Here is a 144,179-nt window from a genome sequence, read left to right as displayed (position 1 = left end):
AGATGCCTAATCAAGGTGGTAAGTGTTAGAATATATGGCTTTAAACTAGAGGGGGAGCGAATTGTTTAAAGAGAGTTTTCGCAATCTATTGAGCCTTGAATGAAAATACTTCACAAATACCTTGATTTAGAAATCAGTTTTTCAAAACACAAAGCCAAAAGCACAGCACTGGGAAAACAATCGGTTGTTTCGCAGAAACAATCGGTTGTTTATACCAGTTATCAAATAACAAAACTGAATTTAAAGAGATAGGGATAGAGAGATTGTACACAGATGTTTATACTGGTTCACTCCAAACCCAGAGCTACATCCAGTCTTCTCAGAAACCCTGAGGAAAACCACTAAGCAATCCAGTTTTCTTTTAACCGATTGTTCAAAAGAGCCAATCAGTTGGCTTCTTCATGTGTTTCTTGAAAGGCTTGAAGCAATTGACCATAATTTTCAGAGTTTGAGGAGTTTGATGAACTTACACTACTTGAGTCATCCTCCTTTCTGGCCATGAAGCAAAGATTGAGGCTTTTCTTATTTTGCCTTCTTTTCTTTCTTGCTTGATTCTTTGTCATTGCTTCCTTTGGTTCATGAGCAGCCTTGAGTGTGTCCCACATATCCTTAGCAGTTTTGCATTGTGATATCCTGAAAAACTCATTAGTTTCTAGTGCAGAAGCTATTATGTTTTGAGCAGTACAATCAAGCTTGGCCAACTTACATTCATCATTGGTCCATTGAGACCAAGGTTTTGTAATGAAAGAACCATTCTTTTTAAACTTTGGAATGTAAGGACCATTCTCAATTGAATTCCAAATTCCTTGATCAATAAAATCCAGAAAGATTTTCATTCTTGCTTCCCAATATTTGTAATTCAATCCACTGAATAAAGGAGGTTTGTAGATTGAGCACCTTCCTCAAAAGACAGTTTTCCAGCCATAGAAAAAGATTTTTGGATCAACTTGAATAACTTTCAAGAACCAAGCTCTTGATGCCAATTGTTAGAATATATGGCTTTAAACTAGAGGGGGGTGAATTGTTTAAAGAGAGTTTTCGCAATCTATTGAGCTTTGAATGAAAATACTTCACAAATATCTTGATTTAGAAATCAGTTTTTCAAAACACAAAGCCAAAAGCACAGCACTGGGAAAACAATCGGTTGTTTCGCAGAAACAATCGATTGTTTATACCAGTTATCAAATAACAAAACTGAATTTATAGAGATAGGGATAGAGAGATTGTACACAAATGTTTATGCTGGTTCACTCCAAACCAGAGCTACATCCAGTCTTCTCAGAAACCCTGAGGAAAACCACTAAGCAATCACACCTTGATCACTTACACAACAACCAAGAGAATGACCTTGAACACCTCAAGAAACACACTCTCCTTGGCCAACACACCAACTCCAAGATTGATGATCTTGATCCCCTCAAGAACACACAACCAATCTTAGCAAACACAGAAACTAAACTTGTTTCACAGAGTACAGGGATTACACTTGTTACAGAAGATAATCTGAAATCAATACAAGCAGAATCCTATTCCACAAAACTTTGATCAATCACAAACTCTTAGCAATCTCAGCTCTTTGAAAAACTCAAAAACTCTTAGTAAAAACTTGTCAAAGATTGATTCTCAAATCTGTTATTCTGAATTTATTCAAAGATGTAGTTTGTTACCAAATCTTAACAAACTCTTAAATTGCATTAAAAGATTGGTCAAAGCATTTAATGACTGGAGCGTAAGCAGTTAAATCATTTAAAGCTCAATCAAAGATAAAACAGTTTTTCTGTTATGGTCCCAAAACAAACAATCGGTTGTTTCCTCGAATCAACCGGTTGTTTTGGTTCTTAACAGTTCAACCATTTGAAAAACAGTTTTCAATCTTTTTCTCAAAACACCTAAGTATAAACAATCGGTTGTTTCGACAAAACAATCGGTTGTTTTAACTTAGTTTAAAAACATTTTACTTTCACAAAGATTGAGATGCTTATGCTTTAGATTTAATCAAAGGGTGGATTACAAAACTCAAACTACCCCAGAACTATACTAAACCAGCACAGCAACACCAAGCACAACCAAGGGTTCAACATCCTTCAAAGGATTTGGATTCTTCAAAGCTTGAACACCACTTGGTTCAACAGTAAGATCAAGCACTTGAAGTGATTAAATGTTTTTCAAAAAAGCTTTTTAGAGTTTTCTCAAGAATCAGGATACTGCACCAAAATAAATTTGTTTGTTTGAAAAATAATAGGTTTATTTTTGTTATGCTGAAAGGATTTTCGAAATTCTGTTAGGGCACCAAAAGTGCAGTTCAGTCAGTTTTTTCAGTTAAGCTGAGCTGACAGTTTTTCCTGAAAAATAATCTGTTAGTTTTAAAACCCAATTTCTTATTTTTATAACAACTTTTTAACTGTTTTAAAAAGTTGTTAGAAACTGATTTCTATATAATGAAAGGTTTTTCTCACATGAAATGTTTTTGAGCAATCACGGTTTTAACAGAGATTAAACGTTTTCTGTGTGAGAAGAAGGATTGAAATGAGCTTTTGAAAGGTTTTTCAAAGAGTTCTTCAAGTGTGCTTGTTCTAGGAGAACCTTGATTTTGGTGAAGGTGTTGGTGTTGTTCTGCTGAAATTGGGAAAACTGGTTTTTGTTCTTGCATCTTCTTTTAGGTGTTGTCATTCCTTTAATTCTTGTTTGTAAGGGTCGTTGTGTTAGTCACTCCTTGATAGGGTTTCTTGGAGTGCAAGGTGTGCTGAAATATGGTGTTTCAGCTTTGGTTGTAATGTTCTTGTAGAGTTCAAGAACTGTTGTGTGTTGCAATTGATTGCAACTGGGTTTTAGTGAATTCCACCTTGGAGTAAGGTGAAACTGGATGTAGCTCATTATGAGTTAACCAATATAAAGTGTGTTTGCCTTATTCTTTTCATCTCTGCACTCATTTATGATATTTCGAATAATCTGTCAAGAAAGAAATCTGTTCATTTAAAATTGAACCTGTTATTTCTGGGTTTACTCAAACTGTTCTTCTCGATCTGGAAAATCTCTTTAATCATAAACAAAGCCTTTTGAATCTGAGTTTTTAATTGGTTTAAGAACAAACAATTTCTTCATTAAATCTCGGTTAAAGATTTATTTTCTTTGAAGATTTGTGGTGTAAGAACTTAGTTGATCTCTTGGTATAAATTGGGTTCTTCAAGCTGTTTGAATATCAACCAATCTTGTTTTATTAAGTTTTCTTTGTTTGTTCTCAATCTTAATTTGAATTAGTTATGATTGTGTTTAAGTGTTTTGAAGAATCAATCTGTTCATTTTAAAATCAATCTTTTCTTTTTCTTTTGTATACTGTAAACCAGTTTGTGTTTGCGAAAATTTTATAACTTTAATTCAGCTCTCCACTCTTGAACTTAGACACTAATAGACCCAACAATATTTAGTGAATATAATTTGCTTTTTTTATTGCAAAATTTTCTTATTTTATTATTTAATTTTTAATTGATGAAAATTGAGACACAAAATTAACTACATACTATTAAAAAATAATTTCTTGTTACGACAATGTGACAAGGATAATTCTTTTATAATAATTCCTTTATAAATTGTAATGAACTCTTTTATACAAGTGTAGTTTGTGATGAATGGTAATTAGTAAATAATTATATAAATTTTGCGATAAAATCATATCATTGTGTTATCAAAATTATTATAAAAGAAGAAGAAAATTTTAATATTAGTAACAAAAATTTGTGACATCCACACTTTATTATTTAACAAGATCAATCATAAAAGTTATCACACATTATATAAAAATAATTAGTGATTCTTTTTGTAACAACTACAATAATTGTACTGACACAATTTTTTTCACTAAATGGAAAACTCACTTAGACTCGTGAACTTTTATTTTAAGTGATCAACAACATAGAGTTGATACAATTTTTTCCAATTTTCTTAAAGAAAGAACGTGATCGTTTTAAGCATCACATCTTAAGCAACTTTATTCTCAATTTAAGTGACATCACTTAAGTGACCTTTAATATGCTTTAAGTAATACACTACAATGAAAATGAATTTAATTTATTTTTTCTTTAAGTAACCAAGCTTAAGGGTCTTGTGCTTTAAGTGAAATGATGTAAATGCATACATTTTTGCTCAAAATTGGTTGTTCAAAGTGACGTTGGATATGTGCTTAAGTGGGCATTCTTAAGCGTCCATGTTTTGCCTTAAGCTATGTCACTCAAAAAAACAAAATATTAAGCAATGACATTTTAAAAGTCCATATTAATTTGAAACATTTCTTGTGAATTCATGATCTTATTTTGGTTGATTTTATTTTAGAAGAAATATATAAGTTCATGTTAATACAAGTTTATTGGAAATATTAATTAAAGTGTTATTAAAATTTATGTGATATTTAAGTTTAGAATGTGTGAAATTGACTTATTGTTGGTTTGAATATGTTATATAATACTTAAAAGACACGAGTAAAAGAAATATAGAAAAATATTCATACAAAGTCATTGACTTTCAATATTATATTTAAAAGTGTAATAATTTAAATAAACCTAAACAGATAAACTAATATAAATAATGACAACCCTATTCACTATCCTTGATTGCAACTCATCGTTGTTACTATTGGAGGTAAACTCTATGTTAGAGTTTGAGGATTCAACTACAATTTGATGACTTCTATATGCAGCTTGGTCCCTAAAGTCTACTACTCACCCTAAAGTCTACTACTCATGCAATATGAGTGATGACTATTTCGCTCCAAGTGTACTGTGTTAGAAGTAATAATTTGTTCCTAAGAATGTATATCGAACTCACAAGGAACAATTAAACTCTCAAGTATAATATTCACTAAATATAAGATAATATATAAAAGGTTGTTGAAAAGTTGTGTGTATGATGAATTTGCAAGAATTTAAATAAAGCAAAGTAAAAAATTGCTACGAGTCAGTTGGGAAAATTGGGATTGATGTTCATTCTTCTCACTCTTCTGTATTTTTTTCAAAAGATTATTATATTCAACCTTGATTGATATTGATGCACATATAAAAATCATTCATATTGATTCCTTGCATAAAAAAAATATTAAGAGACTCTCCTATCGATTTCTCGAATATTTATAAAAACTCTTTATCATTACGAAAAAATATTATAAAGAAATTAACATTTAAAATATATTCATAACATTCAAATATGTTAAGCATTATAATTTAGGTCAGATACTCAAAAGTACTTTCCAGTCAAATTTAAGGATCAAAATCATGAATAGTTTCAAACTTTGAGAATAAAATGATAATACCAATCATCAATCAAGAACTGAATATAATAGATAAATATAACCTCAATACATAAGAGTTTGAATAGATTACTCTCAATCCCAAAGAAAAGAATTAACCACTCATGGTGGCTATTACAAGTACAAATAACAAGAAAAGAAGATCTAGAGTGTTTCTCCTTGATGGTTGCCCCCTTTAGGGTTTTCTTCCTTTGGTTCCTCCCAATGATCCCAATGATTTCAATGATGTTTTGGGTTATGCCTCATGCCTTCTATTCAACCTAATTGGGCTTATGCTCAGTGACATCTTTATTCATAATATATTTATATGCTTCATCTCTCCTTAAATTCATGAAAATAACACAAAATTGGGAATAAACCTTTCTTATTCATCTCATAATCCAAAAATATGTAAAAAGGTTAAAATCCCTAAATTAAAGGTTGGATTATAATTATTTTATCAATTAAAGTCTATAAATGCCTATATTTTTGTATGAAATATTACTGAATTATGACACTTATCAATGAGCAACATACTCCTCTTGCGCATGACATTGGAATGGTCTGGGGACACCAATGAGCATATGGAAAAAAAATTCCAACAATGTGTCTATGATTATGATGATAACCACGTGAGTTGTTGTAATTATAGTTGTCATATGACCCATGTCGTGTGGTGTTGGTGTTGGTGGAGGGAAAATTGCCACTTATAGTTAGGATTATTCTACCTCTCTAGTAGAAAGTACACAATAACACCTTTTAAAAGAGCGTGGGATCAGCAAACAAAGAGGAACATAGGGATTGAAATGTAATGGATCCACTTGGACATCATAAAATTTGTAAATCCACATTTGAGGGTAAGAAATACCAACAATCTTTGTGAGACCAATGTTAACTCCCACTACAAAAAAAGGTGCATGTGGTGGAGGTTATTTTCGTATAACCTGGTGTTTATAACTGCCACATTTTACGCGTATGGCCACATTTTCGTCACAGATCTTGTCGCCACAAAATTTAATGTGAAGGTCAATTGAGAACCGTTGTAGCAGACGCCATATAATACATTGTATAAAGTGGCGATTTTAAGCTCTTAATATATGTCAGTTATAAATGTCGTAATTTTGAAACTGGGTAAACCAATTTCAGTGTAAATAACGATAATTTTAAATGTCACTTAATACGGTATAATATGACATTTATAATAACCATTACAACTAGCATAATGCGAGTATAAAATATTTTATTTTATTTTTAATATTTGTAATAATTTATTCAATTATGTTTTATAATTTGATTTCATAATATTATTTAATTTTATATTATAATTAAATTTTAGTACACAGTTAAATTTCATAATATAATCAAATTGTAACATAAACTAATTTCATAATATAATTATACTTCATAATATAATTAAAATTGATAAATATAATAATAAAAAAATGACTTTATTCATTCATTGAGAACAAAGTTGATAATGTCAAACTAATCCAAACAATAAGTAAATTAAATTGTCAAAATATAAATTGTTTCACTTTCTGAACATATTACAACTAAACTCCTAATCCTAATTTTTCTTACTGCTTCCATTTGATCTTATAATATTCTAGTTTGGTGATGGAGCACCACTTCCAAAATCCGATGCGTAGAATAAGTTAAAAGTATGTTTAGAGTTAATTGACAATTTTTAAAAAATAAATGAAAACAATATTATAATAAAATTTTAAGTTACTAATTTATACCTAATTAATAGATGCTTGTACTAAATTTTTTTCCATTGCAACAAAATGTTTCGACACGTCTGGTCTAGAAGCAATGTAGGCTAGCAGAGTATTCATTTGGCTCCTTACAATTGCAAGTTCAGTTATCATCTGGTCTACCTTTCTTCAACATTTGTTGAAGACCCACCACTAGAAGAACCATGATTCATATTGCTTAATCTTGTTGTGGATTTCTTGAAAGCAAGAGTAGAACAAGCTCCATATGAAAGTCCTCTAACCCTCCCTAGATGTTCCTTTCCAAAAATGACACCAACTGGATCATTTGGAGATATATGTGATGCAATGTCTGGATTTTCCAGCATTAGCACATCAATTTTATCCTAAATAAAATAGGAAGCAATGATCAATATTCTAAAGGCAGAAACAATGTGTAGTCACTTAGAAAAATGGGGCAGAGAATGTGCATATAGATCCATATGTGTAGGGAATTATGAACGAATTAATCTACAAAACAACAAAGAAAAATGAGGTAAAGAATGTGCATATAGTCCAAAACATTGCAAAAGAGTATCCAAAACAGTAAGAATGTTGTATGTTTTTATTTACCAAAATTCTAACGAGTGAGAAAGACTAACTTCAATCCTGATTCAATCAATCAACTTTTCATAATCATTTACTCCGTTTTTATTTAAATTACATGAAAATTTTATTTAAACAATACTCAAATACCTTGAATCAATTTACTGCACACATTTAAATATCTAATGAATGCTACACATTAAGATTTCAATAGAACTGTTTCTTGTGGGTTCGATATTTGTCTTTTGAGACAAATTATTACTTTTGTCTTGGTGCACTTGTCGAATTAGGTGAACATAAGCGCATAAGGACTTGGGTTAGAAACCAACTTTAAATTTCTAACTATCTTTTATATCAAACTTAAGCAAACACTTAGACACAAAAGAAACACAACAAACCCATTGCCCTCAGGTCATCCTATGGAAGAAGAGCTCTAATAGCATAAATGTAACATCCTCATAAAGAATAATGTTGGAGTTCTAGTGGTGATGTATTTGATGCATCCAATAAATGAAGCTTTACAAAGAAAGATTAAAGACTTAGATGCGTATTAGTGTGTTTAGTCTTTGATTTGTATGTAAAATTTTCTTGCCAAGTTGTTTGATTCTTATTCACTTAAAAGAAATTTGATTTAAACTATTTAGAACTTATCTTGGTAAGAAGATAATTTTAACTGATTAAAAGATTTTTTAATCCATGGAAATATCCTTATCTGAAGTTCAATATGGTTGTAATGAATATTTTAATAGATTATTTTATCAAATTAAAAAAACCTTTAGTAGTTTTGAAGGTTTGTTCCAATATGTTAAAAACAAGTTTTCAACATATTTAAATTTTCATGTGCTTTGAGAAGAATATGATCCATTTATTTTAACAAGTTGAAATATTGTGATGTTTGCATGATATGTTATCCTTCATGAGTGTGATCCTTTATGGATCTATTGCTCTTTTATGGATGTGGTGAGGATATCTAAAATGGTATTAGACTCCAAGGGTCTTATTATTAAGAACACAAGTAATTAAGAAATAAGAGATACCTTATCTTTTATTAATGATCTAATCACATAAATAAGACTTGGGATGATGAGAAGTTAAAATATGTTATTTATCACGCTTTCTATAATGAATGCAAGTAACAACTCTGCTATAAGAAATTGATCTTGATTTTTTGTCAATAGTATTTCCTATGGGTTAGATGTTAGTATTTAGTGATATATGTTTAATACGATTTTTTTCAAAAAGACATTGAATATGACAAATTATATTGTTTATTAAAGTGTGATTCCTAAATCTTACACTACAAAAAAAAGTGTATATTGTGGCGGTTATTTTTGTATAAACTGGCGTTTATAACCGTCACAATATACGGTTTTCCAAACCGCCATAGAACTGGCCGCCACAAAGTTTAATGTGGCGGTTTTACGTTACCCGCCGCAACACCCGCCACTTTAAACATAGTGTAAATAGTGGCGGTTTTTATATGTAAGTAGTGTGAGTTATAACTGTCGCAATTTACATTCATTGAAGAAGATTTTGGCGCCATAATATACGTAAGTAGTGACATTTTTAACTGACGTAATTTTAATTCTGAAATAATAAAATTTAACCACCAATTTTTTATAATATTTTTTATAATCTATTTTATACAATTATAATATTTAACCACCACTTTTACATAATAAAATAAAATAATGTATAAAGTTATAATCATCCATTCATTTCATTGAAAATTAAAGCATACATGTTCAAAATTTTATATATAATTGAAAATTAAAACAAAAAGTTCATACATCCCTAATCAAGTTTAAAATTACAACACATAATTGTTCAAAAGTTCATACATTTCTAATCAAGTTGAAAATTAAAACACACATCCCTAATCAATTTTGCTTCCAACACTTGATCATATTACTTGATTAGGTGATGGAGCACCACTTCCATAATTTGATGCGTGAAATAAATAATTTCAACATTACTTCATCAATAAATATTTATAATATAAATATAGACTTTTATTTTTTATTCATTTAAAATTTATTTTTAAATAAAACTCATGCCATACCATTTATATAATTTAAAGAGATAAAGTAGGTTGTGACCTTCGTAGTACGCGTTAGAGTACCAATATTTATGGTATTAATACAGACCATTTTTTTTTTGCCCAGGAGTTTGAATTAATCAAAAGTTAATGCAAATTCAATGCAAGGTAGGATATTCCTATATGGGAAAAGTGCTTCTTGTTAAGTCACTTGTCCAATCCATGATCCATAATGAACTCACATCATGCTTATTTGCCAAAATTAAATCACCCTATCATACGTTCAATCAATTCAATTATAATATTTTCATATATTGTTGAATGATTTGATAGCTTATGTTGAGGAGAAAAAAAATATAGTTTATTAAATGAAAAGTCATTAAGTATTAATTCACTAACTAAATTTAATAAAGAAATAAACTTTTTTATTTTCTTTTTATATTACCATATCACATCACATGATTTAATAATTTAAGAGGATCTACATCTAAATCCAAATAAATTAGTTTGATTTAGTACTGGATTTCTTTAAATTTAATCTCAGATTTCTAGGTGTTAATCTAAGTTGTTCTTTTTATATTTGTCTGCAATCTGCAAATTTTCTTCAAATCCTACTGCTTATGCAACAACTTTGTTATCAACTAAGAACCTTAACTCTTGTTATCAACTAAGAACCTTAACTCTTAATTAAAAATGAATAAACCTTAATAAATTTTGGAAGACATACAAATTTAACATATAAAAAATGACAAAGGTGAAAAGGACACCTGTAATTTCCATCGTACCATGGAGCAGGCTTGCTTGCCAAACTTACCAACCAATGACCTGCTCCACTCACTATTCATTATGCTTTTAGAGACAAGAACCAAATACTTGTTAGTCTAAAGCAAAAATCACAGTTTATGTCTATTTGTTCTTCTCATCCTCATACCCATATGCTCTTCCTCTTCTTGCTATGAGGTATGGCTCTGGGGAGGCGTTATCACTGGGCATATTTAGCCCCTGATAAGATCTATTTGCTAAAAACTCTGCTTCTGATCTAGCATTTCCTTTCATTATAGCATTAGAGTGCGCTGACAATAAAGCTTCGTGAAATGGAATAAAATATGTACTAACTAATGTCTGAATATAAAGAGAAAATAGTGTTTAAAGATTTACTTAATGGGATTGTTTAACTATAAATTGAATACTGTTGACATGTCTTCAATAACCAGCTACTAACTGATACTTCTCTCTTGTATTTAAAGAATAAATCTTTTTTCACTACCAAAACAATGGATACAAATCAAAAGACCAGTGATTCTCTTCTTGATGAACTTTTAGCTTGGTTTTGACCTAGATGAAAACAAATTAAACAAGAAAAAAGGTAAATGCCATTTTTTAAAAAATACCAACAGTGCATGAAACCAAAACTGATATCTTTATGCAAAGTGAGTGGGAGGGGGGAGGAGAGGCTAATATCAATTTTTAAAATTCACTAATTTATGAAACTTAACCGACAGCTATAATCTTTATTATGAATTGAATACTACCTCATCCACTCGAACATTATAGATTTGTATGGAAGATTCATCCATGCCAATGGCAATAATATTGTTGTCTTGAGGATGAAATACAAGAAATGTAGCAGCTGGTGGAGGCGGCATGAAAGTTGTCATTGTCTGCCGTTAATATTCACAAAAATTAATACGCCCGCAATATACAATTGCAACAAAAAGTGAAAGAAAGGGGTCATGGAGTGCTAAAATAAACCATCAAAGAGATGCTTAGCAAAATAATTTTTATAGATTATAGTTTGTCCATTTTGGCAGTACTGCTAAAAGGTCAAAAATGATAGGGAGTATCATAACCACCATATGTTGTCTCTCAAAACAACGATATTAGGACAAACTTATGATATCAACAAAATTAACCACTTTCCTTGATTATGATGAATTAGGTAATTAAATCTTACAAATAAGAGTGAAATCCAGAATTGTTGATGAAGTCACATGATATTGACCATTTAATTGTCCATTTTACCTTTTTTAGCATTGAGCGTGTAGGGATCCACCGTCAATTATCTAAATCAAGCATCTCAACATCTGAAAAGCAATCAACTCCATTGCCGCCACCGACAACAAATTTTTTTCAATCTAAAGCAGCACCAGACAAGCTTCCTTTCTTCTGGTTCAAAGAAGGGTGCATGGTCCAGTTATCATGAATAGGGTTGTATGATTCAACTGCACAGATAGAAGATAAAAGGGTTGTCAAAACTTCATCTCATTCCAAAATATAACTAATTGAAAAGCACAGCTGCTCATACTTGTGTCATACCAAATATAACCATTTCTACCACCAAAAACATAAATTTCACCATTCAACCGCACAACTGAAGCATATGAACGAACTAAGTTCATAGGCTTACAAGGTTTGATCACACTCTGAGAAGTACAATACAAATCCATAGTTGCTAACCATGATTTTCCATCTAAATCTCCAATTAAAGCCAGAACAAATGTGTTCACAGGAGGCAAAGGTGACAGAGAACAGAGAATCTACCTCTGGTTTGACCCTACAACTCAATACCACATATATTCAGTGCTATGGAACATGTATCAGATTATGTATATTAAAGCCAGAACTAAATCTATGCAAAGCCAGAACTTCACCTGGTTGTAATTCTCCTAACCAGAGAATTCTTGTGAGCTTGACCTCTGCTTCTATTTTTCCATCCTGCAAGAAAATAAAGAATTAAAGGGACAACCTCCATTATTTATCTATTGTTGAATACCAAGGATTCTTATCTACCTTAGTTACTTAATCTTCCACACAGTTTGTGCTATCTCCATTGTCTTCTATGTAATGCGTTTGTTATGATTATTTTGATTGAAGCACATACTTGTTATCAATTACATGGTGTGCTTTGAGATGGTGAACTACCTGATAGTTCTGGTTCTTTTAATGGGTGGTGGCAGCTAAACAAAACCTCAATCATAATAGAAGCGTCAGAGTATATCCAAGAGTTAAAGCAAAAGGTGGAAGAATTGAATCAAGACATAGCTAATGCAAAGACTTCAAGTGACCAAAATTTTTTGCCTATGGTATTTTCTCAATCACTGTAAAAATTAACAGCTTCCACATATGTATGTGTTCATTTAAAAGTTGATATTGTTATATTAATGAATTTGATTGATATCGTTGAATGCAAGGAAAAAATCTAAGATACCTTGAGATAGGTTTGAATCTCCTCTCGCTCGTGGTCGTTAGCAATTCGCACGACATCTTCGATCCTCTTTTTGATGGAAGAAGTGCCTGATTGGAATAAGAACAAACGAAATGAAATTGAATTGAACAAAAATAGAATCGTGCAATTCAATTGGGAATAAAGGGAGAGAACGAAGACCTGGTTGAGCATTGATGTGGCGCGTGAGAAGAGGTTGACGAAAAACGGGTTATGGTGAAGCGGGTAAGGACTTAGTTAAACGAAGAAAGAAATTTAGAGATTTGGAATGAGGAAGAAGCAAAAGATTTTGGGAAGAGGATATCAACGGGTTTTGAAAAATTGAAACTCTGGAAAAGTGTGGGAAATGAATTCTTTTAGGGGGAAAACTAAAGTTAAATCTGATGGAGGGAGAAAAACGTGAAAGTTAAAATAAGGCACATTGTATAAAATGACAGTTGAAAATGTCATATTTTAAATATAAAATGGGATGGTTATTTAAATGTCGTATTATACTGTTAATTATGACAATTTTTAATAATTGACGTATTAAAACTGTCATTATTTACACAATTTTTTGTAGTGTTAGTTAAAAGTGATTCAATTGTAATTTATCGGATATTTATATTATATTGATAATATGATGTGATTGATATATGTATATGGTATATATATTTGGTTGTGTGATTAATTTTTATAATTAGTTCATCTTACATGTGTTTATATGAACGATTTTGATTATAATTATATTTGATACAAAAGGTGGCAGCACAAATAGTTATAAGTTTTTAATTCTGCTAAACGTTTTGGATATATTCATTTAGAAACATAATGTAATGTTCGAGGGTTATATAAATTATAGTATATAGTGGTATGGTAGTGTATGGATGTTTTATATTATTATATATCAATTACTATAAATTAGTACAGATGAGACGTTACAATATTTTTAAAATTTTAAATTAATTAAAGTAAAAATAAAATATAAAGATTAAAAAATAACTTCTTTTGTTTTTATGGAAATATAAAGTAGTCACCCTTTAACATAGTATAAAATTTGTAAGAAGATATAATTTTCTTTAAAATAAGATATATTTGAATTTTTTTATAACCTTCTCATAAATAAATATTTTCATTTTCTTTGAGGTTTTATTTTAGCTTGGAGAGACCTTTTTAGCTAAAACATGGTCCTTTCTTAGGTTTAGAGTCCCCAATTTATAATTATTTCCCTCTCTCTTAGATATATAATCGGATATAAATCAAGTTCCATAATTATTATATTGATTTTATTGTTTAAAAGTAATAATTTGAATAAGATTTTGGTTATACTTCAGATTTATGGCATTTTTTTTTTCAACTCTATATTTTATATTTTGTTTATGTAGCTCATATTTTTTAAAATACTAAAATTACTTCATGTTTTATTGATTTTTTTTTTTAAATTTCAAAATGTAAAATTTGGAGACTTTCTCATTACAGAATTCGAAAGTTAATATTTTTTATTTTATTCCAGATTATACAATCAAGAATGCAAAAAATAAAAATTGTATTTTGGATTGTGTAATCTAGACTACAAAATTTTTATTTTGAATTGTGTAATCTGAAATACAAAATTTATTGTATTCTAAATACAAAATTTCTATTAAATTTTATATTTTGAATTACACAATCGAGAATATAATATAAAATTTGTATTTTGAATAGTAAAATCTATAATACAAAATTTTGTGTTTTGGAGACTTTCTGATTACAAAATTCGAAAGTTAATATTTTTTATTTTATTCCAGATTACACAATATAGAATTCAATATAAATTTTGTATTTCAATACAATTTAAAATACAATATAAAATTTGTATTTCAGATCCGAAATACAATATTAGCTGAAAGAATGACATGACATGTCATTGTTGTGTGTGAACAACTTAGAATGACATGTCATTGTTGTGTGTGAACTGCTTAGAATGGCATGTCATTGTTGAAGCTATACTCAAACAAAAATCTACACTCAAGAGAAACATAATAAACCCATTACCCACAAGTCATCCTAAGGATGAACCACTCTAATACCATTAAATGTAACACCCAAAAAATACATCTAACTATTACAACACAAGTTCTACCTATTTATATACAAGCTTAGAGTTTTTCAAAACATTCCTAATACGTTATTAGAACTTATTAAAATACAAATATTTACAATTCATAGTTCAAAACAAAACTCTAAGGCCTTCCAGACTCTCCGACACCTGTATGATCATGTGTTCGTGTACATTGTAAATCATCGCAGTTGACAACACAACAAGAAAAACAAGGCTAAGCTAGTAAAAATAAAATTTTACAATATACACAATTAAATCAAAAGAGAAAACCAAATTACATTGATCAATTTCTCAATTATTCAATCTTCTTCAAATCCCAACATTAAAAAATCACATAGATCTCACATGGATCTACACATCCAATATATTCAACAAACATAATAACAATTGACGTCTTCCGGAAGACCCGTATTAAGTAAGTCCTATCAGACACTAACACCTGATCCAAAGATTACCAGCGAATTCAAGAAAAAGGATTAGGGTAAGTTCAATACAACCTAGGTCGTGCATCTCATATGTCACGGTGTGCATGAACACCCCCCATCAGTTTCTCACCATTAGATATCTTAGTTTATGTGAGTTAGATCATCAGTGAAGCTCGGAGATCTTTGTTACCACATAGGCATCAATACTTAGCACACAAACAAACATCAATCCATACATTATCCCAAATGTATGAATTCAATTTCATTCATTTTCATCATACAATATCATTCAAAACGCAATCCACAACATTAAAAGTCTTATTTAACATAAACAAAAAACAACAACAACACTAAATACTAAACATCAAAATCTAATATTTCTAAAAGTTTAAATAATATATAAACAAACAACACAATACATAAACACACAATATTCCTACAAGAGAAATTGAATATTGTGACCATGTTTCCTCCACATTCAGATCTTCTAGCCTAGGGTGCTATTAAAAATTAAAGTTAGCTTTCCTTACCTTAATTGCTTGCTTTCCAAGTAACTTCTAGAATTTTATCCTCTCAATTTGGATAAGGTTAAAGATTTAAGGAGCTAATGCAAGTTATCTAAACAGAACAAAAATTTAGTATATAGTAGAATAATTTGAGAGAATTACTCTTTTCAAATGACCCCATCAATATTGCTTACTAAATCATAGAGAAAAGCAAAGAATAAGATATTTTTGAAGTAAAAATAAACTTACTCTATTTGAAAATCTGATTGGGTAGAAATGAACCCTAACTCCTCAGCTACAACATGTCGTGATCAGGTTTTATAGGGGGAGGGTGCACTGATGGGTTTACATACACCATACGTATCACCTAAAATACCTCAAGCACATCCTCTGCACACAGCCTTCCATTACCTCCTCTTCCACGACATCTTCAACAACCCAACAAAAATGTCTGAATTCTTCGTTGTCACTCCTTCTGCCACCGCTACACCACCATTTTCCCTCACATCACATTCAGTTGCATGTCGATCTCGCTTTCTCTGTCCTTCATTGATGTCACCGTCAAAAGAAGGTATTGACCACCATTATCTTATGGTTTATATTTCTACAACTGAATTTTAGATGATTGGATTTGTAGTGCATGAACAAAGCGGAGAAGAGAAAAGGGTGGTGCTACATGGTTTTTTAATTAAGGGTTACATGATAATTTCACCACCTATGGAGTGCAGATGAATCATCATAAAATTATTTTTGTGATCAACGTTTAATAACAAATATGAGTTTGTTTTATTTAAGGGAGAAAAATTATCAAGGATGTTTAGATTCCACACATCTTGTAAGGGACTATTTTATGTTTTCTTTTAGGGAGCTTGACGATCAATAAGGGTCAAGCACTAGCGATGACTATGTCAGGGTAGACAAAATAGCTATGGTTCATGAATGAAAAAATATTATGTAAAACAAATTTAGTGGTTTTTCTTATAATAAGACTTAAATCTCGATAATTACGAAACACTAACCTTCAATAAATCACACAATTCATTGTTTCAAAAGAGTGAGATCACAACCTTAGGTATTATTGACATTGAATTTCCAACCAAGAGATAAATATAAATAAAACGAATAATATATATAAAAAAAAAGTCAACTATTATTTAAGATGATTTTGAATTGGAGATACTTTCTTGATAGGTTCAATGTAACTCCATACCAAATTGATTACTACTCCTACTAACTAATAGATAACGAAATTTATCATAAGTGTTCACAATATTAAGACTTAGTAATCTATTTTTCGATCTCTTCAAGATCCAAAAAGATGCTGAATAAAATGAAAGTGGTTTTTGTCTATCAAATGAATACTAAATCATATAATGATAAAGAAGAAATGCTACTCATTAGGAATTATAAATTAAGGAGTATGTATATATTTCTCTTGATTCCTCCCAATATTCATTTTCTTTCTCATAGTTGTTCTTATTTAAATTACTAAAACATCTTTTATTTATTAAGAATCTAAAAATTTATTTTAACTTTTATTTAATCTTTAATTTTTTTAACTTATTTATAGGATATATATTTGATATTTTTATTTTTTTCTATAATAATTTTACATTTATCTAATTTTTATTTAATACTATGATTTGATATTTAAGTAATTATAATATTTTTTTGTTAAAAATAAAATATATATCTTTTACCTTAAATCATGGATAATATCATGTTTTTTTATTATGATTTTTCTTTTTTTTAACAAATTATTTAATTAATATTTAAAATAATATATATATATGGAGGATTAAAATTAAGATGAAATAAAATATTTATACTCATTAAATATGAGAATAAATAAAACTCGCACCCGTTTGCTACCATCCTATCTACTAGTGACGTTTGATACCATCATCTTTATTAGTGACATTGACACAAAATTAATTGAAATATAAAGCTTAAATAGAGTTGTGCCTATGCAAATACCATAAGTGGATAGGAGGCAATGAAATACTTTATCAACTCAAATATAAATAAATAAAAATTATTTGAATAATAGACTTAAATATAATTGATTTTATTTCATATTCATGACCATTTCTAAAACATTTTTCACTCAATGAATTCTATTTTTCAATGTTTTTATATTCTTGATATCAAGTTCCAAATAAAAAAAATTTATAAACAACTACTTTTACATTTAAATTAGTGAAATTAAATCATGTTAACCAACTTTCTTAATTAATAGAAAATTAATATTTTTATAGAACATAATTCAGCCACGTGAAATGAATAAAATAATGCATCATCTAAAAAGTAATGTAGAAAAAAATGTGATAGTATTAAAATCCCACCTCTCTTTTAGTTAAGTTTCTAGCTAACTAAATGAAAAGTTTGATTCAGAATTGAGGTTTTAATAAATAATAATAATAATAAGAAGAAGAAGAAGAAGAAGAAGAAGAAAATAAATTTGACGACTTTTATTCCGAACAAATTAGTTAGAAAAATAAATACAGCGACATGTGCTTTCATAAGACAATGTCTCACAATTTAGGGACTTCATCGATATGTCAATGACTAAGATATACATATTATCGCCATGGAAATTGATTTGAAAATATTTTCATATAAGAAATTTATTTTTTTTTAAATTGTTATACGCACAAAAAAAAGTATATTTTATATCATATTAAATACTCATCGAAGTTAATAAATGATGCCAAACCACCTATGAAAGGGATATCTCACTAGCTAAAATAAGATATGCAACCATACAAATGTTAGAATTCGATGTCCACAACCCTATGTAATGTGGCACATGTTTCTCCTTCAATCATTTTACATATACAATTTTATGTGGCTATGAGTTTATAGTGCTTTAAAAAAGTTTTATTTTAGTGTCTTTGGAATCTAAAATTAATTATAGAATTGAAGCTTGGAATTATATTTTTCGGTTAATTCTAATTTGTATGTCTAGAACTAATGAATGTTAAATTTAAATTAAATTGGAAATAATTAATTTATTTTTTAAATTTATAAAGAATATATACAATATATAATTATTTTTCTATTTATCTAAAATATTTCATCTTTCATTAAAATATTATATTTCTATTAAGGGTTTTTTGTCATTTCTTTTTTCTTTTCATGCATCAAAGGACACATCGGTCTTTGGTTATGGAAACCTTGCAGGGGACCAAATGCTCAAGAAAGTACAAGAGTTGGATGTAAGAGATAATGAAAGTGATCTCGATGAGCAAGAAAGGGAGGAGAGGCAGGTGTTGCTAGAAGAACATAGTCGGTTCCTCTTTAAGCAAGAAGCCATTTAGAAGCAGAAAGCTCGTCATCAGTGGTTGCAACATGGAGATCTTAATATAAGCTTTTTCTATTCAGTTGTTAACTGGAGGAGGGCGAGGAATGGTTTAAATGGTGTTTTCGTGGACGGCCTATGGTGTGATGATAAAGAGGTGGTAAAGGATATGGTTAGGAATTTTTTTAAATCTCGGTTTGATGGAGTTGACAGGGTTCCTGTCAGATTGGATAATGTTGCTTTTAGCTCAGTTTCTGGGGAGTTGAATAGAATGTTAGTCAAATATATATCTGAAGAAGAAGTTAAATTTGCAGTTTGGAGTTGTGAAAGCTCGAAGAGTTCTGGTCCCGACGGTTTTAACTTTGACTTTTTAAAGTTCTGTTGGGAGATTTTAAAAGAGGATGTTCTGAAGGCAATGAATGAGTTTGCAGATAGAGGAAGTTGGCCTATGGGGTCAAATGCATCTTTCATCTGTTTGGTTCCTAAGATTGACAATCCGCAGCAGCTAAGTGACTTCAGACCTATTTCTTTGGTAGGTTGTTTATACAAAATTGTTTAAAAGGTTTTGTCTCTTCGGTTGAAGAAGGTGATGAGTAAGTTGATTGATTCCAGGAAATCTGCTTTCCTGGAAGGAAGGGGCTTATTGGATAGTGTCCTCGTGGCCAATGAGGTTTTATCGAAGGTGAAGCGGAGGAAGAAGAGTTGTGTTTACTTTAAAATTGATTACGAGAAATCCTATGACTCTGTAAGTTGGGAGTTTTTATATTACATGAATGGAAGGTTAGGCTTTTGCGAAAAATGGATCAGATGGATTAAATCCTGTTTGGAGTCTTCCTCTGTGTTGATGCTTGTAAATGGGAGTCCTACCTCGAAGTTCTACCCGAAGAGGGGTTTACGTCAAGGCGACCCTCTTGCGCCTTTTCTGTTTCTTATCGTGGCGGAAGAATTGGCAGGTGTTGTAAGGAAAGTTGTATAGAAGAATCTGGTGGAGAGTCTAGAGGTTGGGGTACAAAAGGTAAAGGTAAACATGCTCCAATATGCGGATGATACTTTGTTTCTATGTGAAGCGAATTTTAAATCGGTTTGCAATTTGAAAGTCATTTTGCACTGTTTTGAATTAGCCTCTGGTCTGAAAGTTAATTTCTCAAAGAGTATAATTGGAGGGGTGGGGGTTGACCACACTATGATCCAGCAATATGCAGCAATCCTTAACTGGGAAGTGATGAAAACTCCTTTCAAATATTTGGGGTTGCTCGTGGGGGGGAGTCACAAGAGAGTCTCATTTTGGGACGGTGTGTTAGAAAGAGTTAAGAGCAAGTTGGGTAGATGGAAAGGTATATTTCTTTCGTTGACCGGGAGAGTTTGTCTTATTAAGTTGGTTCTTTCATCTATCTTGTTCTATTTATCTATGTATAAGTTGCCTGCTACTGTGCTAAAGAAGATTGAAAAAATTTAGAGAAGGTTTTTATGGGGTTGGGGATCAGAAGGAAGGAAAATAGCGTGGGTTTCATGGAAAAAGGTTTGCAAGCCTAAAGAAGCTGGCGGTCTTGGTATTTTGAATTTGAGGCTTTTCAATGCGGCTTTGCTGGGAAAGTAGATTTTGCGTCTGGAGACCGAGAATGGTGGTTTGTGGAAGGAAATTCTTGAGTCTAAATACGAAGGTTGGAGAAAATTGTAAGAACAAAGGAGTATTGCTAAGAAATCCAGTTGATAGTTTGTATAAGGGTTGGGTCACCCCTAAAGTGATTCATATTTAGTTATTTTTTCTTGCCGATAAAAAAAAACCTTATTAAATATTGACTTTGAGTTTTTTTTTTCTTATATCACATTCTCATTCTTAAAAGATCTGGGTTGAATAAATGGATATTTGTTAATCTAGATTTTTAGTAATGTGTTTAGTTTATGAATCATACCTCTTCAAACAAGTAATGATTTTTCCATGTTTTCTAAGTTTTGGAGTAATTCCTTCATAAATTCAGGAAATAAGGTAAGACAAATTAACATGAGTTACTTATGAAAAATGATTTGTGACTTTTAGAATGATGCTTAGTTGGATAATTATTGTGGCCTAAGTATGAGATCAATTTGGAAATGAGTATTGTGGTTTTATTATGAAAATGAAAATTATTTTTATAGGGATTATTTCTTATGGAAGTGATATTATACATGCATATGTAATTGGTGATATATATTTATGTAAATCCTTAAGTTTTATGAGATGTATTAGTTTAAATAGAGATATTTGATATATGAAGTTTTAATGCTCAAGCTATAAATGGTATTTTGAGAGAAAATGTTGGGTATTTCAAAGAGGGATACCGAAGGGAAATTATACACCAAAATCTTAAGGTTATGTGTTTGTGAGGTCTTTTTTTCTTTATATGCTACTCACCTTACTCATTTCTATTCAATATGGGACTTTCAACCCCTAACCCTAATTTATGTTGAATTTTATCCTAACGAGACATGTTTATCTTATCTAAGTAGGTCACCAAGAAAAATCATTGACTTTGATACTATTGTTTGGTCGTTCGAGGGATACACCAGGAAGATTCCACACCAATGAGTTATGAACTACATCAATATAAGAGATATGACATCACCTTCTATCCAAAATATTAAGGTTAAGTGTTTGTGGGTTTTTTTTCTTTATATGTTACTCAACTTTATCATTTATAGTTGATGTCAGCTTTCAACTTATATTTGAATTCCTTACGAAAAAAGTCATACAATTTTCTCATATTTAAGATTTTTGTTACTAAAGCGTTGTGACAATACTTAAGTTACATTTGAATGTTTAAGAAAAGAAAATATTGAGACAGTTCTCTCTGCTCTATAGGGATAGTGCTTAAGCGATAATACCTCGCTCAAGTGACCATCCTTTGTTTTAAAACCTTTCCTTTATTCTTGTTTTATTTGAAATAATTACATTTCTCTCTCCTTAAGAGTTTGATCTCTTGAGAACTGTGACAACACCAAAAACACATGTGGATGCTTAAGCAACAATTAAAAGTTTAAGCGAGGAAAAGCTCATGACTATTATTTCTCTTGTGGAAGGATGATGTTCAAACAAAAATACATTTCTCAAGCAACCACCCTTATTTAAAAACACTTTCCTTTATTTATTTATTTTGTTTTATTTGAATTCAATAGTTTATATGACTATTTATATGGTGTTTAATGAATTATGATGTGGAATTGATTATGAAGAATGGAAATGAGTATATATTATACAAAATTATGATGTTTATAATGTTTGATATGAATTGTGGTGTTTATGAAAGTTTTATATGATATTTTGTCAAATTGATGGGAAGTGATTTAAGAATGAAATGAGATTTAAGGAATTATTGGTGGATAATTCGGTGTTAAAATAACAAGTGAGTGATTAATGTTAAATCACATATGAGTGATGTACATGAATTGAATATTGTTAAAGCAGTGTATCTTTCGAGGTTTACTCAGCCATAGGGTCGAGCAAGCCAACCCGATAAGGTAGTCTGATAACGCTTGTATCATGAAATTGGCACAAAGGCCTGTCTCATACCAGTATATGGCTAAATAAGCCCAAACTCAGTAAGTTGGCCTAAGCCCAACTCGCCAATTTGCCCAACAAAAAAAGGGAGAATTCAGAAAATATTGATAAAACCCAAGCGTGACATCTAGTGAATAAAATCATGTAAAGACACGATTTGTTAAAATATATGACCTTAAACAAGAGCAGAGTGAATTGTTTAAGAGAGTTTTTTGAAAACTTTTTCAGGTTTAATGAAATTCTTTGTATAAATACAGAACATGAATCAAGTTAACCAAGAACACAAGCAGTTATGCAGCAATACACAGAAAAACAATCAGTTGTTTATATCAGTTAAACTTAAAATAGAATTTAAATGAGTTCAGGATAAGAGAGAATCACACAAACAGTTTATACTGGTTCACTGTTAAGCCAAGAGCTACATCCAATCCCCTGAATACCATTGGGTAATCCACTAAGCAATCAAACCAGATTACAAAACACAAACCATCAAAGTAGTGACCTTGAACCCTTCAAGAAACACACTATCTTTGGAAAACCACACCAAGAGTATTGATCTTGATCACCTCAAAAACACATAATACTCTTTGGCAACACAACACCAGAAATACAGTAGATTTAAAATGGATTACACCTGATCACAGTACAATCTGAATTGAATACAATTGCAATCCTATTCCACTCTCTCTTGAAAATCCAAAGCTTGATGTGAATCTTGAAATCTTAGAATCAAATCTGTTAAACTGAATTTCTCAAAACTGTTTTTTCCTTGTTTGAAAACATAGACAAACCATTTATATTTTTCAAAGATTGGTCAAAGCATTTAATGAAGGAGCGTATTCCGTTAGAAAACATTTAAAACAGATTCACCATTCAAAACTGAATTCTGTTAGGATTTTCAAAGAAACAATCGGTTGAAATCATGAAACAACTGATTGTTTTGGCTTGATAGTTAAGTCAACCAAACCAAACACCTTTCAACCTTTTTCAAAAAACTCTTAAGAGTAAAACAACCGGTTGATTCGACAAAACAACAGGTTGTTTTTCACTTAGTTGAAAAAACACTTAATTTCAAAAAGGTTTTAATTCACATCAATTTTAGATTCAACAAAGGAGTGGATCACACTTTATTCTACCCAGATCCCACCCAAACACAGCAACAACACCAACCTTTAATCAAACACCTTTGATTTGGATTATCCAAAGTACTTGATCACACTTGATCAACACGATTAACACTCCATTAACGTGATTTTAATACACAATATCTCTAATTATATCACATAAATGCTCTGCGCAATATCCCTGATTATATTACATAAATTCTCTAATTTACTTACATAATATCCCTTATTGTACTACATGAATACTCTGATTATATTACAAAATACTTTGATTTATATACATGATATTCAAATTTTATGAAAAGATACTATAATATGTCACATTAAAACCTAGAGAAACCAGTGTCAAAGATCCAAGTCCTGAAGGCTTATAAATAGATGATCCACTCACAGGTATTGTCAACTCGAATTTTAGCACTATATTTACTATATACACAGAATTTAATGTTCTTATTGACTTGAGTGACAGAGTATTTTTTGCAGGTGAAACCCTCCTCATTCCTTGGAAGCTGAATCACTAGAGCTTGAAGGGAGACTACTCAGAGCTTACCCAAATTTCGACCGACCTCATCTCAGTGAGAACAGGAAGTAACATGTATATTTGTTAATATAATGCAAGTATTGAATTACTTTAAGAAAATGAGATTCTAGGTAGGTTCTACTAATAACCCTACTGATGTCATGTAAATAAAGGTTGAATAGTCGATGAAGGTTTATGTTAATTGTGCAACATTAAAAGAAACCACATCTAGGTTGTTAATAGAAATTAATGTAAGATATCATTAATAACCATACATACCATGGATAAGACATATATTAGCATGTAGTGCTAGTATTTAGTGTAGTTTTCTGTAAGTCTCCTAATTAAATATGAATAATGTTAAATTGATGAATTGAAATAAGTTAACATGGTATATTTTGAATTATTATTTATTGTTGTAAAGTTATTCATTTCAGTTACCTTACCTTATGTATGTGGTTTTGTTATGTTTTATTTTGAACTAGTATGATCGCATTTTTGACACAAAACAAATAATACTAAAAAATAGTAGTATCATGAGATGTGTAAAGGAGTTATCTAAATTATAATTTAGATGTTTTAAAAAAAATATTTGAAGTAGAATATAATTACAGGATTATGTAAATTTTAGATAATTTATTTATATGTTTGTAAATATTTTAAATTCTTATTTTGGGATGTTACAATTTAGTGTTTTTTTTTTCATTGTGCATCCCTTTTTTTCTAAATTTAATTATTTTTCTACAATTGCTATTGCTATATTATGATCATGTTCTCATTGTATTTATTGGATCCTTAATCCAATATTGATCTTATATGTTGATAATAATATATTAAAGATATCGAGGACACTTACTATTATACCATATTAAAAATGATTAAATAAAATATTAAATTATTTTGAGTAATTATGTATTTCTCAAAAGATGTGATACCTTTAAAGTATGGTGATTAAATGGTAATTCTATTTCGTATGGGTAAATAGAAATACAAAGGACAATATTTATTTGTGTATAAAAGACCAAACGATTATATTCTTTTATCATCATGAATTCAGACATGTTTTTTTATTTTAGTTATAATGCTCTCTTAACATTATGATCCAGGGTTACATAGATGATATTTTTTTCATATCAAAGGCTTAAGTTTGATTCTAACAATCGGTATAAGAGCTTCCATTATCATATTTTTTTCTGACTTATTTCTTCATTATAGTATTTTATATTATCATGAGTTCAATTTAAATAAAATGATATATGTGTATCTTTTGACTATTATAGTTAAGGGAAAAATATATCCATAATTCAATGATTTTATTTTGTTTTTAGATATACTTTTATATAAAAAAAAAATGTGTGTGAAGTTTATCTAAAGATAAAATATTAATATATGAATTACCTCTTGAAAGGAGATTTATTATGTGTATTTTATTTGGAGTTACGTGAGTGTATTTTGTGTTTCTTGTTGTTAATTTAATTATGAATAATGCTACCTCCAATATCATCTTTATTCCAATTTTAAATGACTCAAACTTCAAGTCCTATAAAAGCAATATCTTAATAGTTCTTTGAGTAATGGATATTAACCCTGCATTAGAGATAAAAACTTGATCCCACCTCTTACATATAAGAATACCTCCAAAAATAATTGGGAAATAAAATTATGGAAGAAGTTAATCAGATAAGTCTAATGATCATGAAGATCATCTAGAAGCATTTCAAGACAAAATTTCTGAAAACATAAATACATCTAAGGAGTTCCTTGCAGAAATTGTGAAGAGATTTATAAGAAATGTGTCTAATATAGGTATACTCTTAACAAACTTAATTTCAAAAAAATATATGGGTAAAAGAAACATCGGGGTTCATATCGGAGATATCTCATATTACTTCAAAACTAAATGCAATTTAAGTTAGAAATTTTTGAGGATTTGTTGTTACATTTAGTTCTTGTTTCACTTCTAATACAATTTGTTGAGAACTTGTTGGTCCATTTAGTTCTTGTTTCTCTAGAGACTAAAATGAAAAAAATGGTCTAAATTTGGTTTATTCCAAGGTTATTTTAACTTTTGTACTGGTTTAAGTTGAAGCAATTAGAAAGTTTAGATTATGGTTAAATATTGGTTTATATTTGGATGTTGATGAAACTTTTATTGTATCATCTTTTAGACCAAACTTGATTTTCTTATTTATTTTTGCTTTGGACAAATTTAGTTATTCTTGCTCATTTCGGAATGGAAAATATAGTTTGTTTCATGATTCAAAATTGGTTGGTTCTTTTTTTTTTATCGAGTTATGACCATTTTATTTAATAAATACAATTTATTCATTTGATGAATCTTTAAAATTTAGTAGTTAGACCTAAAGAGAAAATTAAATAGTGAGAATTCAACTGCGTTATGGTAGAAATGATTAGTCATATCTCTAAACGGATAATAGAAAGATCAGTTGACTTATTTTATTATAACAATCAATGATTCTATTTTTCAACAACAACATAAGCTCAAGAAAGTCTAAGCATATAAACATCAAGTTCCTAGTTGTTAAAGAAAGAGTTCATGTTGAAGATCTCACATGGTCTAGAGATAAGACCAATTTACACTACTTTAATATGTTGAGACACTTCAGATAAAGATAAAGCCAAATTATAGTATTTAAGTGGGGACAAAATTCACTTTACTAAGATGGTTTAGTGAGGTTGAATTGGCTTAAATTCCACTACCAAATATGTCATCAAAGTCACTTATGAGATGATATTAAAGTGATTAAGAGTCTATCCTAGTCGATATTTTTGGGCTATTATGTTATCATTATCTGACTCTTATTAACCATATTCCTCGCGTGAAGGAGTGTGTTGAAGATTCTACATCTACTAGGAATAAGGCCAAATTATTATTATTATTATTATTATTATTATTATTATTATTATTATTATATATATATATATATATATATATACACACATATAAGTGAATGCAATATCCACCTTATAACTTTTGTGAGGTTGAGTTAAGCATAAAATTTATTACTATGTTGGAGATCTCACATCAATTAGAGATAAAACTAATTTATAATGTATAAGTGAAGGCAAACCTCATCTTACCGAATTGTCTATAAAACATATTAACAAAATCTCCATAATAGCGAATCCGCTCACAATAGGATTAATCCCCAAATGGGTGTAATGTCTTTAAGTGAAATTTTATTGGGATTTTTTAATTTTTAGATATTTTCATGACAAATACATATATAGTTCAAGTATAGTTTTTGTAGGAATAAATGTTTAGCATATTTAAACCTTTTTTATATTGTTTTGAAAGGTTTAAGCAGGACATATTGGAATTAAGCGTGTTAAGATCACATTAATGAAAATTTTATATTACACATCTAAATCATTATTCATGTTATTTATTTGTGTAAGCATAAATGACCATTAATGATTTAGTTATGATACATAAAACAAAGACCACTTTAATCCTATATTGCTATGTTTGTTGCATTGAATTGATGAAAGGTATATTTGATAAATTATATAGTTATGAGATTACATATATAGTCTAGGAGATTTTGGATCCTTAATCCAACATAATGAATGATTATATATCAAACATAGTAAGGACACATATTATTGTCAAATTAAAAGTGATCAAATAAGATATTCATTTATTTTGGACAGTTATGTATGTGAAAAGTGATCAGACTATAAATGTGTGTTGATTAAAGGATAATTCTATTTTGTAATTGATAAATATAAATATCAAAGAACAATCTTATTTTTCTATTAATAGATTAGGTCCTTATATCACGTCATGTATATTTTTTCTATTATAATAACATCTCATTATTAGAAAGAGATAAAGATATTACTAACGGATTATTTACGTGTTGATATGGAAGGTCAAACCATTGTGCTCTCTTATCATATTGAATTCAAGTATGCTTTTATTTTTAGTTTTGATTATTAACATGATATATTCAATGTTATATAAATGATAATTTGGCTTAAGTTTGGTTCTAACAATATTATCACTAACTTAACATCCTTTCACTTGCTTTTGTACAAGTACAATCATATAGTTTACATCACATACATATAAACTCTAAACCCTAAAGCACACATGGTATATCATACAACATATACATATATGAGTCACATGTCTTATTCTCACTTTAAAAAATACCAAAACAAATTACACTTGAATAAATTCTATCCAAGAATACAAGATTTTCAATTTCATCTCAATGATTTAGAGTATTTTTTTCACACTTGACATCTTCTAGAAGACTCATTCATTCTCAACTTCCTATATTAAGATGGATGTTGCACCTACTTTATAAGAACCTAAGGCAAAAATCTCCTTCTAGTTTTTACCACTTGATGTCATAATCCTCAATATCTAAATCATCATTAAAGCTAATATATCTCTTTTTCATAATAAACTTTGTGCTTAATACTCATGCACCAACTATCACTCACCACTTTTCAGCCAAAAACGTAAAACACTTTATACCATCTTTCATCTCCCTAAAAACTATTAAGCCAAAATTATCATTTTTCTTTCAAAATTGGGAAATACCAACTTTTTTCGACCATAACCTATTAGGATGTGATTCATAGATAATTATAATTTATCTTTAAGATAATGTCCAAGTATTTCAAGGGTAGTGTTAGAATATGATCCAACACATCCTGAAATTTTGATTAAGTGTTATTAAATAATAAAATATAAATTATGAAGTTTGTAAGACGTAAGTGTTATAAAAGACAAATCATGTGAGACATGATGTTCTTCTTCTAATAGAAATACAACACATGTGTTTTCTTTGCTTTCTCTAATGAACGAAGGAATTACAAGTTGGTACTCAAGCACACAGTATTTTAAACTAACATTTTTCCTAACAAAAATATTTATGAGCTTATTATATTTTTCAAAGAATGTTCTCATTCTCACACCCAGTAAGAAAATCTTACAAAGCATAAGTCAATGTCAAAGATCTCTTAAAGTACATGCTAAAGTTGTTTCACACCAATACACATTCTAACACACCTCATATCAATTATGGAAAAAACTATATGCCTCGTATTGTCCTATGCTTTACTCTATTTTGGTTGAAAGCCCTCTAACCAAGGCCTCATAAGTCATGCCAACTATCAAGATATTGCTTAAAGATGAGATAAGCATTTAATAATAGAGTGATTTTAATGTATATCTACGTTTATGCATGAACAAACGAAGCCTTGAAGATGAAAATTTGAAGTCTCCCAAAGGGCATAAAAAGATTTGTAGCGACTTTTTTTCTCAAATTAATATCTAAAGAAATTTTCTTAAGTTAAAAACAAGAAGAAAAGTGATCAAGAATTGCAAAAAATCTTAAAGCTTTTAGTGCTCAGAACATTACAAAAATATTATTAATGTTTGAATAACAAACTAGTTTGAGTATTTAAACCTTGTATTTTTCATAAGACACTACCTCTCTTTTCAGTGAACAAAACTTGTTATCATATATATCACACCTTTTATAAAAAAAAATTGTGCTTTTAGCTAGAAGTGATTATATTCCAAAGAATACTCAATTTTTTGCTAAGAGTGGCTATGGTCCAAATAATATTTGAGTTGTTAGCCGGGAGTGGTTGCATATCTTATAATACTCAGTCTTAGCTTATAGTGGTTGTGTTTCAAACAATACTCGGGTTGTTAGTCATGAGTTTGTGATAGCTTAATGCACAAACCTCCTTCAATTTAACCCCACCTAATGTCTTAATTTATGCGATCTAGACTATCAGATATACTAGGACATCTTCTTTCCATAACAAGTTTTGTGCTTAATACTTTGGCCTTTAGAGCTACAAAACTATCCATGTTATTTCTTAACACATACCCATAAAGGGTCATACTATCATACAAATATCCATACACACAACTAGGATAGTAAACTATATCTTATATATGTTCACATTCAATATACAACATCATGTATACCAAAAACAAAGTTAGTCTCTAAAATAGTATCTAATTTAGTCAATATAATTTTTTTTATAAAATTGGTTTTTATTTAATAATTTTCTTGTAGTGATGGTGGAAGACTTCTTCGCATGAGTGGTCTCTTATTGATTGAGTGACACTCACTCCCAATGAGAGAGAATTGGTTTGACCTCTCTCGCTTAAGCGTTCACTCGTAGCTTGAGCAATCATCTTCTCCTATCACTCAAGCTTCACATTGGCCTTTGAGCAAGAAGACTTGTGGTATAATCAAACAAGTTCCAATATCAAACAAAACGCCTTTTGCGCTTGAGCAACCACGTTGTTGTTTAAGCAAGGGTAGATATTTGTGTGGTGTAATAAGTTCTAAAAACCCTCTGCATCACACATGAATCCTTTAGTCACCTCTTATTGCTTGGTCACTTCTTATTCAAGAGAAATTTGTGTTAACATCTTTCTTGCTTAAACTTTAAGCTATAACTTGCGTGATATGCTCTAGTGCTTGAACATTTACACCATTTAAGCAACTTTGAGTAATACATGTAATGATTCTTTGCCGCTTCAACGCACTTGAGTGTTGATTCACTACTTAAAGTGATGTCAATCAAGAAAAACACATTTCATAAATAGCATATACAAAATATCAACTAGAACTTATATATTATGTTTAAAATATTGAAATAAGAGAAAACTAAGTTCAAAATAGAGTGAATTGTACTTAGAAGATTTTTTCAAATATTTGTTTTATTTCAATTCAGAGAAAAATTCAACAGGTTATTCTGGAAACTAACAAATTAATTTTTTAGTTAAGAACACATGTATACCGAAAATGAATTTGTTTCGGTTAAAAACAACTCATTAAAAATTTTATTATACATATCAAGAATCAAAATCTTATCAACTAGAAGTACAATTGAAAATACCAAATTTGATTAACAAAACCAAAGATAAAGATTAATTTCAACAGGTTATTTTAAGAATTAAAAAATTATTTTATGATAAAAAAACACTGAAACAAAAATATAAATTTGTTAATACGGTAAACACTAATTGTAATTTTAAAAAAAAAAAATCTAAAACATCAAATCACATACACAATCAAGTGTAACAACAATTCATAAAAGATTTTTTCAGTGGTTATATGGTAGTTACAAATCTCAAGAAAAACAATGTTTTTAAGAAAATAATTGATAATGAAAACTTATTAAATTAATTTTGATTTAATTCATTTTGTTAATCAATAATAATAAGTACATATTACAACAAAATAAACTAATATTCAATGTAACAACCAGAAACAATTATCATAGTTATTTCAGTTTTTACAAAGTTCAAGTCTACCTAGAACAAAAACAACATATTATTTTTGTAAAATAATAAATTGATTATAGAGTGTTACATTAAAGAACACAAAAAAGACTTCAAGAATTTTATATTGATTTACTCATAATGGAGTTACATCCGGTCCCACCTCACACAAAGGTGGACTTCACTAAACCAAAACAATTTCTTTACAAGAAATTACAACTTCTTCTTTAACACTCCAGGAACTAAGAACAAAACACTACAACACCCTATTGCAGCAGAAAGATACACCAAGAAACCCTATCTTGACTACTAACAATTACCAAAATACAAAACAGAATAGAAGGGAACGAATTAACCTAGACCGTGAACCAAGAAATATAACATGATCTCTCAAATTCACAACTGCAATGAAATATCTTTGGCTTCGAAAAGGATGATGAAAGTTTTTCTCGAAGAATCTCAAAGATCTTTCAAAAAATATTTCACACAAAAACTTAATTTGCTAAAACTCTTTCTGAAAGAAAACGAAAGTTTGTTTTTGTAAAAACAATTACAAAAAAGTGTAACTCTAAAAAAAAAACAATTTTAAAACCAGTTAAAAAACCTTTATTCTTTGATGATCATCATATCTTTAAAGTAAAAGATAAATTCAAAGACACAAGACACAACTAAACTACCTAGACATGTGAGACACCAAAACATCTTCACCAAGACTAAAGTTGAACCATTGAGATGTAAAACGTAAAATACTTTAGAATATCTAACTATGCTCCAAATATTTATTATATCATGTGCTTTATTTTATATTCATACTCTGATTTTTAAACAAAAAGACTTGAACCCAAAACCCTTCAGAGATGACCAAAGAAGCATCAACCACTAGACCAGACAAGTTCTTTGGTTATATTACCATTTTTATTATACTTATTATTATTAATACAATTTATACATATTATTATTAATATAATTTATACTTATTATTATTAATATAATTTATACTTATTATTATTAATATAATTTATACTTATTATTATTAATATAATTTATACTTATTCTTATTAATATAACTTATACATATTATTATTAATATAATTTATTCTTATTATTATTAATATAATTTATACTTATTATTATTAATATAACTTATACATATTATTATTAATATAATTTATACTTATTATTATTAATATAATTTATTTTTTTTAAGTTTCCGTGTTAGGCATCACTATGCAACTTGACATCTCAGCTAAGCTGACACCTCAAGTAACAACAATCATCTGTCATCACATGAAAAAAAGAAAAAAAAAATACAAAAATATGGGGGGACTAGACCAAAACCCATATGTTAACACAAACGATACATAGGTAGATTATACTTATTCATAAAGAATTCTAAGAACAGACTAGCTGGGAGTCTATTATACCAATGAAATGATTCTCTATGAATAAATCCTAAATTAGCCAACTTATCAGCACACGCATTCCCTTCATGAAAAATATGAGTTACCCTAAACCTGATTGTCCCACAAAAATTAAGATAAGTATTCCATCGATTCTGAAGCATCCACAAAACATTAGTCCTAGCAGTAAACGCAGCACAAACCAAGGCAGAATCACATTCAAGCCAGACATTAGTAAGTCCCATTTTTTGAGCTTCCTCCATAGCATGTATAACTCCATAAAACTCAGCAACCAAAGCAGTTTGAACTTTAATAAACGCTGAAAAAGCACCAATAAATTCTCCCATACTCCCACGAAAAATACCTCCACAAGTAGCAAGACCAGGATACCCCCTAGCAGCCCCATCAGTATTAATTTTGACCCAGCCTGGTGAAGGAAATTCCCATCTAATAGGAAGAGGACGGGGAACTTTACCACTACGAGTCTTAATACCAAAAAACTTAATCACGTTGAAGTCCAACATATCATTCTTCATTGAAGCTTTAGACGAATTTCCCACTAGACAAGTTAAATCTTTAATTATCGAAATAGCCTTAGAAACCCCAATCTTATCCTGAAATCTAGCATAATTCCTCATACGCCATATCATCCATATAGAAAAGGTTATCACCGCAAGCTTAATCAATTTAACCAAAGGACTACCATCACTCTTAATAAAAGAAAGTAGATCATCCTTATTAGAGAAATGAGAAGTAAGAAAAATTTGTCAAACCCAACTCCAAATATGCAATGCGTTAGAACATTCAAAAAATAGATGTTGAATAGATTCCTCTTGCTTTTCACAAAGCGAACACATAGAACATATATGCAAACCCTTATTCTGAATATGTTGATCTGTAAGAAGTCGCCCATGAAAATTTTTCCAGAGTACTAGAGTTTTGGAAGGCGGAATAGATGAAGACCAAATCAATTTACCCCAACCACCTGGAACTCCTGGTTCCAAGAAAAAAGTCCTAGCCGATTTAAGAGTGAAACGACCAGACTCATTTAGAATCCAATTAGGAATATCCTGTTCCTCTCTAACCATGATATGATTAAAAAAATGAGGCATTTGCTGTAAAGATAAGGGAATATTCCAATCACAACCTGTCCAAAATTGAGAGACTGTATCCGGAATGCTAACACCATCAGATAACCCTGCAATATTTGCTAAAGAAGTAGTAGAGCACCATTTATCATTCCAAAAATTAATAAAAGAACCTGTACCAACAGTCCAAGAAGTATAGTCAAGTATGGTAGAATAAAATTGCTTAATTCCAGGCCAAAGAGAGGAAGATCTATAAACCGTTCTAAATTCAAATTTTGATTTAAGAACCCTGGCTTTCAAGAGTAAAGACCAAGGTTTGTCGCTATAAGCAAAGTTCCAAGCAAGCTTAAGAAGATATGCATTATTTTCATGATGAAGATTAATAATATTCAAGCCTTCATCCTCAAGAGGTGAACAAATTTTCCCCCAATTAACGGTAACAATACCTTTTTTCAGAATATCACCAGTCCAAATAAAATTTCGACACCACTGCTCAACTTGCTTAATAAGTGAAACAGGCCACTTATACATATTAAAACTATAAGCTAGAAATCCAGTAATCTCCGTATTGACCAGTTGAATTCGACCCGTCATGCTAAGAGATTTACCTTTTCAAGATGCTAGCTTCAATTTAACTTTATCAGCCAAAGGTTAAAGAAACCGACACTTTGGAGCACCAACAAAGATAGACACTCCTAAATAATTGAAAGGCAAACAACCATGACTACAGGAAAGAATATTTTGAATTTTGGTGACAAATCTTGGAGAATTATCCATGGTGAAGAAACTACTTTTAGAGTTATTAATATATTGACCAGAAAAATCACCATATGTTTTAAGAAAAGAACTCAAATTTCTAAGAGACTTAATATCCCCCCTACAAAAAATAAATATGTCATCAGCATACAAAATATGAGAGGGCGTGAGATAACCTTGCGGACTGGCCATATTTAAAATCTTCTTATCATTCACAAGCTTAGAGAGACCTCTACTAAGAACTTCCTCTGCAAGACAGAAAAGTAAAGGAGACAATGGATCACCTTGTCTTACCCCTCGACTGCAAGGAAAAAAACCCACCAAACTACCACTTATTCTGATAGAAAGCATAGCTGAACGGAGAATTGTACTAATCCAACCGACAAATGAGGGGTGAAAACCAAAGCGTTTTAAAACTAATAATAAGAACTTCCAACTCAGAGTGTCAAAAGCTTTATGAATATCAACTTTGTAAGCCACATTACCTCCTCTAACCTTTTTAGAAAGCATGTTAATAGCTTCAAAAGCAATACCAATGCAATCCTGAATCTGTCTACCCTGCACAAATCCATACGGATTAGGAGAAATGATTCTAGCAGCCACAAGTGCAAGCCTATCCGCTAGTATCTTGGAAATAATCTTAAACTTGAAATTAGCAACAGCAATTGGCCTGTAATCTTTAATGGAATCAGCACCCTGAACCTTTGGAATAAGAGATACCACATTACTATTCATTACAGGGAGAACCCAGTTTTGTTTAAAAAACTGTTGAACAGCATTGCAAACATCTGTCCCAATAATTTCCCAGCAAGAATGATAGAAAACACCACCAAAACCATCAGGACCAGGAGCACTATTACCGTTAAGATTAAAAACAACATTTTTAATTTCAGAAAAATCTGAACATTTAATCAACATCATATTCTCCTCAGAGGAAACCATCGCAGGAATATAAGTACCAATAAAATCTTCCATATTATCAGTATCCAGAACATTAGAAATAGACTCAGCATAAAGATTTTTATAAAAGTCCAAAATATGATCCTCAATGATTTTAGGATCCTCCGTAACCTCATTATCAATCCGTAGACGATGAATCCCACTAGAATTATTTCTCCTTTTGACCACCGCATGGAAAAAAGCAGTATTTTGATCTCCATCCTTGAACCATAACATCCTAGCCCTTTCTTTCCAAAACAAATATTGACAGTGAAGAGCATGATCAAGCTCCTCCTTAGCAATCTTTTCTTGATAGAGAAGTCCATCACTATCAGACAAACTAGCAGTCTCTAAGCTTTTCTGAATACCAAGAAGGATGCCTTGCTTAAGAAGAACTCCATTATGAACATTACCAAAAGAATTTTTATTCCAGTCTCGGAGCTCAAGTTTCAACCTTTTTAACTTATGTTGCAAGATAAACATAGGACAACCAACAACCTTATTAGCCCAAGAATCATGAATAAGCTTTAGACACGAAGTGTCCTGAAGCCACATCGAAAAGAAACGAAAATTGCTAACCTTCCGCAAAGAATTACTAGCAAGACTAGCAAGAATAGGGGAATGATCAAAACAATTTTTAATAAGAACCTGATAAGTACAAGAATCTCATTCATCCAGACACACTCCATTACATAAAGCCCTATCCAGTCTTCTATGTATTCTATGCACCCCTCTCCTTCCATTACACCAAGTATAACTAGATCCAGTAAAAGGCATACAAGAAAGATCATTAGTATTAATCCAGTCAAGGAATTCATTACAAGAAACTTGATTAGGAGCCACCCCCCTTTACAGTCATCCGACGAGAGCACAACATTAAAATCTCCCAGAATACACCAAGGCCCTGTGAAGAAACTAAGATCCCTCCAAAAAAATCGTCTAGTCAAGTATGTGTTAGCTCCATAAACACCTGGAAAGCTAAAGCATTTATCATGCAGAAGACAAGTTACAGAGATAAATTGATCATTAACTAAGAAACTTTGGACAAGATTAGGAACCGACAAACACCAAATCTTAGCAACTTTATTAACAATAGGAGACGTAGCCACCAAATGCATATTAACAAATTTGAAAAGGACATCGAAAGCATTAGTGTACGACATCATGGGTTCAGCAAGAAAAACTAGAAGGGGTTTATGCAGTTTAAGTAAACTAATCAACATCTCCACAGTTTTGTGGTTTCCCAATCCTCTAACATTCCAGAAAAATGAAGAGACCTTCATTGCGACGTTGTAGAAATAACTGCCTTAGCAGTTTTCCTGGATTTACCAGTCCCCTTAGGTGGTCTCCCTGGTTTTCTTTTAGTGCAAACTGCTTCCTCCCCATTATCACTGGCATCCTCCTCCATCTCATTGGAGTCAGCCCAAAATTATAAAACAAACTGATTTTCAATATGATCATAATTAATTCCAACAGGCGGAATAGTTGACGCTCCAATATGAGAATCACCTCCCACATCTGTAGTTTCCAAACCATCAAGAGAAGAAAAGTGATTTTGAAGGACCAACGATATTGCTTTAACATCCCCAAGATATTTAGCCTTCCGATGGGAGGTATGAGGCGACTGAGATGGTACAGTCACAATAGCAGAGGCCTCCACATTAGGAACTGGTGCATTAGTATCTGCATGTGATTTAACCCTCCGAGGAGAGGTAGTACGCAACGGAGATGGTACAATCACAGGAACAGATACCTCCACATGATGATCATCAATAAAAGTTGTTGAATTTGACTCTGAGTCCTTAGCTTGCATAACAACAAGTGAATCCAAAGTGGGAGTGGACAACCCCTGCTTGGGTGAGGACCTATCATGATCTGAAGCATCCTCAAGACGAGGCATATCTGCAAAATCATCCTCCCCTCCACGAGTTTCGTCTCCGGATCTTTTTTTCTATATTCTTTACGTTGTTTAGGAATCACAGTCCTCCCTTGTTCCCGTTCATCAGATGATGTCTTTTGAGAAGGTTTATGTTGAGGCCCAAGAACACGACCCTGGTTATGGATCGCCCGATACTGAGCAAGCTCGTGCCCAATCATCTTACAATGAGAGCAAAATGGAGGGAGCCATTCATATTCCACACCAGCTACAAAAGCAAAGTCTGGACGTTCAACCAAAAGTTGATCGGAGAGAGGGGACAGTAGATCAATATCCACCAACACTCTAGCAAACATACCCCTATTCTTTCTCATAGTATGCTCATCCAAAGACAAAGGAGTACCAAGGCCTCGAACGATGGAATATTTTGTCCTTGGTTTCCAATACTCCAAAGGCAAATGGTAGATTCTAACCCATGTCTGAGCTTTGGTACTCTTCATGGTAGCTGGGACAAAGTCTTTTGTCTAGGCAAACAATCTCAATAAACCAGGAGATAACTTCAGGGAAGCCATCCCAAGGGCCCATCGCATGTTTTCTATAGAAGCGAACTCAAACTCATAGAAACCTTTTCCAAGAGGAATTGCTTTCCATGGTCCAAGAGCTTTCCACACCGGCTGCAACTTTTTAGTTAAATCCAGGTGTGTAAGAGGTTTATCCCCCTTAGATAGAATAATCTGACCATGGAGATGGGTTTTGCAATCCTCAAGACTAGCCAAGTAATCTGCCTCATCAATCCGGACAACAATCATGTCACCCTTAATACAAGGAGTAGGTAGCTGGGACAAAGGAATGTCACATGTATTTCCCAAAGCCTGAGCAAAAGTCTTCCTTTGACCGGATATAGAATATATATTTTTATCAGGACATTTTCCCGATCCATCAAACAAGCCCATGGTATGAGAAAACCCGTAGAACCCTCCGTCATTTTAGAAGGCTAACAAGTTGCCGCCAAGAACTTCCACAAGAACACGGAACAAACCGCACGCTGCCCACGCCGCCACACCGCGTCGTCGTCCTGTAGCACCGCCGCGCCACACCTCCAGCTATTCCGGTGCCGTCACGCACAATGTTGCCGCCTTGCACTGGAAACCCTAAGATGTGGAGGCGTTCCGTTGCCGTTACGCATGCACAAGAAACCCTAATTAGGTCTCTCCCGTGCTCTGTGTTCCAGATGTCGTCCTGTAGCACCACCGCGCCGCACCTCCAGCTATTCCGCTGCCGTCACGCACAATGTTGCCGCCTTGCACCGAAAACCCTAAAATGCGGAGGCGTTCCGCTGCCGCCACGCACGCACAAGAAACCCTAATTCTCTCTCGTAAAAATTTGATTTCAATACTCTGTATTGTTAATTAGTCTAATCTTCTCTTCATTATTATTAATATAATTTATACATATTATTATTAATATAATTTATACATATTATTATTAATATAATTTATACAATTTATAATAATAATAATATAAATTATATTCATATTATTAATATTATATTCAATATTCATATTCTTAATATTATATTCATATTATTAACATTATTCATATAATTAATAATATTTTTAATGTTATTAATAATATTGTTAATATTATATTCATATTATTAATATTATATTTTATATTATTATTTTATTCATATTATTAATATTATATTCATATTATTAATATTATATTTCATATTATTATTATATTCATATTATTAATATTATATTCATTTTATTAATATTATATTCATATTATTAATACTAGCGGAAACACAGACACTATGTGCCTGTGTATCCGTATTATTAATTTTATTAGTACTATTAATATTATTAGTATTATAAAATATTATTAGTACTATTAATATTATTAGTATTATAAAATATTATTAGTATTATTAATATATTGGTATTATTAATATTACTAGTATTATTAATATTATTAATATCACTAGTATTATTAATATTATTAGTATTATTATTAATATTATTAGTATTATTAGTATTATTGTTAATAATAAGTATAATAAAAATCATAATAATACATAAGAAGTTGATTATTATAGTGGTTAAGTTTTCTCTAATCGACTTGTGCTTGAATCTATCTTTTGTAGATTTTTGTTTTAGGTGGCAAAGGAATCCCCGAAAAAATATTCCTTTAATAAATATTATAATTAGCTCCTTAATTTGAGGAAGTGTGTTTAATAGAAAAAATGTTTCTATATATACTTTCAGAAACTCAATGTACTATTCGAGCTCCCAAAGTTTAAATCCCTATATTGTCGGTCTAAATCAAAATTCAAAAGAAAGAAGACAGAGGAGTTGAATAAAAATAAGAAAGTATATATTTATTTTGATTCCAATTTACTTTTGTAAATTTATTTTTATTCAATCATGCATTATTATAATACTTGAAGAAATAAATGTTTGACTCTCAATATAGCTTTGAAGATGCACATGAATCGGCGACAGAAACAAATAATGGAAAAGTTATCATGAGTTTAATTAATCTTTTCAAATCAAACTTATTAGTTTCTTCAGGAAAATATTTAACTTGATCATAAATGGCACAAAAATCTCAAGAAAAAACACTGAGCAACTTTTATTTGCACAGTTAAAAAAAGTGTATATATATATATATATATATATATATATATATATATATATATATATAAAGTGTCTATTCTTTGAAATGAACGTCCACTTGCACCATTTGTTTCTTTTTTTCCTCTAAACAAGCAAGAGATATACCAAAAAATAAAGTAGAACTAAGAAAATGAGAGAAATATTGAATATTGTTCGATTGTAGGATTTAAACTTCTAAAAAGAATAATTAAATAATAAAAAAATTTAGAAATAAAAACAATTAATCACTATATTAACTAACTTAAATAGTATTTTAGAAACTAAAAAATAAAAAGTTATTGATATCTAGAATGATTTCTATTATTAATAAAAATTTATAAAATAATTTTTAAATTAGTATTTAAACTAATTACCAAGTTTTAACTACTAATATTTTAGATTTTAAATTAACATCTTTAGAATATAAAGTAGTTAGTATCTAAAATCTTGGTAGCTAATGATTAAATACTAATTTTAAAATTATTTTATAAATTTTTATTAATAATAAAACTATTTTAGATATCCAACAAAATTAGTTTATAAAACATTTCTAATTTAATCAAATAATAACTAATTATTTTGGTTATTAAAATTAGTTTCTATTTAATGATTTTCTTGTAGTGACCTGAAGTAATAAAATTATTTTGTTTTAATTTTTTTTTGGTAAACTACTAACTTTAGAAAATATTTTGGAGTGTGAATATTTTTTTACAGATATACACAAATTTTGGATATCAAATATATAAAATATATTAAATAAAAATCTTTTTTTATTTACATATTAATTTATATATGTTAACAAAATTTGGGGACTAAAATCTCTTTTATTAGTAAAGCTTGTACAATATTTTAATTTTTTTTTTCCCTCACAAGAAAAATAAAGTTAATAATTAAATTTGTCTAGAAAAAAGAACACACTGACAAGTTAGATAATGAAAAAAAAATAAAGAACAAAAAAGATTGTTTAGCTCTCCAAAAATAAAACATTCATTTGAGAACCTTTTATAATAATATAAAAGTATTTTAAACTAAAAAATAAATAAATATAATTACAATGGTAATTTATTGAATTGTTAAATGATATATCTATTTTTTTAGAGTGTCAAAGTATCAGCACTGAATAAAGAAATAACAAAATTTTCTAAAAGTATCCTTCGTCTTCAGTGGGACAAATTAATATTTTCAAGTGTAAGTAAGTAAATTTGTGGAATTATTCTTGTTTCTACCCGATTAATTAAATTTTAAGAAAATCTTCAGAAAGAAATTTAAATTAGAGAATCTTATAACTCTAAAATAAACTAATTCAAACGTATAAAAAATCAATACCAACATTAATTTATATCCTTTAATTAAATGGTCTATTATTCTAATAATCATGTTAGATATGAAAATTATGACTAATTTCAAACCATCGGTAATAACTTCATAACTAATTCCGGAGACATTAACTATAACTTCATGGTGACAAAAATCACTTCATTGAAACAAAGAAGTGCTTTTTAAAACTAAAATTTATGCTATAAAAGTATATACTCTTAAAAGATAAAAAAAATTTACGATTTAAATATTAATTCTTTTATAAAAACTATATAAAAGGTTTCGAACAATTCTTAAAACTTAAATCGTCATAAGTTTTAGTTATTCTTGGAATTAGGCATTTATACATACTTGATTAATTAAATTGAATACTCAAATGGTTTTAGTTAGAAAAATGATAAACATTGACTTGTTCTTCTCTTTCGTCTCATAACCTCATTTCTTATATAATTCCATTATTTTTTTTATCTATAATGTATTGTATCTATCATTTTTTTATCTATAATGTATTGTATCTATCATTTATTTTTTATATTTTCTAATTTCTTGTTATGTGTCTTTTCTATCACCCATTTAAGAAGGTCATCATCTAATCATGTCATTTGATTAACATGCATGTGGTTCTTACGAACGTATTTCATTTTCGTGTAATAATGTTTAAAATTCAAACGCTATAGTAGGATGTTTAATGGACAGTTAGCCCTAAATGCTGAAAAAGAGACCTACGCAAAACGAAAACAACATCACAAGAAGTTGCCAAAATTTAATTTGCATCCTCCATTCAATTTATATATGTTTATAGAGAGAAAGGGGCAAGCCCATAAATTATCTATATGAAACCAATAATGTACTTATATTTAAATATTCTTACTACTTATTATCTAACTATTTATAACCTGGTTTACTCAAATCAGAGTCTAACAACATCGCTTTCTAATAAGTTTTTTATTACATTATAAAGGAGTAATTAATAAACAAAAATATTTCATAAGAATTAGTTAGATTTAGAGTTCACTCTTAAAAAAAACTCATATTTGTGAAATTAAATTTGCTAAAATGATGGGTTTTTATAATCGTTATTTTAAAAAATTATTAATTTAAAAGTTAAAGTAGTCATTCTTATAAGTTTTTTCACATTTTTCTTATAATGAAATCATTTAAGTTATTCTTTAATAGAAGACTTTATTTTCTATTCTTATCAAATCTCATTGATATCTAGCTTAAGGGCGAGAATTAAAGTATTGAAAAAAAAAGTAAATTTTTTATTTTATTGTATAAAATAATATTAAACAATTTTATTCTACAAATTCACATGCAATTTTGTTTATCTTATCTCATTATAACAACTTCATACCTCAATCTATATAATGAATTGGAAAGTTGTGTATATTCACACAACACAAAATTGATTCATTTCTTTACATGTTTTTATTTAAGCATTTTCATGTATTATGTTACTGACATATGAATCAAAATTGAATCAATTTGCTAGTATTTTAGTTTATAAAATGTACTTGATAAATATTTATATTATATAATTAAAATTATAATAAATAAATACTTTTGAACATAAATATTATATCAAATCAAAATTTGAAATATATAAATATTTTTAATATATAACTTATATTTTAGATTTCTAATAAATAAACTATACTACAAAATAAAAATATTTTTAACTATTGATAATTTTTTTAAATATTTTAATTCAATTAAAAATAGTTAGTAATAATAGATTGAAAGATATGATAGGTTAAAAAAACTATAATAAAAGACTCTTATTAAAAATGTTTCTAGAGAATAATGTTTTTGAAAAATATATATGTACTAGTATGGTCCGTAACTGATAGCATGTCTCGAACTCCATTATGGGGCCGACCGAGTCCATACAACCTGTATCCATAAGATCAACCGACATCATAATCCAATTACGCTCAAGCAAGATCAGCAAGGCTAACCCATGATTAGGAGTTAGGTAATGCAACCCTAATCACGATCCACCTCCCTAATTTGGCCCAACAAGGTAAGACCCATGATAGCAATATAAATAACATGCATTTCAAGAAACCAGGTACGTCATTATCTACAGTACTCTGATTGCCGAGAGCCGAACCCTCTTACTGACTTGAGCGTCGGAGTGTCTTCTGCAGGTACCCCCATTCGATGCTTGTGAGGGGATCGATAACTGAGACAACAAAGGTAAGGTGAAGAACAAGCAGAGGAGGTAATTGAAGAGTAGTACGACTGACCGATAGGAAGAAAGAAGGCGAATGCTCTTAATAGTTTTTCAGACCTCAACCCTCACACGAAAACAATATATAAGTGATCTAACCACTACAATCAATTTTCTGTGACATATGGTTACATATTTTTTATTATTTAATTTTAAATTAAAAAACTTAAAAACATATCACTTTTGTCGAAACCATATTATGGTTAGTAGTTGTACTTGATAATTTTTCTAAGAGTAGAAAGTGAGACCAAATTTATATTCGTATAATGTTACTTTATATTTTAATGTATGTGTTTGTTGGAAGACTTTATATAACCTCTTTGTTAGCTGAATTCAATTAAACTTTCTTTTAAATGAAAAAAAAACACAGAAAACTTTATTAGTGACGACACATGTAAAAAGCTTGAGATAGAAAACTCATAACATCGTTTTTGCATTATATTGATAAAAAAAAAACCCATATCATAAATTATATTACCCTATGTAGATATATTATTTTATTTTCTTAAAACATTTATTCTCTATCATTAAATTTTTTTGAAATATTCTTAAACACAAAGGCTAAATAGCTTATTAAGATTTTATTTGTTATTATGAGAACATTTATTTTCTCTAAACTAATTTTAAGACACCCTTTTGTTAGAATTCTTAACTTTATAACTACTTCAGTTTTTCACATTCGAAACATGAATGAAAGTTCAAATTAAGAAACCAAACACGCTTTTATAAAAAATTTATATTAAAGGTTTTTTTTTCTCAAATACCAAAATAATTTATTCTTAAATTAATTCCTTTATAAGTCTTTTTAAACTTTACTCCTTTCTCCCTTAACCTAACTTATTTATATTTTTATTTATGATATATTTTATCTTACATTTTTTATTTCAATTTTTTTCTTAGATTGAAAATACACATAGATACAAGATAATTTGTATAATATAAACTCTCAAAACATAAAATAACTGAAAAATTGACTAATATTTTTTGTAGACTTTAAATATGTTTTTATTCTAAACTTTAACAAATAAAAATTTTATATTTAAAATAATAATTCATTAAAATATATTTTTTGACAAAAAAAATAAATTTAAATTATTTTATTTATTATTTTTATTTTATTTACTTATTTAAAAACATAATTATTAATAAAATATTAACAATAATTAATTATCTTAAATACAACTTATATAATCAATTATAATATTATAAAATATTTAGGACAATATATTAAAAATATAATCAATTATAGTAAATATTTTGTTATATTTACTTGTACAATCAATAACTTATTTTTCACCAACTTTTGTATTTATGTATGAAAAGTTAAACGCTTGCTTTTAATATTTATTTGTTTTTGTTTTACGCATTTTTTATTCCTTTCTTTATTTACATATATATCCATGTTTTTTGTCTATAGAAACAAACATGTTCTAAAGCTTGATTGTTTGAAAAATAAATAGATGCCACTATGTCACACACTTATTAGTGCTTATTTTAATATACACTTTTTAAAACCAGTAAATAATTCATTAATCTGGTGTAAGAAGTACCATAATTAACGTAAGCATTTTAATATAATTTTTATTTTTTTCAAATACTTTCAACAGGTAATAGGTACAGATAAATTTACTATAAGTTGATTAACCTATCCTACCTCTGAAGCATCCATACTCGTTAAAAATAAACTTATACATAATTTAAATCTATTAACAGGTTATATTTATCTAGAGTGTGATTTTATTAAATTATGTATTTTTATTCATATTTTCCTGTTAAAATTATTTTAAAGAAATTACTTTAATTTACACTTTTGTTTTGATTACTGTTTATTTGGACTACTAGTTGTTTAGACTTATATTTTAGAGTATAATTGTATTTAAATTTACATTTTTTGGACTTTAATTTATTAGCATTTATTCTTTTTACAGTATTCTTTTAGGTAATTTATTTAAAATATATAAAATATTTCCTTTTAAAAAAAAATGTCAAACAAGGTAGCTATTTTAGGTACGTCATAAATAACAAAGCAGCTTTTTAATGGACAACCGTTAACTAGTCGTGTACTTGTTCCAACCTATTGTTAGCCCTCTCTATATAATTTAATTTTCATATACTAGTGGTTAATAATATTAAACAATCCCGTGTCCCCACACACACATTTTTCTTTTATTCTTTCCCTCTTCCAACTTTACTTCTTTTTTTTCTCTCTTAATTTTCTCTTTTCCAATTTTTATTTAATTTAAAATCTGATCATACCACATTATAATTGATAAGTCAGACTACATTTCTATCCGATTGAATCTTCAAATAGAGTAAGTTTATTTTTACTGTAAAAATCTCTTTATTATTTGTGTTTCTCTATGATTTGGTCATCACTAGGCAAGTTGAAAAAAGTGTTTTTCTCAACTTGATTAAGCTCATACTAAAACTTGATAATGTTTGGATAACTTGTTTTAGGTCCCTAGATTTTAGAGTGGTTGCCCTACCTGAATAGGAATTTCCTCGGGATAAGAAACTACAAGTAAGGGAAGTTATCTATGTTTTTTTAATAGAAACTTAGATAGATTATTTAAATAACAAGTTAATCTAGTAATTGTATGCATCTTAGGTTATAAAGTTAGTTAAACTGAATTTGATTATGAGTTTATATGAGTATGAATTTGAAATATACATGTAATTGATTTGAAAAATCTTAAATGATGTACATATGATATGCATTGTATGTGAATGATATGTGTTGTATGTGATTGATGAAAGTTGCATGAACTTGATGTCATACATTCGGGGTAATGTATGAGATGTTGTATTTTGGTACATTAAGTATGAAAATCCTACGAACAAATATCTTTTGCTTCACTAATGATCTAAGTCACATGGAAAAGGTATTAGTTGGTGAGAAGCTAAAGAGGGAGTTCATACACACCGTGACCGCTTGTAGTCACACGGTATGGATGTTTGGACTTACCTTGATCTGATTGGAGTGGATAAGATGTTAGTCTCTAGTATGAGCATACTTAACGAGTATTGCGGAAGAGAATAAATCCATATGTTATCACTGATTGAAATGAAATCAAAAGGGTATTGGGGATTGAAAGGAAATCAAGGTACCATGAGACAAGTGGATTTATGTGGCCACAATTTGATTAATGAGTCTTCCGAAAGACAATAGATTCATATGCAATCACTATGATTAGCCTAAAATTAAGGGTACCGATGGTTGAAAGGAAATCAAGGTACTGTAAGGCAAATGGATTTATGTCAAGTCAGTATGATTGAAATGAAATAAAGTACTGTGGATTGAAATGAAATCGAATTATTGTGATTGATATTTGGATTTTGTATAACTGTGTTTGAGTAAAAATGAAACTAAATTAATTATGAATTACTAATCAAATTAGTTATTTTACTTGTATTTTCATGTGTCATAACTTTATTTCGATAGCTTACCCTTGCACGTGTTTGTGTGTATGAACTGCAATGATTATATTATATACACGAGTAGATGCAGGACAGCCTGAGAGACTTTAGAGTTATGTTTTGAGCTATGAATTTGTAAATATTTGTATTTCTTTAAGTCCTAATCATGTATTAGGAATGTTTTGAAAAACTATAAACTTATATAGAAATATGTAGAACTTGTATTGTAATAGTTAGGTGTATTTTTTGGATGTTACATTATTAGTGTTGTATAAAGTGATATTTGTTGTTAGTTTTAGTGATCTATCATTTGTTTATAAATTTTTTATTTTTTATTTATTTAAAGTTTATTTTTGTAACACCCTAGAAAATACATCTAACTATTACAATACAAATTCTACCGATTTCTATACAGACTTTGAGTTTTTCAAAATATTACAATATAAGATTCAAAACCACATCCTAAAGCCCTCTAGACCCCTCGACACCTGTATGATCATCTACTCGTGTACAGTCATCGCAGTTCAAACACAACAAGAAAAGCAATGGTAAGCTAATGAAAAGAAATTTCATAACATTTATTTCTGTAACTTGCCATTTGCATGATAAATATTTTAGCTTTGCAGGTGTTTATGGTGCTACCATATACGTAGCTAGACGGTTTTTGTGGAGGGATCTTAGTTCTTTCATAGAACTTTGGTGTATTATGGGAGATTTTAATGTTGTGCTATCGGTGGCTCCTAATCAGGTTTCTTGCAATGAAATCGTTGATTGGATTAATACTAATGATCTTTCTTGTATGTCTTTTACTGTAACTTGTTATACTTGGTGTAATGGAAGGAGAGAGTTGCATAAAGTTCATAGAAGATTGGATAGGGCGTTATGTAACGGAGTGTGTTTGGATGAATGAGATTCTTGTACTTATCAGGTTCATGTTAAAAATTGTTCTAATCATTCCCTTATTCTTGCTAGTCTTGCTAGTAATTCTTTGAGGAAGGTTAGCAATTTTCATTTCTTTTCTATGTGTCTTCAAGACGCTTCATGTCTGAAGCTTATTCATGATTCTTAGGCTAATAAGGTTGTTGGTTGTCCTATGTTTATTTTACAACATAAGTTAAAAAGGTTGAAAGTTGAGCTCCGTGACTGGAATAAAAATTATTTTAGTAATGTTCACAATGCAATTCTCCTTAAGCAGGGTCTTCTCCTTGGTATTCAATAAACCTTAGAGAGTACTAGTATGTCTGATATTGATGAGCTTCTCTCTCAAGAAAAGATCGCTAAGGAGGAGCTTGATCAGGCTCTTCATTTTCAATATTTGTTTTGGAAAGAAAGGGCTAAGATGCTTTCGTTTAAAGATGGGGATAAAAATACTGCTTTTTTCCATGTTGTGGTCAAGAGGAGAAATAATTCTACTAAGATTCATTATCTACGGATTGATAATGTGGTTATTGAGGATCATAAACTCATTGAGGAACATATTTTGGACTTTTATAAAACGCTTTATGTCGAGTCTATTTCTCATGTTCAAGATACGGAAAATATGGAAAATTTTATTGGTACTTATATTCCTGAGCTGGTTTCCTCTAAGGAGAATATGATGTTGATTAAATGTCCTGAGTGTTTGGAAATCAAGAATGTTGTTTTTAACCTATAGTGCTCTTGGTCCTGATGGTTTTGGTGGTGTTTTTTATCATTCTTGTTGGGAAGTTATTGGGACAGATGTTTGCAATGCAATCCAACAATTTTTTTTAACAAAATTGGGTTCTCACTAGAATGAACAGTAATGTGGTATCTCTTATTCCTAAAATTTAGGATGTTGAATCCATTAAAGATTACATGTCAATTGTTGTTGCTAATTTTAAATTTAAGATTATTTCCAAGATTTTGGCAAATCGGCTTGCTCTTGTGGCTGTCAGAATTATTTCTCCTAATCAGTATAGGTTTGTGCAAGGTAGACAGATTCAAGATTGTATTGGTATTGCTTCTGAAGCTATTAACTTGCATTCTAAAAGGGTTCACGGAGGTAATGTGGCTTACAAAGTTGATATTGACAAAGCCTTTGACACTCTAAGTTGGAAGTTTTTACTATTAGTTTTGTCACGCTTTGGTTTTCACCCCTCGTCGGTTGCATTAGTACTATTCTTCATTCACTTATGCTTTCTATCAGAATAAATGGCAGTTTGATGGGTTTTTTTTCCTTGTAGTAGAGGTGTTAGACAAGGTGATCCTTTGTCTCCTCTACTTTTCTGTCTTGCAGAGGAAGTTCTTAGTAGAGGTATCTCAAAGCTTGTGAATGATAAAAAGATTCTATATATGTCTAGTTCGCAAGGTTTTCTCACTCCCTCTCATATTTTATATGCGGATGACATTTTTATTTTCTATAAGGAAAATCATAAGTCTCTTAGAAATTTGAGTAATTTTCTTAAAACATATGGTGATTTCTCTGGCCAATATGTTAATAATTATAAGAGTAGTTTTTTTCACCATGGATAATTCTACAAGATTTGTCACCAAAATTCAGCGTATTATTTCTTGTAGTCATGGTTGTTTGCCTTTCACTTAATTAGGACTGCATATCTTTGTTGGTGCTCCAAAGGGTCGTTTTCTTCAACCTTTGGCTGATAAAGTCAAATTTAAGCTAGCTTCTTGGAAAGGTAAATCTCTTAGCATGATGGGTCGGGTTCAGTTGGTCAATACGGTGATTATGGGTCTTCTAGCTTATAGTTTTAATTTCTATAAATGGCATGTTTCTCTTCTTAAGCAAGTTGAGCAGTGGTGTCGAAATTTTATCTGGACTGACGATATTCTGAAAAAAGGTATAACTACTATTAATTGAGATACATTTTGTTCTCCCCTTGAGAATGGATGTTTGAAAGTTATTAATCTTCACCATGAAAATAATGCATATCTTCTTAAGCTTGCTTGGGACTTTGCTTATAGCAACAGGCCTTGGTCTTTGCTTTTGAAAGCTAGGGTTCTTAAATCAAAATACGAGTTTCGAATGGTTTATAGATCCTCATCTCTTTGCCCTGAAATTAAGCAGTTTTATTCTACTATACTTGATTATACTTCTTGGACTGTTGGTATATGTTCTTTTATTAATTTCTGGAATGATAAATGGTGTGCCACTACTTCTTTAGCAAATATTGCAGGATTATCTAATGGTGCTAGTATTCTGTATACAATCTCTTAGTTTTGAACAGGTAGTGATTGGAATATTTCATTGTCTTTACAACAAATGCCTCATCTTTTTAGTCATATCATGGTTGGGGTGGAACAGAATATTCCTAATTGGATTCTAGATGAGTCTGATCGTCTCACTCTTAAATCGGCTAAGACTTTTTTCTTTGATCCAAGAGTTCTTAGTGGTTGGGGTAAATTTATTTGGTCTTCATATATTCCGCCTTCCAAAACTTTTGTTCTTTGGAAAGTTTTTGATGGGCAGCTTCCTACATATCAACATATTCAAAATAAAGGTTTGCATATTTGTATTATGTGTACACTTTGTGAAAAGCACGAGGAATCTATTCAGCATTTATTTTTTTGAATATTCTAATGCTTTGTGTATTTGGAGTTGAGTTTGACACATTTTTCCTACTTCTCATTTCTCTAATAAGGATGATCTTCTTTCTTTTATTAAGAGTGATGGTAGTCATTTGGTTAAATTGATTAAGCTTGTTGTGATAACTTTCTCTATTTGTATTATATGGTGTATGAGGAATTATGCTCGTTTTCAGAATAAGATTGAGGTTTCTAGGGCTATTTTGGTTATTAAAGATTTAACTTGTCTAGTGGGTAATTCGTTTAAAGCTTCAATGAAGAATGATATGTTCGATTTCAATATGCTTAAGTTTTTTTGTAGTAACACTCGTACTGGTAAAGTTCTACGTCCTCTTCTTGTTAGATGGGAGTTTCCTTCACCAGGCTGAGTTAAAATTAACATTGATGGGGCTGATAGGGGATATCTTGGTCTTGCTACTTGTGGAGGTATTTTCCATGGGAGTATGGGGGAATTTATTGGAACTTTTTCTGCGTTTCTTGAAGTTCATACTGCTCTGGTTGCTGAGTTTTATGGAGTTATACATGCTATGGAGGAAGCTCAAAGACGGGGCTTACTAATGTTTGGCTGGAATGTAATTCTGCTTTGGTTTGTGCTCATTTACTGCTAGGACAAATGTTCCTTGGATGCTTCGTAATCGATGAAATACTTGTCTTAATTACTGTGAGAAAATTAGGTTTAGGGTTACTCATATTTTTCATGAAGGAAATGTGTGTGCTGATAATTTAGGATTTATTCATAGAGAATCTTTTCATTAGTATAATAGCTTCCATCTAGTATGTTTTTGGAATTTTTTATGAATATGTATAGTTTACCCATGTATCGATTTTGTTAACATATGAGTTTTGGTCTAGTCCTCCCATATTTTTTGTATTTTTTTTAATAATATTTTTTTCATGTGATAGCAAATGATTGTTGTTATTTGAAGTGTCAGTCTAACTAAAATCACAAGTTGCATAGTGATACCTAACATGAAAACTTTTATTTAAAAAAAATTAATAAGATAATAAAGATTTTAAATTTAAGAATGACGATAACAGTTTTAATATTAAAATCCATTTATATAAAATATTGAGTCTTAATAACTAAAAACAACCTTTCCATATTAAAAAATTTATATTCAAAATATTTTAAAGAAAAAAATAATTATCTATATACTTAAGTTTTATTAAAACAAAGTTTTATGACCTGCTTAAAATGTAAAATGATGACACTAGTTTAAAGCATTTTAAGACATCAGAATTTCTTATAAGGTGTGTATCTCCCTATTTTTTTTAGAAACAAAAGGAGATGTGTTTCGTGTTGGTCACTAGAATAACAGTATAAGAATTTACAATTAAAATACAATTAATAAATTAGGCAATATATATTAAAAGAAAATAAATTACAATACCAATCTCTCTAATTATAAGAAAAAAACAATAATATTCTATCTTAAAAATAGAAAACCAACTACATGAAAATTATAAAAAAAAAACCTTTTCAAACTTTTCTCTACTAACACAGTATAAATGAAAAAAAAAAATACTTTTAACAATTCCACATTTTTACAATTATGAGTTGTCTCCTATACAATTTTAACATGATGCATTTAAAAAAAAGGATTTCTCTATATCAAGAGTCATATTAATATGAAAAATGAGAATTTGACAAATTTAAAGTTAAAATTTATACAACACTGACAGTTTACATTTCAACTAATTAATATTTATTTTATTTTTTAATTTAAAATATTATTATTAGTATTTGTTAAATGTATATTATTTATTACTGGACAGGTGAATGGGCGATCATTAAGACTCATGATCTGAAGTAGTGGTTTTTATTGTAAGGGTGTTTCTAATGTCTGCCCAAATAACAGAGGTTACGTCATAATTTATCGGGCAGCCCCATAAGAAAATAAATTTGCTTGATGTGAGAGTGGTATTCACCAACATACATGTTTACGGAACCTCTGCGCATTTAGTTTCTTCTCTTTCTTCTTGCTGATTCATGGCTAGCCTTCATTAATGATTTTATCTCATCGCTTTAACTCAATCATATCAACTAATAACTAACTCTCCAGTTTAACACCATTATATATACGCACACTGCGAAGCCACAGAAACACCACACACAAACCTTCTTTTTCTTCTTCTTTTTGGTTCATCTCAACCCCTCATGGAAGAAACCCAGCCTCCGACATGCTCCAGGATCTCAACGGTGGTGCCGGCAACCCCACGAGGAGAAGAACACCGTGAGTGGCACCTCAGCTCCATGGACCTGCTCCTCAAGCTCCACTACATCAGAGCCCTCTATTTCTTCGTCAACCACGCTGCTCAAGGACTCTCCGTCTACGACCTCAAGAAACCCATGTTCCCCCTCCTCGACCATGTCACCCATCTCTCCGGTCGGATCCGCATCTCCGAATCGGGTCGACCCTTCATCAAGTGCAACGACGCTGGTGTCCGCATCGCCGAGTCTCACTGCCACCTCACCCTTCGGGAATGGCTCCATCAAAACGGCTCCTCCCTTCATCATGCTCTTCTCCCCGATCACGTGCTTGGTCCTGACCTAGGTTTCTCTCCTTTGGTCTTTGTTAAGGTACACCATTCTTCACTTTCTTCAAAATACTTTTCTTTTAATTTCTTCATAACTATAGACTCTCTTTTTTCTTTACTTTTCGTCTTCATTTATTGCTTTAATTTATTGTTGACAGTTGAGAATGTCTTTGGAAACTCTTTCTATGATTTGTGGCACTTTTGTTTCACGGACTGGTTGCTTTTTTTTATGATGGTTTTTGCCTGTAATTTAGAACTGTTAATTTTGGGCATGTTAGTTGGGTGTGTGATAGAAGTGTCGTGTTGCATTGCTTTAAAGACTTCTTATCATTATACTATGCAATTAACTTCATGAAAATTGCACCAGTTAATTAATGGGGCTTACGTTTTGCCTTGAATCAAATGTATGAAATTCACTTTGTTCGGTTTTGGGATATGGAAAGTAAAACTATAATTTGGAACGGAAGTGAATGAATGTGAGGTAATAATGGTTTGAGTTAATGAAGATGGGTAGGTTTTTTTTGGTGTGATGCCAAAGTTATCTATAGGTTTATTTTTTAAAATATAAATATATGTTTTTGAAATAGATGTGGTTGTGGGGACTAAGATAGGTTGTTATTAAAGAACAGGTCATCTTCTTAACAACCAATTGACCAATGAACATTTTTTTGAAAGAATGGCAAATTATTAAATGAAATGCAGAGAGGGTTTCTGGTTTCGTTTTCCATAATTGCTCTGGCTCTTATCCGAAAGGTAATATCTGTCGTAATCTCCCTGCATGAATGACCATGGTTAGGTGCATTCATTAATCTCAAAGACAAAATTATTGGTGCATACCATTGGACAAGTGACAGCAAGAAAAAGATAGAACACAAAAACAAACTAATAATCTGTTGTGGAATTTAACGAAGAAGAGTGTGTTCTGGAAAAAAAATGTTCATTGTTGAATACTATTAATGTGGTATTATGTTTTTTTGTTTTGCATGAAGTTCACTTGGTTCAAATGTGGAGGGATTTCTGTGGGGCTTAGTTGGTCCCACGTTCTTGGAGATGCTTTTTCAGCTTTCAATTTCATTGCCAAGTGGAGTCGAATGCTCGCGGGTCACGCGCCACCCAAAACCCTTCACGTCACAAGTCACAAACAAACTCAATCCCCACCACACAACAATGAGAATGATGGGAGTCCCATTTCCGTTAAAATGGCCACCACCGTAGAGGATCTTTGGCTCGCCACAAACCAGACCAAGATGGTCACTCACACTTTCCACGTTAGTCCCAACCAACTTAACCATTTGGTAACGTCCATGTTCACATGCGACCAAAACCAAGCCACCAAAACCTCGTATTTCGAGATTCTCTCGGCTTTGGTGTGGAAACACGTGGCACGCATCAGACACTTGGAGCCAAAGATCGTGACAATTTTGACACGTGGCAGTGACTCTGATGGCTTTTCGAGCAATAACGTGGTGATAAGTGTGGTTGAAGCAAACGTGGCCGTTGGAAAATCCGACGTGGCGGATTTGGCGAAGCTGATTGGTGAGGAGAAAAGGGTTGAGAATAATGTTGTGGAGGAGTTGGTGGAAGGAAAGGAAGGGAAAGAGAATTTGGTGGTTTATGGAGCAAGATTGACGTTTGTGGATTTGGAAGAAGATGATATTTACGAGGTTCTCTTGAATGGACAGAAACCGATGGTGGTGAATTGTGGCATTGGTGGAGTGGGTGATGACGGTGTCGTTTTGGTGCTTCCGGGATCGCAAGGTGAAGAAGATGGGGGGAGAGGAGGAAGAATGGTCACGGTTACTTTGCCTGAAAAAGAAGTTGAGCAGCTCAAAGAGAAGCTAAGAGAAGAATGGGGGGATATTGACTCACTTGCATTTTGATGATCCAAAGTGTAACTTATAGATTAATAGGTTTCATAAGTCAAATTACAACTATTAATAAAAATGTTAATTATTAAGATTGTTAGGTATGAAAAATAATGAATTTAACAGAAATGTATATTTGGTTGCATTATAATACTTGTATTTGTATGAGCTAAGGTTCCAGATAGTACCTATGGTTGAATGCACAATTATTCACGTGTCAGCGGTCTCCAAATCTCTTTAAGTTTCATTCCTTGAACTCTGATTTTCGGACGCTCGGTGGGGTACCTGCGATTGCACTCTGACGCTCAAGTCAGTGTTCTGATCTAGGTATATTTTAGTGAATGGGAAAAACGTACCTTACTACTTTCACAAAAGGTTCTATTTAAAGTGCTTGGTTCATGAGCCAAAGGCCTGGATCCTTATGGGTTGGATCAGTTGTTAATTGACGTGCATGACGGTTCCCTCATATTCGGGGTGTATCTTTCGGTTTATTTTGTTATATTAAAGATATTTTTCGTATATTTCGGAATGTGGGTTGACTCATTCAAAGTCGTTATGTTGTTGTTGCGTATTTATTTACTCTATTCTTTTATGATGTTTGACTCGGGCGACTGATTACCAAGGTCGAGATAGACACGTTCGATACCTACCGGTACACTTGTTCCAAGGCTCGAAGAAATAAATTTATGAAGAGTCGAACATGATTTTTGCATTTCTCGAGGTGTGATTGGACCGTTAGAGACATTAAATGCGTTCAAGAGATGTGACGTTTGCGTTTTCTAAAAACGTCGCTGCTTGATTGAATACTGTTCAATCAGATTTTGTCAACAGGTGAGATTTTGTGTCGTTTCGTAACCCGAGTGGTGTGGATCGTTGGATGAGGCAGATCGACGGTCCGAACGAGGTATGTAGTAACCTCTTTCTTATTTGGTTTCCTATAAATAGGATATCATTTTAACTTGGTTGGGTTTCGCTTTCTTGACTGCCCATAGAGCTTGTGCTATTTGCTCCGAGTGTCGAGTCTACCAGTTTTTGTCTTTGTTTGTCAAATTCTTAGGTCAATAATGTCTTCTTCTGACGACTCGTCGAATAATGCTGTTAATATCAAGTCTTATGAGGTTACCCGTACTGTATCTGGCAGTGCGGGAGAGACCAGTAGCTCAAACCATTCGGTCTCAGAAGGTCTGAGTCATGAATGGGTATATCCATGTGTTTTTAAAATCCCCACTTCTTTTAGGGATTCTGACATTTTAGATAAGTTTTTGTCCAAAGTATCATTTATAAAACCTGGTGCTGCCTCAAACGCATTGATGGCCGATATATGTGACTATTTCAATCGGGTGTGTCAAGGACGAGAAAATGCACCTCATGATTTCTTTTTTTTGTCTGTAACACCTTTTTCCATGATAAAGGTTAGCTATTTGACCCTGGGTTCCTAATTAACACAAACAACTGCCTCAATCATCTTCATGTTGTTTTATGATGTAACAAAAATAAAAATTAAGCAACCACAATTGTCAAATCATCAGTAAAACTGTTTAAGGTTCACACACTCACTTGGTTTACTTGGCCTCCTTCCTTTTTGTTTTGTCATTTTCTATCCTAATCAACCATCCTGTTAAATTTTAATGTATCACAATTTCAACTACATTTAAATATTAATCATATTTTTTTTTCTAACATGTGTCTATTTCATCTCACTATTTAATATTTAAATACAAATTCCTTTTTTTCACAATTCAAAATTAATATTCTAATTTTTTTTATTTGAGAAAAATAAAACTAGAAAGCAAACAATTTAAAAATGAAATTTATTCAAGAAAAATAATTCAAGACATAAAACTAACAAAACAATAAATTTATTCAAACTACAAAATAAGCAAATAAAACAAACTAAGCAAATAAGCAAATATACATAAAACAAATAACCAAAAAATAAAACAAATAAAAAAAAACTAAACAGAAAAACAATATTCAAATAACTGAAAAGAAAAGAGAATTAGAAAGATAAAACCATATTTGTGCTCAATCCTCTCTTCAAAAGAAGTCATCTAGTTCTTAGTTAAATCTTCATTTATAGTCTTGTTGGATCTACCCCCTGCATAAGATAACCTGTCCCTAGGCTAAAATATATAACTTGCAAAATGGTCGGGAGGCATATAGGCAGTGGGTACCTTTGAGACAAAAATAAAATAATTTTTTTTATTTTAATTTTTTAAAAAAATTCTCGTTTGAGGGAGATTTTTTCGACGTTTTACTCGCTTGAGCGAGAATTTCCGACGTTTTACTCGCTTGAGTGAAATAACTCCCAAGAGCACCCCTCTTTTCAAAACTTTCTTTCTTGAGCGAGATTTAACTCGCTTGGGCGAGACTTCCTGCCGGAAAACATGATTTTGAAAAATAAATTCAACAAAGGTAACAAAACAACATAAAAAAAATGGATTGGGTTGCCTCCCAATAAGCGTTATTTTAACGTCATACAGCTTGACAAAAGTTTTTATCAAGGAGGATAATTATTCCGCTTGGTCAGTGCTCTTGTTATCACTTTCTTTTTCCTTGTATATGGCTTTTCCACTTCAATTGTTCCATCCAACATCAATTCCTTAATGACACATAATTTCTTCGCCTTCTTCATTCCTTTCACCCTACCCGCGTTGAGCATGATAGGTTGTCCTGACCGATATTCATCTTCTTCCACTAGCTTTCCTTGATTATTCTGATCTCCTTTTGCCTCTAACTTTTCCTGAGGTGTAACTTTCTCCTTTGCCTTTGAACCCTCTATCTGCTCTTCAGTTATAAGGATGATCTCTTCTTTGGAAAGCTCTTCTTATCTCCCATTATATCTGCAATACAATCAGTCATATCATCAAAAAGTTTAAATCTTACCTCGTCCTCCTGAGATCTTACTCTAAGTGCTCCCTTATCCACATCCACTATGACTCTAGCAGTCTTCATAAAAGGTCTGCCAAGAATCAAATGGACCTCCTCGTCTTCCTTCATATCCAAGATAACAAAATCCACCGAGAACATGAACTTGTCTACCTTCATGAGAACATCTTCTACCACACCATAAGGATGTTTCACAGTCTTGTCAACTAATTGTAACTGCATCTTGGTGGATTTAACCTCCAAGTCACCTATCTGTCTTAACATGGTTACTGGCATCAAATTTATACTTAACCATAAATCCAATAAGGCATTATTAACAATTAAATCATTTATTGACACATTGATATTAAAACTCCCTGGATCCTTGAATTTCTTTGGCAAGTCTTTCAACTTCAAAGAACTGCTTCCAGCTTCCGACTTTATATCCTTTCCTTCAAAGCAACACATCTTCCTTTTAATTCCTTCAAAAGTTTTTTTTTTCTCTGGACATCCAGTAAACTAACTTTTTGGAAGAAATTTATCGATAAAAAATTATTTTCTTCTTTTTTTACAGGCATGTGAGAATGATATAATTCTTTTGAAACTTCACTCTCTTTCACTTTATATTTTCCTCCTCTTTTTTCCTCAACCTTCACCATCTCATCGTCTCCTTCTCTTATTTTTTTTATCACTCTTAGTAGTAATTTTATTGCACTACTCCTAAGGGTTGGTTGTGGTGTTGGCTGAGAATTGGCCAATTTGTCCCTCAGCAAGTTGTGCAATTTGTTTGGCTATCTGTCCCATCTGGATCTCCATACTTCTTATCGTGGCCATGCTATTTTCCTGCGAACTCACAATTTTAAGCATCTTCAACTTTATTCATTCTGTCAGGGACAAATGGATAATTGGATTGATGTTGTTGTTGGAAAGGCCTCTGCTTGTTGGATGAACTATAGTTTTGTTTCCATCCAAAATTTTGATTTTGATTATTTTTCCAATCTTGAGAATAATTGTTGGAAAAACCACCCTGCCTTCCTTGATTGCCCATATAATTTACCTCAGCTTCAGGTGAGTTGGGCTGATAAGAACAGTGACCATTAGGATGATGACCTTCACAAAAATCACACCTGATATGTATATTCTGACTTTGGGATGAGTTCACCACATGCAACTTTTGGGGTAGTTTGGCCATCTGTGCGGTCAGTTGCTTAATCTGTTGTGTTATAATCTTATTTTGAGCCAGCAATGCATCTGCAGTATTCAATTCCAATAATCCCCTCTTTTGATGACTTTGTCTGCCATGTTGAGCTTGATATTCAGTTGTGGCCAAAGCCTCAATAATTCTTGTTGCTTGTTCTACATCAACAACCATCATTGTGCCACCAGTTGCGGCATCTAGGAGCACCTTCGTATCAAATCTAAGACCATTAATGAATATGCTCAGTTGGGCAATGTCTTCAAACCCATGATTTGGGCATCTTCTCAGCATCATCATGAATCTCTCCCATGTCTCACCAAAAGATTCCTCTACTCCTTGTCTGAACATAGAAATTTCAGACTTAGCTTTAATGTAACGAGAAATTGGAAAAAATCTCTATAGAATTTTTTCCTCCACATCCTTCCATCTAGTTAAGCTCTGATTAGGATGTCATTTAAGTCACTCCTTCGCTTTCCCTGCCAAAGAAAAAGGAAACAAACGCATATACACATTCTCAATATCAGCTGATTGAAAACCCATTGTCCCCACCAATTCATAAAACCTAGCCAAGTGTGTATGGGGATCCTCATGGTCCATCGCTATGAATTGATTGGCACTAATGAGGGTGAGAAACCTTGGCTTCATCTCCAAGGCCTTATTAGTAGTAGGTATAGCAATGCTAGAAAAGTGTATAAGCCCTTGGTGTATGGCGTAGTCTCCAAGAGTTCTCCTAGGAGGTGGTGCTTCCTCCCCTGCCATGTTGTTATCTTCCTGAAAAATATGAATGGAAAAAAAGAAGTTGTTGAAGAGTCCTCTCTAATATCTCCTTGCTTCTGTTTTGCCTTCAATTTCCTTTTTTTCTAGCTACATTCTCAATTTCTGCTTCAGATAGCAATTAGTCTTTTGGAATCCGATCTCACAATACTATATAAAAGCAGCTAATGCAAATATATATATATATATATATTCCAAAAAATTGAACAAAAAAGAAAATTAAATTCTAATTTAAATAAAACAAATAAAAGAAAATCCAAACTAAATAAAAAATTATTGATATATAGAGTATTTTTTATTATTAATAAAAAATTATAAATTGATATATAAATTAAATATCAAAGTTTTAACTACAAATATTTTAAATTTTAAATTAGTTTCTAAAAGACTAATAAAGACTAATTTAGAATATAACGTAGATAATAACTAAAACCTTAGTAACCAATGGTAAAATACCAATTTATAAATTAATTTATAATTTTTTTATTAATAATAGAAACTACTTTAAATATAAAAAAATTAGTTTATAAAATTATTTCTAATTTAATTAATATAATAACTAATTATTTTTATTTTTAAAATTATTTTTTATTTAATAATTTTTTTATGTATTTTTTTATAAGATAACTAAATTTAAAACTAGTATAATAATAAATTATAGGTTAAACAAATTGACGAAAATTGTAATATAAATCATGTAGTTTAATTATAACAGATTTCAAAATAAGAAATCACTTGTGCTTATCATAAAAACATTGATGCATATCAAATTATGTCAAATATGAAACTGAATTAAATATTTGGCATTTTAATTCAAAAAAAATCTTTGATATTTGGCCTTAGATTATTTCAGTTTTTTCTCTCAAATAAATAATGTAATTTTATTTGATATTTTTTAAGATACATAAAAAATTATTTTAAAATTAGTCAAATCTTACCTGCAAAATAAGATCACAACAAAATTTGATATAACTGAAATCATATATAATAAATCTCAATAAAAACTAAGAATATCAAATAAAATTACACCAACATAAGAAAAATCACTTTATTTTTTGAAGTTTAAAGAAAAAATTCTTGGTTCTTTTGAAGTTTATTTCTTTTAAGACGTGACGTTTTATTTTTAGTCAAGAAATAGATGAAATTTGTCTAAAATTCTCTATAACCATTATTTATTAACTTGTTTAACACGACAATGAATGAATCTCCAAAAAAATATCGTTTTGGTTTTTTGTTTTTGCTAGAATTCAAGATTGTCACGATTTTCCCTCAATTTTCTTGACAGTGAAAGCAATAATGAATAAATGAGGACCAAAAGAAATTAAGATCAAAAGCAGTTAATGAATGACGCTAAAAGCTTGAAAGATATTAATCATGACAGAGACATGCACGACTTTTTTCTTGTTTTCCAACGTCACTTCAAGGGAAAATAAGTACAAATTTTCTATTAAAAGATCTTTTCATGTTTTAAATTTTAAATTAAATAATATAAATATTGGGGAATTAAATAAAATAGTTAAAAATACACCATTCTTTTTCCACAATAAACCTATTTCAAAATGATTTCCACCAGTTAAACTATCTTAACATTATTTACCATATATAATAGGCATTTTCGATGTTGATGTTCACAATTTCAATCTTGTCGCTCAATGTTAAACAGTGTCATCTATATCAAAAAATTGGCTGAAATTTAATTTTGGGGAGTCGAATTCAGTTTTTTTTATAATTTTTTTACTCTAAATTCTTTAATTTTTATTTTGACGTTTTCTACTCTAATTCTTTGATTTGTAGTTAGTGATCAAAATTATTTTTCGTTATTTCTTTAGATTTAGTTTTTTACCATTAAACTAATATATAGGTATTTTCATATAAGAATTGATGTTTTTATAAGGTATTTTATATTTGTAATATTATGTAACGTATAGAATCATTTATAACTTATTAGATTTATTAAGTCTCTCGATATATGTTACAAATCATCTATATAATATATAATTTCACGTACAAGTTAAATGTCTGATGTGAGAGAATATGTGTTGAAGATCTTACATTAACTAAAATAATAATGTTTCATAATATATAATAGGATACAAATCTCATTTTAAAAATTAGTTTTATAAGATTGAGTTAAATTTTTTCTTAATAAATTTATTTATATTTACTTATTTTAATTTGTTAAATGTTTTTAATATTTGATTTGAATTGAAATTTGTCTTTAACTACAAGAAATATAATATAAGTTATAATTCACATGTCTTTGAACAAAATTTTATTACACTATTTTTGATTTATAAATAGTTTGTTTTCCATGTTTTTTAACTTTTAAAACATATAACTATAAATATTTCTAATATTATTTCTACAAAGATTATAAAAAAAAAGTAACTTGTCTTTTTACCATATAATTCAATAAAATCTTTTATTGTATAAATTTTACAAATTCCACTTATAAAATAAAATATACATTTATTTATATATTATAAAATATTTTTATACTTGTATACCTCAAATAAAATAAAATGATCACATTTCTTAGTTTAATCTTTTGGTTAATTTGTTAGGATGTTAAATAGACAAATGTTTCAAACAAAAATTGTACTGAACAGAATGTTCATGGCTCAGTGCTTGGGGTCGAATTTCGATGCATGACATAGACAGATCAGCTCGGCTGTTGGGCCAGTAAAATGGGTCATGTGGTTGGGTCCAGTTTGATCAATAAACCTGTCTTGGTATAATTGAAATAACTTTTTATAGGTAAGCATAAGACTACTAGTAAAGGGTATTTGTGAACCTAAGGGTGCACTTAGTGCGTATGGAATCTAGGTCAAGTAGATGTTTTCTTTTTAAACCAAAGCCCGTGTGTTTTAGGACACGTAGGAATTAAGTTGCATGTATAACGAAAGATAGTGTAGCACCATGAGTAGGGTGCCCACATAAGCATAATGAACCCTTGATGTTGGTACATGAGTTGATGCCTTGGTGATTATTCTGTTATTATTTTATGCACTCTCTCGAAGAAAGATTTCCTTCTGTTGCAGCATCGAGAGAGTGTGCCCCTGAACAAAATATTTTCTTGTTGAGTATGCTTTCAGGAAAGTTGTTACAAGAGATAAGCTATAAAAGGGGCTTGAGACCTCAAGTTAAAGTACGTTGTTTCTAAGATTGAAACTTACTACTTCCTAAATTCTTATAAGTTATGTACTGACTTGATCGTCAAAGTGCAATCAACCGGTAGGATCCCCTCTGTTTCGACGAAGCTATGTTCCAGAACAGCAAAAAATAAGACAGGTTCAGGAAGAAACCGACGAAAATTAGAGTCAACCGACAAGCAAGTTGTAAAGAAAAAAAAAATTCTTCGATAAAGGAAATTTTCAAAATGAGAATTCAGCTTTCCAAAAATTAAACATAAGTATTTAAAAAAATAAAAAAATAAAAATTTAGAAAATACTTAAAAGTTAAACAAAAAGTATTATATAAAAGTTTTGAAAAGTCACATGACATGTCATAATGTCAGTGCTTACCTTGAAAGTGTAAAAAAACAAAGGCATGCTCTGTCCTCTAGAAAGGACCTCAATTAATTTAAAACACGCAAACAAAACCTTTATATTTTCCCACCCAGTGGGTCCTAACACAAAACGCACCATCTTCGTTTCGCACCATTATCCTCTCTCTCTCTCTCTCTGTATTTCGCGCTCAACCACCTCCTAGGGCTCCCTCCAGCTCTCTCCCTCACACACCCAAACCAATAACACTATATATATAGAGAGAGAGAGAGAGTAAGAGGAGTGCTGTGAGCTCTGCGTGCATTCTGACTTTGATTGATGGCTTCGAAATACGAGCTGGTGCGCACCGTTTTGGGCGTTTCGGTTTCGGATTCGGTACTGCTGATTGTCACCACCTCCGCCGCCGTGCTGATTGGCCTTCTGGTGTTCGTGTTGAAGAAATCTTCGGATCGGAGCAAGGAACAGAAGTCGCTCGCAGTGCCGAAGTTGGCCCTGCGGCAAGAAGAGGAAGATGAAGCCGATGTTGGTTTGGGGAAGACCAGGGTTGTGGTTTTCTTTGGAACTCAAACCGGTACCGCTGAGGGATTTGCCAAGGTGTGTCTGCGCGTGCGTGTATTATGATGGCCACTTTCTTATGTGATGCATGTTACGCTTTTGCTTTTCAATTTTGTTGGCAACGCGTTGCTGAACTGATTCTGGATAAGTTTATACACATGCGCGCTCGCACGTTTATGTTTTGAATTTATTCCTGGAAATGTTCTCATGGGAATATTTGTTTGTTTGCATTTTAACCGTCAAATTAAAGTGGACCGGGGCCACTTGTGCTTTAAAAATGATTCTTCTGAACTCTTTTTTGTTTTTGTTTTCCGGAGAATGTGTATTTTTTTTTCAATTCTTGGTAGCAGATGCCTTTAGTTGTAAAGAGGCACAGTGTACAGTTTTGGCTAGAGCTGCTAGTATTAAATGAGTGAGGGTCTTCAAATAAGTTTGGACTGATGTAGGTAAGAAGTTAGTATAGGAGTGTTTGATTAGTTTTGATGCTTGAAATATTGGTAGTTTGACTGGTAAGTCTTTGGAGGTAAGTTAATTGATATTATGATTTGGATTTTGGAGAAGGATTAAAATTTTGCGTCTTTAAGAATCTAAGTGAGTTAGAGAAAAAAATAACGAAAGGAACTTACTTGACTCTACAGGGTCTAAAAATAGGTACACAGGAAAGTTAGAGGAAAGATGAAGACAGTATTATTGTGGACAAGAATTACAAGGAGAATGCAGTGAATGTAAAAAAATAATAGAGACAAGAATTAACTCTAAAAAAAATTAATGATTTAATGAGACTATAAATATCATCAATGCTTATACACCACAAGTAGGACTGGATACACTTCTGAAAGAAAAGATTTTAGAAGATTTGAAGGGTATAATTCAAAGTTTTCCTCAATTAGAAAATGTTCTAGGTGGAGATCTAAATGGACATAGTAAGGCAATCTGTAAGAACCGAAGGTGGTTTTGGTTTTCGAGAGCTCAATGAGAAATGATAATCTATTCTTGATTTCTCAATGGCATATGGTTTCAATAATTATGAACACTTGTTTTAAGATGTGAGAGGAACATCTAAGCATTTATAAGAGTGAACACTCAAGAGTTTTCAACCTGAAATCAAGTAGTAACAACTTAAGCTTTATCAATCTCGGGTAGTGGCACAAAGTGGCTGAACTCAAAAGCACTGTATGTATCAGGGTAATGGATAGTGGGATGACTGCTATAATGAAATTTTATGTACACGTTAAATAATCAGCGCACATGCTCAAATATGAAAAATCATCTAAAGTTAGTGACATTCATATGCTGTTATGGTAATAGAGAATATAAACCAGAGTTGAAATCATGAAATACCTGTGTGAGATAGTGTTTACTGTAAAAAAAATGAAGGGATAGAACAATATGTAAGAGATAGATAGTGTTAAGAGAGTGATCTGAATAGAAATAAAAGAGCAGAACATTGGAAATGGTGCCCAAGGACAGGGCAAGATCAGAAACACCAGGAAGGTGCAGGAAAAGGTCAGAGATGTCCAGATATGGCACTGAATAATGGTCGATCATGTTTCAGATACACATGGGAGAACAAAATGTTGGGGATGGTGGTAGAGAATATAGAAAACTAGGCAGAACCACCAAACTAAGGCTAGGGAACAAAGAAGTGACAAGAAAAGGTGTGAAACAGAGAAAAAAATCAGATTATTATGGAGGATAAGTTTATGAGTTTGCCCCCCAAAATCCATGAAATAACATCGATTTAGCCAATAAAGGGTCTTTGGTGATGAGTAAGAAGAAAAGGATCTTTGACATGTGAAAGTAATAGAGCTTGCAACAATGTGTGATGTTTTTAGCAAAAAGCACCGTGATGGTCAAGTGCAATGCATCTGAGTTACAGGAGAAGAGGGGAAATACTATTCTGCACTATTTGAAAATTATAAGCTCAAGGGTAACATACATTTGATTTTAAGAATAATGGGCTATTTGGACAAACTTCTCCATGAACTCTGCTATAGGAAAAAAATAAATTTGACTTCTTCTTAAGCTAATATTAGCTTATACGTAGGTTAAAAATAAAAAATTAGAAAGCTAGATGAAAGAGCTTTTACAAATAAGCTCATTCATAAGCTACTTTTAGCTTATGGAGAAGATAATTTTATTATTTTGTTCCTATTATTCTCTCCTAAAAGGAGGTTATGGAGAAATTAGTCCATTCAGAACCTGAGTTATTGGTGGAAGGTAATGATAAACACTCGGTAGTGCTAACATCATTTGGGGATGAGTGCCTAAGAAAGTTAGGAAGGTGTGCAAAACAATCTCGGTGAGTTTAAAGATTTTGGGATATGCATAAAGAATCTTGGTGGTGGAATGGAATGCAAGTGTGCAAGAAGAGGTAAGAAACAGCAGGTAGTGTTTTAAGGCCTTACATCGGTACTAAAAGTTGGGCAAGGCACTCGAAGGTTAAAGTTGAGACAAGGAAAACCTGTGTGAAGTCATGATCCCAAACTTTTAAGGAGTTTTATTGAAATCTTGGGAGCTAGGAATGATATATAAGCTTGCCAAAAATAGAAAGGAAGCTAAGAGATTTGTACTAAGTAATGTATATTGACCATGAAGAAGGAAACGTTTTGGTTATAGATGAAGATATGAAAGAGAGGTGGAGAACTACTTTTTTATGATGGGTATGGATCAAGATCAACCTGTAATTTAGAAGGATTAGAAATCTTAGAGGACAAGCTAAAGTTGGCCTAACATCGTAAAGTTCAAGATGAAAGAGGCTTTGAGAGGATAAATAATGGTAAAAAATAGTTGGTCCTGATGCTATTTTAATGAAAGATTGGAAATGTAATAAGGCTTGTGTAGTCCTCCCTTTACAAGTTGAGTTTGTGGGATTGAATTAGAACTAATCTCATATTCTAAGAGCACCAAAAGAAAAAGGATGCTGATGGTGTCAATTTGGAAATAGTTAAGAATGTGTTTAATACAACTGAAATTATTAGACTTTTGCTGTCTTTTGAAAGTACAAATTGTTAGAAAGATAACAATGCATTTGGAACATCAATTGGAATTTGTAAGCAACTTTTTTAAATATTTTTTTTTCATTTATTTGAAAGTTTGAAGCCAATAATTATTTCTTAACAGTTTTTTTTTCTACCCTAAATGGTTATCCCCATATTACTCCCAAATTTCTTTGACAACTTTTTCCCTTTTAGCTTTTTTCTCAATGACTTTATACCCTTTTCTCGTAAGTTACTATGTGAAAGCTGTTTTTATTGTATCCAAATGAAATTAATTATCTTAAAATATTTTTTTAACAAACTTGACCAAATAAAATTGATTCTGATTGTAACTGGTTATAATAACAATCAATTATTGAAATCTAAATTTTGCAATTTTTACAAAAACACAGATATTAAATCATTAGATCCCACATTCGCTAAAAATATGACTAAATTGTAGTATATTAGTGAGTGTAAACCTTACCTTGCTAGTCAATTTTGTAGGGTTGGGATAGGCCTAGATCTATTTCCTAAGATGGTATTAAAGCCTATAGTAGTAAGATTTGTTGGACTTACTGTGTCATCCACTATGAGTCTGCTATTAGACCAACTACAAATATTTAGTCCTATGTTCAAAATGTCTAGTCTTTGGTGTGAGAGGATGTGTTAGAGATTTCTCATCAAGTAGAGATATAATCAAATTATAATATATAAGTTGAAGTAAACTCTACTTTCCAAGTCAGTTTTGTAGGGTTGAGTTAAACCTTAATTCAGTTTCTAAGATGACATAAAAGCTCGATTTAAAGAGTGATTTTGTTGTTTTCTTAAGAGCATTTTGTATTTATACCTGCAGTCAATCATGTCTTTGTTATATAATCACTATTTTTATTTTCTCTTTATATTATAGGCTTTGGCAGAGGAAATCAAGGCTAGGTATGAGAAAGCAGCTGTGAAAGTTGTTGACCTGGTAAGTTGTCTGGCCTGAAAGCTCAGCAATCCCTCTGTCATGGTTGTAGTGGCGAAAAATGTGTCATTTCTCAAAATGTTTTGTTTTGGGGACTTCCCAATAGTCTTTTGAACTAGTGACTTAGAGAATTATTCAATAGAAACTTCAAATGGAAAAATGTAGCTTGATGTGGCTTTAGTATTTGATATATATATATAAATTGAACTAGGATGACTATGCAATGGATGATGATCAATATGAAGAGAAGCTGAAGAAAGAGTCACTTGCATTTTTCATGTTGGCAACGTAAGAGTTATGCACATATAAGTGGTTGAAAACTTGAAATTCATTTTGTACTTTTGAAAGAGTTATGTTCATTTGGTCCTGACATGGCAGGTATGGAGATGGAGAGCCAACTGACAATGCTGCAAGATTCTGCAAATGGTTTAGTGAGGTTTGTAGTATTACATCACTCTTCTAAGAAATTCCAAGATTTAATGTCTTTTTCTCTCTAGCTTTACCTAAAAGTATTCTAATTTTTGGGGACATAATTTTAGGGTAAAGATGAGAGGGGTACCTGGCTTCAACAACTCAAATATGGTGTTTTTGGCTTAGGTAACCGGCAATATGAACATTTTAACAAGGTAAAATTCAGATAGTTTTAATTTTGCTTATTTGAAAAAAAAGTTCATCATTTGATCATGCTCTTCTGAAACAGATAGGTGAAGTAGTTGATCAAGAACTTAGTGAACAAGGTCTGTTATCTCATCATCTGTATTTTCTTGTGATCTCAAATGTCAAATTTGTAAATCTCTCCTTATTGATTGCATGATATGTTTATTCATCATTTTCATCTGTGGTGAAGATTTTATTTTCCTCCCCAAAATCTATTTTCTTGTGTAACTTTATTTTGCTAGCTTAGCATGAGTGGTGCATTAGTGTGTTAGATCCAAAGTTTTTAGTATGCACATACTGCCATACCAGAAATCTAACTGATGGAAAAACGTTTATTGATGCTTGGAGAAAGATACTATTGCATTTGTCTGAAAATCTTAATATTGACTTGTATTTTGTTGATATAATTTAATTAAACAATTATATTGTGTCTTAACAATCTCGGAAAAACCTGTATTGCTAAATTATAGATTTAAGACTTTTCAAATTTATATTTAAAATTTAAATGCATAGAAGTTATATATATGGGAAGCTAAAACATGAATCTAAGTTTTAAGGTTTATTTAAGACTAAATGGTGATAAAATATTTTTTGACTTTGCATAGATATCTTATATGCAGTTTTGTGCTTGGGACAGGTGCAAAGCGTCTTGTTCCACTAGGGCTAGGGGATGATGATCAATCCATTGAGGATGATTTTGTTGCCTGGTAAGTATAATCCTGTTATGCATAAAATTCACTGGGGAATATATATATATATATATAAATTGTATGAAATGTGGTATTTAGGTTAGCTATTGGCTCTTTTCAAGAGTGGCCAAAACGGGTTACCCGGCTTGGCTCACTTAATTTAAACAAAATTCAGCTTGTTAGCTTTTTTTTTCTTCAATCTATTCTTTTCTAATATGAAAACTGGAACCAAAATCCAAATTACTAGGATAATCATGATAATCAGGCTTTCATCCACTTTGACAGCTCTACTTTTTTCCATTTAATATGTTTTGAATTTGTTTTTCCTTTTCAGGAAGGAATCTCTATGGCCAGAGTTAGATGAGTTGCTCCGAGATGAGGATGATGTAAATACTGTCTCTACTCCTTATAAGGCTGCTATTCCTGAATATCGAGTGGTTATTCATGATTCAACTGTCACATCTTGCAATGATAATCGCATAAATGTGGCAAATGGGAATACTGTATTTGATATGCACCATCCTTGCAGGTATCTGATGTGCATGTTGATTTATGGTTGTTGTTATTGTTTACTAAGCATGCTACAATGAAGCTGTTGTATCTTTTGTTGAAGGGTTAATGTTGCAGTTCAAAGAGAACTTCACAAACCTGACTCTGACCGATCTTGCATACATTTGGAGTTTGACATATCAGGGACTGGCATAATGTAAGTTGGACTATGTCAGCAATGAATGACCTCATTTATTTTGTAAACAAGTCTCCCAGAAAAATAAGTAACCATAGCCACAAATTACGACTATATTTTATCTTTTATGTTTTTTAAATAATATTTTGATAAAAAATATTTTTAGATTTGTGCATTTATTTTAAAGATACTATAGGATTATTGTGGTGTGGTGACAGTTTGGTTTTAGTTGGATATGATGAATTTGGAGGTATTTTAATTTCTACTAGGGTTTAAAATGTTATTCTAGTATTATTTTGCCTGAGAATAGAGGTTGCAGCCAAAGAAAAGGAAAGGCTCAAAGAGAGAACAAGGTAGACCAAATTGGAACAAGATAGATTGTGTGTTAACCAGGATGCTCTGTATCTATCCTTCAATCTAGTTTTTCATGAGAAAACAAAAATATAGAGGTCCTTCACCATTGCATCTTACAAAAGATTCGTTTCAGATATGTTTTCTCCCAGATCAACTTGCTGACATCTTAATTCTTCACTAAATCTTTACAGGATTAGAATCTGGGTTTAGCGCCTAAGTCAACTCTAAACTAACTTTTAAGGTGAAGATTGTTCAAGAATTTTCCATAGAGGCCACATTAAGGTGGCTCAGGGGTACAAATAACTTGACTTTCTAATAAACCCCTTCATGCTCAACAAGGCTATGGCATTAAGGATGGCTGAACAATGGATCTAGGATAGACTATTTTAAAATTTGGACATAGAGTCTAACTCAACCTTGTAAAGATGTCTTGACAGGTAAGGATTATCCAAGCGTTTTATAAGGACACCACATTCACTACATCTCTACTCCGTACTGGACCACACACACTCCCCCACACCCAAAACAATAAAGGTGTTCCAAAGAGGTTGCAATTAAGGCAGGCCAAGGATGATCACAATTAAGACAACTTTTTATCACATAACCAGCTGATGAATATAATCTCTAAACGTGAGGGTGGGTGTTGAGTATTTTATATTCATTTAGTGTTATCCTGATTTAGGGTGATATTCCCTTGACTTCTTATATAGTTTACTTATATAGCTTGATCTTAATTCCTAAACTTTAGAGATCTTTATTCAGACCCCTTGTATATAAATATGTCCTACCTGTAATTCATGATGCATGAGAAAGTGTTCTTCTCCAGTTTCAACTGTTAACAATTAAGTAATCGGGTGGAGGGTTTTGTCTGATCTTTTTTCAGATATGAAACCGGTGACCATGTGGGTGTTTTTGCTGAAAACTGTGATGAAACTGTTGAAGAAGCTGGAAAGCTGCTGGGTCAGAATTTAGATTTGTTGTTTTCCCTTCACACTGATAATGAGGATGGTACTCCCTTGGGAGGATCTCTACCACCTCCTCTTCCTGGCCCTTGCACACTGCGCTATGCTTTAGCTCATCATGCAGATCTCTTGAACCCCCCACGCAAGGTTTTTATATGATATTCATAGACTGTTTTCCATTTCCCTATCTTATATAACAGTGTCTTTCAATAGAGATTTTTTTTTTAAAATAAAGCAAGAAACAGTTAGATGTGCTTCTCTTTCAGGCTGCTTTAGTGGCTCTGGCTGCACACACTTCGGAACCCAGTGAAGCAGATAGATTAAATTTCCTCTCATCTCCTCAGGGAAAGGTTAAAAAGACTGCGGAGTTATACTGTTTCTATTTTCAAGTCTTGACTTTTCTATCTTTTCCTCTATTAATAATAGTTTGAAAATTTTGGTTTTCCAGGATGAGTACTCCAAATGGGTGGTTGGAAGTCAGAGAAGTCTCCTTGAGGTTATGGCTGAGTTCCCGTCAGCCAAGCCACCCCTTGGTGTTTTTTTCGCTGCAGTAGCCCCTCACTTACAACCTCGTTATTATTCTATTTCATCCTCACCTAGGTGATTATCTTATACTATCTAAAATATCTGGACAAAGTTTATGAGAGAACTGGCCACAAATAACTTTGTTTTTATTTTCTAGATTTTCCCCTCAAAGGGTACATGTAACTTGTGCATTGGTATGTGGTCCAACTCCTACTGGAAGAATTCACAAAGGAGTATGTTCAACCTGGATGAAGGTATAAACTTTTCATGGATTCACCTTGTGTTATAGAATTCTTGTTTTGACATTTTGGACAATTTTCTTAATTGTGTGAATTTCCCCCTCCTGAGAGTGTACAGTTATCATTTAAGCTTGGTTATATCTAACCTGAAGCTCCCTCATAAAATTATCAGAGCGCTATTCCCTTGGAGAAAAGTCATGAGTGTAGTTGGGCTCCTATTTTTATCAGAACATCAAACTTCAAGTTACCGGCTGATCATTCCATTCCTATTATTATGGTTGGTCCTGGAACTGGCTTGGCACCTTTCAGGGGATTTTTACAGGTACATGAATATTTTACAGATAGTTAAGTTTTTAAGTATCTATGGAAAGAAGGTACGTGAACATTCCTATTATTATGGTTGTAGTTTTTATAGGTTATACTGTTTTTTAACTGAAGATGGGAGATTTTGGGGAAAATGTAGAATAGAGAGTGAAGGACAGAGAGGAATCAGATAGAAAATACGTACATATGTAAATCAACCACAATAGTGAGCTAAAAATTTAATTCTGCAATAATAGCCTAAAATACAAAATACCTAATTCTGATTCTTAGAGAATTAGAAGCTCCAGTTCAAGTCCTAGTTTATCATAAAAGTGTAGTTTACCTAAATGATAAAGCGCTTGTTTGGGAAAGTAGATTGTTTTGTGAGAAGTAATTACTTATTTTTCAAAAATTCTTCCAAGAAATTGGCAAAGATAAGTGGTTATTTCTTTAAAAGTAAATTGAACCGAATACACAATAATTTCTAGATTCCCCAAGTGTTCATGAACAACATGATACTGTTGATTCCATAAACTTAATTTATGGTAAGATTCTGCCTTTCAATTCTTGCATTATCTTTGACTTACGCAGGAAAGGTTGGATCTCAAAGAGAATGGTATTCAACTTGGATCCGCAGTACTCTTCTTTGGATGTAGGAATCGACAAATGGTAAAATGATTACTTGGTAGGCATTCTATCCCAATGGAGTTTTAGCATGATGTGTGACTTTCCTGTTTATAGGATTTTATTTATGAGGATGAGCTAAACAAATTTGTGGAACAAGGTGCTCTGTCAGAGTTGATAGTCGCATTCTCGAGAGAGGGACCTGAAAAGGAGTATGTTCAACACAAGATGATTGATAAAGTAAGTGTCATTAGCTGCCTACCTTGTAGGCAATGGGTGCACTATGGATAATTTTTTCATCGCATTAATTTTCCGTGTGCAGGCAGCAAATTTGTGGAATTTGATTTCCCAGGGAGGTTATCTTTATGTCTGTGGCGATGCTAAGGGTATGGCAAGAGATGTTCATCGGACTCTTCATACCATTGTCCAGCAGCAGGTGCTGATTGTTTCTTTTCATCCCTTCTTTCCACCAACGCTTAGGCTTGGAAGCGTCTCTTTTTCTTTTTCCAAGTCATGCATATGGAGTGTCATTTTTAACATGAGTGAATCTATCTATCTATCTATATATATATATGTATGTATGTATGTATAATTTGGTGTCGAAATCAATCCTTATATTCAAAGTTCTTATCCTTATAAATCACATCTACAAAATCTTATATTAATTTAAGAGTATTTAATACTTATATATAAAATCTGTAGCAATTATACTTTTAAAATATATATAAATTAAAACCTTTGGTTATATACTTGTTTAATTTTTACAAAATTTTACACTAACAATGCTTACATAGTTATACTTATACTTTAATGGCTGAGTTGATAAAAATCCCAATTTATACTTAGTTATTGATGATGAAAGAGTCAGTGTCTTATAGTGACGCAATTTAATACTTTATTATCGATATAGCTTAAGTTAGACGAACTTTTACATTATCAATAACCCCATAACCCCATAGACCGTGTTTTTTTTGACTTGGCAGTTAAATTATACCTATATACTATCATGTGTTAAATTTTAACTGTACTTGCTTATGCTATTTATCTTATATTTATTGTGTATCAGTTGAGTTTTTTGAATTATGTATGATTAAAAACTTCAGCAAAACATTAAATTCATAATAGTCTCCTTTATTCTGACTATTTGCCAGCTTAATTTTGGTTGCCAAGTCATTCACAGTTAATACACCATATGGGATGTTAAGAAGAGCGTTCAATAACTCATTTTAACTTGTAAAAGTAGTATATGACTCCTATAGTTCCTTTTTAGCTTATTAAAGTAACGTAAACTCTTAGTGAAGTTGATCAAAATAATTTATTTATTTATTTATTCTATTAAATTTCATATTTGAATTTATGACATAAGATAAAAGTTTGTTGAAACACTTAATTCAGAGCTATGTCTACAACATGTTTATGAATTTAGTTTTATTTTCAGGAAAAAGTGGACTCTTCAAAAGCAGAGGCTATTGTGAAAAAACTCCAGATGGATGGACGTTATCTTAGAGATGTTTGGTAAATTTTCCCTGCTATTGCGTTTGTTAAGTTCAAGATGGGTTGAAGGATATTTGATAATCTGCTATCACGAAGTTTTGTGACACCAATGGCGGAGGCTGGAATTTCCGGTGAAAGCAAATCGTTTTTGTGGACATTTGTATGGTTTTCTTATATTTTTTGTCGTCTTAATATATTCTCTTATCATATATTTGAACTAGGATTATTTTTAGGATATTGATAGATAGCCTCAGATGATTTATACGTCTCGGTTATTTCCAATGGGCATGTATCTAAGTAGTAGGGATTGGTAATGAATCAGAAGTTGTTGCATGAAATAATTCAATATTCTTCTAGTTGTATCTAGATATAATTTTGGTAATATTAAACAAGGTTTTGTCAAGATTTCATGACTTTAGAAAAGGGTTAATGTTTTTTTTTTTCGTAATGTGAAAAACATGGCTATTGGAAGCTAATTGGGTGGGAGGGGTACCTTTTCTTAAGGTAATATTCAGTTGATGTAAATAAGGAGGTGAGGATTATAGATAGAATATGAGCTGATGGAATGGAAATGGCGGTGGAGAAACCATGTTTGATGGAAATAGATAATTTGTTGGGCTAGGTGTTAAAGTATAAGAGAAATGGGTTGGAGAGGCCCTCTGAAAATTGGATAATATGCTTGGAAAGTTGAAGTATTTTCCCATGATAATGTGGTAACCGTTTCTTCCGGCACCTCTATATGTTCTTCTGGTACCTCATATAAAATATGAAAATATTTTTTTATTTTTCTTATGTCACCTTCATATTTTGGATTAAATAATCTAGAATGACATTTTGGATTATATAACTCGGAAGTCTGGATTTGAAAGTATGTTACGTTGTAAAAGGGTAGGGATCAGAACACAAAGAGAAAAACTATGAAAAGAACTAACTAAGATAAGGATAAAACTATATTATCATTCTCTACCCTTTTTACAACCATGAAGGCCATTATAAGGGGCAGCTGTACCAAATGTAACAGAAAGCATACAGCATAACAAAATTATATTCTTCCTACACTAAAAGACAGCTCATTGCTTCTAGATATAATCTCTAAATTTGATGGGTTTTCCTCTGCTTCTAATGGGCCTGGGCTGTTTATCAACTGCCTCTTCCTTTGAGACAACCTTGTCCTCAAGGTTGAGACTTGGATTTGCCAAAATGGATGGGGTCTCTTGGGCTGTGAAAGGGAATGTGGGTTGTGTGGTATAATGGTTGGATGGGCTACAATTTGCTGATTTTGGCTAGGGTCCGTGGTATTAGTTGGAATTACTTTTTGGATTGGAATGTAGTGGAAGCATTGGGCTTTGGTGTAGTGACCTTGGTACCATGCGAGTCTAGGACCGTTGGGTCAGGGGAAGAGTCATGGGCGAGGCTTACAGCTGGATGGAAAATTGAAGGAGCATGGTGCAATGAGTGGTTTTCAACTGGAGTGGCATTGGAAATTGGATTGTCACGTGATGCTGCTACTGAATGGGACTTTGAAAGGAGTGGTTTTGGTGTGTGGGTTACAACTGGTGGGGCTTTGGGAAGTGTAAGGTCACATGCAAAAGAGGGTGGTGGCAGTTTAAGTGGGGCGTGGACCGTAGATGGTTTCTACGTGTCTGCAGATGTGGCTTTTGTGGGTGCTTTAGTTGGGTTCATGTTTAATGAGTTAGAAGGAGTATTGGAAGTCTCAGAATGTGAAGTATAGTTTGGGAAAAAAGTTGGGAGGTCGTGGGTTGGAACTATTGGGTTCTCTGTTTCGAGAGGGAATTGGAAATGTGATGGTGGGGTTGGGCCGTGATAAAGTTTGAGAAGGGAGATGTGTAAGACTGGATGGATACGTGATGACGGGGGAAGGAAAAGTTCATATGCCACTTCACTGATGCGACATTTAACGGGATAAGGATCGAAGTACCTTTGTCCAAGCTTATTATGAGTCTTGGACGAGAGTGATGTCTGGCGGTAAGCTTGTCGTCAGAGCAGTACCCAGTCGTTTTCTGAAAAATGGTAATCACGTCTTTATTTGTTTGTTGATTCCGCCATTCTTTGTTGTGTTGCTTTCAGTGTGGCTTTTAACTGGTGCAACATTCACGCACGGTCCTGTAGTGTGGTGTCCAGTGTTGGTTCTGCGACAATTCCTGGAACGTAATCTAGAAGGGAAGGAGGCGATCTTCTATACAGAGCCTGGAAGGGTGTAATTTTGATGGCCGAGTGGTATGAGGAGTTGTACCAAAACTCCGTAAGGTGGAGATAGCGATACCATGTTTAGGGGTTTTCGCTGGTAAAACACCTAAGGTAAGCTTCTAAACAGCGATTTATAACTTCGGTTTGACCGTCGATTTGGGGATGATACGTCGTATTGAACTTTAATTTTGTGCCTTGCAGATGAAACAACTCCTTCCAAAAATGGCTCTGGAACACTGGATCACGGTCTGAAATGATGGATTTAGGGACTCCATGTAACATGCAAATTTCAATAGAAAAACGGTTAGCTAAATGGGTGGTTGTGAAGGACGTGGGAAGGGCGATGAAGTGGGCTGATTTGGAGAGCCTATCACAAACAACCCAGATGATCGTGTGCCCAAAAGATGAAGGTAGGTGCGTGATGAAATATGTAGTTAGTTCTTCCCACAGTTTGGTTGGTATGGGTATGGATTGGAGTAGTTCAAAAGGTTTATGATGTAATGATTTGTTTTGTTGGCGGGGTAGGCATTCCTTGATATACCTTTTGGTGTCGCGGTACATACAAGGCCAGAAAAAGGAGGTTGCGAGCCTGGCCATGGTGGCCTTAATGCCCGAGTGGCCGGCTGTGGGAGAAGCATGGAACTTGTGGAGTATGGCCGAACGAATGTGCTATATGGAAGGAACGTATAATCTTTGAGCATGGTATAGAAGGTCGTGGTGAAAACTGTAATTGGTGTCAGGTAATGAAATTAATCTGTGAACCTCTTCTTCTCCCCTTTTTGTCTTGTAATAATCTTGTAATTCCTTGAACATGTTCGAAATCGGAGAAGATATGGCCAAAAGGAGGGATTGGGGTGGCCAGGACAAGAAATCAACAACTTGATATTGGCGGCTTTGGGCGGTATTGGATGTCAAAACTGTATCCAAGCAGCTTGGTAGCCCCCTTTTGTTGTTCTGTGTGTGGCATGCATTGGTGAGTAACCCCTTTAAGCTTTGTTGGTCTGTTATTACTGTGAAATGTGTACCTATGAGATAATGACGCCACTTTTTGACAGCTTTTGTTATAGCTAGCATTTCCTTGACATATGTCGAGCTAGCTTGCATTTTTGGGCAAAGTTTCTTGCCGAAGAAAGCAATGGGGTGACCTTCTTGGGATAACACAACTCCAATTGCTATGCTGGAGGCGTCGGTTTCTACCACGAACGGTATGGCAAAATTCTGAAGACTCAACACCGGAGCTGTAGTTAGGATATTTTTCAATTTTGTAAAGGCTTCCTCTGCATTTGTATTCCATGTAAACATTGATGATTTGAGTAACTCCGTGAGTGGCGAGGCAAGAGTGGCATAATCGCGAATGAACTTCCGATAAAATCCCGTAATACCCAGAAACGCATGTAGAGTAGTAAGGGATGTAGGTTTAGGCCAAAGTATGATAGCCTTGATTTTATCCGGATCTGGAGCCACTGTGCCTTCTTCCAAAAGATGGCCTAGGTATGAGACTCTGGTTGTGGCAAACACACATTTTGATTCATTAACAAAGAATTTATGAGTGTCTAATAATTGAAGGATCAAAGTGAGGTGGTGAATGTGTTCTTTCACGGATTTGCTGTAAATGAGAATGTCATAAAAAAAAACTAGGACAAAGTGTTGTAGATGGGGCTTGAGTAAATCATTCATGGCTGCCTGAAAGGTAGATGGTGCATTAGCAAGGCCGAAAGGCATAATTAAGAACTCGTAATGGCAATCAAAGGTTCTAAAAGCAGTTTTGTGGCAATTTGTAGGATTAACTCGAATCTGGTGGTAACCTGAACGTAAGTCAAGTTTGGTGAAAACCTTGGCAGTGGTCACTTCATCCAACAATTCATCAATAGTTGGAATAGAAAAACGGTCTTTAACAGTAGTGGCGTTTAGGCCTTTATAATTTGCACAAAAACGCCAGGTGCCATCTTTCTTTTTTATGAGGATAACTGGGGAAGAAAAGGGGCTTGTGCTGGGGCGGATAATGCCTTCGTTGAGCATTTCGAGAATGAGGGAGGTCATGGTGTGCTTGTGAGCATGTGGGTAGCGGTAGGGTTGAATGTTAACTAGGGGAGAGTGTGGAATAAGGGGGATGTGGTGATTGTGGGGTCTGTGCGGAGGTAGTCCATGGGGAGAAGAGAAAACTGAACTATATGTTTGTAAAAGATGGGATATAGCTGAGGGTTTGGATTATCTGTGAGGGCTGGATGGTGATGGCAGTGGGTCAATAGTGAGGAGATGTAGAGAATAAATGACATCTATGTGTAACATATGGCAAAGATGAGTGAAGGAAGCTTGACTGTGTAGCAGATTTGTGGTATCGTGTAGTGTAATGGGTAACCCATTGTGGGTAAAAGATAGTTGCAGCTTAGAAAAATCAGCCATTAAGGGGCCCAAAGAATGCAACCAGTCCATTCCTAAGACAACATCAGCTCCTTCGATAGGTAAGAGGTAAAAAAAAATGGAAAAGGTGTAGGTATGTATAGAAATGGGAGCATTAGGGCAAAAAGAGGAACACTGAATTTTGTTGCCATTTCCAACCATAACTGAGAAATGGGTGATAGGAACAGTGCAAAGTTGGAGGTGAAGGGCCAAACGAGGTTGAATAATGTTATGGAACTTCCTGTATCTATGAGAATGGTAACAGGAATATGGCCAATGTAGCCATCAAAGGTAAAAGTGTGGGTTGAGGGAGCTCCACACAAGGCTTGGAAGAAGAGGTGAATGTGTGTAGGTGTGTCTGTGGGTTGGTCGTTGAATGTGGTAGGATAGTCTTCCATAATGTTTTCTTCAGGACAATCGTCACTTAGTAAAAGAAGAAAACGATGGGTGGTGCACTTATGCCCTGGAAAAAAAAATTCATCACAGTTATAACACAAACCAGCGGCTCTACACACTTGGAGTTGGGTTGAGGTGAGTTTTTTGATAGGTATGGAAGGGGTTGCATGGGATGTTGTAGCGGGAGAGGGAGAGGGACGAGGTGAGGGTAATAAATGATTGGATGGTTGGGGGTAAGGTATCGGAAAAACGAAAAGATCATTTAGAATCTTGGATTTTAGATTCTAAAAGCTTGGCTAGGCCCATGGCCTGGGTGATGGAAGTGGGTTGCAAAACTGCTATTTCTCTTCGAATTTTTGGGATTAGGCTAGATAAGAAACAATAAAGGATCATCTTGGGTTGTAAACCCATCACTCTGTTGCAAATTTTCTCAAACCGCTTTTGATATTCCGCAACTGTGGAGGTTTGGCGCAGCTTAAACAACTCAGCCTGATGATTTTCATATGTGGAAGGCCTAAAACGGAGTTCTGGGGCGTGACTAAAAGAAATCCAGTTAGTAAGTTGATGATTTTGGTACATTCATTTAAACCAATTGAGTGCATCACCTCTCATGTAGAAGGCTACCATAATCAAACGAGTATCCCAAGGAATATTATAAAATTGAAAAAATTGGTCAGCTTGGAATAACCAATCTAAAGGGTCAGTGAAGGATAGTTGGATTTTTGGTGGCCGTATAGGAGAAAAAGAAGGGGAAAGAATAGTTGTAGTTGTCGTAGTAGCGTGGGTTGTGTTGTTGGTGGTCCCAACCGGTTGTGGAATAGAAGAGGTGGCATCCATGGAAAATTGGTGGAAAGGAGAAGTAGGGTTCATGGTAGGTGGGAGTGTGGTGGATTGTGAGGACGGGGGGGGGGGGGGGGGGACTGTTGGTTTCCCAGACAGATTGTTGGGACTCCAAATCTCTTTGAAGAGCCAATTGGTTTGCTTATGTGGTGTGGAGTGCATCTTGAAGGGTGGCTAGTTTGTTAAGGATGGCTTGGAGGGCTTCCTCCATTTCCTTGGTTGATTTGGGAGGCATGTAGGGAGCTCAATGAAAACACCAAATGTTACGTTGTGAAAGGTTGTGAAAGGGTAGGGATCAGAACACAAGGAGAAAAACTATGAAAAGAACTAACTAAGATAAGGATAAAACTATATTATCATTCTCTACCCTTTTTACAACCATGAAGGCCATTGTAAGGGCAGTTGTACCAAATGTAACAGAAAGCATAAAACATAACAAAATTATATTCTTCCTACACTAAGTGACAACTCATTGCTTCTAGATATAATCTCTAAATTTGATGGGTTTTCCTCTGCTTCTAATGGGCCTGGGCTGTCTATCAGAGTGCCTTTCAGATTATGTAATCCTGACACGCATTTGAAAAAAAAACTTTTAAATTATATAATCTGGAAGCTAGAAGCTAATCTGATATTAGAAATTAATCATGTATATGAAAAAAGACTTTCAGATTATATAATTTGAAAACTAATTACGAATTTAGAAAATAACTTAATCTGAAATATTATATAAGAACATTTTTAGAAATACACAAATTTATAGAGACGAAAGAAGAAGCTATGATTCATTGAGAATTTTTCTATTATAGTGGTATTACAAGTTACCACCAAACTTTTTCTTCAAACTTCAAACCACACTTCCTTGTTACTTGATCGTATGTGGTTAACTCCGTCTCATTAGACAATGTAAATTAAGGAGAAAGTAAATCTAATAAATAAGTTCAAACCATTTTTAGTATTATAAGCAATCATTCAATATAAATTAATTTTAAACTATAATTAATTTAATCACATTTCATCATAAATTAATGTATATATTTATTAATTTATTAATTTAAAAGTAATTTCACGGATTATGTAAATATTTGTTTGAGCTAAATACACAGTTTAAAATAAATTCGTATTATTTTGGTAACTGCCATCGTATTTCTTATTTCAAATTTTAGTGTTATTCTTAGTTTTTTGGTCGTTAGAAAATTTTATCACTATTCTCATTTATTTATTGTTGATGTCCTTTTTTTCAAAACAAAATAAATTAACTGAAAGTATAAGATTTATGACTATTTTTTTCCCACTAAACAAGAAAAAAATAATTATTTTTTATACTAATTCAGGGATTTACTAATTTTAATAAAATTTAAATTAGATTAAATACTACAAAAAGTTAACATTAAAGTAGAACTAGTTGATTTGGACATATAACATGATAGAAGAAGGTTGTCGGATATTACAAAATTTATTTGTATTATACGAATTAATGTGACATTTTATCATTACGCATTCTGATGTATCATTCTCCCAATACCCTCATAATTTGTATAATTGATTTTCTTGGAATTATTTGCATTTCATATCATATTTTAGTCTAATATGACATTCTCAATTGGATAATGTAGGTTAAATTATTTTTGTCTCTCTATTTATTTCAAAGATTGAATTTGGTCTTTTTATTTATAAAATGCTCAATTTCATCCCACAATTTTTAAAACCGATGCACTGTAGTTCTTTCCTCTATAGAAATTGGCATAGTTAGAATTTTTATTTAATTTTTAATTAAAATTGTTTTTAAAAATGTGCAAAATTACAATTTTAAAATAGTGTTTTTTTCAAAATCACCTACATGTTGATTTATTTTATTTTTAGTTGAAAAATATTCTAATTATTAATAAAAATCATTAACTAAAATAGTGTTATCTTTATTATATAAATTTTTCCAAATAAAAATTATTTTTATTATTATTTATATTAACTTATATCTTATTAAAAAACTTTTCATAATCTTTAACATTTATTAGTTTAAATTTAAAAGTGTCGACTATAAATTTTTACAAATTTACTAGGATTCTGTTTACATTTTAAAATTGTCTCTAATTACAGAGTGCAATAGTATAAACTTTAGTATTGGGCGGAAAAATTTGAGGATCAAATTCAACATTTTAAAAATAATGGGATTGGACTTTGTAAACAAATAGAGGAATAAAAAGGAATTTTAGTAAAATATATATTTATATGCATCATTCTTCTAAAAGTGAAATAAATAATGTTTACATGATACTAGTAAATGATGTGCATTCATTTGATTTTATACTAGTAAATGTAAAATATTGTGTTGCCTTTTAAAATAGTATAAATTATAAAAAAAAAATGTTATTTACTATGGATTTGAGATAGTTTAGTTAAATGACAAAGAGTAATAACAATCATATGATTTAAAAAAAAAAGTCACACATTCATTAGACGGTATATCACACAAATGAGTAAAAGACGATAAGGAAAAATTCGTAAAAACGGTTAGATAGTCAAATAGAAATAGTAAACAAAAAATGACATATAAGAATTTAAAGTAATTCAATTGTTAATTAATTTCAATCTATATTTACGGTTAAAATTTCATTAAATTGTTCCTGCTAGGGAGATGGGACCTAGAGAACTATTGAAGTCTTCTTCTTCTTCCTTCGGTCGGGCAGGTGACTGGATGATGAACTGGGATTCTTCTCGTCCTCCTGCTTATCCTTCGACACGCGGGACTCGGTCGTCGGGTGAACACCGGATGGTGGGGGTACCTGCGAAGGCACTCCGACGCTCAAGTCAGTAAAGCGGGTGGTTAGCTCTCAGGTAGGTGAACAGTAATAATGACATACCTTACTCCTTGAAATGCGTGCTATTTATATTATTCTAGTGGGCCTACCTTGTTGGGCCCGTTTATCGAGGTGGATACCGCTTAGGATTGCATTACCTAATTCTTGGTGATGGATTAGCTTCACTGATCTTGGTTTGAGCGTTAATTGTAATGGGGCACGGCCATCGGCCAAATTCTCAGAGTGAGGATCGGCCACAAACCAAACACCCGTGGCCTTCGGCTGTCTCAGTTGAGTCTTCAACGATCTCGGTCTCTCGGCCAAGTCTCCAAAAGGTCTCGGTCTCTCGGCCAAGTCTCCAAAAGGTCTCGGCCCTCGGTCTCTCGGCCAAGTCTTCGAGGGGTCTCGACCTTCGGTCACTCGGGCAGATTGACTGGGCATCGGGTAGCCAGGTGGGTCCCAGTCTCGCCCGGTACCGGTACAGAGATTATTATCCAATGATTATCTTAGTGTGAACTCTCAACTTTAGGTTAATTACATTACTTCATATAAAGTCCTATGTATACTGAAAAATAATTGTCAAAACCAACTTTTGTAAATCACGCCAAAACGATTAGAGAAGACATTAGAGAAGACACGTGAACAAAGCTTCATCATTTGAGCTTGCAACACAAAAAGAGAGAGTAGATAGACTCTCTAAAAAGAGAGTAGACAGTCTGATGCCCTCTAATGCTTTGAATGCAGAAGATCTAGTCAAGACGATACCACCAGACATTAATGAACTATCAAACAGTTTTGGAACCTTTAAAAAGACTATACTAAACCAATCTTCACAACTCTCCACTTTGGTTCAACACAAATCTTTTTAATGATAAAACACTCGCTACCTCTAAGCCATCACAGGCTTAATCACCAATGATATGGATTAAATCGAATCAATGAAAGAACTTACTGTTAGACAAAACTTTTGTAATCATATTAGAGGAATTATGATTTGTTGAGATCTTCGTCACTTTCACAAATCCTCGAACAATTTCCTCCCTCATAAAATGCAATTTGAAATCAACATGTTTAATTCTTTTATGGCAAACTTGGTTCTTGCATAATTGTATAACGATGATGTCGTTATGTTAGATGACGATAACAAGGTCTTACATTCAACTTTTCGAGTAAACCCTTCAACCATAAAGTTTCTTTCACAACCTTGTCATGACAATATATTTTTCCTTAATGATTGACAAAGCTACTACCTTTTGTGGACTAACCTTCCAGCAGTATTAAACACATAATCCGTGAGAGATTTCCTATCTCCAAACACCCAGCGAAGTTAGAGTTAAAAAAATATTTGTACTAGAACAACTCTAGTAGACCATTTAGTTCCACCATAAATCATGACTCTTCCGAGCAATCCCTTCAAATAACGAAGAATGCACTTAAGAGTTTGTGAATGGGTCCATATAGGATTAGTCATGAATAAGTTTTAAGTTTGTCATCCCCAACTTATCGAGGATTTTATGTGATAGGTCTCCTGAGACAAGTATAGATGCTTAAAATCACCTCATCTAGTGATCTCAAATCCTAAAATCTTCCTAATAGCTCAATGTCTTTCATATCAAACTCGTTGTTAACCCAACCTTAATTTTATGAACTTCAAATTTACTTTTACTTGTCATCAGAATATCATCAACATACAACAACAATATTATGAAGTGACCTTCTACTGGAAACTTGAAGTAGACACAAGTGTCATAATTGTTAAGTTCAAAACCAAATGATTACAATGTACTCATGAAATCCTCTTTTCCGTTTTTTTTTTAAATTGTTTCAGACCATAGAAGGATTGTTTAACTTCAAAATTTCTCAATTTTCCCCCTCTATTTTTTTTATTCTCATACTATAATTTGAACTTTGATTGAAAGACATTTTTACATGATATTAATTGTATACCTTTTCAATCTTTGCTTATATGCTTGAAGAGAACCTATTAGTTAGTTATGTAACTTAAGTAGTCAAATATTTGATTTATTCAATTGTTGTCATGATTACATCATATTTTTGGAGAATATATATTAGAATTTTCTCAACAATTTTTTTATTAAGAATATTTTCTGCACATGCACTTATTTGACTAACTAATTATTTTAATTCTAGAATAATAGTTTTTAGTGATTTCAAATTATATTTACTAACTTACTAAACTTTAGAGGTTGAAGTTTAATGGCACTACCTTTGTACTTCGTTCAAAATTCTCTTGAAGTATGCTCCAAGCCTTTTTTTTTACACTTGTGACATCCATTATTCTTAAAAATATTGCATTCACCATAATGTTTGAGAAAATATAACACCTTGAAGTCTTTCTGCTTATTTTCCTTCAATTCCTTCTTCTAAGCAACTTGTTAGTATAGAAATATCTATTGAGAGTACTTTATTTAATAATTTTTAATCCATAAATTTTTAATTGAATTTATTAACTATTCTGTCATTGCAATCAAACATAAAAAGTATTCTATACCTGATTAATTAAATACTTCTTAATTATATATATATATATATGTATGTGTGTGTGTGTTATATTTTTAGTTGTGATGAATAATGGTTTTATTAATTACATCCTTATAAAAAAAGAAATAACATTCGACGAAATACCAAAATAATAATTAATTAAAAATATATTTTGTTATGAATCAATAGTCAATTTTGTTGTGTTTTTTTTTTCTTTCCAAGAATGTCTAATACCGTCAAAATAGATAGTAACGGTAACAAAATAAAATTCCTAAAAAAAAGAAACTGATATATAAACATTTCATCATGTAAGGGTAATTTTGTAATGTGTGCGTTTCCCCTTCCCCAATCAACTCATTTGTAGTATCCGTACCCCTCGTTACAGTGTATAAATGTGCAAGTTTATGTTTATCCAACGCGCACAAATTGAGTGACACGCTACTGAAACAGAAGAGAGAGAAAGTGCGTGTTTTGTTCTGCAATTTCCATTTTCTCCCATGGCTAACAAACATGGCAAGGTTAAGGTTCCTTTCAGCGAGGAAAACGCTGCTTCTCTACTGCAAAGGTCTCATTCCTTCATTCTGTTTTAATTTCTTTTTTAAATTATTTTCATCTCGTTTTGCTGTTTACTGTTGATCTGCGTGATACATCGTGCAGATACGATGCACGAACTCTTTTGACGTTGCTTCAGGAATTGGCCAATTATCCGCATTCTAAGTTTAACTGGAATGATTTGGTAGCAAAAACTTCAACAGGAATTTCTAACGCTAGAGAGTATCAGATGCTGTGGCGGCATTTGGCGTATGGACAGTCCATGGAAAATTTGGATCACGATGCTCAACCTTTGGTTTGTACGCTTTTTAATTATATGTGAATATGTTTAAACTTTGATTATTTGCATTATAATTTCTATATCTGCTCTCTTTTTGTCCTCATTTTTAAGTTACATTTCTCAGTTTCAAGCGGCAACGTGCTTTTGTTTTCTGGATTTATACCACTTTTAACCAAGTTTTCCAAAGTCATATTTGTAATTCTACATTATTAACTGTGTGAGACGTTTGAGTTCATTGCATGATTTGATGAATTTCATCAAGAAAGAATCTGTCGTTACTATTAGTCCCACACTTAAATAAAAAAAATAGAGTTAGGTCAATTATATTTTAGGTATTTGTTCTTTATGGTATAGTGTTTCATTAGCGAGAAGATTAACTTAATCGCGTATTAAGCATTTGTTCCTTTATACTACTCAGCGAGAAGATAGAGTTTAGCTTAACTATATTTTAAGCATTTGTTCCTTTATTCTACTGTTTGATCAGGGAGAAGATAGAGTGGTTTAGGTTAATTATGTTTTTAGCTATTTCGTCCTTTATGCTGCCCTTTGATTTATTATTAATTATTAATATACACTCACCTTTTCACTTTCATCTATCCTTCTTTTTATATATCACAAAATCGGTCCCTTATTCTCTTTTACTTTTTTTCTTCTTTTTATCGCTCTTCTTCCACTTTTCTATTTTATATCTCTTTGGTTCTTCCTCCTTATATGTACCTTTATTCTTTTCCGATATATATGTGTATCCTACATTGCTTTGCCTATATGTATTCATGTCATATGCTATGCACTGTGCTTTGCTATGAAAACTAGAGTCCTTTTGGTGAACAGAAAGTGAGTGTTTACCTTTCCTGTTCTAGTAAGCAATTGATCATGTTTAGAGGCATGCAATGGTCGTGGCAGAGTTTTATTTTCACAAATATCTTAATTATATCTCAATTTTATTTTTAATGATTACTCATAACATAAACTGCTACGGATATTACTTGTTTTTTTAACGGAAAGTATACTAGTATATAATTATCTGTTCCCACCCATTGTGTGTGTATATATATATATATATTTTTTTATATTATTTTTGTAATTTTAAAAATATAAATTAATTATTTAATAATTAAATAATTTAAAGTATAAAATAATTAATAAAAATGAAATTTATAAATTTTAACTATATAATGTAATATATTTCTTTACTTTTCTTTTCTGTTCTTTTAATGGTTGAATTAAATTATAATTAATAACTTAATTTGTTTAAAATATATGTATAAACTATTTAAAATATACGGATTCTTTTCTTATCCAAACAATAATGCTTTCTTTGGATTTAAAGATGAATTTGAAGGAGAGAAAGATAATGGGTTTGAGGGGAAAATGTGTGAAGAGTAAGACTATTTGGATTAAAATAAAAATAGTGGAAAGTGAGAGAAATAAAAAAAAATTATGAAAAATTGTTTATGATGTGATGAGTGTGATTGATTAATTTTTTTTAATTGATAAAATTTAAGAAAATAATTTTTCCTAGTTGAAAATTATATTTTAAATAAATATTCATATTAATAAAAAATTATTATTAATCGTAAGTGAATTAGATATTAAAAATATTATAAAATATTTTTAATAATATATTATTAACCACAAACCTTAAATTGATTATTTATTCATGCATCTACATTATCCAAGCTATGCAAACAAATTGGAAAGGTGATAAAAACACATAATCAGTTTAAGTTCTCTTCTACCTGGTCACCCACCACCTTTGCACATTACAGATAGCCACACCTGCACCTTCAAGGCACCACCTGTAACATTTGACCAATCCATTATCAAACCATGGCCATAAACAATTACAGCCACACAAAACTGGTTCAATCAACCACAACTATAATCAATTACCACATAATCGATTACCTACACGGTAATCCATCCAAAATTGATTAGAGGTCATTACAAATCGATTATGCCATTTTTGTACATACTTATACGTCGAAACCCACTCCGGCAACGTCCCTTATCAGCAAACCACCACCACACCACCTTCACAACCACCAAAGCCATGCCAATGATGTCACCAAAACACCAGGAAACCACCTCCGTCCCCCTCCTTCAACAATCACACATACACACACGAAACTCTCACCAAAAAATACCACGAACAAGAATCGCATCTAAACCCAACATAGGCACAGGCACACCTACTTAATTCAATTTTCAAAGTGCATGCAAAGCTACCACCATGCAGAAAAAAATAAAGTTTTTGGGTTCTTCCTCCATATAGGTGGTTTTATCCTTCTTTCACCTCAGGTGAATGAGGATGGCCAAAACACACTTCCCTTCTCTTCCACACAAATTACTCAATCCAAACACGCTTCTCTCCCTCAAATAAATCAGTTGAAACAAACACACTCTAAAAACTTTCTACATAATATTTTGTACTAGTTAGAAAATTCATGGTAAGTGAGAGGGTGGAAATGTAAAAAAAAAAAAAAAAAAAAAAAAAAGTCAAACTGTTTAGGTCAAATAATATAAGTAGAAATAAAATATTAAATATATTTATTTATTATTAATATATTTTTAATATTCTTATTTTATTATAATAAAAATTAGAAATTAAAATTAACAGTAGTAGTAATTATTATATTAAAAGCTGGTTATCTTAAATATTATGATTATGCTATAAATATTTTATTGATATTTATAACATAATTAAATTCGTAATCGATTATATGACTTTTTACAGAAATCTTTCCGTTTTTGCCTGAAAGTTATATGCGAAAATACAACCTATTTTCTCTATTTATTAATATTTTTATTTCTCATTTTGTGTTTTTCTTTTCTTTCTTTACTTTTTGTCTTTAACAAATGAAGCCTAAGAGTCTTTCGACTACGGCTTATATTAGAGTGAATGTCACCCCACCAGGCAAATTAATGCTATAATTCACTTGCCTAAAAACATTTATAGAATATGTTCTAGCCTTTTATTCAATTTTTCCGTGCTTTGAAATCTTAAATCAGTTCTAGTTCTACTGATAGTAAAAAGTCATTTTCAAGCATTAATTCTGGCGCTAAGAAAAAAAAAAGGCAATAGTTCTGGCTGAAATTGCAATTAAAAACAACTATGATTTATTTTTCAAGTATATTCCATACTAGTAAAGTTTTAATGTTATTGTAATAAATATAACAGTGTTTATTGTATCAAGTAGTAGCTGGTGACTATAGCTGTCGTACATGAATGTTCACCACATGCAGATTAATGAAAACTGTATCTCAGATCTTTGTTTACTGTTCTTTTTTTGTTTGTTTGCTACTCTCAATTAAGCTATTGAATTTGTATTGCACTTTTTTATATTCATACATATTTGGGGTCTCTTTTGTAGGATGATGACAGTGACTTGGAGGGTGAACGAGAAGCATTACCCCGCTTAAAGAGGGAAACTGCAACAGAAGCTGCAGCATTTGTTCAGGTGGGTAAAAGTTTACTGAATTACTAAACATTTTCCAGGTATTATGACTCGGTAAGCTAATTGCATATTTGTTTCACGGAACACTTTCCAAATTTTAACAAATATTTCAAAATTGGAAAGATATGCATAATATTTTCTAAAAGATTTTTATTTAAATTGAAAGAGGAATTTCCTGTATTTCCTCCCATCCTTTCCACTTTTTTTTTTGCAATAAATTTCTTCCTCCATTGTGAAGATGAACCAAATGGAATTTGAGGTCAAATTTGATTCTCAATAATAATAATAATAATAATATTGTTCTGATTTAGAGTTTGAGTGATTTCAAACTAAAATATCTGAGTCAGTCCTATTAGGTTTGAGTTGTCTGCATTTATAAGGAAAATCATTTTTAGAGTTTTTATGTGAACACCTTAAATATTAAAAAAATTACTTATTCGTACGAAACAAAAAAATTGGAGTACTGGAAACTGATTTCTCGAAATTCTCATTAAATTCGTTCCCTGAACCAATGATTTAACCGTTGAATTCGTTCTCTATATAGATCAACATAGAGATGAGTCATTGGTTACTGGATGATTTAACTGCCATGATGAAGATTTTGAGTTTTTAAACAAGTTATGGACATTGGCTCAACCTTGAGGATTTAAGCTTTGATATTTGATAGGACTTTATCAAATTTGTTCAGAGATGACAATATATAGTCCCATAGCCTTGAGCCGATCTGGACAGAAAGGTCAAACTAGTGTGATTCTCAACCTCAAATCAAGTGGGGACAAGAACGCTTTCAAAAAGAGGTGTTGTTCAGTTTTGGGGGTGTTCAGCCTTGTCATGATGGTACACAACCTCTCATCCTTGAGTCGATAAAAGGCTTAACTAGTGTTACATCTGGAAGCTTCCATCAAGACTCTCAAACATCACACCATTTTGTAGTGGAAACCCTTCAAACCGTCATGTCTTCTTAAGCAACTTTCCACATGGCCAGGCAAGATTGGTGAGTCATCTGAGCAGTTATGATGCTCGTTCTAGCTTCCCCTTGTGTCGTTTCAAATCGTTCAATTGGAGAAGCTACTTCATTTCTCCACTATTTTTCTCTTCTGAAGAAATCATATTCTAAGACTTCCCTTTACTCATTCATTGGTTTTTCTCTCTAGGTATGCACAAATCTCTTCCTTTGTTCACTTGCTATTTAGCTTTCTTCGTGCTTCTGTTCCGTCTACATTTTTTTGCTAGGCTCTTATAGTTTGTTAAAGTTTTGAAGATTTGTTCTTCACTGTTTGTTTGCCTATCCAGGGTTCGTTTATTTTTTTAGGTTTCGTAATTCTCCTTTCTGGGTTTTTGTGTTTCTGAGTTTTGTTGAGGCATCACTCTAGAAAGAATGTCAACTTATGATGTGTCTTATTCTTGGGCTAAGATTGAGTTGTTGAGGGAGATGTCCAGTTATACCTTTATAAAAAAACTTAAGGCCTTTTCACAATCTTTAAGTTATTAACAAGATCGAGGAGAAAGACATAAGGATCCAGGTTTGTGAATAGGATGAGCCTGCTTGCTAAATTTTGGAGAACACAATCATTCTTTGTTAGAGGGGTTTCTTTTTTACTGGACACAAAATCCTTACATCCTTGCACTGTTTGTTGCAATTCTTTGTTCACTCTCTGTAGTTCTTCACGGGCTCTAAGGAGCTTCTTCTATTTGGCGACATGAATCTCAAACTCTTGCTCTAGTTGGACCTCCTCCAATTTCCTCTCGTTTTCTTCATTCTCATGTCACAATTCTTGCATTGTATCAATAATTTGTTGAAAAGTGGAAAGCGTCGTCTTCTTCTGACTAGACTGCATATTGTTGTTCCCCATGATTATGGAAGTAGGAAAAGTTTTACCTACTCCGTGGTGGTTGCAATATTATGGTTCAGAGCTTGAGTGGCTTCAAACTAGAATATCTGAGTCTATCCCACTAAGTTAGATTTGTTGTCCTGCATTTATAGGGGAAATCCTCCAGTTGTTATGTGAATGTTCCAAGTATTGGAAAACAACAAACAACTTCTTCGTACGAAGTGAAAAACTTGGAACTGGAAACTCAATTTTCCTTATGTTCTATTTTATTTTGTACCTTTTGGTAACTTAACGAGTTCCTCTGAATTTGTTCCTCAAACCTCCTGTGTAGATCGACCTAAAGACAAGTCTCAATTGGTTATTGGATGATTGATAAAGATTTTGAATTTTTATACCTAGTTATGGACATTTGACCAAATCCTAGAAACTCAATTATAATTTCTAATTAAACTTTATCCAATACCTCCAAATATAATGATACACAACCTTCCAATCTTAAATCATGAGAACGAAAGATTGAACTAGTATGATCTCAACCTTAAACCTAACAAGACTTAAATAAATATTATTTAGTTTGAAATGTTTAGCCTTTTTTTTTATTATTATTATTATTATTTTATTTTTAGCTTATGAGGAAGGCTCGCGTAGGACTCGGATCTTTTTAGAGTTATTCAATGTTGCTTTCCAATCGGACTTACAAAATAATAACAGTATTCATTGAATTAGGCTGGTTTCCTTTATTTTGAGCTACAGAAGCTTTAAATATTCAAATTAATAATTTATAAATATTTTAAATCCCACGTGCCCGCAGCAGCAGACTCCAAAATCGTTTTCGTTTATAGCACAAAGGTTGCACTGGGAGAACTGCTGCGTGATTTTTTTTTATACATTATATAATGTATACACATTCTAAAAAATGATAAAAATAACTCAAAATTACGTAAGTCTTCTGGAAAGAATATTCTTGGATTGGACTGTGGGTATTATATCCTTTATATATCTTACTCATTATTGTTGTAGTAGTCAAAATCCCTTATTCTCGATTAGAGCATTTAAATGGTTCTTTACGGATATGATAGTTGGGGTTGGAAAATGATATTTGAAACTGTTATTTTTCCACACTCTCACTTCCATTTTTTTCTTACTTTTTTTTTTCTTTACAGCCCTTTTTAATTATAAAATATTATATTAAACTAAAAAAATAAATATAAATTTCTTTTGAAATAAAATAATATTAATTTTCAAGTGAGGATATGAAAAAATAACAGTGTCAAAAATCTGCATTTTAAATAGTAAAATTTTTGAGATAACACGATAATAATATGATAAGTAGTGATATTTTGACACTGTTAGTAAACAAAACATATTCATTTTACATCATTAAAAGACAACAATATTCATTTACTTTTTAATTTAAAATCTTAATATGTATTATTATATTATTAAAGTTGATTGTTAGGTGAGAGTAATTTTTAGGATTGCCAAATATTTTTTCTGTAATATGATCATTTAGTCTGCCCATGAATAGTTAACATCTCTTATGAGCTTAGTAAATTTTAGGCTCCATATTATAATGATATATAAAATCTAGTCTGAATCATTTATAATCTTAGTAAAGTGAATTTAAATTTTGGTAGGTTGTACAAATTGACTCATTTGTATTCTTAAAAAATGGAGCTAGACTTTAGTAGGTTATACAAACCAAGCCACTACTAACATTAAAAGATAAGGTTTGATTCTGGTCGTTTGCAGAAACCAAGATTGAGGTAATCCTTAAAAAATGACGTTGAAAATTTTAATGAATTGTATGAATTAAGACTGGGTCACTTATATCATTAAAAGATAAGACTATAATTTATTTGGTTATACGAATTAATATCGAACTATTTACAACTTTAAAAGATGAAACTCAATTTTTATCAGTAACAAATTATTAATCTTAATAATATTTAACTATTGAAAAATAAAAATTCACATAAATATATAACTCAAACATATTTTGAGATAACTATAGTACATAAATAAATTAAGAAAGAAAATGTACTTATTTACCTCATCAATACAAACTATATTATACCTTCACAATATTTACTCACATGTATTTCCAAAGTGAGATTGTGTAGCCCAATATTACTTGAACATTTTCTTTAAAAGAACGTATAAATTTACACCAATGATTTAATATAAAAAAATACATCGAATACAAAATTTTCATATCCACAAATAGGGATTCCTAAAAATGACGAAAATTTATTTAAATGGTCGAAACTATTTGTGAAAATATTTACTCAAATCTTTTAAAAATTAATTACTAACGGTACAATTTCATCATAAATTTTGATAATTAAATAATTTAATTAATATAATATGTTTATTGTTAAAAGAAAATTTGATGAGAATAAAATAAAGAAGGCTTTTATTAATGGAGGAAGAGGACATCCACCCTCACATTTGAAGTTCTTCCTTCTAGTCTTCTCAAAATTAAAAGAAGACATAAAATAAAGATGAGACCCAAGCCCAAAGCCCAAGCCCAAGGCCAAGAAGGCCAAAGCCCAAAGAGCCCAAGTCCATCCCATGAGGGGCGAGGCCAAGCTTTGAAATACTCTTGTATAGTTTTAGGAGGTGTGGTTATTAAATAAAGGAGTGTGAAAATGTAAAATAAAGTCACATTACCCATGTGACTTAGGAGACTGGTGTAGGTGTAGTTTTTTAGAGGTGTCATAGTAGAAAAAGGTCACACCTCCCATGTGACTTGTTTTTTGTGGGAATTTCAAATGAGCTTATTTGAAATTTCCCACCTATTTTTTCAGCACCTTAGGCTATAAATAGAGGTGCTTCCTTTGTAAAATTCAGATTGGAATTAATCTAAGAAAACTCTACTCAGATTTTGAGTGAACTTTGGAGAGCTTTGAGCCTTCTTCTCTAGTCTTATCTTGATGGATCAATGGAATCCTCAAGTGGCGGCATCACTCTCATCTAGGAGCATTCCACACTTCTAGTGGCGAGATCATCCATCCTCCTTCCATCTTCATGAGCATTTCTTCTCTCCTTCCTTTCTCCTCTTTCTATTGTTTGTGTTAGCTTGTGTTCTTGAGTTTTGGTTAGATGTTCTTGCTGTTTTTATGAGTTTTTGGTTCGGCAGTTTTATAATTTTGTCCATTCATCTTGTTCCTTTGCTTTTCTTGCTCATTTGTTCGGTTCAATTTGACTATAATTGTCTTAGAACAATGATCCAACTCTAAGAAAAGTGCTTCTATAATGTCCAACTCAAGGTGATTCCTAAGAAGGTCAAAAACCTTTCTCTATATGGCTAGTGGAATCACATCAAAATTAGATTAATATCTCCTCCGTAAAAAACAAATTGTGGAAAACTTACAAATATTTCCATTAAAATTTTTAAAACAAAGAAAATATTTAAAAATGTCATATCCCAATTTCAAATTTCTCAAAAATTAAAAAAGTTATCCGTTTATTAGGAAAATTTCATCATTACTTTGCTTTGGTACAAATTATATTATATTTTCACAATATTTCTTTACAATATGGTTCCTACTAATTACCAGTAGAGAGTATTTTATATTGTTGATATCACATCTGTGAAGGCATTGTTCAAATCTATGTCCAGGTGAAACTTGATGTAAGTTGAGGGCTCCATATATTTGAAATTTAAAATTGTATCCCTATCCCCATCCACGTGTTGTTCCATTTTTACTTCTAACTTTCCGAGTATATGTAGTTGGGTTGATCAAAGCCTCGTTCTTATTAGTGGTGCATAGTAACAAAATGTTTTTCTGAATGTTTCTTTATGGTGACGGACGGTTAATTCTAGTTCTTCAGGTCTGACAACTGTGATTCTGTAAATAATTTATTCCTTAGGTAATCATTGCATCTTTTAAGCTGAGTGAATCCACTCCTACTAGCTCCGTGATTCAAGCTCCATTGATTATAAATGCTCCAAAGTGTGACTCATCTAACAAAGAAAGTTCGAGGACGCAAGATACAGACATTATTTTTCCAGTAACAGTCAAGAGAAAGACACTTCCAAATGCATCATCAACAAGAGTTGTGGAAGCCAGTGGTTCAGTTAGTGGCAACACATCCATTAAAAAGAAAAGAGAACCATGGTCAGAGCAAGAGGACATGCAATTACGAGATGCTGTTCAGAGGTGGGGTGAAGGTAATTGGGCAAGTATGATTAGAAGAGACGACTTTCCTATCAACAGGAGCACCTCACAGTTATCTAAGGTATTTTTTCAACTCTAAACTTGTGGACCATTATTAATTATTAATTATCAATACTTAGATATTTTTTAATCAAAACAACAAGAGTAAATGTCATTCTGTTCTAAGTGGGCAATTCTAGCAATTCATGCTTTGTTGGAATGGGATGAATGATGGGATTGCATACAAATGTAACTTTTACTGTTATATTATCAACTGCAGATTGCATACAAATGTAATGTTTAGAAGTACTTTTCTTTTGCTGATTATTTTTAGAAATTATAACTTAGCTGTTGTACCTAGTTATTTATAGTTCATGCTGGATATTGTCAATGATAATTCAAATACTTTCAGAGGTGGAGCACATTACGAAAGAGAGAAGGCGACATCAATTGATATCACAACCTACCACTGAACAGCTGACAACTCATCACTCAATTTTATCTGTCCACTTGATGAACAATTTATAATGTGAAATTATCCTTTCACTGTGATTGTGATTTTTTTTCATTCTAGGAAATTACATACAATCTCTAAAGTCAATATTGATATTCTTAGTTTAGGACTTGATCCTTAATTTGTCTCATGGTTATAACACGGATGAAAAAGTATGATACTCATCTTCATGAATACAATGCCTTTACTGTAGAAAATATCCAATTGTGTGTGAGTGAATCAATAAGTTATTTGCCCACATAATATTTCAATAAGAATTAGTTCGATAAAAGCCACATGAGATGAACTTCACAAAATGAAACCTTCAGTAAAGTATTAGTAATATAACACGATGGAGATGCGATACATCAGAAATGAGACCTGCAAAAAACTGCCTTTCAAGCTGCCATACCTTTTAATTGGTAAATACCGTCAATAGAGTAACTGGAGTCAAGAATCACATAACAATTTCTAATGTATTCATAATTGTTTCAGAGGCCACACTAGCTATTAAAAGCATTGACAATCTTTGAAATAAACTCCTAATTTTTTCAAAACTCGTCTTCTATTCTGAATCACTGCTTGGCAAGGGGAAGCTTCTGCCATAAACACCAAATCATTTTTAAAGATAAACAATTTTATATTTAAACATGCAAAAGGCTACAAGTTGTTAACCTGAAATAAAGAGAAAAATTCGTTTGCTTTTATACACATGAACTCACGCATTTTAAGAAAGCACTGTACGTCAATCTTGCAATTAGAAGCAAAAGCAATCTTGAAATTAAAAAAGCACCATGACTCACAGCTTGTGTATATATTATCAGAATCAGACTGTAACATAATTTAGAGTTTAATCCAAGTACTTGATAAGTGGTGGAAGGTGATCTACAATGGAGCTGGTGCTTCATTGAAACTGTGTTGTCTTTGCAATGCTGGGTTGACACATGCAAACAGTGAAGGATGATTCTTTTTGTTCTTTAACTTGACTCCAAACAAGAAAGACCTCAAGGGTATTCGAGCACGAGTAGTGGATTTTTTCATCTCGCTGGCATTCTTATCAGGACTAGTATTAACACCAATAGCTTCATCTAGCTCATCAAGGGTCTTCTCAACATCAACTTTCATCCCCTTCACTAGGCTAAGACCGGCTTGTAGTTCACTTGCAACCTTGCTGTTCTCTTGCTTCATGTTCAGAATCTCACCTTGAAACTTTGCACCTTGGTACTTGCTAATTAGCTCAGCCTGGTCGGCGCCGGATTCGGCGTTCCCCGCTCTTGCTATCTCATCTTGGATGTTGCTCAAAGATGAGTACCTTCCTTGCAGTTCATCCTGAAGCACTGCATTGTGTTCCACCCACAGTGATAACTCAGTTCTTATTTCTCTAAGGTGTCTGAATATTGGCCTGAGTTCAGATTGTATAGGCTGTTGTTTATGATGTGAATACCCTTCAGACTTGTTGTTTCTTTCCCTTATTGTTTTCAACTCAGCTTTTAAGTCCTGAATAGAGTTTTGGAACTTTTGAATCTGATGAACTGAAGTGCTAAACCTCAACCAGAACTCCAAGTTCTCTTCCATTAAGTCGTCGATGTCCGAACGGAATTTCTGTTCCAAGTTTGAAAGGTCATGGCGCTTATCCTGATGTTCCATGAGCTTCTGAAGTGTCATTTTCAAAGATGATACGTACATATTTCTCGTGCTTTCAGTTTCACCCTGATATTCTGAGAAAGGGGTTGTGACTGCATTTGGATCTGTATTTAAACGTAGAACTTCTGAGTCTGACCCATATGCTCTTTGACTTACTTTTCGAAATAGTGCTTCATTGGGTGTATATTTGTATTCTGTGGTGTTACTGTAGGGACTTTCATCAGGATTTGTATCTGGAAAGTTTAGCTTCTGATGTAAAGACTGTATCTCTTTATCCTTTGCGATAAGAGCATTCTTCATCTCCCTTAGCTGCACGCAAAATTCTACATTAGTAAGAATAATTATATATCAGAGTTGTTAAAATAATTATACAATTAAGTAAACAGAAAATCTCTTACCTGAAGTGTCAACTCAAAAATGCTGTCACGGTTTTTCTTTTCCACCTCATTGAGCTTCCCCCTGAGCTCCTTATAGTTGAGTAAAACTGATGTGTACTCCTCCAGCAGAATCTTTTCTCTGTCATCTAATCCACTCATAAACATCTGCCTCCAGTTAGGTTGATCTCCCTCACTAGTGGCCAAATCCTGTGATTCATTGTCAATATTGCTCACTGTATCTGATAAATAGTCATTTTCATGGAGTGGCAGCTTCTGAATCCTTTCATTAACAAAACTACTGCCAACCGAATTATACTTGTTCTTATCAGCATTTGCACCATCGTCTTCGTTTATAGTCTTGACATCTGAGTTACCAACAGAGAAGTCAACACCATGTTTTGCAGACGGTTTCTCTGGTTTACCATCAGAAGCGGTTCTGTTCTTCCTGTAAAGTACCAAGTTCTCCTCCTCCTCATCTGGCTTCATGTAAATCAATTTTCCAGAAAGGTGCTCAAGGTTACAGCTTGCTTCAGTAAAGTGCGTTTGGAGGGTGTTGTCTTGACTTCGGACACTTCGGTTGAGCATTTTAACTCTCCACAACTCTCTCTCTAATTCCTTTAGCTTCTTATTCGTAGCTTCTGAGCCTTCTATGAGCATTTCCTTGTCTTCTTCCAACTTTCTTATGTTTGTCTGAAGTCCATCTGTGTCTGATCTTAGTCTCTTTACCAAACCAGTCTGAGATGAAACCGCGGTTTCCAAGGTACAAACCTTATTTACAAGCTCATCAATGCACTCAGCCATTTCAGTCACAGTGAAGGAGTTCCTTGGATCTTCCTCCAACTTTCGTTTAATCTTCTCTCTCAATTGCCCCACATCACTCGCCTCTTGCTCCAACCGATCCATCTCTTCATCTATGCATTTTCTATCTGTTCTTTCACTCGTGCACTTCTCCCCATCATCATGGTCTAGTTGACCCGTCATATATTTAGAAATGAATTGGTCTCTAAGGGTCTCAAACATCTCGTGAGCTTTCTTAACCCTTTGATACTCCTCTTTAGCTTCTTTGGATGATTGAGCTTGAATCTCTTTCAACTTGTCCAGGGTCTCTTGGCATGATTTCAGAGCCGTGGCTGCCATCAAAGCTCTAGCATCATTGTCTTCTATCACTGTCCCAACACCAAACTCATCTTGCAAGCTGCAAACTCTTTTCTGTGTTGCTGCGATCTGGTCTTCAATCTCCCAGTACTTTCCATAGGCGCGTTCATACAAACTCCTCACGAACTCTTTCTCAGTTTGCTGTGACAATATTTCTTTCTGAAGCTTGTCAATTTCTCCCAAGGCTTCAACCTTGGTCAGACCTGAACATGAAATGGTTGGAATATATTTTGCAGAGCTAGCAGTCCTCTTAAGTGTGCCCTTTCTGGAGATCAACATGGAGGGATTTCTAAATTCCTTCTTTGGGGTTTTTGGAACTTTAGGAATGGATGGTTTATCATGTGTTTGATTGTTGTTGGGGTCTGATGATAATGTATTAGTTCCTGTGTCACTTTCTTCTTCTTCATCTTCTTCAATATGACATGGGACTTGGTCTGGGAAGACACTGGCTATAGTGCGGTTGGCACTTTGAAGTTCCTTTGATAAATGATCATATCTGTCTGCTAAGGCTTTATATGCTCGAAAGGTTTCTTCCACAAAATTTACCAACTCTGGCCTCTTCTTGTAATACATTTCTGCCCTCTTAGCAAACGAGTCCCCCTCATCTCGCAGCACAGCGAGGGTTTCAGCCACCTTCTCCTCCATATCTGTCATCATTCACTCAATTTTATTCCAGAAAGTTAAAGCATAACTATAACCAACATCACAACTTCTGTTCTTATCATCAAACTGATACAACTATGTCATTATCCTATTGCATTCTTAATGTCATTAATTCATTTTCATATGTTCCTATCCTACCATTTTCCCTTCCTTTCTCTAAAATCATCTCTTAATTCTACACCATCTCTTGCTAAGGTATGCATGTAGCCCTGAGAAAAAGGGTGCATTAAAAAAATGCAGCTACTATCATTGAAACGAAAAGCTTCATTTTTATGCATGTGGGTTGCCAGCCATCTCAATCAACAAAATCTCCACAAAGTAGTTTGGGAAATGAAGAGAAAATGAGAATGTTGGTCATTCTAAAATCGCCTGAGATTGATTATTATTATTATATGATTTGATGTTACAAGGGAATTTTAAAAGGAAAATGAAAATGAGATTGATTATTGAGGTTGAATCATCCAAATGCATCCTGAGAAACGTACCATGGAGGCTCTGATCCAGCCATTTTGACTGCTTTGTCCTGATGTGGCTGGCCCACCACCATGAATATGCATTGCTTGCTGCCCTTTGCAACATGTTTGTCCTAGGTAGCAATCATGCACTTTCAACCCATTGAAGTAAAAGGTCGATGATGAAGATGTGACACATAAAAATAATGTCCCACAAAAGAATTTTTGATCTGTGAAAAGGTTTGATTTTGTTTAGGATGGTGATTAATGAAAATATGGGGAAAAGAAAAGCATAGGTTGGCGAAAATGGTCTCTTATGAGGTACACATGGAGAGGAGTATACTTCGCCCCATACATACGTGTAAGGTGTTGCCTCCTTTGAAGAGCTCAAACGTTGGAGACCTTATTTAAGATCATTTTCCTCACTTTTGGTTCCTAAGAAAAGGATTTTAACAAACTTTGGAGGTTATGTACATGCTACCATGCCAAAAAAATGGACAATATAACTCACTTTTTTTTTTATAACAACAACATCAACATTTTTTTTTCTTTTTTGTTATAGACTATGTAGCACAGAAACTGATACGACACGGACACAGACACGAAAATACATATAATATCTAAAATGTAGAATACGGAGACACATATCTATATATTATATAATTATGAATTATATAAATTGACAATAAAGATTTATGTGTACAAGTATGTTCCAGATTATTTTTTGGAGCAGACAAATGTTTTTCATGATTGGTTCAAAAGAATTGGTTTCTTATTTTTATAATCATAATAAAAATTTATACAATAATTTTGAGTTTTTAGAAAATTAATGTATTTTTCTTTTTTAAAATTGTGTTAGAACCATACTAAAATTGTCAGAAATTCAACAAATACTGTTTGAATTTGACACTTCATGAATACGTGTCCTACAAGTATCATACGAGTGTTGGTGTCCGATATGAGTATCCGACACCGACACACCATTTAAAAGAAGTTTCTGAGCTTCATAGGTTATAGGTATGTTATTTTTGGAAAGTAGTTTTCAACTATTCAGTAACAACCAGCTAATTAATTCTAACTTTCAAACAAAATTGGAGCAAATTATTTGTGCTATAAGTTACAAACTGTTTTTCACGCATTAGGTAAGAAGCTAGATATTCTTATTCTACTAACCTAATTTATAAACAAAAGGTGGGTTGTGACTTTTGTAAAAGACGTCATCCTGTTCTTCTTCTACTTGTCTAATTTATAAATAATTAGTTATATAATATAAAACTTTTAACAAAATAAGTAAAAAAATCTCAATCTTTTATATTTTAAATTAATTTATAATAATAATTATTGATGGGCGTATTGTTTTTATGAATGATTCTTATTATCTTTATCGTTAAAAAACATTGTGTTGTATTATTAATTAGAACAATAAAAATATTAGATATATATTATTTTATAAATACTATCCTTTAGAAGAAAATGTTGAATGAATTTAGATTAATAGAAAGATGAATTAGAATATTATTAGTTGTAAGAACTTAATTAAACTTCTTTAGAGATATAATTTTAAATAAATAAAGAATAAAAAATGGTACATAAGTTCTAATATTTCATTTTTTTTATTTCATTAGAAATTTTATTTTGTTAGAATTTTAATTCTTTCTAAACTCTCTCTCACTTTCTGAATTATTAATTCTTTAAACAGATGATATTCTTGAAGATGTAGCATTTAATAGATCAAGATAGTCTAAAATTCTTTTTTTACTAGTATAGGCACACTAATTACATATATGGTGAATTAATTAAGTTGCATTCTTTTAATTATGTATTGAATCATAGGTATGATATGCATTATTGGATTGAATTTATGCAAAAGTTGTATTTAGAGTTAGAAATATAGAATATAATTATAAATAACTATATTAGTATTATTATTATTATAAATATAAATATTATGAAATAGTATAATATGTTTTGAGAACATTACATTAGCAATAAAAGTATTAGTAATAATAATTATTAATGAGTAAAATTATGGAAGGTGAATTAATAAAAATCTTATGGATTGTATTTTTTTAAATTGAAAACATATTATACTAAAGAAAAAAAGAATTGACGGATTGTGATTTTCATAAAAATGATAGATTATAATAATAATAATATAACTTATTTATAATTAGTTTAATCGGTAAGTAATAGTAGCAATATAACTAAAACAATTCCCTATATATCTTCAATTAATTTATAAAATTCGTTGATAGAACGTTATTTCTATTATTTTTAATTATTAATGATATCATTAAATAAATAAAATTATGTAATATTATTAATTAGACAATTGAATACTTGGTTATATTTTTGTATCAATATGCTTTTTAGAAAATAAATTGTCAGGATGAAAATAGATCAATTTTTTTAACAAATTGCTAAAACATTACTAATATTAAGATATTACTGATAATTATTATTATTATTTTTAATGAGTAAATATGAATGAATTAAATTAGATAAATTAATCATTTAATATATAACATAATTTTTCGAATCAGTGCTGTGATAAATATTAAAATATAATAAAAGTTTGCATCTTATTATTACAATAATTAAAGGAGATATTATTATTTTTTTAATTATTAACCATATTAATGTGTTGAGAATATTATTCATTAATAAAGCATAATGTTCTTTTTCCTATTAATTTTTAGTAATATTAATATAAAAAAATATTAGTTAATATCATATTAATTAAACAATCAATTGAAATAATATTACTAAAATATTAATTTATTGTTGAAATTTTTTATTTATAAATGTAAAACATAATATTAATTAATCAAGTTAAAAATTTGAAATTATAAAATATTTTGATAATCTGAGATCCATTTTAATTAGTTGGTATGTTTCTTTTAAAAATTTAAATTATATTTGTATGTTGAGTGTATAAATTAAAATTTTAATTATTTATTTATGTATTTTTTTAAAAAATTCCATCAACTTTCTAATTTTGTTTTTCTAAATCTCCTTTGAATTTTCTCTAAGAGTTTAAAATTAGTTTTTATCTTTTTTTTTTCAATCAGATACCACTAGCTAGTGAGAAGGTGATAGGGTAGGAATATTTTTAACTCATCAAAAGTTCTAATAAAATAATTTATTTATCCTATAATTTATTTACTAGTATTTTTTGGGTTTAGGTTGAATTTTTGAAGATGAAAATGAAATGTTTCATTAAAATTAACCTTTAATTTTTTATGTTTTGATATTTTTGGATGTATCTTGGTGATTTAAGATTTTAAGAGTAGTTTTTTTTTTTTTTTTACTTTTGTATTTTACCCTGAGGTTGATGTAGTTTCGTAGACATACATAAATTTAGCACATATAAACTTATTTTGATTTTACTTAATTTTGGTTTAAAATTGGATCTCAGTTGACATTAAATGTTTAAATATAATCGAGATTTTATAATGTTAAGTTTAGAGTTATTTTACTTAATTTTGATATAAAATTATATCTAAATTGACATTAAGAGTTTAAAGATAATCGAGATTGTATAGTGTTAAATTTAGAGTTTTTAAGTAACTTATTTGTGAAGAATTAAAAATAATCTAAATACACAATAAATTTAGTTGTGTGGGATGATTTAAGAATATGAAAATCCATGAATTGTTTTTTATAAATGATAATGTTAATCATTGAGTTGAATTTTTATATGATAAAGTAACTCGTTTGTGGAATGAGGACACGTGGAAGACCAACATTATCACCGGTCGATGAAGCGGCGATCTCCGTGCGTGAGTAGTCGATGGTCGTCGAAGTTGTGCATCACCGCCGTCTTAAAAGAACAGAAGTCCAGATATTGGAAGTGAGGGGCAATGTGGATGAGGACACGTGGAATGCCAATATGATCGCCGGTCGATAAAGCGGCGCTCTCCATGCGTGCGTAGTCGGTGGTCGCCGAAGGTATGCATCATCGCCGTTTTTTAAGAAGGCCAACATGATCGCCGGACGATAAAAGAGGCATTCTCCATGCGCGCATAGTCGGTGGTCGCCGAAGTTGTGCATCATCGTCGTCCTTGAAGAACAGAAGGTCATTGGAAGTGAGGGGCGATGTGGATGAGGACACGTGGAAGGCCAATATGATCGCTAGTCGATAAAGCGGCGCCCTCCATGCGTGTGTAGTCGGTGATTGTCGAAGGTATGCATCATAAAAGAAGAAGTTGTTTTTAGATTAAGATGATATTATGATGTTCTTAGTTTTGAGATAGTCATTTTGAACTAGAGTATATATGAGTTTTGAATTGATAGAGTAGTGATAAATGATATTTTAAGGTCGTTATGAATGTTTAAGATGATAGAATAAGTTTTAGGTAAGTTGTTGGTTGTTTATGCTAATAATGTCTTTTTTATATATATTTTTGTTTAAACAGAAAATTCTCACGTAAGCAAAAGTGAGACAACAAAAATTCGTCATTTTCTTTAATATTTTTCCTCTCAAGTCTTCTCAAATGATATTGTTCTCTAATGAAATATTCTAGTTCAAGTAAGACATTCTAACGAAAATAGGTTATTTTTAGTGATAAATTTTGTTCTAATAATTTTTATATGATGAAATTAATATGTTTAGAAGTTAAGAAGTATTATATATATATATAAATAAAAGTTGAGAGGTTATTGTGCATTTTATTGATAACAATTAATTATATGTTGTGCAAGTGGTTCTATGTGTTATTTATATGATAAGTACTAAGTTGAGAAATTAAATGAAATATTCATACTCTAGTTATATACTAGGTCATAGATAAGTTTTAAAATTTGAATTATACTACCAACATCTTAAATTAATTATACTAATTAATTTAATAATATTTAATTGGATATGAAATTTTAGATTTGTTTTTGTTAATAAATTATAGTATAATGTTATTTTTAATATTATCATTTAATAATATAATACTAATCACGCTATAATAATAATAATAATAATAATATTATGAATAATAATTTTATTTATATAAAAATAATTAATTTTTCTATATTTGGAGTATGTATTATTTTTTAAGAGTATGTATCAATTTTAATAATAATAATCAAATTCTTTAATATATATTTTATAATTCTTAATATTGTTGAGCTGTGTATATTTTTATGGATTTGCATTATATTTTCAAAATCTTAAGCATACCAACATTTTAAATAATTATATTAATTAATAATTATCTAGACGTTACATTTGATATTTGTTTTGGATAAGTAAAGTATACTGTTTTTATTTTTCTGTAATAAAAGCCTTTAATAATATAATAGTAATGAATAACAATTTTTTCTATATTTTGAAACTTAGACTCGTTTTTCAAGAGTATGTATCAATTTTGACAATAATAGTACGAAATGTTAAATTGCAGCTTTAGGTGTCACATTTATGTAACTTAACGATACAATGTGTTAAATGGTAAGTGATTTTTTTAATTATATTATTTATAACCATATATAATGATTCTTTTATTGGATGTATATAATTTTTTTTAATAATGCTTTGAAGTAAATGTACAAAATTTACAATAAAAAGTATCAATGTAAAAATAAATAAATATATATATATAGTGAAGACAAGAAGAAAATAGGAAAGAAACTAGTGAGAAGAGAATTTCATCAAAATTATCCGCCAGCATGCTATTTATAATTAAAGAGAATGCTTGATTTTCTATAATTATTTTTTATAATAATATAACAATAAAAAATATATTTAATTATTTTATTTTTATATAATAAATAAAAACAATATATATTATAAAAAAGTTATAAAATAATATAATTAAATAACTAAATATACCGACACAATAACATTTATAATTCGGATAATAATAATAATAATATTTTAAAAATAATTTGAATAAGTGATTTTCTACTTATTATAGGAATACTATTCGTTATGAACTATAAATGTGACGTTGAATTGCACTTTAGATACTCTTATTATAAGGTTAGATTTCTTTCATATATTTTTTTTTCTTCGAGCTTTTGTTTATCGATCCTCGACTTCTTAATTTATTGGTGTTTAACTTTTTGTTTTTTACTTTCTTTAACTTTTTGATTTCTTAGACTTCGAGTTTCTAATAAAGTAATTGTGAATATTTTTGAAAGGTCAAGTTAATTCTTGATTGGAGTAAAAAATGTTTGTTAAGAATGATTACGTTATCTTTGGTTTATCTTTGGTCTTAGGATGTTTTTCTATTTATAGTAATTGTGTTGGTCCTTTAACTATATGGATGATTAGATCGAGTCCAATAGAGTTAAATTGTCCTTTGATTATGATTTGTGGATGTTTATTATGAAGTAGTTGTTAATAGTGTCATTAATCTTGGATGATGTTCGGGAGATTGTTTGTGATTAATCTTGTATTGTTCTTGATGGTGTTGCCTTCATGACCGACTAAATTTCCTTGAATTTTTGTTGGAGTTGGCGGAAGCTTGATGAAGGAGATGGAAAAATGATGACTCCAATGGAGCTATGGTTTCCTTGAAGGTGCATGAAGAGTAGGGAGAGTGATTGGTTCGGCCATATCACTTGGAGAGGTGAAGAAGAAGATCAAGGTGTCTATCCTAGAGAGGTTTAGACAAGGGAGTGATAAAGTTTGCAAACTTGGGCAGCAATTCACTCATATATTGATCTTCCCAATTCAAGAGCCAAGCACCTCAATTTATAGGAGAGAGGGTTGAACATTTTGAAGCCAAAATTTGAAAATTCAAAATAAAACTCTCAAATGAGAAGGTGTCTTGTGGAGTCATGCTTTCCATCATTAGCTCACACCTTCGATGCTAAATCATCTTCACTATAAGATCTCATCATTTCAATACTTAACAGTACACTACAAGACTTCGTCATCTCGATTCGATAGTACAAATATCACACAAGATTAAGTGGTTGATATTATACAATAATTGTTAGAATGTATGACTTTAAACTAGAAGGGGGTGAATGGTTTAAAGAGGGTTTTCGCAAACTTTTTAGTCTAGAATGAAATTCCTTTGAGAAAACTTGATTCAGAATTCAGTTTGCCAAAAACACAAAGCAATTTAGCACAACACCAGAAAAAACAATCGGTTGTTTCGCAGAAACAATTGGTTGTTTATACCAGTTAACAAATATAAACTGAAATTAAAGAGTTTAAGGGATAGAGAGATTGCACACACAGGTTTATACTGGTTCACTCTTAAACCAAGAGCTACATCCAGTCTTCCCAGAAACCACTGGGGAATCCACTAAGTAACCAAACCTAGATTACTTACATACACCACCAAAGAAGTGACCTTGATCCCCTCAAGACACACACTTCCTTTGGCTCAGCACAAACACCACCAAGAATGTTGATCTTGACAACCTCAAGAGCACACAACACTTCTCGGCTTCACACACCAGAGTTTACACAAAGTACAGAAGGATTACACTTGTTACAGAATGATCTGAAATCAATACAAGATGAAAATCCTATTCCACTTTCTCTTTATCAAAGCAATCTTTAACTCTTGAAAGTAAAATCAATGAAAAACTCAAATATGTTTTTCTATGATTAAATCTCAGTTCTTGTTTGTTACATAATCTGAACAAACTCTTTATTGCTTTCAAAGACTGGTCAAAGCATTTAAAACTGGAGCGCATTCAGTTATAAAATCATTTAAAGCTCAGTCAAAGCACAAAACAATTTTCTGTTATGGTTCTAAAACAAACAATCGATTGAATGCTCGAATCAATCGGTTGTTTTGGTTTGACAGCAAGTCAACCACCAAAAACAGTTTTCAACCTTTCTCAAAACACCTAAGTATAAAACAATCGGTTGTTTCAACAAAACAACAGGTTGTTTTTCACTTAGTTTGAAAAACACTTTCAATTAAAAAGGTTTGAGAATACTTAAGCTTTGGATTCAATAAAGAGTGGATTTACACAGATAATTTACCCCAGATCCTATACTAGAACACCTCAGCAACAGCAAGCACATCCAGCCTTCCATCAAACTCAAAGGATTTGGATTCTTCAAAGCTTGAACACACTTGATTCAACAATAATCACTTCCTCTTTTTATGTTAACTTGTTTGGAAGGTATGTATAGTTATAATTTCAAATATAAAATGCAAACTAATACTAATTAATATTATTGAAATAGTTTTGCTAGATAAAAGAATAAGCGTGATAATATACAAATATTATTGAAATAGGGTGTCATGTGTATGTCCATGTGCTCCATGCCAAGGTAATTTTCGTCATCTAATATACCCTAAACGTTTTAGGGTTAGATTGGGCTCAAAGAAGCTCAAATTGTTACCATAACTAGTCAGTTTTAACCCTAACTAGACCAATTTTACTATTGGCCTAAATACAAGCCCAAAAACCTATGCTACTTGGCCCAAATATTTGGTCCAATTATTTTATGCTACTAGGCCCAATACATGTCCCATGAAATCTTAAACAACTTTATACAGTCAGCAAAAACTAAGTCTTCTTGTGTACTTCTAACCAAAACTCTAGTTCATGTTTTGATGACTTGGAGGTCTTCTTGGATATGTTTGTACATTCCCTCACCCTACATTTGTCCTCTTGATTGGGTCTACAAAAATAAACAAAAGTCCAATTAGACCCATATGTGCAAATAAATCCATAAACAACCTCTATGTATAAATCCTCCTTATTATGTGGTTGTGTGTGGTTGGGGGCTTTGCCATCAGTTCTCAGTAGTACATCGATACTCAACAGTACACTGTGAGATCTCATCATCTTGGTACTCAGCAGTAAATATAGGACCTCGTCATCTTGATATTCAGTAGTACACTGACCCCCTAGGTTCAAGCAAGGGTAAGAGTCTTAAAAAATATATTTCTTTGTCATGACAACGTGTTGTGGACCTCTAGGACTGAGTAGGCGAAGCCTACGAAGGATCTAGAGGGTGAATTTGACCTTGGACAAGAACACTAAAGCGTTTTACAGATGCCATTCTTGACATGGATTCACTTGGGTGAATTCGAGCTTGACTAAGAACGTTGTATCGCTTTCTAGATGTCGTTCTTGGTAGGGATTTACTTGGGTAAATTCGACTACAACCAAAAATGTTTTACTTTTTTCTTTAAGTCGTTCTCGGAAGGGATTTACTTGTGAGAATTCAACCTTAGTCGAGAACATTTTTACATATTCCATATGTCGTTCTCAAAAGGTGTTCACTTAATGAATTCGACCTTGGTCTAGAATGTTGTCATTTCCATGTTGTTCTCGAGAGGGATTCACTCGGGTGAATTAGACCTTGACTAAGAATATTGTCTTGTTTTTCATATGTTGTTCTTGGAAAGTATTCACTTGGGTGAATTCGATCTTGACTGAGAATGTTGTGACTCTTTCCAAATGTTGTTCTCGGTAGGGAATCACTTGGGTAAATTTGATGTTGGCGAAGAACGTTGTCACACTTTCCAAATGTCATTTTTGGTAGGGATTCACTTGGGTGAATTCGACCTTGGTTGAGAACGTTGTGACGCTTTCCAGATGTTGTTCTTTGTAGGAATTCACTTGGCAGAATTCGACCTTGGTTGAGAACACTGAAGCGCTTTTCAAATGTTGCGTTCAAGAAGATTCACTTTGGTGAATTCAACCTTGACCAATAACGTTGTCACATTTTCCAAACGTCATTCTCGGCAGGGATTCACTTCATTGAATTCAACCTTGGCCGAAAACATTGTCATGTTTTCCATATGTTGTTCTCAACAAGGATTCACTTGAGTAAATTTGACCTTGGCCGATAACACTGAAGTGTCTTTGTGGCTCTCGATAGGGATTCACTTGGATGAATTCGACTTTGATAAAGAACGTTGTGACATTTCCAGATGTCGTTCTTAGCAGGAATTCACTTGTGTGAATTCGACCTTGGTTAAGAACATTGAAATGTTTTCCAAATGTCATTCTCGACAGGGATTCACTTGGTTGAATTTGACCTTGATTGACAATGTTACAGCGCCTTCTAGATGTCGTTCTAGGTAGGGGATTCACTTTAGGGAATTCAACCGTGGCCGAGAAAACTAAAGTTTTTTTCAGATGTTATTCTCAGCAGGGATTCACTTGGGTGCATTCGACCGTGGTCGAGAACACTAAAGCGCTTTCCAGATGTTGTTCTCGACAAGGATTCACTTGGGTGAATTCGACCTTGACCTAGAACGTTGTTGCACTCTCCAGTTGTCATTCTCGGTAGGAATTTTTTTGGGTGAATTCGACCTTGGTCAAGAACACTAAAGCGCTTTCCATAGGTCCTTCTTGGCATGGATTCACTTGGGTGAATTCGAACTTGGCCAAAAACGTTATCGCATTTATTTGATTGTGTTGAAAGTAGGGGGACAAAGAATGATGTATTATGAATGTAGTTTTCTTAGCTAATGAGTCTCTTATTAAAACCTCGTCGACCAAGACCTTACTTTATAGAAAGAAAAAAATGTCAATGGTAAGAAAGAGTACACTAGTTATATTGATATAACTAAAATAAAACTTCTGATGCCCAACATTCCACGTTCTCGACACATCTTCCCTGGTTAGGTTTTGAATTCGGTAAGCCCCCTTTTGCAAGCTTTTCTGATTTTTTTTCTTGTCATGTAGTTCTCGGTACAAAAATGCTCGGCATTTAGGTCCAAGTCGATTAGCCTTCTTCTCGCCAAAATCGTTTGTTGTCCTCACTTTAGTACGAAATTCTCTTAATTCTTTGAGTTGTATGAACTTGACCGCCCTTTGTTATAAGTTGACGAGACTTGAAGCGGGTTGTTTTTTGGCAAAGAATGTCTTAGAAAAGCCATGATTTGAGAGTGGTGATCATGTGATGCATGGCTATATTGGGGCTTAGGTTTGGATACTAGAGGTGAATTTCCCAAGTTGTTCCATGAACGCTCACAGTGACTATGGCTTGTCTTGTTTTATATTAACCAATTCTATTAACGTGGGGTGGTGAGATTGACTCATTACGAATTGTGCCTCAAACTTCATAACTAAGGTATCAAAACAATCGATGGAGTGGGGAGGCATCCGTGTGAACCAACTCAGAATGGCTCCTTTAGGGAGATAAGGAAGAGTTGGCACAGGAGTGTGTTCTCAATCATGTACAAGTTGATCTGGGTTACATATGCATCTACGTGCTTGTTAGACTCTCCTAGTTACTTGGAAGGTAGACTTCCATTTTAGTCTCGGTGAACATATGCCACTAGAATGATGTACCGAAGCTTCTAGTTGAAGTGAATGGTTTGGTACTTAAGTGGTGAGAGTTGTCGACTTCCTCCACTTTTGGAATAGTATTTCGATTGGACTCAGTGGGATTTCGGTTTTAGTCCCTCATAATTGGGATTGTCACGTTGTTGTCTAACTTCTGCCTCATGCGAGTATCCTCTGCTCTTAGGGCATTTATCTCTTCCATGTTCTTCTTTTTTAGGGTTTTCAACTCCTTCCTCATTTCCATTATCATTGTTATTTGGTCTTCTCAGTGGTTCTCCACTTCCTCTCGTGAACGTTTGTCGTTACTCGTCATATTTCTAATCTTTATCATGTGACTTCTCAGTAAAGTTTCCTTTCAACCCACGATTGGCGCAAAAAACGTTCTTACAAGACCAAATTTCCCTAGACGTGTCCTTCTCGGTCTTCAACTTTATCGCTTCTCGATTTCTCGATCTTCGAATTTTTGGCTTCTCAATCTTTGAGTTCTCAAAAACGGTACTTGCGATTATACTCTGACAATCGAGTGAGTTCTCGATTCAAGTAAAAGATGTTAGTTCAAGATCAAGATTGTGTTATCTTTGGCCTTATGGTGTTCTCCTATTTATAGTAATTGTATTGGGTCTTTGATTGTAAGGATGATTAGGTCGAGCCCAATGGAGTCCAATTGCCCTTTAATCACAAGTTGTTAATGACATCATTAACCTTGTATGTTGTTCGAGAGACCGTTTGTGATGAATCTTGTACCGTTCTCAGGAGTATATCAATACTCGACAACACAATATAAGATCTCACATAGTCTCAATACTTAATAGTACACTACAGGACCTCGTTATCTCCATTCGATAGTACAAATATCACATGAGATTAAGTGGTTGATATTATACAATAATCACTTCCTTTTTTTATGTTAACTTGTTTGAAAGGTATTTATAGTTATAATTTCAAATATAAAATGCAAACTAATACTAATTAATATTGTTGAAATAGTTTTGCTAGATGGAAGAGTAAGCGTGATAATATACAAATAATTAAGTTCCTCCCGGTCATTATTCATTATTAAATTTTATAATATTATAATAAGTACGACTTTGCAGATAACTATTTTTTTATGTTTTTATTATAAACATCTCTCTTTTAAGTACATGGTATAAGGTTTTCTGAAACAACTAAAAAAATAGTTAATGTAATATTTCCAATGCAATTAAAACATCTAATTTAACAGAAGAAAACTAAAGAATATGAGATAAATTTAACAAAATCACAAATGATGTCATTGCAATTTACTTGTAGGGTAGAGACTCTGTTATTAAGGATATACAAAAAAATGAGCTAATTTAACTCTAGAGGCATATATACAAACTCGAAACACACACACATCATGTTATACAAAATTTATATACAGTTATGTACAAATTCAAGCATTCACCCAATTACCATATTTACATCAACGAATTGCAAGTTCCAAAGTCACACTTCAATACACCTCTAAATTCAGTCATAAAGTTTGGACTCTGAGAAGGAAGAGAGCAGAACAGCAGCAGTTGCACATCGTTCTCAGTGTCAAAGCATCACATTCACAACTGCTTCACTCTTGACTATATCTCCTCCTCATATTTGAATTATCAAAGACTCAATGTTAACCAATCATATTCTGACATCACATCAATCTCTTTTTGTTTTTTCTTTTTACAACATTTACATTATACAATGATTTATTGGCTATGGACCACGAGAGAGGAATTTTCTCAGGAAGTGCAGGATCACAATGATGAATGGTTGTGCATCAGGTATTTCTAAGAGAAGAGAGCCAGTCTTCCACATATTTTTTGCTCTCTGCAGACAAGGGAGAAAAGGCATAAATGTTGCAGCTCTAGCCTCACCAGAAGAAAACAAAATATAAATGCTATGTAATCTATCAACCACAAATATATGCGCAAAGTCCAAATTAATATTAACTTCACAAGTCACATCACATATCATACTAGATATAAGTCCAAGAACACTCAATTGTATTAAAAAATCCAATTCATGTCATTATTGTTAATAGGCTTGTTGATTCCAGCTAATGGACCATGAGGGTAAAGGCAGATTCATATATCCAACTAGATGGAAAATCTTATTTTCGTTTCAAAGCAAGAAAACTAGGTAAGATTAATGAATAAAAAAGTGCTGGTTAAAATCGTTTCAGCCCCAAATCATGTTTATCTCCTATGGACCTTTAAACATAAATACAGCAAGATTGATGAATTCTCTACTTATCTTAATCTTCGTTTATAAAAATGTGAAGTAACTTCCTCTCATTGAAAAATGAATTAGAAATAACACTAAATGCAAAATGGTATGCTTCAGTCTAGTAAAGTTTAACCAAAAAAATGTATCTGGGTAATATTTTTCTTAACTAATACAAATTCATGATGGAATTCAGCAGCTGCTGGAACCAATGCCTAAAATTGTATTTTGACAGTAATCAGTATCACGTGCAAAAAGCCAACAAAAATAGAAGACAACGAACATTTTGAATAGCTTTTACATTTTCAACTAATGTTTATTTGTTCAATCCAAATCCATGTATTCAAATGCTAAATTGATAATGATTCATTAACCAAAACAGACAGAGAAAACCAATTCAAAAGCAACACAAATGTAACTCCAACAGATGTGTTAATAAAAAAAGCTCACCATCTGAATAACTATCTGGAAAGTTCCCAACACCCCTCAGCAAATTACTTTTTGGATCCTCCAGTATTCTTCCATAGTCTCGTCCATAACAGGGAACCAGCACAGCAAAACTGTTATCAGTTTCATCATCACTTGGGAAACCAGGTCCATGAGGCTCTAACCAGCCAATTGACCAGTCAGAATCATCAGATTCAGAACCAGAAACACATCCACCATCAGATGGAACCAGAACAACATCATATTCCCTATCCACCTTCCTCTCTTCCCTACTGTGCCATTTGCGCTTCACCTTTCTCGATGAGGACCCCATATTCGTCTGAACCAAAGGAAACCTCAAAACATCCGATTCCCACAGATTCGAATCCGCAGAAGAATTTATAGAAGATCCATTTGGGATTCTTGGCTCTTGATGCTTTCCACTCCACAACCACCACGAGAGGTTAGTAAAAGCCACAGACATTTACACGACTGTGTCGTTTTTTTGCAGAAAAACTTCTTCTGAGCAAATGAACACAACCTCTTCTTGAACAAACAGCAGCTCTGGTAAGGGAAGCCTATTAAGAACTCAGTTAGCAACCATCTAAATTGAAGTGAAAGCAATTTTCACAACAGAAAATAAGGAAATCTAATGACTACAGAAGCACCTAAACAAAAACAAAAGCTAATAAAAAACGATTTCTTTAAACAATCATACTCAGAAAATATTTGGTGATACTTGAATTTCAAAAGCCAGAAGCCAGAAGAGCTGAATTTTCTAGCTGCGTAATTCATATGGTTTCCACCTCGGTGAGAATGACTAACAAGTCATAACAAAAGGCAATTTAATTAAATCATTAACAAACATTTGTTACTAGTTATAACAAAGGGCAATAGCCGCAGTACATTGTATATACACCAAAAAACAAAACCAAAACACAAACGGTACTCTAAAGTACATTGAACAAAGACACCCATTTTCTCAACAAGAATCGATAGGAATAAACCCATATTGACACATAATCAAAACAATGACAGATTCAAAACAGGAACCATACTATTCACAGCAAGAACAAAAAATAGCAAAGCTTAAAATAGCCACACAAACAAATTCCCAACGGGGGCACCACCGAGGTAACCGAATCCATTTTTTCAGCAAAAGTTCCAATTGTTTACCCCCAAAACAATTACACATGTAAACATTTGAATAAACACAAAAAAACGTGTCTTTACTCCAAAATCAGATAAAACAGGGTGAAAAACAAAAAACCCAGAAGCTGAAACGACAAAAGCACGAACTTTTGACAAAGATTCAATCATTCAGAGTATCCACAAACTGCTATTTAAGGAAAGAAAAAAAAAACGAAAACAAGGACGGGAAAAACGCTATTAATCAATCAGTGTATACCTTAAAAAGGTTAAATCCTCAGAAAGTAAAATCTGTTATTCAAAAAATGTTTATCAGAAACGAAGCTTTCACGAATAATATTAGGCTTTTAAGGGGAAAAGGGTAGACAGATAGATTGATAGAGAAAAATGAGAAGAAAAACCAGTCGCAATTGCTATACAGTTTCCAGATACCGTTGGATGATTCCAAATCACACGTGGCGCGTTCAGAACTGTTGGATCTATCCGAGCTGTTCCAGTAATAATTCACTTGGCATAATGCACAATACTATCAAGTAAAAGAGCGCCACGTGGGCGATGAAGAGAAGAACATAACAACGATAGTGTTATCCGGTGTAGCCGGTTCCACAATAGAAACAATGTTGAGGACACGTGGCGAGTGTGGGTAGGTGCGTGGCGTGAAGAAAAAGGTAGCCGTCAAAGATGTGGTGGTGGTTGGAGGCTGAGATGAGAAAGTAAAATTGTTGAAGGCAACAAGATTTGGTTTTGAATTTGCGTGGATGTGTGGTTCAAGGAACATTACTTAGAAGAAATTAAAATAAAATAAAAATTATTTCCCATTGTTACACTTTTTTTTATACTCCATGATTAGAGTTTAAAGCTTATGGTATTCTATCTCTGTTATTTTATTATCAATGTAATGAAAAGAAAAAAATGGTTAAACCTTCTTCTGTAAATATTTTTTATTTTTATTTTAAACGTTTTTTATTCTATTTTTATAATAAAGTTTTATCTTTGAAATATTTGTACATGTAGACTTTGAATTCGTCATTTTTAATTGAGTTGTAATAATTGTATCGGTCAATGTTCATATTTTATGTTCAACTCAACTTAATTATTTATATGGTGCACAATATGTATTTACTTTTTAATAAATCATAAATAAAAGCATGTTTAAATTTTTCTCTTAATAATTGCACCACCTCCTGCTTAAAGTGAGTGTAGTACCCTTAGTTTTTGAATTCTTTTTCTACACAATATAATAAGTGAATTTTTTTCGTATAACCTTTTTTTAAAATTAAAATACAAGAAAATCGAATTTGTGAAAAATAATTTTCATGATAAAAAATTAGGCAGAATTTGATTTTTGAGGAGTCCAATTTCACTCTGATTTTTTAATTTATTTTTAAACAAAAGTTGAGTATAATTTCGATTTAGGTTTTTCAATTTAATTTAAAAATTATTATAATAGTTTGTATAAAAATTTAATAAAAGATAAAAAAAAACATAAAATTGTATTGTTATTGTTATTCGTGTAAATTTGAAATGAAATAAATTTTTTAAATGTAATAGGAAGTATAGAACAAGTAAAGAGACATTTCCTTTTATAATTTTAAAAATAATTTCTAACATCAACTTTGTTTTATAAACACTTTTTTATTTCTCTTTTCATGTTTTACCTATGTTAATTTATAGAGAAAATAAACGAACATGGGAGATCAAGATTTACAAATACCAACCCCACAATCTTTACAACAAGCAACTCCTTCCAAAGTTTCAACTATGCAGATCAAGCTCTATTAAATCAATATGTGTAAAAACCTTTAGAAAGGGAGGTTGGAAGTATTGTGTAATTGTACAAACCGTTGATTAGTGTGCCTTGGAGAAAAGCAAAGTATGCATGATTGTGCAACACTAAATCTTGCAAATTTGTGTGCTTTAAAGAAAATCAATCTCCATTATGATACACTTTTATAGTTGATTTAGTTTGTGGAATACTAATGTGATTTTTGAATTGTTTGTGGGGGTATTATTAGGACCTATGTTAACTAAATGTTGTTAAAAAGGTGAAAGTAATAATCATTTAAAAATTTAAATTTGATTTTAGAATGTTATTTGCAATTAACAAAAATGTATTTTTTATATGATAAAGGTGTCAACCTAGCCGAGATGTCAAATATGGATGATTTGTCTAACACGAAAGCATTTTTATAAAAAAAGTTATAACTTCAAGAGAAAATAAATAAATTTTGCATTCATTAAAAGATTGTGAACACGGTACATGAATTACTATTTGTTTAAAAAAAACATTCATAAATATTGTGAAGTTGAAGTTAAAAATATATATCTTATCTATATTGTTACCTTAAAAACTCATACATATATGTTAGTCCACTATTCTTCATATATAAGTTGAACCATACACCAAATTAAAACCATTGAGTCAAAACACATCATTCGCACTAAATAAAGAAAATTGTTTTTTTGTCCATAACATCAAGATTCATATTCAAATGGACCAATTTTGCATCACATACCTAGAGAATCATTTTAATTCTTATCTTGCTATTGTGTTTGCAAATGGCCAAATCACATAAAATGAGAAAGGTGCTCATTTTCAATGTGTATCTCCTAAATTATTTCAAATCCCATACAATTATACCTTTATTCATTTTAAGGAAAAAAATATGCACTCTTTTGGTACTTTCCGTTGAAACAACATTGAAGTTGTACTACCGCCAACCTAAATTCACGGATCATGACCTATTTAGATATGATGTTGTTGAAAAAGATGTTCATGCTTGTCAAATGATAACTTATAAGTATAAATTTCCTTTTAATACAATAATTAAACTATATGTTATGCTTATAAGATCAATGAAAAAAATTATGAAGCTTCTAAACACATCAATTGCAAGATCTTTCACAACCCACAACCACAACCACATAGTAAAACAATACTTTACTTCAGAGGACTTATCCAATGAGCCACTATAATGGAAAGTCAAAATGATTATGATCTAATCTACAGATATTGCAATTTTAATTTAAAAAATGACAATCCAATACAATTAGTTTTTTGATTAACTATTTCACAGCATAACATGAGTACTATAATACAAAGATAGTAAACAAGTTATGAAAATCAACTACTAACCTCTAAGTCGAGGTATTAATAAAAATATTGTCTACAACCCAATATAAATAAAAATTAAAGTTGACATTACACCAACAATCAACCACAGACAACAAAATTAACCTTAAAACCCAAAAATTTATAACATAATATAATTTTACATTTTTAATGTGTTATTAAAAATCTTTAACAACTTCGTTTAAATTTTTCAATATTTTGAAAAGCAATATCATCATCCAAATAATTACAGAAATAATTAAAATAATAACAATTTATATTTTATATTTACTTACACAATTGATTTAAACCACTTTATTCTATTATTTATTTTATAATTCATAAATACAAAATTAAAGTTATATTGAACATTTTTTTTGTTATATACTTTAATCTAATTTTTAAAAGTTCTCCATCCCCTTCTTTTTAAAAATATTTGCAAAAAAGAATAATTAGTTTTGTTGGTTGAGAAAAGTTGAAAGGAAAAGAGAAAGTGAGATTTGGTAACTCACACTTGCTCCTCTTTGGTCCAAAATCTTTGTTTGTGTAGATGTTGCCAAATCAAAACTCCAAGCCAAACAAACAAACAACTTGACCCTCACTATTCCTCAATCCTCACCCACATCCAATGTGGCAAAAACCTCAACTTCATATTGTTATCCCTTTCTCAAAAAGAGAAGGTCCACAAATTTCCAACTTATTATTATTATTATTTTATTATAATACTATTATTGTTTTTGCCTCCATGTTAATGAATTCCTTCCTCAGCCACTCATTATGAAGATGCTTACATACCTAATGGGCCAACCAATTCACATGTGGCATGTGCAACATGGTTTCTCATTGCAAATTCAAATATCATTATCCAACTTTTCATTCTTGGGTTGGGTCCATAACCAAACATAATAACTATAAGATGCTCTATTCATTTCACCCACCAATTCTCCAACAACATCTTTCACTTCCTCCCACAATCCAACAACAATAATAATAAAATAATAATAATAATTATTATTATTGTTATTATAATACAATACATCTCTTCATAAAAAATAATTTTGGGCAAAATATATTTTTGACAGTACTGATTTTTTTTTTTTGAAATTTAATCTAGTCTTTTTTAAAACAATATTTATATTTTCCTTCTCTAAAAAGGATATCGATAAGGCTTTATAAAGGGAAAACAAATTATCTATATAACACTTGAAAACTAAAAGATAAAATAAAGAACCAGAAGAAAGTTTAAAGACATTAAAAGTACATCTTACCTATTTTTTTTTAACAATAATTATAATGAATCAAGAATACATTAATTATTTTCAGTAATATCTTCATATATTATTTTATAAATAGCTAAATAAATCTACAACTACTTCGTAATTCATTAATAAGAATATTTTTTTTTATCAAGATAATAACTTTGCTGTAATAATTTATACAATTTTAATTTCTTAAACAAACAAATCATGTAGAAGAGAAAAAACTATCTAGTAGATAAGCTTAATTAGTTTTGAATGTCTCGGAGTTGGAATAAATTTATCTTTTACCCTGTAATATTAAAATTGACATTTTTAATCATCTAATTAAAAAAAAAAAACACTTTAGTCTCTATACTTGAATGTCTTCTACCTAAATACTGTCAAAAAATACCTTGAAAAAAATTATTGTTATTATTTTTTTATAAAAAGTATATTGTTATTATAAAAGTAACATAAAAAATGAATAAATTGTGTTTCTAAACACTTGTCCACTTAATTTTTGTTTTTTTTTTAAGAAAATAAAATTTGAAAATTCTTGGTAGAAAGAAAATAAATTGATGACAAAAAAAAGTGAAGTAATATTAATCACTAAAAATTTAAAAGTATTCTTCCTAGTTGATTCTAGTATGTATTCTTTAACTTAAACAACTTTTTAAGAACAATAACTATAACTTTTTCAAACTTTATATACACTCCAAGCATTAATTTTTACCGTAGTCTCTTCATCTTTTGATTGTCTTTACTCTAACCATGGTCTCTTGACTTTTTGTATATATTCTCTTTCTTCATTAAATTCAAGAAGACAACATAAGCATATAAAATAATTAATATATTCAATTTAAATAAAAAATGTTGATTATATAATGATTCCTTAATCAATTTCTCCATTGATTTAGTTTAGAATTGAAGAGATTATTTTATTTTAATTTAGAATGAACTATTTCTTATGTTAAAAACAAGAATTTTTTTATTTTATTTTTAATAAAAAAATATTTTTTGTTGAGTAATAGTTCAAGTAAGTATTGAAATACAAATAAACTAATTTTTGTTCTCCGTTTACAAAGTCAGTTTTGCCGGTTGAACTTCTCTTATCTTGAGATTGAGATAGGAAGAGTTTTGAAACACCATTAAATGAGTGAAAAATATATTTGTAGATAATGAAAATGTAAACCATATATATACATGTTTATTTCATATTCTTTATGTTAATGTTCTTCTTTTCTTAGTTTCATTTGTTGTTTTTCATTCACTTTACCTCCTCAATTGCATGTTCTATTTTTTCTTACCTTTTTTTCATTTGTCTTTTCTCCATCTCCACTCACATGTTCTTCTTTTCTAATCTTCTTGTGTGATTTCCTTTTCTCCTTTTTCTCCCTTTATAGTTTCTTTCTCTTCTTTTCATTGGTTTTCTCTTCATTTTCCTTATCTCTTTTTCTTATTTTTTCTTTCTTTCCCCTTCTTTTTCTCCCCCATTCAATGGTGACAACAATTTCAACACCAAGAAAAACCTACTTATTTTGTCTATAAGAAGTAAACAAGTTATAAAAGGACAAAAAAATTGGACTCTTAGCGTTGACGGAAAAGTAAAAGCTTGAAATGTTTTAAGTTTTTTTTCTTAAAAAGATAAATATATTATAAAAAAAATATTAAATAAAAATAAATTTAAAATCTAAATAATTAGTAGTTAAAATATTGGTAACTATTTAAATACCAATTTAAAAATTATTTATTAATAACAAAAACTAATTTAGATATTAATAATTTTTTAATTTTTAAAATAATATTTAATTTAATTAATATAACAATTAATAATTTTTGTTTATAAAATTAATTTTTATTTAATAATTTTCTAATAATAATAGTATGTGTTTGTAAATATAAAAAAATAAAATAATTTCAAACATGACAATATTTTCCAATAAACATAAGAGGAAAAGAAAAGGGAAGTTGATATTTTTTTTTTCCAAAAATATTTATTTAACAACCGTATTTCACCTTACAACCCAATAAATATTAATATTTTAATCATTTATAAAAATTTATAATTTATAATTTTTTTAATTTTGAAAAAATTCTAATATTTGCATTTTGCTTGTATTTTTTTTATTAAGAAAGTCTTTTTTTTATTTTTTTTTTATAAATATTAATATTTATTGTTGTAGGATGAGGATAGTTGTCGAAATATCATAGTTTTTCGCATTTACTTACGAACATCAACATACAATTGAGTGCTCAAAGGCACCCTCTAATGAATCCTTGGAGTTAGAATCATAGGATAACGTAAAAATCCAACTATGCATGCTTCTAATTAATTATTTTAGCTTTATCAATAATTGATTTTTTTCTTTTGGGATAACTTTAGCCCAATAAATTATGTTTAATATAAATATGCTTAACTTTTGAATGTCGAACGAGTTTAGTAACACCTCAACAATAATATCATTTGGATAAACCACCATGTCTAATAAGCCACAAAAAGGAAGCCAAAATAATATATTTGTCTGCTGAAGACAAACGAAAGTTAATGATTGATACACAGATACACACCATAAGAATATGGTAATTGCATGCACCTTAGATTATGGTCTTTTAATAACGTCCACTGTTCTCTTTCTCCAGGGTTCTTTTTTGTTTCAGTGGACTTCTAGCTTCACTCACTTCAGACTCCTTCTTGTTCAAAGATTCATCTGGCTTACTGCCGTTCACGTCTCCCAGTGGAAGGCCACCACCATTTGATGATACTTGTTTTCGCATAGCTCGTGGTATTCTCAAAGGTATACCTGTCTCAGTTACGTTTTTCTCTACCTTAGGGGGTACCGGAACATTTTCAGGTCTAGAAGAGTGCATTTTTTGTGGTATGTTCATAGATTCATTCGCTTCACTGATGCTATTGTTTTCTTTCTTGGGTACTGCAGCATTATCTGACTGGGTGGACGGTGGATCTGGAACAACAACTACTGTAGGCACAGTGGACTTTCGCCATTTCTTTCTTTGATTAGCCTTCTGGGCGTTTGATTGGGCCTGCAAAAAACAGAAACAGCTTGTCTTAGACCAAACAATACTGAAGTAATTAATCTGAGTGGCATCTAATTTACATGTAATGACCATGAAAGAAATTATTCCCAAGAGATTTGACTGATGATTTATGACTGACACGCACCAGTGTATTTCCAATATCAGAAAGGGCTTTTCTTGGCCCATGATTATCACTGTGGGCATCAGCAGGCCCCTCAACCAGTGCACCCTGAAGCAACTCAGCACCTTGAGCAGCAAGAAGGCGATTTTTGTCAGCTTCCTCAATGCCGGAATCATTACCACTCCCTTCAACTTGTGCCTCACTTGAGATTGATGATCTGTTGGCACACTTGGATGCTAGGCAACCACAAGAACTCCCACAAGTGCCACCCATAGCTCTGCATGTGCACTTGTTGGTCTTGCAAGATGAAAATTTACTACAAGAGCAGCATGTATCTGATGCAGTTTCCTCGGATGCACCTCCATCTCCTTCTATTGAATTATCTTTCCCATCTTCTGAATGGGTATTTGACAGATTGTTTTCCATGCTTACGCAGCTTCTAGACTTTCTTTTCTTAAAGGGTATTTTTCTTACAGACTCTACCCATTCATCATCAGTGACATCTGCAACATAATCGACATCTGCAACATTATCATCTCCTTCGTCTGTATCTGATGTTGATAAATCCATATCCTCTAGTAAAATTGCAGATCTCCGGTTTTCCTAAATGATGTCAAAATTATCATTAACTATAGTACCATAAAAGAAGTTATTGAAGATGGGATCAACCACACGTAGGCATATTAGAGATAAGCAAAACACCTACCATTTTGCGCAAGTCGTACTTATGCCCTCCGACATCCCCCACAGATTCAGAGTATCTCATTGCACTCTGTCATAATTTTAAATAAATAATAGGGTTAAACACAGGACCAATATTTCTTCAATTTTACAAACTGTAGCTTTCGGAAAGGAGAAAAAAAAAATTATTTCTCAAGCTCAATATACCAGCTTCAACTGATGAATAAGTTCAGACTTCTGCATTTCTGATTGTCTAAGTGAACAGCTCAATCTTACTACTTTTTCTTTTAGATCTATTATTTCCATGTCCTTCTCTCGGCAAGTGACTTCTCTATCTCTCAATAAACACCTGAAATAGAAAAGCAAAGAAAAAAAGTCATATCATGAGAAAAGATAACTTACTACAGATTAACAGATTGCATTTTAGTAGAACAAATAATTGAAGAACTTTAAATTTTAGAGGTAACTTGGTTAACTGTAATCACCAAAAGTTTAACTTGCAGGTAAGTTCTACTACCTAGAGGAAGATGCCAAGTTGAACAAATGATTCATCAAATTCTTGGATTCAGCCAGAGAACGGACTTGGTTCCAACGTCCCTTGCCACTAAAAACCCGTTCCCGCTCTTCTGCCTCTGACAACTGAGATGCCATCGAGAGCAATGTTGTAGAAGAAGAAGCGATCATTTTTTCAAGAGCATATATCCTTGAATTTCTTGCACCCGGAGACATTGATACGACGCCATCACTAAAATTAACAGTCAAGCAAGAAGATGCTGTCAATTATATTTTTCCAAATACAAAATTGTAAATTAAATTAATGCCTTGCAAGGCTTTTTCACCTTGAATTGTTTATCCTCATCATATCTGCTTCTTCCTTTAATCTAGCAATCTCATTGGCCATTTTTGCCCTCCTGGAATGAATTGTTTGTGACATGATTAATAAGTAAATTGGTTCAAGATTTCTCATCTTTTTAAATTCAAATCATGTAGGAAAAACATAGGTAAGCAAACTTTGCATACATATCGGAACAAATACAAATATCTCCCTAGTACATACTTTAATTTAGAGCTGAGTGAAATTGACATAAGAAGGCAGTTTGCCCTTCAGAAATAAGCCTTCACCGTATTATTTAAACTTAAGCTCATTAGATTTAACCGGTATATAACAACCTACTCAGTCAGGGTTGAGATGAAAAATCAAAGCTTAAAAAGTAGAACATACTCTTCCATTTGACGCTCATGTGCTGAACGTACTTCATGCACTCGGACTGTGACTTCAAGCTCATGCTCAATTGCCTGCATCAAAGCCTTCAAATAGAAACATATGTCAAGCAGTTAGCTAAATAAACACCAAGACATGACATTTTCCACCAAATAGCATGATGGAATTATGATATTAAAATAGCCTATCCTACATCGCCACCGTCTACAAATTAGAAAAGAACGGTAGATTATTTAGCAACATTGTTGTGAATGACATGCATAGTAATATAAGTACCTGAATTCCTGGACCATTCCCACCTACAGCACCTGTGTATAAAAGAAAGAACTGCTAGTTATCAACAAGTTCACAAAATAGAGAAAGCTGTGTGGCACAATAAATCTCGAGTCATACTTTCACGTGAAGAAGTCTTTCGAGATTCCAAGAGTTCTTTTAGCCTTTTTGTAGCCAAGGACGCTTCTTCTGTCTTCCTTTGTAATACCTGTAATGAACTCATGAATAATAGGAATAACCAGTGCAACAAGAATAAGTTATTTGAAATTCTATTTACCATCTTTTGCCTCTGATTCAATGCTAACAGCTTATGCATCTCGTATTCGTTCCTCCTTCCTTCTTTTTTAAGCTGAAATGGCAAAAAAATATGTATTAGAAGATGCACTAATAACTGATCACTTTGTTCATATTAGACAAAAGCGGTCATTCCTTATGCAAAAGGTCGCAAATAACCTATGTACCTAACAAATATAAACAGATAGAATAGTGTATTATTATTATCGAATGGAAAGGAATACTACAAGTATATTTTTCCCTCCATACAATTACAGAAGAATGGAGTAATAAAAGGAACATTTTTTGCTAAAAAGTTGAAGAAAATTATTCTGAGTTGAATTTACCTGGAGAACTTCTTTCTCACGTAAAGCTTTCCATAACCTAAATTGTTCTGATTCCTGCTTAATCTTATGTTGCAATTGAACCTGAAGAAAATAAACTATCGCTAATGACTCGAAAGGAAAAGAAAAACAAAGCAGAGATTTCTTCTACAAACTGAGTAAAGTCCCAATAGCAAGTCATTGCACCTTATGAGATTTAATTCTCTGGATCTCATCCTGCAGTCGTTTAGATGCCTCATCACTTTTCTGTTTTTGTCTCAACAGTTGAGCTTGAGCTTCTTGTTTCTTCTTCAGTACAGAGACCTGGAAAAACAAACAATCAGTTCACCACCCTGAGTGGCCATTAAGAGTTAAGACATCCCAAATAATAGGTCCACCTGTGCTTCAAGAGCATTTAACTTTTGGAGATATTCCTCCTTTAGCTTTTGAGCTCCGTCATCAGAGGTAGATGAAATATTTGCAAGATTGCACCTAAGTTCCTCAATTTCTTTCTACAAAGAATACAGAGTTATAAAAGTAATAATTTAAACGCAATATAATTCAAGATGGCAGAGATCAAATACCTGCAAAAATTTCTTTTCTTGTTCTAACTCAAGAACTTTCTTTTCATAATGATGCTTAAGAACTGAAGTATCAGCATTATTAAACATCTTCATTTCAGCCTTCAACATTAAAAAAATATAAAACAATAAGCAGAAAAAAATCTTCTAAAATCAACACTAAAAAGCATATATCCAAAATATCTTGCAACTTTGTCAAATTTGAAAGGATATAAACATTGTCAAAACAAAACATTCAATGTCTCCATGAAATTTGAAACTGGATGCAGAAATTTTCACCTCCTTTTGTTCAAGTTTCTTATCCAATTCTTTGAGCTCCCTGTCCAACTTTTCTTGAAGAGAAGAGTGTTCTATTTCCTTTGCATGATCTTCCATGTCATCTGCATACAGGTTGCACAATGTTCAAAAATTATCTATTGATATTTAGGAATAAATATCTATCCACAGTTATAGCAAAAATGCATATAAAAATATCGGGTATCAAGAAGTCTAAATCTTGTTCCCAAGTCTAGCTTTTTGAGAAATCAGTCATCATTATCTCATAATTTATGTACATAACTCAAGCATAATGAATTAGTTATGAAATAATATTATCAATAACATCAGTGTCACGGATTAATTAACAAATAAATACACTGTATAATTATACATAAAAAAAAACTACTTCCAATGTTCTACCTGTTATGTCAGCTGATTTGGCTTCACAATCAGAAGAGTACTCATTACCACATGCTAATAAAACATTCTTTGAACGGAATCCACTATCATCTGTATCAACCCAGTCATCAAAATGTCTAGATTTTGCATGTGAATTTTTCAAACGCTGCAATTCACCTTCCAGATCTTGGATCTTTGACACATAAGATTTCACCAGGTCATAATCCTAGAAACGAGGTCACACCATGAGTCAGTTATGGATAGCTTTATCAGATAATTGTAATTATGCATTAGCAATGACTTGATGAGTTCAAACCTCGTTTGAATTTGAGTCAATTTCATCCCAGGATTTACCATTTCGAATTGATTCTATTTTCATCACCATTTGGTCTTTTTCAACCTAAATTCAACATCTTGAGTGAGACCGAGCAACTTGATGGCAAATTAAACAGAAATACTGGAAGCAACTAACAACATTTATTTTTTGACAAAAGACCTAGCATTATTAGAGATGAGAGCATAAAGGATAGAGAAAGACCTGAGCATCACATGCACGTTGTGCTAAACTCTCACAAGTTACTCGTCGATCTTGAAGCTCCCGCTGTAGTTCTACATTGCTCGCTTCAAGTAAGGATATTTTGTGTTTGAGAATCTAATGGAGAAAAGAACAGGACATTAGAAACCTATACCCAGCAAAAGGAGGGATCAACATCAGAAACTTCCTAAAAGTATGATGTACCTGAAGTTCATCAAATGCCCCTCCGGTATCACCTTTGTAAAGTAGAAGCTCAGACTGCAGTTGCTCAATCTGACTTCGCATTCTCTGCATCTGAGCTCCCACTGGATCACGATTAATCTAAAAGAAGAAAATTTAAAATCATCAAACATCTGAGCTCCCACATAAACAATTGCCATTGTCACTCACAATTTAATTTAAGAAGGGACAAAATGAAACAAAACATTGAGAACACCAATATAAAGCACTTACGACTGCCTTGTTCTGAATGTTGCGAGCACGGTTTGCATACTTCAGAGTGTTCAATGTCTCTTCAGCATTGGTGTCAGCAGGACTAACACATGCTGCAGCATTCCCAAAACAAATTTGATGATCCATATATAAATAATAAAAAAAGTGTAAAAATTTCGAAATCCACCAAGTACTGTACCTATCATAACAGTTTTGCTGTTTCCTCCAAGAGAGTCCTGCGTGTCATTAGCCAACTCCATGTCAAGATGATATATGAATCCATGATATAGAAATATCAGAAGTAAGCGCTACAACTAAAATCTAGTATCACATCACATTTTCAGTAATAATGACTTTTTGAAAACAAGTTTCAAGATAGGAGTTGCAATAGTTTCAAACAAAATAATAGGCATACTTCCTATCCCAACAATACTTTTAATAATGAGCATAGAAGTCATCACTCCATCAGTCATGGAATGAGATATATAAAGAATCATACATATTATAGACACAACTAGACATAATGTTTTAACAAACACTGTGCAAACCTGTAGTAGTCTTGTTAGTTTGCTATCGCGATATGGCACATGGCCACCTTCTTTTCGCTTTCTTTCATCTCCCAGTGCACTTATCACATTCCCAAGAGCTAATAAACCCTTGTTGATATGAATGCCTTGACAATGGAAAAACTAAATGATCATTAAATAGCTTAAATATTGCATTTATAAAACTCAGCTAGTAGCAGAAAGGCATTGTAAGATTTTAAAAATGCTTTTGTGATTGGTGAAAAATATGAAATAATCTATTTGTGCATTAATGCTATCCCTAATTTTAACAATATGTCTTACACATACAACAGGGTACCTTCTTTCAAACGCATGCCATCAGCACCAGTTCTTTTTGCTCGTTCGGAACCAGCAAGGTCTACCAAATGTAGTTTTGCACACAAGACATCATCACCACTCTTTTGCTCCATAGTGATTGTGAATATAGCATGTGATCGACTAAACAAAGAGCATAACCACAGTCATCGTACTTTAATAAAGCAAGGTTCCACTTCAGCAGAGGGGAGATATATAAATTTTGATAGGCAGTATTTGAATTTTATCGATTCAAATCAAATTACTCCTAAACAACATTGACCCCGCAGACTAAGTATAGCAATTTACCTTGACTGACTGTTCATGTTTGTACTCCCAGTGGCTCGTGACAGTGAACCTCGAGAAAGATAAGATGACATTTCTTCTTTAGTCTTTACTTCAGCCTCAGTAACACCAGCCAATGTTATTCCCCCATTCACTGTTTCCCTAATCTGTATGGGAACTCTGCTGGGCGCAGCAGACTTCGCAGTAGAAACCACATCTCCTCTAGATTGATTGGGATCAAGTAAATCAAATACCTCTTCCTTGAATATCTGTAATCAGTTATACAAGTTCAAACTTCTATGTTTCAAAGCCTGAGCACAATTACAGAAAAAAAAATCATAAGCATTATTCTTTACCTCGATAAACGATACCCTAATCAAAAACTCTGAGGATTCCTTCATAGTCTGAACCCTCTTGAATATTGTCTCCATCACCTTGGGTATAATACCACCCGCATTTTCTTCTCCGGTGTAATTGGTGCCCATGGTGTATGTCTTCCCAGATCCGGTCTGAGAATAAAAACCCAGTTAAAACAAACTATATATAACAACAGAAGTTTCTCAGATAAAAAATTTCCAATTATCAAAGTCAAAACCAGATGCAAAACTATACCTGTCCATAAGCAAGAACAGTTGCGTTGTAGCCGTGAAAAAGTGCATCTACAAGTGGAGCTACACAATCATTGTATACTGTGGACGATGGAGATCCCGAACTACCATAAACATAGTCATAAGTGAAAGCATGTGACCCAATTTGCACCTACACAGCATCCAATAACAACAATTACACATTAAATTCATATATTCCTACAAATTTCAACATAAACTAAATCAAAAAGAGAACAGGCCATATGACTTTATTAAATGCGTGATAAGTGAACAGACGCAAGACACAGCAAATGCAACACGAACAGAGCATCCAGACTCGATGGAAAACATGCCTACCTGAGGTTCACCGGGAACAACGGAGATGCAATCTGTACATCCGAGCAGAAGCTCCGACGTGATCAGAGGCCGTATGTTGACCGCAACACGTACACACTGCGGTGCGTCGTAGTTCTCCATCTCCAATCAATCCGAACCAGCCTCGAGATTAAAAACCCTAAAACCCAATCAAAACGCAAAACTTAAACAGAATGACGTTGAATTGCTTAGCATTTCCCTCGAAACTCACTTTTTCACAATCTCTAATAGAAGCGAATGATTGTGAAGAAGCTTTGAGAATCGAAGCTGGTGAAGTTTCGAAATGAGTGTGAATTTACTTTACCTGATGTGAGAGAGAGGAACGAAGAGAACGAAGAAAGTGAGAGAGTGAGAGAGAAACAAAGAGAACGAAGAAAGTGAGAGAGTGAGAGAGAAACAAAGAGAACGAAGAAAGTGAGAAAGAAGAGAGAGTATGAAACGAACGAAGTGTTCTAATTTTGAACAGAGAAGAGAGGGTAATGGCTCCGATTTTGAATGTGGATGTGTTGGGTTAGATTAAAACGGATTTGAGAAAATGGCGCTTAGGTCCGAATTCAAACAGGACCTTGCTCACGAGTCACGTGCCATGATGAATCTCAGTGAAACTCTAACGGTCACAATATTAAGCAAACATAGAAACCCCACTCAAAAATGAATAATTATTTAAAGCATACTCCATTAGTGGATTTTTTTCCATTCTACTGTAATTTTTCTACGATTTTTTCGAAAAAACAAAAAAAAAATATTAAAAATTGGTAAATCGTGAATCTAAAAAACAAATTATTTAACCTAAACTCGCTAACTTAAGCAACCATTTAAAAAAAACAAATTCGTATATCTCACATACAATTTTTTTTTAAAAATTATAGTTTGTCAAATTAAAAAAAATAGAATTCGTATATTAAATATAAGATTTCTAATTAAAATCGTATATGAATATATATTTTTAAATTTTTAATATATAAAATTAAATTTTTTGAAATTCATATATTTCATATACTATTTCTATTTTAAATCCTATATATAAAATTAACGTTTTTAATTTTTTAATACATAATAATATATGAAATAAAAATAATAGGAAATTATATAAATTTAATTTATTATTTTTGTAAGGACCAGAAAAATAATTTTAGAGTAAAAGTGGTATAATTAAAATGACACTTGAATATTTTATTATTAAATTTAAAACAACATATAAATAGAAATTCATGTTTCATTTTAAAAGAATCATCAACTCTCTAAAAACTTCATTTTCTTTTTCTTTGCCTTCTCTCTAAGATTCTTACATCCTTGCTTATCAGTTTGACGATCAGAATCTCTTATTATTCATTAGTTGATTCTAGATGGAGAAGATTAATAAACATAAGATTAATGTTTATATTAAATAAACATGTCAAAGTTAAATATTTTATGAAAAAAAACCATAAAAATAAATTATTGTCTATGCTACTAAAAAATGTAGTAATTAGTCATCATATTCTCTTGACATAGAAAACATTCAACAAAGTCTTGAAAGATCTCCTCTCTTTTACTTTTTCATAATCATAAGTTTCCTCGTTATTATCAACAAATATTTTGAACAATGACAATGAATGAATTTAAAATAAAATGGTACAATAGAAAAAAGGTTAGTTAAAATAATTTAATTAGCCATAGAAAATCTATGCTTCTAATTAGAAATACAAATAATTGCTTCCACATTTGTCGGCAAGAGATGATTCTTGTAGTTGTTCAAATCCAAGAATCAATGTTAAATGTAGATTTAGATGCAACTGTGGTGATAGTGATGCTTAACAAATATCTAGCCTACAACATCTAAAAAACACCAATTGTCATTTTTCTACCATTCTAACACTTCCATTTTGCACCAAAAACTGAAAATCCAAAGTTGGTTCACCCATGAATTCTAACATTGATAATAAAATTTAAATAAGCTTAATATTTACATTAAATAAAATGTCAAAGTTAAATATTTCATGAACAAGGAATCATAAAAGTAAATTGTTGTTTAAGCTATTAAAAAATTGTAGTAATTAATTATCATCTTGTATTGACATAAAGAACATTCAACAAAGCCTTGGAAGAACTCCTTTCTTCCACTTTTTTCATAATTATAAGTTTCCTCATTATTATTTATAGATATTTAACAATGACAATGGATGAATTTAAAATAATATAGTACAATGGAAAAAAGGTAAATTATAAAAATTTAATTAGTTTCAGAAAATTCATGTTTCCAACTAAAAGTACAAATAATTGTTTCCACATTGTTAGGTAAGGGACGATTCATATACTTGTTAAGGATCTGAGAACCAATGTTAAAGGTGGATTTAGATGCAATTGTGGTGATAAGGATGCTTAACAAATATCTAGCCAACAAGATTTGAAAAGCACCAATTCTTATTCTTCTACCACTCTAACATTTCCATTTGCTCCAAAAATCAAAATCCAAAGTTAGTTCAGTCAAATATGTGTCAAGTTGCATCCTTCCAATTTTATTAATTACTTAAAGCTTGCACATTATTTTATTCCTATTATGATATAAGTTAGTAACATACAAAAGGGATAAGTACAAAAAAATCTAAAACCTTATTGCATCAAATTTAAGCACTAACAATGTATTTATCCTAATATTTCTCAAAATTGACTATCATCAATTTCGCCATATTCCTAATTAGTTTATCTTTATCTTTCACATTTTATATTAATAAACATTGAAATTTTCAAACTTGTAAAAAATATACAAGTTGGAAATAGGATAACTTGTGACAAAAATCAATGTAATGAAGTCACAAAAGGATAACAAGGATGTGTAAATTTTGTCAGCTCTCTCCCACTCTTCCTCCAAAAGAGAAATATTTATAAGACTCATCAACCAAGTTCAAGCTCCCAAAACACATGTAGATATTTAAGAGCTTTTTTTAACATAAAGTAAGTTTGGTTCCATTTGTTAGAAATATAGGCCTTAAACAAGAGGAGGGTAAATTTTTTATAAAAGACTTTCACAAACATTGAAGGTAGATTGAAAGACAATGAAGAATCAATCAATTAGAAATCAGTTCAGCCAATTAGAAAAATGTTTTTAGTTTAATTGTAGAAAATCAACCTGTTGTTTTTGTAAAACAATCGATTGTTTATACCAACAGTTTATAAAATCAAAGCTAAAACAATTTTAAAGAGAGTAAGGACAGAAAGATTAACACAAAATGTTTATACTTGTTCACTCTTTACCCAGAGCTACATCCAGTCCTCATCAACCACTGAGAATTAACTAAGTAATCAAACCTTGATTATAATCAACACACCAAAGTGATGATCTTAAACCCTTCAAGAACACACACCACCTTTGGCAACACCACCCAGTTTTCATAACAACCTCTGAAACTGGACAACACCAAGTCACACAGAATTACAATGATCAAGAAAGAAAGGAATAAAATACACCTGGGTGCACTCAAATATTAAAGTACAGAAAATACAGAGAGTCATATTCCACACTTAAAGATTATCCAAAATCTCTTTGAATTATTGAAAACTAATTTTGATTAAACTCTCTTTCTTAGTTAATAACCAGGAGCGTAAAACAACTTATTTAAACTCCAATCAGATGGTCAAAACATTTAATTCAATAACAAAAAGTAGTTTGAATCATTTAAAAATAGATTGAAACATCTTAACAGAATTCTATTAAGGTTTTTAGAAAATCAATCGATTGAAATCACGAATCAACCAGTTGAATTGGCTTGACCAAAAAGTCAACATTTTCAAATCCTTTTCAAAAACCATTAAAGCTTTGTTTGGATTAGAGGGTGTGGGGGAGTGGAAAGTTGAGGGGGAGGGGGAGTGGAAGTGTGAAGAAAGTGTGAAGAAAGTTGAGGTTGTTTGGATTGGGATATGTTAGAGTAGATGTGTGAGGAAAGTTTATTGAAATTTGTGAGTGATGAGATGGTTGTAAGAATATTATAAATTATTTTGAATAGTAAAATTTGTAAGATTACAAATTTACCCTTGTATATAAAAGAAGAATAAATAATGATGAATCATTTTTCATATTTTAGTTAATTAAAATAATTTTAAGTTTCATTTATAAATAAAAAAAATGTAAAATTGAAAGAAATCATGAATTATAATTTTAAATTTAAGTATAATTTGATTATTTAACATTTTATTAAATTTATTTTATTTTTTACTTAAGTGAATTTATTTACATAATTTTAATATTATATATGAATTTTTAAATTATGTTATATTATATATACAAATATATATAAAATTAATTTTAATAATGATTTTCATTATTATGAATAGCAAAATGAATATATTTTAAAAAGAAAATAGATATTTAGAATATAACATGAATATTAAGTAGTTGTCAAAATATATAATATAAAGTCATTACATTTGATCCGGAAAGAAATATAAAGACATGTTAATTTGTTTGCAATTTTGAAATTATGTAAAAATGAAGAACATAATAATGTTAATTAGAAAAAGAAAAGACATCCCCAGTAATAACATTTTAATCCTTCTTGTGGAGACCTTCAAACGATTTTCTAGAAGATATATCTTATTCCGTTGTATGATAATAATTGCATCTTTTTCATCGACAACGTCTTCAATGCACCATTTGAAAAAATTACAGCCTAGAACCATGCCACTTCTAATATGTTTTGAAGAAAACAATAAAATTGAACAATGAATAAGTTTAAAATAGCATTCTTAAGTTTGTATCAAACCTAATTGTATAAATTTTACCTTGTAGTTGGGACAACCCCAAAAATTTTTTCCAACATTTTTTTCTGTTGCCGCTATTCTCAAAACAACAAACTGTCCACAATCACAAATAGGAGCAATGAAGGTACTTGTGCTCTCAAGAGCATGGGTAAAAGTACCACGTTTTTGCACTCTACAACTAGTACAACCAAATGAGGACGTGTTCTGATACGCAGATATTGAATGGCACTTAACCAATGCTGTCGAAGTTCCGTATTAGGGTTTAGGGACACAAATATGATTTATGCATAATAGAAATAAAATGGTAAAAAAGTTGCATTCAAAACAATATGATTATGTAAATAAGTAGCATGAAAAGTTGCATAAAACTTTAATTTTAAATAACAATAACAATTCATTAATGTTCAAAATGAAAATTAGAAATAAAAATAACAATGACAATAACATAATGATAACACAATCAATGGCCTTGATGACGTCGAATGTCATTCAGAGTATCTCAATTCGGTCCATCCTTTGATCAACTCTGTTAATGCGGGTATTCATGTGTTGTATCCCGGATAAAATTTGGGTTAACAATTCGGTTTGATTGGGGATTGCCGCCTCAGGTTGACCACCTTCAACATCTTGTGTTGGCAATTCATCCTCTTCATCATCTTCTTCGTGTGCATGGTGAGGCCTACCAAGTATCCATACGCCATTGACCTGGAATATATTTAATTTTGTCATACTTTTTTTCCCAAAGTAATGATTACAGCCTAACATTATTGGTTGCTCATTCGACAAGTCGAAGCCATACACCTGCAAGATCCTCGTGATCAAATTTGCATATGGGAGAGGCATCTTGTTATCCCGATATTTGATGATGTGTTGCATGATGTAATGAGGCCAATTAATGCGTACATTATTTTTTATTAACCACAACATCAAAATATCTTCATTCAGTAGTTGTGCAAAGTTTCTTCCACGAGGGCACAAGATATGCACCCATGTGTAATGCAACAGTCGGTCATTCATTTTCAGACTACCGACATTTCTGAGATTTTCACCTTCAACATCTTCACGAATCATGGACGATAATGCCAGTGCTCGATCAAAATTAAGTTCCTCAGGGATCGTCCCAGACGTTAACTTAAGACCGTCATACTGAAGATGAGCAATGGTCATCCAATCCATTTCTTTAATATGTATCATCGTTTCGCAAATCTCAATGGCAAGGTGACCAACATGTGTGATTTTTACATTTGTATAAAATACTCTTACCAAGTCCTCATAACACGGAAGATTAATTCCAAGGAAAGGTTGTAAACCTTGCCAATTCATAGCATTTTGGAATTCAAATCCTGGAGCAGCAAAAAATGGAGTATGCATAACGTTTGGTGGTAATATTGGTCTTGTGTGAAACTTTTTTTCAAACACCACCATTTGACGTTTAGTACTAAAGTATCTTGAATAATCAAGAACATGTTCAATCCTCGTTGCTGGCTGAGGAGGAACGAAAACATCTTCTGCTGGAGATTTACCCTTATGGGTTCTGTTACGTTTCTGGGATGATGTCATGTATAATGCAATTACTACAATAAATAACTAAACAGAAGTTAACATGATATCATAAACATAATGGTAGGTCTTTTCAAACCCAATAGTACAAGTTCACAAAGCAAAATATTACATGTCAATGAAAGTACAAGTTCACAAAGCAAAATATTAGATATCCAATAATAAAATTTGTATAACATTATTAATTTTTTTAATTACATTTTCAGTATGTAACAATAAAACTTTCTATAACATTATTAATTTATATAAAAACTTCTGTTAACAGTTATTATCAAATTTGCCATTATGTCAAAATATTAACTATAAATAAATAAATGTATTAACTATATACACATATTAGTAAAAAAATTAATTTATTACGTAACCTTTTTCTGTTTTCTTTTTAAATTACAACAATATTTGATTTAATTTTTAAATAATAATATTAACAATTTATGTAAATTATGAGAAATAAATTATATATATTTTCATAACATTAAATGAAAAAAAATTATAAATATAACATTCAAAATTTGTATTTCCATTTTATAAAAATAATCATTTCAAATAAATAAATATTTTTTTAATAAAGCATTAAATGTTAAAAAAATATATATCTACCCATATTATTAGAAAATCGAATTTATTATGTAATCTTATTCGGTTCTTTTTAATTACTACAATATTTATTTTAATTTTTTCATAATAACATTAACAATTTATGTAACTATGTACACATATTATTAAAAATTCTAATTTATTATGTAATATTTTTCTGTTTTTTTAATTAATACAATATTTGTTTTAAAAAATAACATTAAAAATTATATTTACATTCTGTAAAAGTAATAATTTCTAAAAAATAGTCTATTCTGTAAATTTAAATCAAAAAATTTATTTATTAACAGCTTCAAAGTTTTAAAAAAAATACTATCTATACATTCATAAATTTATTTATTAACATTGTAAAATGTTCAAAAAAATCTTCTATATATTTGATTTTTCTGTTTTTAAATTCGTGCAACAATTTTTATAATCATTTTAATAACAATATTTTAAAATAATAGATTGATCTCTAATTTCAATCTATAAATTCAATTCAATTCATGTCAAAAAAATAACATATTCAAATTTCATGAAATTTTTACATTAACAATTAACAATATACAATCTTATATAATCAATTTTCCTAAACATTCACATCTAAAACTAAAAACTCATTAATAACTACTTTAAAATAATTTAAACAAATTAAATTCAAAATAAAACTAAACATCCAAACACAATTTAAAAAAAAAAACATACCTCAAGAGCAGAACAAAACCACAACACAATGCAAGTCTAAGATTGATCAAATTGTGCCTGAAAAAGAAAATCATTGAAAAATTAGTTCAAAAAACATAACATCATAAATCTGGAAAATTAGAACCATAATCGATTATCACCCCAGTGCAAAATAGGACATAATCGATTATCCAAATCTTTAGGGCACATAATCCATTATGCTTCCAGTGCAAAAACGACCATAATCGATTATCTCACGAATTTTTTTTACAAATAATCGATTATGTGATGAACATAATCGATTATCAACTATTTTTTTCCACATAATCGATTATGGCATACGCTCATTTTCAGTGATAATCGATTAAGAATGAAACTAAACTCACACACAGCTCACCTGAGGTCACAAACGAAGAACCAAGCGCACTCAAGACCCTCTCCAAGCTCTCTATGTATGCTTTGTGAACAACCGAATTGTCTCTGCTTTGTGAGGTTTGTGAGCTTGGGAACCACATATATATTGTTGGAGCTCTTTATTACGCTCATCCACCCTCTCTCACCAACTTGCCTATGCATTCATTGAGCTTTGAACTTGGTCAAACAGATTCCTGACTTGTTCAGGAATCTCATTTGCTGCTGAAAAGCTTGTCTTCACAGATGCGCATGCATGCTTCACGTACAATGCCCACATACGTCCAAAAATAAAGTGAGGGCACAAATGATATTTCACTCCATCCTACGTGGCACTCACTCCCTTACCCTCTCCTTTCTCTTCACTTCTGAATGCTCTCTCATTTGGCCCAACTTTCACCTCACCCTCACCCACACCCTCAACCATGACCAGATCCAAACGAGGGTGGCACTCCACATTCGTCTGCGACTACAGTGCCACCCCCCCAATCCAAACAGGGGCTAAGTGTAAAATAACCGGTTGAATCAACATTTCAACATATTGAATTTTCACTTTCTTTAGAAAACATATATTTTTCAAAAGGATTAAGGTTCATTTAACCTTAGACATCACAAGGAGTGGATTAACAAATTCAACTACTTCTAGACACACACACAACCAACAACAAGGATCTTCATGTATTCCACTTGGATTTGGAGACATCAAAACACCTTGTTCAACACCATTTTGAAAGGACATCAATATACAACCCTAATTTCCCTATTCTACTTTTTATACCCCTCACATATTTAATGTTATTTCTAATTTGGTTTAAAGCATCACGAAACATCTTTAATCCTTATTGAACAAATAAATTTAAGATACGTGCACAATAATGAATATGAAAGAATTTACCATCACATATCAAACCATTTTGTAAAAGAGGTTGACCTCTTAAAGTATTTGGGAGAATATTATTAGCATAAGCATTACCTAAAGTGATGAAAAAAAGTTTTCCAAACCCCAAGCTTGCAAAAAGTCATTAATTTTCTTAGACAAATCAAAATGTGTGTGAAGAGGAGACGTACAACAAAAGTTGAGAAGCTTTTTGTTTAACTTGCAATTGAGATCAAGAAATGGGCAATCAAAGTTACAAAACCTTCCACTACAAGAAAATTTGATATTGCATACAACAAAAATCTATATGTAAGAGACAAAATTTGTACATAAAATACAATTACATACGGATTACATACGGAAAAAAATAAGTATGTAAAATTGTCGTAGGTAACTGTTACATACGGATTCTAAAATTTGTTTGTGATTACATACGAATATATTCGTATGTAAGGATCTGTTGCATTTACATACAAATTGCTTTCCATATGTAATTAGATCAGACCATTACTAATTACATGCGGATATTTCTGTATGTAATTACATATGGCAATATTCATATGTAATGATGTGATGTAATTACATATGAAAAAAATCCATATGTAATGTCCAATTTTGTTTTTACAAGCCATCTTTACCAAAATGAACTTTTCTTTAACAGACCTGGATATATATATTCAAAACTTCTTTTTATATATTAAAAATCATGATACAATAATTTTAAATTGTAAAAGATTATAATAAAGGTTGATATTATAGAATACACAATACAAGCAACAACTTTCTCAGTAGACCATGACAACTTAAATATATAGTATGAATGAGTTAGAAAATAAAATAAATGTAGAAGATTTATTATACTTGCTATGGAACTTCCTGAATCATCCATCCAACTATACTATGAAGAAACTGGAAGTCAAGGAGGAATGACCAAGGGTAAAAAGTCATTTGTTCACTAATAGCAACAAAATATCAGAACAATAAATAATGTTTTTTCTAGTTGTATTCGTAAATTTTGAAGTGCATGTTCAATTTAATTGAATTTGTAGGAAGCCTAATTACTAAGAAAGTTTTTGGGAAATATGCAATTTTTCTCAAAATTAATTCCAACCAACCTCAGTGAAGTTTCTTTTGGTGAAATCTTAATTTTAAAGTTAAATTGGTCATTTGAATTTGTTATATTTGATTTGAATTGGTCATTTGAATTTGTTATATTAGAAAAAAATGCTTTATGTTAGTAGCTTAAAAATATTAGAAACTTCTGTAAATATTTCAAAATAAGCATCATATTCACGAAATGTATGACCAAATAAAAATGTAAAGGTTAGGTTGAATCAAAATGCACATGCAATCCTCCAGTAGTTTATGGCTATCAAGAACACGACTTTTCCAAAAGATAACTATTAGGGAAACCAAAATTTATCAAACTTCAAAAGTTAAAATTTTAAATAAAATATTTAATACACACACCCATTATATGCTTTCAATTTAATAATATTTCCTTCAATTAAAACAACAAATCACTTAAAAGAGATGGAGAACCCAAAATTGTTGGACAAAAGTGAAGCATAAAATCGACATGCATGAATTCAGAAGCAGCATTGGGACACAAAACAAACACCAAGTCCAAAAAATTGTTTCGACACCTTTATCTTTACTTTATTTATTTATTTGTTTTCACAGTGAACTGCACATTTGTATAATCAATAATGAAACTATGAAATATTGAATATTAAAAAGCATAATAAATAAAGTGACAAAGGTTTTGCTGCCATTAATAGTGTTCCTTAGATATATAACTAAAAGATATTGTAAATGAGAAAAGGCAGAAAAACAATAAACATACATCGTTTTTCTCTTACTCTCTTTGTTCCTTCCTCGTTCTACTTTGCTTTCGATTAAGTTTTCTCTTTCAACGATGATTTTCGGTGACTCTATGGAAGAACCCTAGAAATTTCGATTTCCCCTCTTTCAAGGGTGATCTTGAATGACTCTAAGGGACCTATTTTGGCTTATTAAAGGTAGACAAAGAAAGATTAAGACAAAAAAGCATAGGGCAGAATGAAGCACTAAGACGAAGAACACTCAGAGAGAATAAAGAAGATGTGAGAATGAAGAAGACATTATTGTATTATTTTATCATTTTTTAATATAATATTTTAATAGCAGTTTTTTTAATATCATTTTTTATTTTTAATTCTTTATGTAAATATAACTACATACGGATATAATCCTTCGAAAATCATTCCCACTTAATGGCTCCATCTTTATCTACCAAAATAAGTTTTATGCATTCAATTTTGGATTACATACAGAAAAATCAGTATCTAATACCTATTTACATATTGAATGACATCCGTATGTAAATATTTGTATCTAAAGCTCATTTTACATACAAATCGAAATCCGTATGCAATAATCTTTATGTAAATAAAAAAATTCTTGTAGTGTTCACTATTTGTTGCATAATTAGGAGATAATTATTTCATAATTAAGTGCAAATTTTATTCTCTATTTATTATGACATATTTGATATCTTTTAATGATTTGATTTGTATAACTTTAATTACCTATTATTTATTTCCTTAATTAGGTCATAAATAGTTTATAAATTCATACTGTAATCAAAATTGTAAATTCATATCAGAAATGCAATCCATTTATTTCTTTCAACTTGATATCAAAGCTCCCGATCTAGGAGACTATGCTTCTATAATTTTTTTTTTTCTGGACAACCTAAATTGTTGCAACTGTTTTGTTTTTCTTCGTTGACCATCACTTTGTATTGTTGACCATCACTTTGTATTGTTGACCGCCACTACCATCATCGGTCGCCGACCACGACCGTCACCTACAGTCGTTGGAAAATTTTCTGGCGATTTTTTTTTTAAACAGGACCACCACCAGATTTTAGCCGATCTACAAAGCCTAATCAATTTTGTCTCATTGCTGCCAACTCTTACCGATGTTGAATGAAAAGACAACCCTTTTTAGCTTCAATGATATGCAGATGTTGCAAAACAATTATCGTCTTGATGGACGCAACTACCTGCAATGGGCCCAGTTGGTTCGTGCTACCCTCAAGGGAAGGAAGAAATTGAATCACCTAGAAGGGAACCCTCCAGCCAATACCGATCCTAAATATGTAGACTGGGATGATGAAGAATCTTTTATCATGACCTGATTATGGCATTCTATGACACTAGAGATCAACCGAAATTGTATGTTCTTCTCCACTACTAAGGAGATTTGGGAAAATCTTTATCATATGTACTCTATGAAAAAGGATATTGCAGCATGTTAGGAGATAGAAAACAAGATCTTCAATACCAGTCAAGGGAGCCTTTCAATAACAAACTACTATGGTATGTTGAATGGTTTATGGATTGAATTAGATCAATATTAGAATTTGAAAATGAAGTGAACAGATGACTTTATCCCACTAACAAAGTTCTTTGAAAGGGTACAAATATTTAAATTTCTTTATAGACTAAACTCTAAATTTGATCAAATTTGGAATCAAATTAGTAAGGAAAAAATCTCTTCTCTCTTAGAAGTTTTTCACATTGTACGAGGGACTCGGAGGTCGATTATGTTGGATGGGGCAACTCTGTTGATAGTTCAGCTCTGGCTACTAGAAAGGGCCTTATAAGAGGTTCATTCCCCTCCTTTGGGAAGCCTTTCACAAAGGATAATCGTGATAATCGTTGGTGCATTTATTGTAAGAAGACGGGTCATATTAAGGAAAAGTGCTTCAAACTTCATGGAAAAGAGAAGGTCTTGGAACGTACTGGAGGATTCAAAGGTACCATACAAAGGTATTCTAATCAAGCATCGTTTGACTCTGAAAATGCGACAGCCCTACCTTTCCCTAAAATAGCAGAGGAGGTCCAAACTCTCAGCAAAGAAAAGTTGGAACGTTTACGAGCTCTCATTAACTGTCTTAGTAAAACTTCTAGCTCTTGTTCTTTAACCTTGAGTGGTAAGAGTTCTAGATTTTTATCCTTTAATGCTTCCGGTACTGAGAATATCTAGATTATACACTCTGGTGCTACTGATCATATGACACCTTATCCCTTTTTTTTCATCCTACAATGCTTTATCTAGTAACCAACATATTACTGTTGCTAATGGTTCCAATACCCCCATTATTGGTTGTGGTAACTGTTGAACAAGATGCTTTGATGTCTCCAAATCCAAGAGGAAAGCTTGAAGACCTTGTTGTTGGGTGTGTGTGTTGTCTAGTTGTTTGAAACTTTTTAATTCATTCCTTAAGTTGATCCAAGTTCATTTGAATCTTTAACATTTTGAAAAGATGTGTTTTCTGAAAAGCTGTCAAAAATTCAATAGGTTGTTTTACCTTAGCTGTTTTTGAAAAATTTGGTTGACTTTGCTGTCAAACCAAAACAATCGATTGTTTCAACAAAAACAAACGATTGTTTTCCTGCAAACCTTAACAGAATTCTGTTAAGCGGTTTTAATATGTTTTAAATGATCCTAACTAACTTGGCTCCTTTATTAAATGCTTTTGACCACTTGGTGGGTCTATATAAAGGTGGTTTTACGCTCCTAATCTTAAAGTAACAGAAAGACTTTATCAAAACAGTTTTTCCAAGATTTGAAAGAGCTTTGGATCATTCTTAAGTGTGTGGAATAGGATTGGGTTGTAATTCTGAACTTTAAGCTTTGTAATACCCAGGTGTATTTTATTCCCTTCTTCCTTGATTACTGCATTTTTGTAGTTGTGTTGCCAAGGAATGTTGTGTGTTCTTGAGGTGTTCAAGATCAACATTCCTGGTATGGTTTGCCAAAGGTAGTGTGTTTCTTGAGGGGTTCAAGGTCACTACTTTGGTGTGTGGTGTTTGTAAT

At 31.5% G+C, this 144,179-nt stretch overlaps 7 protein-coding genes, 2 long non-coding RNA genes and 1 pseudogene across 10 annotated transcripts; 6 read left to right on the top strand and 4 right to left on the bottom strand.

Moving 5' to 3' along the window:
- Nucleotides 1-10,416: 10,416 nt before the first annotated feature.
- On the bottom strand, nt 10,417-12,381 carry LOC137825830 (uncharacterized). The gene is made up of 5 exons (XR_011083360.1): nt 12,265-12,381; nt 11,930-12,167; nt 11,636-11,835; nt 11,146-11,274; nt 10,417-10,948 (listed from the first exon to the last, which is right to left on the bottom strand). It is a non-coding gene; the product is annotated as an uncharacterized lncRNA (long non-coding RNA).
- A 36,157-nt stretch (nt 12,382-48,538) lies between these two features.
- Nucleotides 48,539-51,470, top strand: LOC137825324 (uncharacterized). The gene is made up of 5 exons (XM_068630997.1): nt 48,539-48,937; nt 49,114-49,324; nt 49,869-50,117; nt 50,505-50,675; nt 51,346-51,470. Exons 1-5 carry the CDS (start codon nt 48,539-48,541, stop codon nt 51,468-51,470), a joined length of 1,155 nt encoding a protein of 384 aa, XP_068487098.1.
- A 1,271-nt stretch (nt 51,471-52,741) lies between these two features.
- Nucleotides 52,742-55,485, top strand: LOC137826840 (protein ECERIFERUM 2). The gene is made up of 2 exons (XM_068632987.1): nt 52,742-53,443; nt 54,390-55,485. The coding sequence occupies exons 1-2, from the start codon at nt 53,021-53,023 to the stop codon at nt 55,278-55,280; spliced, it is 1,314 nt and encodes a 437-aa protein (XP_068489088.1). The 5' UTR covers nt 52,742-53,020; the 3' UTR covers nt 55,281-55,485.
- Nucleotides 55,486-59,593: 4,108 nt separating this feature from the next.
- LOC137827310 (small nucleolar RNA R71) lies at nt 59,594-59,699 on the top strand (annotated as a pseudogene).
- A 3,935-nt stretch (nt 59,700-63,634) lies between these two features.
- On the top strand, nt 63,635-75,046 carry LOC137826838 (NADPH--cytochrome P450 reductase-like). The gene is made up of 18 exons (XM_068632986.1): nt 63,635-64,205; nt 68,055-68,114; nt 68,323-68,399; nt 68,490-68,547; nt 68,651-68,737; nt 68,812-68,848; nt 69,406-69,475; nt 69,792-69,986; nt 70,071-70,163; nt 71,380-71,605; nt 71,725-71,808; nt 71,907-72,058; nt 72,141-72,237; nt 72,395-72,544; nt 73,117-73,194; nt 73,267-73,389; nt 73,472-73,585; nt 74,588-75,046. Exons 1-18 carry the CDS (start codon nt 63,930-63,932, stop codon nt 74,666-74,668), a joined length of 2,058 nt encoding a protein of 685 aa, XP_068489087.1. The 5' UTR covers nt 63,635-63,929; the 3' UTR covers nt 74,669-75,046.
- A 1,442-nt stretch (nt 75,047-76,488) lies between these two features.
- LOC137826839 (uncharacterized) lies at nt 76,489-78,424 on the top strand. The gene is made up of 6 exons (XR_011083595.1): nt 76,489-76,629; nt 76,732-76,962; nt 77,053-77,265; nt 77,377-77,591; nt 77,682-77,824; nt 77,907-78,424. It is a non-coding gene; the product is annotated as an uncharacterized lncRNA (long non-coding RNA).
- Nucleotides 78,425-86,196: 7,772 nt separating this feature from the next.
- On the top strand, nt 86,197-96,757 carry LOC137826725 (uncharacterized). The gene is made up of 5 exons (XM_068632822.1): nt 86,197-86,349; nt 86,442-86,631; nt 89,991-90,077; nt 95,783-96,151; nt 96,482-96,757. Exons 1-5 carry the CDS (start codon nt 86,282-86,284, stop codon nt 96,521-96,523), a joined length of 756 nt encoding a protein of 251 aa, XP_068488923.1. The 5' UTR covers nt 86,197-86,281; the 3' UTR covers nt 96,524-96,757.
- A 198-nt stretch (nt 96,758-96,955) lies between these two features.
- On the bottom strand, nt 96,956-101,115 carry LOC137825861 (protein NETWORKED 2A-like). The gene is made up of 3 exons (XM_068631654.1): nt 100,887-101,115; nt 98,605-100,385; nt 96,956-98,515 (listed from the first exon to the last, which is right to left on the bottom strand). Exons 1-3 carry the CDS (start codon nt 100,978-100,980, stop codon nt 97,448-97,450), a joined length of 2,943 nt encoding a protein of 980 aa, XP_068487755.1. The 5' UTR covers nt 100,981-101,115; the 3' UTR covers nt 96,956-97,447.
- Nucleotides 101,116-113,420: 12,305 nt separating this feature from the next.
- On the bottom strand, nt 113,421-116,264 carry LOC137825716 (uncharacterized). Of its 2 annotated transcripts, none has more exons than XM_068631455.1 (3): nt 116,131-116,264; nt 114,747-115,300; nt 113,421-113,900 (listed from the first exon to the last, which is right to left on the bottom strand). In XM_068631455.1, the coding sequence occupies exons 2-3, from the start codon at nt 115,204-115,206 to the stop codon at nt 113,851-113,853; spliced, it is 510 nt and encodes a 169-aa protein (XP_068487556.1). In that variant the 5' UTR covers nt 115,207-115,300; nt 116,131-116,264; the 3' UTR covers nt 113,421-113,850. The 2 variants fall into 2 exon arrangements, with proteins under 2 accessions (XP_068487556.1, XP_068487557.1); XM_068631456.1 differs by having other exon boundaries at nt 115,441-116,133.
- Nucleotides 116,265-122,721: 6,457 nt separating this feature from the next.
- On the bottom strand, nt 122,722-130,906 carry LOC137825847 (kinesin-like protein KIN-4C). Its single transcript, XM_068631631.1, has 28 exons — nt 130,767-130,906; nt 130,445-130,601; nt 130,113-130,259; nt 129,857-130,009; nt 129,525-129,769; nt 129,220-129,359; nt 128,904-129,028; nt 128,555-128,591; nt 128,377-128,468; nt 128,128-128,244; nt 127,927-128,040; nt 127,705-127,788; nt 127,410-127,614; nt 127,011-127,111; nt 126,735-126,833; nt 126,549-126,662; nt 126,358-126,474; nt 126,175-126,255; nt 125,832-125,903; nt 125,675-125,762; nt 125,558-125,589; nt 125,282-125,367; nt 124,899-124,970; nt 124,577-124,804; nt 124,267-124,408; nt 124,085-124,150; nt 123,403-123,981; nt 122,722-123,263 (listed from the first exon to the last, which is right to left on the bottom strand). Exons 2-28 carry the CDS (start codon nt 130,562-130,564, stop codon nt 122,832-122,834), a joined length of 3,888 nt encoding a protein of 1,295 aa, XP_068487732.1. The 5' UTR covers nt 130,565-130,601; nt 130,767-130,906; the 3' UTR covers nt 122,722-122,831.
- Between the last annotated feature and the right edge of the window lie 13,273 nt (nt 130,907-144,179).

Source organism: Phaseolus vulgaris, chromosome 8 (assembly GCF_000499845.2).
Source record: "Phaseolus vulgaris cultivar G19833 chromosome 8, P. vulgaris v2.0, whole genome shotgun sequence".
NCBI classification, from domain to species: domain Eukaryota; kingdom Viridiplantae; phylum Streptophyta; class Magnoliopsida; order Fabales; family Fabaceae; genus Phaseolus; species Phaseolus vulgaris.
Note: the sequence above shows the minus strand (reverse complement) of the source record. Positions and strands in the feature narration are given on the sequence as shown.

Excerpts from the sequence above, each read along its gene's own strand:
- LOC137825324 (XM_068630997.1), top strand. The coding sequence starts at position 48,539 with ATGTCTGATATTGATGAGCTTCTCTCTCAAGAAAAGATCGCTAAGGAG. Across the intron at positions 50,118-50,504 it reads TGACGATATTCTGAAAAAAG|GTAGTGATTGGAATATTTCA; the intron begins GTATAACTACTA and ends AGTTTTGAACAG. Across the intron at positions 50,676-51,345 it reads AAGAGTTCTTAGTGGTTGGG|TTCATACTGCTCTGGTTGCT; the intron begins GTAAATTTATTT and ends CGTTTCTTGAAG.
- LOC137826840 (XM_068632987.1), top strand. The coding sequence starts at position 53,021 with ATGGAAGAAACCCAGCCTCCGACATGCTCCAGGATCTCAACGGTGGTG. Across the intron at positions 53,444-54,389 it reads CTCCTTTGGTCTTTGTTAAG|TTCACTTGGTTCAAATGTGG; the intron begins GTACACCATTCT and ends TTTTGCATGAAG.
- LOC137826838 (XM_068632986.1), top strand. The coding sequence starts at position 63,930 with ATGGCTTCGAAATACGAGCTGGTGCGCACCGTTTTGGGCGTTTCGGTT. Across the intron at positions 68,548-68,650 it reads TCTGCAAATGGTTTAGTGAG|GGTAAAGATGAGAGGGGTAC; the intron begins GTTTGTAGTATT and ends ACATAATTTTAG. Across the intron at positions 70,164-71,379 it reads ATATCAGGGACTGGCATAAT|ATATGAAACCGGTGACCATG; the intron begins GTAAGTTGGACT and ends ATCTTTTTTCAG.
- LOC137826725 (XM_068632822.1), top strand. The coding sequence starts at position 86,282 with ATGGCTAACAAACATGGCAAGGTTAAGGTTCCTTTCAGCGAGGAAAAC. Across the intron at positions 86,350-86,441 it reads GCTGCTTCTCTACTGCAAAG|ATACGATGCACGAACTCTTT; the intron begins GTCTCATTCCTT and ends TACATCGTGCAG. Across the intron at positions 86,632-89,990 it reads ATCACGATGCTCAACCTTTG|GATGATGACAGTGACTTGGA; the intron begins GTTTGTACGCTT and ends TCTCTTTTGTAG.
- LOC137825861 (XM_068631654.1), bottom strand. The coding sequence starts at position 100,980 with ATGTTGCAAAGGGCAGCAAGCAATGCATATTCATGGTGGTGGGCCAGC. Across the intron at positions 100,386-100,886 it reads GCTGGATCAGAGCCTCCATG|ATATGGAGGAGAAGGTGGCT; the intron begins GTACGTTTCTCA and ends GAATGATGACAG. Across the intron at positions 98,516-98,604 it reads TTTTTGAGTTGACACTTCAG|CTAAGGGAGATGAAGAATGC; the intron begins GTAAGAGATTTT and ends TTTTGCGTGCAG.
- LOC137825716 (XM_068631455.1), bottom strand. The coding sequence starts at position 115,206 with ATGTCTGTGGCTTTTACTAACCTCTCGTGGTGGTTGTGGAGTGGAAAG. Across the intron at positions 113,901-114,746 it reads TCCAGATAGTTATTCAGATG|AGAGCAAAAAATATGTGGAA; the intron begins GTGAGCTTTTTT and ends CCTTGTCTGCAG.
- LOC137825847 (XM_068631631.1), bottom strand. The coding sequence starts at position 130,564 with ATGGAGAACTACGACGCACCGCAGTGTGTACGTGTTGCGGTCAACATA. Across the intron at positions 128,469-128,554 it reads CAGCAAAACTGTTATGATAG|CATGTGTTAGTCCTGCTGAC; the intron begins GTACAGTACTTG and ends GGAATGCTGCAG. Across the intron at positions 127,789-127,926 it reads AACGTGCATGTGATGCTCAG|GTTGAAAAAGACCAAATGGT; the intron begins GTCTTTCTCTAT and ends TGTTGAATTTAG.